Raw genomic sequence first — 144,179 nt, forward strand, 5'->3', positions numbered from 1 at the left:
ATGCATATGAGCCTGTCAGCCGTACTAGTGAGGCTTCACTCGTGACTAAGTCTAACATAGTCAAACATCTAAATCTCATTCCTGCAGTTCCTGTAACCACATACAAACACGGATAGGATAATAACGAGTAATCATGGTGGCCTGTAAACTGTTGTACCTGCAATAGACGTGGGTAGATGTCTAGGGACTTGCATAAAATGCATCAACAGAAGGTGTGAGTTGTAAGGAAATGAAGGAGGTGAATTTATAAGAAAATCTCCGACAGAACAATTAAAATGGACGATCGCATTTAAATCGGATCCTAATTCCCTTGATTACCGGAGAGTCAAATCTTATTAAGAAGATTTTCTTCAAATCCCTTGAAATCTGGGAATCAATCATATCTACGTCAAATGATAAGATGAATCTACACTTACTCATTTCACTCTTCTATGTTAGCTTCATTCGTACTCTTCATATAAATGGACTGTTTATCCAAATTATTCGCTGATGATAAAACTCTAATTTTCAGCCCGTATGCATCATGAAAACATACTTATTATCATTCACGACCTTTCCACTCAAATTTCGGGACGAAATTTCTTTAACGGGTAGGTACTGTGACAACCCAGAAATTTCCAACCAAATTTAAACTTTAATCTTTATATGTTTCCGACACGATAAGCAATATTTGTTAAGTTGAATTTCAAGAATTTTAAACTATGTTCATACATTCATTCAACCTCGACCAAGTTCCAACGATTCACGAACCATTAAACGAATATGATTATATATGTATATGTGTATGTATATTATAACTTGAAACGTAAACAAAATATTAGATTAAATACTTATATGATTGTATCTGTTTCAAAATGTTCATCAATGAAATTAGAAGATAAGATCAAATAATTGAATTATCAAATATATTGAATTATGATTACAAGTCTCTATTGAAAGGCCCACGTTGATTTGAGAAATCTTTCCATTTTAACAATATTCGAAAAATGGTAAAGTGATTTATAAATAAAAACAAATTGTCAATCATTGAGAACTAGACAAAGGATAGTGGAAGATTGAATCTCATAAAGACTCTATTGATCTATTTAGTTTCAAACGTACAAAAACGTTTTCAGTTTAAAAAGAACTTTATTATTAAAATGTATATAACTTTTATAAATATCTAGAACCACTTTTGATAACTCATTACTTAACTTGTATGATAAAGATAATAATATTTATATTTTATTTTATTAAATATATATAACGATTTAAATTAATATTATATATATTTATACGCGTATTATACATACATAGTTTTATACTTTTACTATACTTAAACTTTACCTTTACTTTATTTTTACTTTACTTTAACTTTAATAATTCACTTTAATAATTCATACTTTAATAATTCACTTTAATAATTCATACTTTAATAATTCACTTTAATAATTCATACTTTAATAATTCACTTTAATAATTCAAAAATCTATTATAAATAGAATTCAATAGGTTTCATTATTTCATAGAAACTTGAAAATATTTTTCTCTAAACTCTCTCAATCGATTTACATATATATATATTTACTCCGTATTATTTCAAGATATTATTAGTATACATAAAATATTATGACGGAGTGCTGTCCGAGTGATTTCGAAATTGTTTTTCGAGTAGAATAGGATTAAGGAAATTATGGGTTATAGCTATGGAGGTGATTGAGAATGGTTCATGGGTATGCTCGCGAGGTCAATATAGTGTTTATCATTTACGTTGCGTCTACGTACCTTTCCTGCAATATTGAATCTCAATATTGATACGTGAGTACTCATAATTTAACTTTTACATACTAATAGTGTATCCCTGACTAGTGCTCGAGTATTTAGGATTATGCATGCTTGTACTTTTGATATTGCCCTTAGACAGGTTAGGTTGAATCTTGAATTAGTTACACTTGCGGTTAAGATAAGGTATAAGATATGCATGTCCTTGGAAAGCTAGCGAAAAATTAAGAACTTTTCCTTTAGATATCGAATGGTTTCGATGAACGGATTAGAAGTTATAATCAATTGAATTTTCGATATTTTTATTAAAAATGATTATTATTATCGTCGTTTTTATCGTCGTTCTGGTTTTATCTTATTGTTATCATTATTATTATCTTTATCAATAAAAGGGATTTATCATTAAAAATTGTTAATTTTTTTTATTATTACCATCGTTATTATTGTTAAAGTTATAATTAGTATTATTATTATTATCCAATTATTATTATTATTATTATTATTATTATTATTATTATTATTATTATTATTATTATTAGTATTATTATTATTATTATCATTATTAATATATATATCATTATTTAAAAATGGTTATTTTTATTGTTATTATTATTATTACTATATTATCATTAAGATAATTATTAGTATTATCGTTAATAATGTTATAGTAACTATCATTATTAATATTAGTGTAATTAAAACAAATATTTGTAACACCTAATTATTTTGATTACTATTATTATCATTATTATGGACACGATATAAAAGACGATTAAAAGCTATTAAACGAAACGATTAGGAAATAATGAGTAAGAGTATCATGATGAAATTAAAATATTATAAGATATTGATTTAGATAAAATTATCGTTCTTATTATTTTTATCATTACTATTATTATTAAAAGTATCGTTAGTATTAAAACTATCATTTTAACAAAAATTATCATTTTAATAGAAATGTCATTGTTACTATAAAATATCATTATTATTATTATTTTAAATAGAATTATTATTTTAAAGATAATATTAAAAAAATTATCGTAAATATTAAAGTTATCATAATTAGAGTTATCGTTTTATCATAATGTCATCTTAGTAATTATAAATATTGATATTTTTATAATAATAATTATTATTACAAAATAATACAACTTTTACTTACTATCATTATAGATATTATTTTATCAAATAAATATGTGATACAAACATATTTTATTACGTGTAATAACTTACTTTAATAATACCTATCATATTATCTTTATGATATTAAATAAACCCTATAAATTTTATTACTTAATATATATAAAAGTATATTTTATTATATAAATTTAATATAAAATTTTATTTATTTATTAATAAATAAATTATATTATTTACTCTAATAAATCTTTTAAAAATATTTAAAAATATAAAAGGACGATATTTAAACTATATATTAATCATGTATAGATTTTTGAAAATTATTTTGAGTCAAATTTACTTTTGTTGACTCTTGCATATTAGTCTCGAGCATTAGGATTGTGGTACATTATGACTTGACCTAATTTGTTAGACAAATATTGACCAACACATAAATATATATAATTAATTTAGGTTCGTGAATCCGAGGCCAACCTTGCACTTGTTCAATGACGTTATATGTATTTTTACTACGAAATACAGTATGGTGAGTTTCATTTGCTCCCTTTTTACTCTTTACGTTTTTGGGTTGAGAATACATGCAAATGCTTTATTAACTGTTTTACAATATTTATATGCGTGAGTTTCATTTGCCTTTTTACCCTTTATATTTTTGGGACTGAGAAGCGCTTTTATAAATGTTTGACGAAATAGACACAAGTAATTGAAACTACATTCTATGGTTGAATTATCGAAATCGAATATGCCCCTTTTTATTAAGTCTGGTAATCTAAGAATTAGGGAACAGACACCCTAATTGACGCGAATCCTAAAGATAGATCTATTGGGCCTAACAAACCCCATCCAAAGTACCGGATGCTTTAGTACTTCGAAATTTATATCATGTCCGAAGGAGGATCCCGGAATGATGGGGATATTCTTATATGCATATTGTTAATGTCGGTTACCAGGTGTTCAATCCATATGAATGATTATTTTTGTCTCTATGCATGGGACGTATATTTATGAGAACTGGAAATGAAATTCTTGTGGTCTATTAAAATGTTGGAAATGAATGATTATGATAAACTAATGAACTCACCAACCTTTTGGTTGACACTTTAAAGCATGTTTATTCTCAGGTATAAAAGAAATCTTCCGCTGTGCATTTGCTTGTTTTAAAGATATTACTTGGAGTATTTCATGACATATTTTGAAGAACGTTGCATTCGAGTCATTGAGTTCATCAAAGATTACTATTAAGTTAATTTATAATTGGATAGTGGATATTATGAAATGGTATGCATGCCTGTCAATTTTCGATGTAAAGAAAGTTTGTCTTTTAAAAACGAATGCAATGTTTGTAATATGTATCATATAGAGGTCAAATACCTCGCGATGTAATCAACTATTTTGAATCGTTTATAATGTATATGAACGGGTCCTTTCACTGTCTATTTTACACCCTGCAAAATCAGCATCTGAATACCTAATTAGCTCAAAATCCTGGTCTTTGGGATACCAAAGACCACGTTTAGCAGTAGCCTTCAGATACCTAAATATCCTTTTGACTGCTAGCAAGTGTGACTCTTTAGGATCAGCTTGATATCTGGCACACAGACATGTGGAAAACATAATATCTGGTCTACTGGCTGTGAGATAAAGTAGGGATCCAATCATACCTCTATACTCAGTGATATTGACTGGTTCACCATTGGGATCAGCATCTATTTTAATAGATGCTGCCATTGGAGTCCCTATATCTTTTAAACAGGTCAGACCAAATTTCTTTAGCATATCTTTGATATATTTATCCTGACTTATAAAAATTCCATCATCAAGTTGTTTAATTTGCAATCCCAAAAAGTATTGCAAGTCTCTTTGTAAGCTCATTTCATATGTCTTTGACATAAGTTTTGAAAAATCTTGACAATGTTTCTCATTTTTAGATCCATAAATAATATCATCCACATATATCTGTACCAGCAAGAGATCACCATCTGTCTCTTTTGAGAACAGAGTGGTGTCAATTGTTCCAACTTTAAAGCCTATACCAGTGCGATACACATGAAGTGTCTCATACCATGCTCTTGGAGCCTGTTTGAGGCCATAAAGAGCTTTGTCTAACTGTTGTTGGTCCCTTAATAACGACAGGAGTATTGTAGAGGGGGGTGAATACAATTACTTTTCAATTAACTAAACAGTTAAACTCGATTATGTATTCAAGCATGCAAATTAGATAGAGTCACATGTAATTTTCAACGGTTATTCTTTATTGATTGAATCACAAAGAATTACAACTATCCTTGGCGGAATGATAGTTGGTTGATACAGATTACCTATATTATAGCTAAGAGGTAAACTAAAAGCTATTACACGTTTAGGACTCTAAATAATGAAACCCACACCACTAGTTGATACAACAGTGAATACAGTAATATATAGTAGTCCTATTGTCCGTGTAATTAATCTATTGTCCACTAGTACATTGGATGCCTTGTACTTGTGGGGACAATTGTGTCAGAAGGCGTGCTCTCTTTCTTTCCTCTTAGGTAGCTATTTGCAGGAACACACCAATTCGGTTTGGCACTACCATTTGATTTAAACAAATGGAATGTTGTGTTCCCTAGGTATGAATAAAGTATAAAACATGTCTGCACATGCGTTCCACTTCTGCATTCCCACGTGGTCTTGTAAGGTCACTTGTCAGCCGCCGACTCCTGTCCTTTTCTGTTCAACTTTGTCTTCGACTTCTGTTGAATAGTGCGTTGATGTAGACCACTCTGGGAAACTACCATGCTTGTAATGGAGCATGGCTGTCTTGTGTTGTATGCTGCTATCCAGATCTACTGGTTCTTCATATACTGAGTCACTTGATATTCTTAATTAGCTGAGTACTCATCCTGTGCTGATTCGAAGAATACATTCTACCTTGTGCTGGTAGATCAGCCAGCATACTACACACTCGACACAGCTATATTAGCTGACTGTACATAAACAACAAAAACAAACTTGTGCTGGCTGCACATAACATTTTAGTGTAAATAAATTACAGTTTTGTCATAATTAAAACCTTAATTATTTTGGGGACTCAACACAAAGGAAACAACAACGGTGGGAACCCCAACCCGAACACTGGCTCAAACCCCAACTACAAGGGTACTCTACCACAGTGCAAGAGGTGCTACAAGCACCATACCGGGTATTGTAACATTGTTTGTGAAAAGTGCAAAAAGACCGGGCATATTGGCAGAGACTGCAAGATCACCACCATGACTGGGAAGCCGAACCCCAATGGACTGAGAAAGTGTTATGAATGCGGACAGACGGGCCACTTCAGAAATGAGTGTCCCAACAAGCGAAAGGACGGCGGACCACCGCGTGGACGAGCTTTCAATGTAAATGCAAGGGATGCTCGTGAGAACCCCGACTTGGTGACAGGTATATTCACTATCAACAATCTATTAGCTTCTGTCCTATTTGATACTGGTGCCGATAGAAGTTATGTATGTAGACACTTTTGCGATAAGATAAATTGGTCGTTAGTTCCTTTAAAGGAGAGTATGCTTGTAGAGGTAGCCAATGGGAAACTTGAGAAAATTGACAAAATTAGCCGAGGAGCTATTATCAACATAGCTGGTGTGGATTTCGAGATTGACTTGATACCCATTAAGTTGGGAAGCTTTGATGTTATTGTCGGTATGGACTGGTTGACCAAGATAAGGGCTGACATTATCTGTGGAGATAAAGCTCTTCGTATACCACACAGAGACGGTGAGCCACTGATTATTTACGGAGAGAGATGTAGCTCAAAACTGAATCTCATTAGTTGCATGAAAGCGCAAAAGATCATGAAGAAAGGCTTGCTGTTTTAGCACATGTGAAAACGTTAGAAACTGAGGTGAAGAGCGTGGACGATGTACGAATTGTGAACGAGTTTTTCGATGTATTTCCTGAAGAATTTCCTGGATTACCGCCACCGAGAGCAGTAGAGTTTCAGATCGACTTAGTGCCAGGAGCTGCACCTGTAGCTCGCGCACCTTATCGACTCGCACCTTCCGAAATGCAAGAGTTGCAGAGCCAATTACAAGAACTGCTAGACCGTGGATTTATCCAACCAAGTTTCTCGCCTTGGGGCGCACCTGTTTTGTTTGTGAAGAAGAAGGACAGATCCTTCCGCATGTGTATCGACTACCGTGAACTCAACAAATTGACGATCAAGAATCGGTATCCTCTTCCCCGAATTGATGATCTTTTTGATCAACTACAAGGATCGAGCGTTTACTCTAAGATCGATTTGCGATCCGGTTATCACCAGTTGAGGGTAAAAGAGAGCGATGTGATGAAGACTGCATTCAGAACTCGTTATGGTCATTATGAGTTTCTCGTAATGCCATTCGATTTAACCAACACACCTGCCGTGTTCATGGACCTCATGAATCGTGTCTGCAAGCCGTACCTGGATAAGTTCGTTATCGTCTTCATAGATGATATCCTCATCTACTCCAAGAGCGAAGAAGAGCATGAGCAACATCTTCGATTAGTGCTTGAACTCTTGAGACAAGAGCAACTTTATGCGAAATTCTCCAAGTGTGAATTTTGGTTGAAGGAAGTCCAATTTCTGGGTCATGTTATGAGCGACCAGGGTATCAAAGTTGATCCCGCCAAGATTGAAGCTATCAGCAAGTGGGAGACCCCCACTACTCCAACTCATATCCGTCAATTTTTAGGCCACGCCGGTTACTACCGAAGATTTATTGAAGGTTTCTCTCTGATTTTGCGTCCTTTGACCGCGCTGACTCACAAAAGGGAAGAAGTTCATTTGGGAACCCGAACAGGAATCTGCATTTCAAACCTTGAAGAAGAAGTTAACCACCGCACCTATCTTATCACTTCCTGAAGGCAGTGACGATTTCGTCGTTTATTGCGATGCTTCGAAAAGTGGTTTTGGTTGTGTACTGATGCAACGAACAAAGGTTATCGCCTACGCCTCTCGTCAACTGAAGATTCACGAACGAAATTACACTACTCACGATCTCGAGCTTGGAGCCGTTGTCTTTGCGCTCAAATTGTGGAGACACTATCTTTATGGAACTAAGAGCACTATTTTCACCGATCATAAAAGCCTCCAACACATCTTCGATCAGAAGCAACTGAATATGAGACAGCGTCGATGGATTGAGACGCTGGATGACTATGATTGTGAACTTCGTTATCATCCTGACAAGGCCAATGTTGTAGCTGACGCTTTAAGCCGAAAGGAGAGGATGTCACCTCTTCGTGTTCGGGCGCTGAACATCACCATTCATTCAAACCTCAACAGCCAGATCCGAGCAACCCAAGATGAGGCTCTTAAGGAGGAGAATATATATCAGGAATACTTGAACATTCTCGTTTCTCGATTTGAAGTTAAGGAGACTGGACTCCGATACTATGCCGGAAGAATTTGGGTACCTCGTTATGGGGATCTACGGAACCTTATACTAGATGAAGCCCACAAGTCAAGATATTCGATTCATCCCGGAGCGGGCAAAATGTACCACGATCTTAAGGAATAGTACTGGTGGCCTAATCTTAAGAAAGACGTTGCAACTTATGTTGGTAAGTGTTTGACTTGCTCGAAAGTAAAGGCCGAGCATCAGAGGCCCTCTAGATTACTTCAACAACCGGAAATCCCACAATGGAAGTGGGAAAGGATAACAATGGATTTCATTACTAAGCTAGACGGTGGGCGGATACGATACCATCTGGGTTATCGTTGACCGTCTTACCAAATCTGCACACTTCCTAGCTATGAAGGAAACGGATACGATGGAGAGACTCGCTCAACTATACATCAAGGAGGTTGTATCTCGTCATGGTATACCTTTATCGATCATCTCAGATCGCGATTCCCGTTTTGCTTCCAGATTTTGGCGTTCTTTGCAAGAAGCCTTAGGGACACGTCTCGACATGAGTACTGCATATCACCCACAGACCGACAGACAAAGTGAACGCACAATTCAGACTTTGGAGGACATGTTGCGGAAAGGCCTGGGAAAGGCATTTGCCGCTAGCCGAATTCTCCTACAACAAAAGTTATCAATCGAGTATTAATGCCGCACCTTTTGAAGCGTTGTATGGCCGCAAGTGCCGTTCTCCTATTTGTTGGGCCGAAGTAGGCGAAAAGCAAATCACTGGACCCGAGGTAGTCCATGAAACAACGGAGAAGATTGCTCAGATTCAAGCGAGACTTAAGACGGCCCGTGATCGTCAAAAGAGTTATGCCGACCTCAAATGTAAGGACTTTGAATTCAACGTGGGTGACCGTGTAATGTTGAAGGTTGCACCTTGGAAAGGTGTAATCCGTTTTGGAAAACGTGGAAAGTTAAACCCACAATACATTGGTCCTTTTGAAATCTTGGAACGTGTTGGACCCGTTGCTTACCGTTTGGATCTTCCAACTCAATTGAGCTCCGTTCATCCTACCTTTCATGTATCAAATTTGAAGAAGTGTCTTGCTAAACCGGAACATGTTATACCTTTGGAGGAACTTACAATTGACGAAAAACTTCATTTCGTGGAAGAGCCTGTCGAAATTATGGACCGTGAGGTCAAAACTTTGAAACACAACAAGATTCCGATCGTCCGAGTACGATGGAATGCCAAACGAGGACCTGAGTTTACCTGAGAACGAGAGGATCAAATGATGCGGAAGTATCCTCACCTTTTCCCGACTCCTCCATCTACCTCAGCTTAAAATTTCGGGACGAAATTTTCTTTAACAGGTGGGTAATGTAACGACCCTGGATTTTCCAACCTTTAATTAATAATGTTTATTATTAATTCTTGCGTTTTAATAAACGTGTTCTTATACGTGTTACTTGTTACCGTATTTAACTTTTCATGGCCCGAATTGTCTTTGTGACGCACGTACGTATCACGAATAATATTTTTGAATATTATTTACATTCATGATTTAATTATTATTAATCATTTTAATTAACTAAGGTTACTAGTTAATTACTTGGGCTTTGTTTATTTAATTTGTTACATACTTACATACTTGGGCCTTTTTTTAATGGATTCTTGTTAATGGACTTAGAGGCCCACCCTACATCCTTAATGGATTAATTAGCCCATCTTATTATGCAAGTATTATACTTAGATGAAACTAGATTGATTAAGTAAAGTGAAAGACTAGTTACTTATACAATTACACATCTTTCCCATGCAAACTTACTTTATTACCATTCTTAGATAGCATCTTCACCAATACATGCATGTAACTAGTGGGTTTTTCCCTTCCCCCCTTTTTGTTGAAACTGTCGGCTATAGCTCCATGGGGAGGAGTTCAAATTTCATTTTTACTTATTACCTAGTCACTAGTTCACTTCATTTCTCACACACACATTTACTTGCATTCTTTTACTCTCCTTTTTCTCTCAAGACTTTTAAGTAACAAGCTTCATTTCTTCTTCTTTTTTTGTCTTAAAACCGTAATATATACATATACATCATCATCATTTGCTTGTCTTGATTACTTGTTCTTTGTTGTTGATTATTTACTTGTTGTTTATCTTTGTTAAAGATCAAGTTCTATAACTTGTATCTTCATCTAATCTTGGTTACTTTCACCCTTAGTTTGTAAAGAACCAAGAACAAAGAATCTAAACTTTCTAGCTTATGGTTCTACACTTAATGTTTTAAAGATTTAAAGTTCATGAGTTGTAAAATCATTACTTGAATCCATGTTTGTAAACTTAAGGTTTATTTTCTTAAAGATCAAAGCCTTGGCTTGAATATTTAAAGTATGAACAACCATGAACATGTTACTTGTAGATTTAATTTATTTTTTCATCTTATGTACTTTAAAGTTGAAATGTTGTTAATTTGGTCAAGTATTACTAGTTAATCTTGATATGGTTTTTCTTGAACCAAAGTTAACTTTGTAAGTTCAAGAACATGGAAGTTTAACTTTCTAGGTACAACTTCATATACTTTTGATAGATCTAAGTTTCTATAGCTTATGGTCTTCTTATTTTGTTGTAAACAAGAGCTTGTAAGCTTACATACACTTTACAAGATGAGAATCTAAGTTTCATAACTTATGGTTTCATTAAAGTAAAGATTCAAGTGTTATGACTTAGGATTTAACTTAGTAACTTTAGATCTTGACTTTTGGGTCTTGGATCTTCAAGATCTAACTAAGAACTATGTTCTACAACTTAAGATCTTGATTATTTAGTTTACTTTCAAGTTTGTAGCTTAATATTACTTTTAGAGTTCATGTATGTGTCGGATCTAAGATCTTGATGTAACTTTGGTTCATCAAACTACTTGCAACGCTTAATTGAGTTGTGCTACTTATCTTAGACTTACACTTGTGTTATGATGGTCAAAACTTAGTAAAGATGATGCAAACACATCAACGAGTTGTACACTTGAAGCTATATGCATCAAGGATGAGAACCGTGATGAGCATCGAGCACCAAGAACCCACCGGAACACTAAATCTACTATTTTTCGGGTCTGATCAGAATACCTGGGCTACTGTAAAGTTGATTTTTAGTTAGCTCTGTTCGAGTAGATAATTTTTCGTTTAAGACTCGTCTTAATCCGAGTTACGGTTTAGGATCTATGGCCCTCCGAACGTCACTATGTCCTTTAACGTTGTGCTGAAAATTCTGACCTACTCGCACTTAAACCGTCGCCACAGTCAAAGAAAGACGAGTTTGGTTCTAGAATTTTTACAGCAACTAAAGGACTCATATACGGAGCCATGGCCACTGGTCCCACCTCAATTCAGTTTGTATAGAGGCCGTGGCGACTGATCGAAGTCAGCCTTTGTTTTAAACTCTTTTCTAGAATGAAACTTACTTTATACGTTTTGTTTGATGATGAATGATGATGATACTTAAGACCTAATTTACATACATTTAAACCTATTGGGACGATTTACTGACTTAGTAACTTTTGACTTAGGTTGAGGACCTTTTGGACAAACGTACTTGCTTACTTTTCCCGAGTCAACTTTACTACTACTTTTCCACTGTGAGTTATAGCATCCCTTTTTACTTTAACTATTTTGGGAACTGAGAATACATGCGCATTTTACGTTTTACATACTAGGAACGAGTACTTAAACTTTATATATGTGTGGGTTATACAACGGCATAAACTTTCCCCTTAGCTCGGTAACGTTTAGTCATTGGTCTTTGAACCGGTGAACGCGAATCTTAGATATGGATCCATAGGGTTTGACATCCCCACTCGGGCTAGTAGCGCTAGCATTTAACGGGTGTTTAATACTTCGTAAACATACGCACTCGCCAAGTGTACTTTTAGGGGGTGATAAACGTTAAGTTAGTTACCAAGTGCCCACGGTTAAACATATACTTTTCATACTGTTTTGAAACGCTGTTGAAGCACTGAAATCTCGTGGCCTACCTTACATACTGTTATACTTAAACTATAGCTCACCAACCTTTGTGTTGACGTTTTTAAACATGTTTTTCTCAGGTGCTTAAGGTTACTTGCTTCCGCTGTTGTACTAGTCATGCCTTATAGACACCCCTGCGCTTGTTAGAGTTGTCACCGCATGAAACATTTTATTTGCATTCAAACTATGTTACCTTTTGAAACAATGATTTGTAACGACCATTGGGTCACGTACTATTACTAATTGCTTCTGTTCATTGAAGCATACTTTTATTGTAAGACATTTGATGTTGGTTAAGACATCACCTTTATTCACGAATGCAAACTTCTTTTGAAACCGCATATAGTATTTGACCTTGTAATGATCCTATTGTTGATGATTCGTACACGATGGTTTTGTACGGGGCATCACAAGCGTGGTGAGTGTTATTATTCAATATTTTTAGTGTTAGTGATGGGATAAATAATATTTTAGAATATAGGTATAAAATGGGGGGTTCGATTTGTATTTTAATGAAAGTTAGGGGGTTGGGTGTGTGGAAAATGAAATATTAAATAGTACTATAAAATGGGGTGTTCGATTTGTATTTTAATGAAAGTTAGGGGGTTGGGTGTGTGGAAAATGAAATATTAAATATTACTATTCATAATTAATAAGACAAATTTTGTCTGTTAGTTATATTAGTAAAGTAATATATCTGTTGTTGTCTTGTTGATGTATCTGGGACAGGGAACTGGTTGGTGTTGCCTTTATGCAACTATATACTGTATAAGGTTGCCTAGCTAATAAAGGTTTCATATTCCTTCTCTATGAAGTAAAAGAGGTCTTTGGTAGGGTAACTAAGTCCAGATTCAGACTCTATGTTGCACTTGATCCATCATTCATGTATTATCCCCTGCGAATGCTATTATATATCTAGATGAAACTCTAATGTTATAAATTTGTTTGGGTAAAAAGTTTCTAGATTTTTTCATTTCAACATCATAAAAGAAGTCACTTTGCCATATATACATTTGACTATACTTTTTCTGGCAAGTGTAACTGCTTTTGTTTTCCTGAATATATTGGTGTTGCTTTAGTAAGGTTGGCTAAAGTAAAAAGCACTTGGGACAAGACACTACTATAACAGAGACCTGCAAACTCTTTCATATATATACATGTAATTACTTCTTGAAATGTTGGCTATGTTTAAGGAAGCAACAACTTTGGATAGTTGATTCGTAAGCCTAACTGTTGCTCTTGTGACACGTTCAACGTACTCTTCAAGGACTTCGTATATACTCGGTTATACAAGCATTGACAATCGGTATTTTTATAAGAAATGACAGTATTTTAATTTTAATTAAATATATAGCATGTGGTCCAAGTATAGTTTCAGTGAGATTAATGACTTGAAAATTCAAAATTAGAATTTACTTTTTGTTTTTATTTTTAAGTGTAGGTTTTGAGGTATTAATCTTATATTTTTAGCTTCTCTAATTGACTTCAGCTTTATATTTCAACACTAGTTTTCTTCTCTTGCTTCAGATAAAGAGAGATGCATAATAAGCTTCCTATTAGCTAAAGACTACTCCTTAATTACATGATGATTAGTGTTAATGACCCTAGCTAAGCTACTCAAGTCATTGTCATGCTATTCTACATGATACTTACAGATTTTCGGTTACTACAAACCATTTTTGGAATCTTAAACACCAAGCAAATGAAAAGTTAAATAAAATCCAATTATGCTTTTCAGAAAAGGCTGGTGTGATTAATTTTTTTTTATAGTATTGTAAAAGCTGGGGCTTTATTAAGTCGCTCTCATTTACTTTAATTGCTTTTGTTTCAACTTCTTTTAAGTCTTTGCAAAATAGTTGTATACGTGTAACACTACTTGTACATAATATGTAAACCATATTGCTCCGTATTTCTTTTTGTCACATATAATTATGTATTACGTAATTCGGAACTTGCATTCAATATTTTATGTGGAGGAATAGTCGAGATATGCGTCGTTTTCACAAACCCATTTACATTTTTATTTTATTTTAGTGGGTTTAAAAGCCCAAGAAAATGCCATCTTTTTGTTCTCTCATCACTAGTAAATTATTACGAGTATTTATTATGCATCAACCTGTTACTTTCTATTCACAATGAATTTACAACTCTTTTGATGACATTTTAAACCTTACGTTTAAAGATGCAACATGTTAAAATGGCCCCAACACCGATACTGGCACCAACTTCAACCCATTTTTCGACATCAAGAAGGATGGAAACGCACAATCCAGTGCACCAATCTAGTATGTGGGATCATAATGCATTCGAAGGTTATATTAGTCCTAACATGAGCCATTTGCTAACCACTCATCTCGACACAAGGATAACCAATATTAATGTAAGAAAGCAATATTTTGTCTTACTACATATGAATTTTGTGTAATCTTGTAGTTTTACAACTCTTTTAATTAACTGGTATTGTTAATTATGCATTTTTAGGCCGAGAATAGTAACTCTCAAGAATCATTGGAATCTCCACGAGATTCGGAAACAAGTATATCAAATAAGGTGATTAATTATTTCTTGCAACTATATCAGCTGTAAGTTTATGTGTTTAGGTACATGTACATGAGCTTATTAGTTGTTCAAAATGTAAACATATTTCAGTTGCAACGAAGATTAGCACAAAATCGTGAAGCTGCACGAAAAAGTCGTCTCAAGAGAAAGGTATGTGCATTGGATTTGAACTTGTTACACCAATGTTTGCATTTAAACCTGTAAAATTGATCCATTGGTCTAGATGTTTGCCTTTTTTTTTTAAAAAAAAAAAAGAAAAAACACAAAGATTGACGAGTTAAGGTCAAATTGAAAAGATTATTAGTGCAACTATAATGGAAGATTGTACCCGGGCCACAACCTGATACCACTTGTATGATTGTTTCTAACCTAACAAAATGTACAACATATAAGCTCATGAGTTCCATAATACTGTAAAACCAATTGATGATAAAGGGAGGTTCCCATAACTTTATATACTTACAATATTTCTTTCTAACTTCCAATGTGAGATGGTTTGCATTTTTTTTATAACCGATTAACTTCAACACTCTAGACATTCAAACCAAACAAGCTAGACAAATAAACAGGATATAAATTGAATTAGTGCAACTATAATGAAACTAACATAATATTTAACTAAAGTCTACACCTTTAGTTTGTCATGTGGGTTATTAGTGCGTAACAAACTACGCGCTCACCTAGATGAACCAAAATCGCGGCTTAATGGAAACGTTACCGCCACTTAGAGCCTAAATTAAATTCCAAGCATGATTTAAAACCCATGAAAATTTGATCTCACCATTTTCATGGCGTCTCGTTTGTATCGTTTATTTTTATTTTTTTTTATTTTTTTTATGTTGTACTCTTTTTTTCTTTCTTTCCTTCCTACTTTCTGGCCGGAGGTCCCTGGAAGCAATCTCTTTATCCGTCGAATAGAGAGAGAAAAGACTTTTTCTACTCTTTGGAGTGTTTCACTCGGGGTGGAGAAATAATTTCTCTTTATTCTAGGATAGAGGAAAGATTGTCTACGATCAACCTCCCCATACCCCACATAGGTGGGATTGGGTATTGTTGTTGTTGTTGTTGTTGTTGTTGTTGTTGTGGCGCTACATCCAAACTTGTGATGCAACTAAGCCCACTGCTTCCCCAAAGATGCTATCGTGTGAATTAATTACAATCATCCTTATTTTAACACTTACCTACATTTCATTAATGTATATTATGGTCTACTTGAATACTTGGACTCCAAGATTCAAATTTTGACTTACATGGAACTCTTTAAAAGTCAGAAGCATTCAACTTAATTTCAGTCAATAATCATTTTCATGAAAATGATATGTATCTTAAAAGTTTTGGTGTGTTACAACACTTTAATAAAGTGATATATATTTGTAATTATGATAAATATGAATTAAGCACAATTTTATTATGTCTCTAGGCCTATGTTCAAGAACTTGAATTGGGGAGTCTAAAGTTGGCAAAACTGGAGCATGAAATCGAGAGAACCCGAGAACAGGTTAAATTTCAAATTTAACTTGGCATTTTAATTTCAGCTTCAATATCAATAAATATAATTAGGATCAATAAACTCTCATTTTGCCACTAATTGAAGCTCATTCACTCAAGTGTTACTGTAAAACCGTGCGATAACTAAAAAATTGATCTTTGTGTTACTAAACATTTAACCACTGACAAAAGCAAGACACTATTCTATTCTATTGCAATGAACATTTACTAGTTGAAGTAACTTAGTCAGCTATGTAGCATGTGCTAGCTTCTTTATCAGCGGTTTTTGGTTACATCAAGGGGTGACAATTTGGGTTGGGTTGAGTTGGTAGGTTGAAAGTAGCCAACCCATACATAAGTATACGGCCCTCATAACCCCTATAGGTGAATGGGTTTGAATTAATGGGTGACTTTTCTGTTGTCTGACTTAGAATCCCAACCCTAAACCATTTATTATATGCCATTTCTTTTCTTTTCTTTTCTTTTATGCGTTACTTCACCTTATCAAATTTGCAGGCTGTATACATGGATTTATCGAATACAATTCACGGTCTATTACCCTGTAATATCAACTCGGGTAAGTGTTTTCACGTTCATTTTGTATAGATATTGTTATAACAAATATATTATCATTCATACAACACCTTTTGTGACAATTATTCATGTATAGAAATTGTTGAATTTGAGAAGAAATATGAATTGTGGGTTGTTGAACAACAAAAAAAGGAATCTGAACTTGTGAGTATTCTACAAAGGGATATAAGTGATGTGGAGCTGCGTGTATATGTAGAGGGTATGGTAAACCATTACCAACATCTTTTTCGGGTGAAAGTGGATGCTGCAAAAGCTGACGCCTTTAATTTGTTATATGGGTCTTGGAGATCTCCCGTTGAGCAGTTGTTTCAATGGATAGGTGGATTTCGACCGTCACAAATCCTATATGTAAGTCCTACCTACTCTCATTATTCGACGTCACAAACACAACCTACTTTTTAGATTCATGGTATCAAAGAGTTTATGGTTTGTATGATTATTATGTTGTAACAATCGGAGAATTACTTGCACTTTGGATTTTGGTAGATACTTATGCCATGGTTTGAGCCTTTAACTGATCCACAAGTTGTGAACTTATTGAGGTTGAGACACACTTGTCGTCAAGCAGAAGATGCATTGTCTCAAGGAATCGATAAACTTGAACAAACGTTGGCTCAAAGTGTTGCTCAATATATAACGGAAGGTAGAAAGTATGACATACATATCAAGTCTATGATTGAGGGGCTCGAAGCGCTAGAAAACTTCTCAAACCAGGTAACATACCACTAAAGGTCGGGTCAGATGAGAATGAGATGGGTAACATACCATAACAGATTTCGGGTTAAAACAAGTTAGGTTGGGCTGGCTTTTAAACACCTTGTTGTACAGTTTAATATGTTCTACTAATAACTAACGTTATAGCTACAATAAACAATATTGTAAATAGTAATAAACACCTTATTGTATAGTTTCATTTCTTAAAAGAGATACTACCTCCGTCTCATTTCAATAGTCCACAGACAAAAAACACGCAGTTTTAGGAAATTCCACTAACTTCATTTCTCCACCAATGAAATATCATCTTTCCTCTTTCTATTTATGGAAGTGGACTATCAGAATGGAACAACCCAAAATGAAATAGTAGCATATTGGAATGAGACGGAGGTAGTATGATTTAACAAATAAACAATAAAGGGGTGTAAGATTCCGAAAGTGCCCCCGTGAACAGTAAAGGTTTCACTTTTAGTATAGGTTTATCATTATAATTACATTGATTGATAATTATTATTATTTTAATCAAAATGGTATACAAGGTTTCGTGCCTTTATACTAGCCTTTAGGGGGCTTCCAACCCATTTGACTCGTTTACCTTTTAGCTAAACGAATCAAATAAAGCGTCTTCTCTTTGAGGTATAAGGACCTACTTGACCCGTTTGTAATCAATAAAACAAGCCATTTTGACCCATAAGTATGGGCCAGAACTTGAACATACATATATATATATATATATATATATATATATATATATATATATATATATATGTATGTATATATATGTATGTATGTGTGTGTCACAACTTGGAAGATTCATTAATTTTGAAATGGTTATTGACTTTGAAATGGGCAGGCAGACCACCTTCGACATCGGACACTGGAACAAATGTCACGGATCTTGACAACACGACAAGCAGCAAGGGGGTTTCTAGCATTGGGCGAGTACTTCCAACGTCTTCGTGTGCTAAATTCACTTTGGTCAGCTCGCCCTCGTGGTATAATTAGTAGCTAAGCTACTTCAAAGCAACTAGTATTGTCATTAAATTAATATTAAAATGATAATGATACTGTAATGAGGTATGGAATATAGGTGTATTGGGGTTCTTATGACACGAAAACTTATTGTTCATCTTATCTTATGCTTGGTGTATAATAGTATTAAGATTATCAACATTTTATATCAAGTTCATTTTTAACAGTTTGTATCATTCTATGAATTATAGCGGCTGAAACGACAACATGATCAAAATTTAGTGTATAGGAGACACATGATATGTGTGTTGAATTGCCAAAGGGTAAAAAACATATGATTATTTCTTCAACCTTTTGTTTAGTATTCATGTACTATTTGATATGGGTGTTCATCGGTTCGGTTTTCGGTTTATTCGGTTCGGTGTATTCGGTTTTGAAATTTTTTTGGGCAAAACCGAAAACAGAATCGAAAACCGAATTCAAAGTTAAAACCGAACCGAACCGAAAACCGAATTCAAATTCGGATTCGGTTCGGTTTTCGGTTAAAACCGAATATTATGAAAAAACTGAGAACGATGGTAGTTTAATTGTGGAGTTACTGATGTCTTAGTTATTTATATCCTAAAACAATGACGTACTATTAAATTATAAAGAATTCGATGATTTATTAATATTTACAGCTTAATTATAACGTTTACCGCTTCTGTAATTAAGAAGAAGAACATAATAATTTGAGTAACATAATTATATTGTGAGTTACCAAATCGTCATATGGGTGAGAATATATTTTATTGATTGGATCCCAAATTATAATGACATTAAAACATAAATATACAAATTAAATATATAAAAACATTGAATTCAATTTTGAATTCGGTTTTCGGTTAAACCGAATTCAGAATTTTCAAAACCGAAAACCGAACCGAAAACCGAATTCAAATTCGGTTTCGGTTTGACTCGATCCGAAAACCGTTTTTCAAATTCGGTTTGGTTTTTTTCCGGTTTGGTTTCGGTTTGGTTTTCGGGTTCCACGGTTTCAAACCAAATACTGACCACCCCTACTATTTGATATCTTTGATGTACTTGAATGCTTCTCGACAAGTTTTTTTTTTTTTTTTGGGTAAAGGGTTTCACCCGGTAAATATTATTTATGAAAAATAATAAAAAAATACAGATAAGAACAACGACCACAAGCACGCCTTGCGGCCTTACAAACAACCAAACACCTAGCTAAACCTATACATCAAACATAGGACTAGCAAAACTAGAAAAAAAACGACACACCATAAAGGATACGAGACATTAATGTTTTCATTAAAGCCAACCCGATTTCATGCCAAATGGGGCCGTAACCTTATGAGCATGCTTCTCAGCCATAAACGTGGCAGTTTCATCTTTATCAGATTCTACATCGCTCGGCTCATCCACAAGAGCTCCAAACGAGTTATTAACCTTCACTTGTTTATCCTTACTTGTTCCATCTCTCGGACCTCTTTTATTATCATCATAAGTCGCCTTCGGACGATAGACCACCTTTTGTTTTGGTTTACCAACACCAAAACCACCCTTGTTTCAAACAACCTTGAAACCATCCGCATCTTTCTTTGAGTTCTTGTCCGATTGCTTTTCTTTTACAGCCTCTACACACACCACCTTCGGGCAATGAAGATCCATATGCCCAAATACCTTGCAACACGAACATCGAGGCAGTTTCCAATCATATTCAATTCGAACTTCATTCATGGTTACCCCATCACCATCAATACTAGGAGTAGCCACTTTTAAGGATTCTTTCAAATCGGTTTCCGCAGACACTTCTATCATCGCTCGAGCAAAATTAGGGCGACCCCAAGACTCTTTGCACATGGTACTTGTGTAGGCATCTAACATCGTAGGCCTTCCAATTTTTGATGCAATCACACTTAGGCCATCATCGGTAAATCCTACAAGAGGAACATCATATAGACGAACCCAAACAGGTACCTTCGTTAAATCTTCTTTACTCAAAGATATATTCGGGGACCATTTATTCAAAATAATCGAAATAGTTCTTATCATCCACGGCCCTTCCTGTAACACCCTCAACATACCTTCCTCAGATGAAAACTTGAAAAAGAAGAAGCCCTTCAAGTTCATCATTATCTTCTCTAAACCATATTTCTTCCAAACATTCAAGACATAATTTTGAACAACGGGGAATGCAATTCGCTTACCAATGAAGTAGCCATATAACGTATAACTATATTTGCTAGCTGCCTCTTGCACCAATGATAATGGAATCACAACATCAATCCCCTCATCAAAATCTACCTGAGGTTCCACGAAACGAAAGTTCACTTTACGTGACACGTTTGATCCTCCTGCTACATTCAAGTAAGATTTCATTTGTTCCCCTGTAGATTCTTGAGAATTAGCATCATTCTGAAAGGTTTCATCTATTTTTTGGTTCTTACATGAAAAATTCTCATGTAAGTCACGAACATTTGTTCTAGTCATATCTATCTTTTGATATAGATTGTTAAGGCTAGGATACTGTAACGACCCTGGTTTTTCCATCTTTAATTAATAATGTTTATTATTAATACTTGTGATTTAATGAATGTATTTTTATACATTTACTTGTTACCATACATGACTTTTAAATGCCCGACACGTCTTTGTGACACACGAACTTTACACGAATAATATTTTTGAATATTATTTACATTCATGATTAATTATTATTAATCATTTTAATTAACTAAGGTTACTAGTTAATTACTTGGGCTTTATTGGATTAATTTGTTAATTACTTGAACTTGGGCTTTTATTAATGTTAATGGACTTAAGAGCCCACCCTACACACTAATTGGATTAATAAGCCCATTTTATGAATACAAGTATTACTTTGAGTTTAAACTAGATAGATTAACTTGGTGGAATCTAGTTACCCACATCTTCCCCATGCAACACCCCTTGTAACCATTTTTTTTTTGCAAAATACTTGTAAGAACCTTGTGGATATATGTCTTCCCCTTAATTCCTTGATGAACCAACGGCCTCTAAGGCCTTTAGAGGAGTTTGATTGCTTTTTTTTTTTACTACCTCATTTACTAGTATTACTCTTTCATTTACACACACACAAAATCACTTGCAAGTTCTCTCATCTTTTCTCTCATTTTCTCTCCTTTCATGTAAGCAACATAGACTTTTCTTCTCCTCTTTTTCTTGTACTAAAACCGTGGCCCAAGACCTCTCATCACCATCATCTTTTGTTTGTTGTTACTTGTTCATGTTTATGGTTTATTTACTTACTTGTTGTTTGTTATTTACTTACTTGTACAAGGATCAACTTTCTAGTTAGATTCTTCTTTTATCTTGTATTTACAAGAACACTCAAGAACATAAACTTACTAGTTTATGTTCTATCTTTAAAGTTTTAAAGTTTGTAAGTTCATGGTTGTAAAAATCATACTTGTAAATCATGTTTGTAGACTTTAAAGTTTACATTCTTAAAGATCAAACTTTGGTTTGAATCTTTAAAGTATGAACAACCCATGAACTAGTTACTTGTTTACCTAGCTTGTTTCTTTATATTATGCACTTTAAATTCATGTTTGTTAGTATTGGTCAAGTATTACAAGTTAGTCTTGATCTCATACTTTCTTGAACTAAAATTTACTTTAAAAGTTCAAGAACATGTAAGTAAGCTTTCTTTAATTATAATTTTGTACACTTATGTTAGATCTAGACTTTTGAGTCTTGGATCTTCAAGATCAAACTAAGAACTATGTTCTACATCTTAAGATCTTGATTTCATAAGTTCACTTTCAAGTTTGTAACTTATTATTAGTTTTAAAGTTCATGTATGTGTTAGATCTAAGACTTTGATGTAACTTTGGTTCATCAAAACACTTGCAACACTTAAGTGAGTTGTGCTTTATGTCTTAGACTTACACTTGGGTTATGATGGTCAAACCTTGGTTAAAGTGATGCAAACACATCAACAAGTTGTACACTTGAAGCTATATGCATCAAGGATGAGAACCATGATAAGCATCGAGCACCAAGAACCACCGGAACCTACTGACCCTACTGTTCTACTGTTTCTGTGTCTGACCCGTACTACCTAGGCTAATGTAATTATGATTTTTAGATAACTCTGTTCGATTAGATAACTTTTCATATAGGACTCGTCTTAATCCGAGTTACGGTTTAGGATTTATGGCCCTCCGATCGTCACTATGTCCATTTAACGTTGTGCTGAAAAATTCTGACCTACTCGCACTTAGACCGTCGCCACGGTCAAACGAAGACGAGTTTGCTTCTGTAATTTTTACCACAACTAAAGGACTCATATACGGAACCATGGCCACTAGTCTCACCTTATTTCAGTAGGTATTGAGGCCGTGGTGACTGACCGAACTCAGCCTTTGTTTCAAACTCTTTTCATAAACGAAACTTACTTTACACCTTTTGTTTGATGATGAATGATGATGACCCTTAAGACCTTATTTACATACTTTTAAACCTATTCGGACGATTTACTGACTTAGTATTATTTGACTTAGGTTGAGGACCTATTTGGACAACCTTCATTACTTGCTTACTTTCCGAGTCATACCTTACCGCTACTTTATCATTGTGAGTTATAGCATTCCCTTTTTACTTTAACTTATTTTGGGAACTGAGAATACATGCGGATTTTATGTTTTACATACTAGGCACGAGTACTTAAACTTATATATGTGTGGGTTATACAATGGAATAAACATTCCCTTTAGCTCGGTAACGTTTAATCATTGGTTTTTGAACCGTGAACGCGAATCTTAGATATGGATCCATAGGGTTTGACATCCCCACTCGGGCTAGTCGCGCTAGCATTTAACGAGTGTTTAATACTTCGTAGACATACACACTTGCCAAGTGTACTTTCAGGGGTATAAACGTTAAGTTAGTTACCAAGTGCCCACGGTTAACATATACTTTATCATACTGTTTTGAAACGCTCTTTGTAGCACTGAAATCTCGTGGCCTACCATACATACTGTTATACTTAAACTATAGCTCACCAACCTTTGTGTTGACGTTCTTAAGCATGTTTTTCTCAGGTGCTTAAGGTTGCTTCTGCTGTGTACTAGTCTTGCCGTAGACACCCGCTGCTCTAGTGTTATCACCGCATGAACTACTTTATTTTGCATTCAAACTTAATTACATTTGAAACCATGTTTTGTAACGACCTAAGGGTCACATACGTTTATTCATGCTTGCTATTCGTAGAAGCATACTGTTGGTGTAAAACAATTGATGTCGGTTGTGACGTCATCTTTTTATCGTGAATGCAACTTCTTTTATTACAGCATATAGTACTTAACCTTGTAATGATCCTGTTGTTGATGATTCGTACACGATGGTTTTGTATGGGGCATCACATTTGGTATCAGAGCTTTGGTTGTAGGGAATTAAGTTGCATTAGTGAGTCTAAGACCGACCCGAGTAGGATTCACTAATAGTACTAATCTACAACTTGCTAGTTTACTTGTTTCTGCGGAACCTGCTGCATGCTACTGTGTTATATTACTGCATGATACTGCTTACTACTACTGCATGCCACTGCCCACTTCTACTGCTGTATGAACTTACTACGTGCTACCGTTTCCTTTTACTGCTATATAAACTCGCTGTATGCATTTGCTTATTCTCGCTACTGCATGCTACTATCTGCTTCTAGTATGTTACTTTGGTATGATACTGTTACTATTGTCCTGCTACTTGCTGTTGTAAACGATCTAGGCTACTGTAGACGATGTGCCTGATTACGCTCTTACTATATGTCTACTATTCGCTGTATCGACTTGGAGAACTTATCCTTCCCAGTTCAGACGTTTTTCTGAACTACTTTCCCACTCGTCTAACCCTAAGGATTAGTATTGTAATCCACATGTTACTACTGTTCCACCATTCCAGGGATCGAAACATTTCTTCACACAACCAGGGAGGAGTACCCCTCTGATTACACGCCCACTAAAGTTGATCCTCGGAGGAGGAGATAGGTGAGGACTTGTCGAAATAACCGCACCCCGAGCTCACCCTAATTAGCCACGTACATCGTAGGAACATTAAAAGGATATTCAGTTTCCACAAGTTGATTTGTATCCCGTGCGCTTTCATGACCGTCACTTATCTCTTTCATCCTTCACCACTACTCGACGATCTAACGACACTTTTGGACTTAAGTCCCTAACACTCCTAGACATTGGATAAGTCGGGAGGACATCTCCTTTCACAAGGTCATAGTATCTTCTACTGATGCTCAAACACATCGTATTACTACTTGCTACACGTACAACCCAACCTGAGACCCGGATTGAATATCTAGAAGGAACCTAACAACGTTACCTGAATCCGAACCTTTGAAGAAACTTCGGGACATTTAGGCATTAAAGCATGATCTACGGAACCTACGCACCCACATCGAGAAACTGTGAGATTAGTTATGTAGATTCTGTTTGAGATGACATAGATAAAGCACCGTTAGATGAAATTGTGTATAATTGGGAGTGATCACGTTACATTGACTATATGGAATGATATTGGAATGAACGTACGGTTTAGTCCAATATAATGACGCCAGGCCAGTGTGATTATATTGAAGTAAATCATGCAGAAGTTCCAATGTTACTACATGAGGAATATGGGGTGATCCAGGGAAAATTTTTGTCAGGAATCACATGAGCATACATTTTGTAGCCTGTTAAAGGTAGGGAAAGGATAACCACATAGCCCAGATACTGTACAAGAAGGGCCTTGATTGCAGAATTGATAACCCAAAAAATTGCTATGGATATCGACACCCTGGACATTTAAGGAAAAAGTTCTCATATAGGAAAAACTTTAAAATTACCTGCGGTAAAGCAATCGTTATGGAGACTTGCATGGATCCTGATTTTAGTTAGGGTACGTTTCATCACAACGTTTTATTGTCTCAAGGTTGTTTAATACTGGAGCGATAGAAACTTTATATCTAAGAACCTTAGTGTTACGACTAATAAGCCATTAACAACCATGAGGGTTAAGTATTCCATAGGGCAAGCAAATGGTAGGTTGAGGAAGATAGAGGAATAATTTAAGGTAGTACTTTAAGATTAACAGGTGGGTCATTTGGAGATGACCTCATATTAACCAAACTCAGAAGTTTTAATGTAGTAGTTAAAAAGGATTAGTTACCTATGCACAGGCATATGTTATTAGAGAAGATTGATAAAAATTCTCACGACAGTATAATAAGATTGGTTGGAATGAACCTTAAGATTAACCTAACACCCGTCAATGTGGGAAATTGGGTGCGATAGTTGGGATGAACTTTAAGATTAACCTAATACTCATCAAGTTAGGAAGCTTTGATGAAATAGTTGGAACGAACTAACTTTCAAGGATGAAAGTGAAGGATATTTATAGTAAGAAAATTTTTCGTATATCTCGCGAGAATGGTGAGCCAAAAGCCATCTAGGTTACTACAACAAACCTAAATCCCACAACGGAAGTGGGAAGGAATAACAATAGATTTCATCACGAAGCTACTGAAAACAGTAGGCGGTTGGAACATCATCTGGGTTATTATTGACCATCTCACCAAAATTGCTCACTTTCTAGCCATGAAAGAAACCGATACAATGGACAAACTTGCACAACGATACTTAAAGGAAATTTTATTCCGTTACTTCAGAAATTCAAATTCTATATTAAAGATTACCCAAGAATCTCATATGACACTCATTCTTACGCAACTCTAAATCCTAACTTATTACGAGGAACTTTTTATTCGATGATAACCACAACATCATCCTTCTTACTTCGATATTAGTCATACCAGTTCGAAATTTTCCTAAAATCAATGAGTGGTTAACTCTTATCCTCATACTCTCCCATTCGTATCTCACTTATAAGCAACAACTTCACACTTAAGAATTTTTGGTCAAAGGACTTATGCCCTACTAATAGTCGTCAAACACGTATAAATTCAATGGTTTTTATTACCTCAAATATCACTCGAAATTTTTAAAAGTCTTTTACTCGATTCTCATCAATCTTTTCCAACTTGTAACCTCCGAAATATGAAATTTTGTTTGCAAAAACTTTACACACATTATTTTACTGTGCTATCCTCTCAAAGCTTTATAAAAATAAATTTATTTTGTTTGCCATTCATGCTAATTTTTGAAATCGTACCTGTTATATAAAATGAAGTAAATGATTACTTATTTTTGACAAGTACATATGAAACTTTACTTTCACTTTTACAAATCAAATTTTTCATTCAAAAGATATTATACTTTGAACGGTACGTGTTGTACATAACCCTAATTTACTAAGAACTTCATTTCTTCTCTTACATTGTCACCATAAACAATTTCTATAAAACTTTTGTTGCTTAGTATATAAAACTCCTCGTGTTATTCGTATCCAAGTCATCATAAAGGCTTTATAACCGTCGAAATCGAGAGATTCATGTATATGTGTTAAGGGCACTGACTACCACGTCATACAAGGCCTTCGGACATCCACATAAACCATTCAAAACTATTGCGTTACCCCATGGATTTATTTAACCACACATGTTGGAACAATGCTCTTTCTTACATAACTCTAAGTCCTAACTCATTTCAAGAAACTCTCATTTAGTAACATTAACACCATCGGTATACTGACCTCATTATTAGTCACAACCTGTTTGCCATTTTGCAAATTCAAGCAGCGATTAACTTCTCATCCTCGTGCTCTATCCTTCGTACCTCACTTTTTAGCAATGGCTTCGCACGTGAATATTTTGGCCCAAAGACTTGTGTCCTGATAATTACCAAAACTACATTTATGTCATTAGTTTTCATTACCTAGTAACCGGTCACCCGATGATTCAAAGATTTTCCGCTCAACCTTTTTCAAATCGCAACCTCTAAAATACGAAAAGCTATGATTATCAAAATTTTTACACGTTGTTTATTTGTGCGGTCCTCACAAGATTTACAGACAATGAAAGTACTAAAAAAAAAAAAACTTTTCTGCCACTTATACGATTTATAAAATCATATATGTATAAATTTATACTTACTTATTTTGATACTAAGTTATATCTTCAAATTATTTAAAGACCGCTCCTTTACCGAGTTATTCAACTTAAGTCAAATAGTTTTGTGCAAAATGGTACACGTTGTACCTACTTCTAAATTTACTAGGAACTTCGTTCCGTTTATGTTGTCACAACAAACGTTTAAAGGTTTTGCTTTTCAAAACTCCCTTAGTTGATTTTATTAAAGGTTTTCGTATTAGACTACACCATGTATGAATCACACTTTTCTCGCCCTCTGTTAGAGATGAAGCTTACTATTAAGATCTTTGTTAAAAACTCTTGAGCCACTTTGGATGGCGGTTTTATAAAATTTGTTAGAAAATCTTTGCACCCATAAAATGTTCCTTTTAAGGTTAGACATGGCAAAAACGCGGGCCGATAAATCCATCTTCTGAGGCACACTTAGTGGTCACCCTATCGTAGAGAAAGCACGAGGCGGGTTTCTACTCTCAATATTTCACGGCTAATCGCAACACCCTCGTAACCATCATCTCTACGAATCAGTATATTGAGGTGAAAGAAATCATTTCGGAGATTCTTTTCACTTGGAGTAAACCATTCTTTAGGACCAAGGGTCCACGTATCTTCTCATTCACGCATCCCCTTAAGTATAAGAATAAATTCAGAACAAACTGCTCGGAGAATTCACTCTCATTCAAGGACCACACCTTTCGTGCGATTTTCTTCCGGATTTGTAGTATAAGATACTTTAGGAATCTATGAATCTTGTTATCCTCTTGGAAGAGACTGCTTAAAACATTTACGACACTGATGTGGATACTCTATATATTTCTTCCTTCGTTGGTTGCAACTGTATGTTGCTCTAGTTAACGTTAACCCTAACTTCAACATGTAACTGAAAGGATGAAGTTACGTTACAAAACTGTGCTTTTCATTTCATCCAAGGATAGGTTCACCTGCAGTATGGTAAACTAGGTGATATCCCTCATTGTTCGTTCAGACCGTCCTGAAGACACTATGAATAATTATGGCTTGCAAGTCCGATTGGTCACTTTTAGCTAAAATTTCAATTCATTTATTCAAATAAAATGTTCTTAAATAACGGGTTCCTTATGCCTATGGCCTCCTTTCCAAATTCAAGGGGTTAGTAAAATCCGTGGCTAACACTATCCAGACATCAAATCGCATGGTCGTAATCACCATGTTTTCCATCCTACCTGTCAGCTTTGTATTACGACATAAGCGCACGATGTTTTAGATGAGCTTAGAAACATTCACGATGCATTTCACGCATCCAGCTTACTGAAGATGCCTGTAAGGCTAAACACACCATCTTTCCTTTCGTGGATATACATTCAGATGACATACTCATGTTAAGCAGAAACGAAATCGATTTGTTGATCTCTTAGAACAAAAGACTTAATTAATGGCATGTACCCATTCTTACTTTCATACGCCGAAATACATTTCAAGGTAAATAACTTACTTCTGAGCCCACGAGACTCACGGAACTTGGATACGCTCCTTCTTATTCGAATACGGTACCACTATAGGTCACTCCTCAAAATTTCGGGACGAAATTTTCTTTAACAGGTGGGTAATGTAACGACCCTGGTTTTTCCATCTTTAATTAATAATGTTTATTATTAATACTTGTGATTTAATGAATGTATTTTTATACATTTACTTGTTACCATACATGACTTTTAAATGCCCGACACGTCTTTGTGACACACGAACTTTACACGAATAATATTTTTGAATATTATTTACATTCATGATTAATTATTTTAATTAACTAAGGTTACTAGTTAATTACTTGGGCTTTATTGGATTAATTTGTTAATTACTTGAACTTGGGCTTTTATTAATGTTAATGGACTTAAGAGCCTACCCTACACACTAATTGGATTAATAAGCCCATTTTATGAATACAAGTATTACTTTGAGTTTAAAGTAGATAGATTAACTTGGTGGAATCTAGTTACTCACATCTTCCCTATGCAACACCCCTTGTAACCATTTTTTTTGCAAAATACTTGTAAGAACCTTGTGGATATATGTCTTCTCCTTGATTCCTTGATGAACCAATGGCCTCCAAGGCCTTTAGAGGAGTTTGATTGCTTTTTTTTTTTTTTACTACCTCATTTACTAGTATTACTCTTTCATTTACACACACACACACAATCACTTGCAAGTTCTCTCATCTTTTCTCTCATTTTCTCTCCTTTCATGTAAGCAACATAGACTTTTCTTCTCTTCTTTTTCTTGTACTAAAACCGTGGCCCAAGACCTCTCATCACCATCATCTTTTGTTTGTTGTTACTTGTTCATGTTTATGGTTTACTTACTTGTTGTTTGTTATTTACTTACTTGTACAAGGATCAACTTTCTAGTTAGATTCTTCTTTTATCTTGTATTTACAAGAACACTCAAGAACATAAACTTACTAGTTTATGTTCTACCTTTAAAGTTTTAAAGTTTGTAAGTTCATGGTTGTAAAAATCATACTTGTAAATCATGTTTGTAGACTTTAAAGTTTACATTCTTAAAGATCAAACTTTGGTTTGAATCTTTAAAGTATGAACAACCCATGAACTAGTTACTTGTTTACCTAGCTTGTTTCTTTATATTATGCACTTTAAATTCATGTTTGTTAGTATTGGTCAAGTATTACAAGTTAGTCTTGATCTCATACTTTCTTGAACTAAAATTTACTTTAAAAGTTCAAGAACATGTAAGTAAGCTTTCTTTAATTATAATTTTGTACACTTATGTTAGATCTAGACTTTTGAGTCTTGGATCTTCAAGATCAAACTAAGAACTATGTTCTACATCTTAAGATCTTGATTTCATAAGTTCACTTTCAAGTTTGTAACTTATTATTAGTTTTAAAGTTCATGTATGTGTTAGATCTAAGACTTTGATGTAACTTTGGTTCATCAAAACACTTGCAACACTTAAGTGAGTTGTGCTTCATGTCTTAGACTTACACTTGGGTTATGATGGTCAAACCTTGGTTAAAGTGATGCAAACACATCAACAAGTTGTACACTTGAAGCTATATGCATCAAGGATGAGAACCATGATAAGCATCGAGCACCAAGAACCACCGGAACCTACTGACCCTACTGTTCTACTGTTCTACTGTTTCTGTGTCTGACCCATACTACCTGGGCTAATGTAATTATGATTTTTAGATAGCTCTGTTCGAGTAGATAACTTTTCATATAGGACTCGTCTTAATCCGAGTTACGGTTTAGGATTTATGGCCCTCCGATCGTCACTATGTCCATTTAACGTTGTGCTGAAAAATTCTGACCTACTCGCACTTAGACCGTCGCCACGGTCAAACGAAGACGAGTTTGCTTCTGTAACTTTTACCACAACTAAAGGACTCATATACGGAGCCATGGCCACTGGTCTCACCTTATTTCAGTAGGTATTGAGGCCGTGGTGACTGACCGAACTCAGCCTTTGTTTCAAACTCTTTTCATAAACGAAACTTACTTTACACCTTTTGTTTGATGATGAATGATGATGACCCTTAAGACCTTATTTACATACTTTTAAACCTATTCGGACGATTTACTGACTTAGTACTATTTGACTTAGGTTGAGGACCCGTTTGGACAACCTTCATTACTTGCTTACTTTCCGAGTCATACCTTACCGCTACTTTATCATTGTGAGTTATAGCATTCCCTTTTTACTTTAACTTATTTTGGGAACTGAGAATACATGAGGATTTTATGTTTTACATACTAGGCACGAGTACTTAAACTTATATATGTGTGGGTTATACAACAGCATAAACATTCCCTTTAGCTCGGTAACGTTTAATCATTGGTTTTTGAACCGTGAACGCGAATCTTAGATATGGATCTATAGGGTTTGACATCCCCACTCGGGCTAGTCGCGCTAGCATTTAACGAGTGTTTAATACTTCGTATACATACGCACTTGCCAAGTGTACTTTCAAGGGGTATAAACGTTAAGTTAGTTACCAAGTGCCCACGGTTAACATATACTTTATCATATTGTTTTGAAACGCTCTTTGTAGCACTGAAATCTCGTGGCCTACCTTACATACTGTTATACTTAAACTATAGCTCACCAACCTTTGTATTGACGTTTTTAAGCATGTTTTTCTCAGGTGCTTAAGGTTGCTTCCGCTGTGTACTAGTCTTGCCGTAGACACCCGCTGCTCTAGTGTTATCACCGCATGAACTACTTTATTTTGCATTCAAACTTAATTACATTTGAAACCATGTTTTGTAACGACCTAGGGGTCACATACGTTTATTCATGCTTGCTATTCGTAGAACCATACTGTTGGTGTAAAACAATTGATGTCGGTTGTGACGTCATCTTTTTATCGTGAATGCAACTTCTTTTATTACAGCATATAGTACTTAACCTTGTAATGATCCTGTTGTTGATGATTCGTACACGATGGTTTTGTACGGGGCATCACAGATACTCCTCCACATAAGGCTGTTGCTTGCCTACTTTCAACCTTGAAACGACTCCCGTGATCTTTCTTTTCAACTTCAGGATCCGGCTGTTCATCATGTTCAGAAACATGGCTGTTGTCATCAGCAGCATCCAATTGATTTTGATTCGTTACCGACTTGCCTTGCTCCTGAGTTACCCCTTTTTCACCACACAAAGATTCTTTATCTGAGTTTTCAGTATCACCATGAGCACTTACAGCATCCATATCCTTCTTTGACCCATCAATTTTCTTAGGCAGACCGATCAATGGATCAAGTTTTTGAACTGAATTATCTGATTGATCAGACGAGTCATACTTCTCCTGTTGATCATCATTATCTCATTTATCATCAGAGATTTCAACACTACGATTTCTTAACACCCTAGTTGCTGTTTCTTGTGGTTTTTTCTTCGCAAAACCACCATTTTTCTTCCCCATGGATCAAGACAGTCGTGATAAGATTTTACAATTATATGCTGACTGTCATTTGAAGCTTGTCGAGGTTATAAACTAAAAATCACCAGATCTGAATATATGTAGATTCCGGTGAACTGATAAAAGCAAGATCGGGTGATTCCAAATAAATCAGCCAAATGAAATCGAGATCTGAATATGTAAGTGTGAACACATTTTTTAGCGAGAGTGTGTGTGCTTCTCGACAAGTTGGTTGATGAGGGGTGATTCAACATCTGAATAGTCATTTTGACGATGTTCAAACACTTGTCCACTATCAGTAACAAGTATGACCACCTCTTTACGAGTCGAAAGCTCATTTGCTACCACAAAATAATAAACTGATTTCGTCTTGTTCATAAGTGTTTTGTTGCAATTGGATCGGTTGATATGATTCACCAATGTGCGATGGGTCAATACGGAGTATAATTAAATGGGTTATAAAGAAAAAATAAACGACCTTGAAGATTCACTCAAGATCGCTGAAGATTCACTCAAAATCAATAAAGAGAATGCTAGAATGCTGAAACTGTTATCAATTCGTAGTTTGATAACATTTGTCTTGTTTTTATTCTAACAAAAAATAGTGTTAGTTTGTAGTGTTTAAGTTTGTACTTTGTCATCTGTTAAATATTATTATTTCTTTAGAAATTTGATGTGTGTTATTTGTTATGTGAGAAAATTAAACATTTTCCGAGTTCGAACAAAAAGGTGTTTAAACAAAACTTTAGTATATGTTCGAAGTTAGGTTCGTTAATCTGTTTGAACCTAATGAATTTGATTTGAAAAAAGTGTACGGTGCCGTGAAATGTATTATCGCTCACAATATCGTGTGCTGAGTTCGAATGAAAAGGCCCGAGTTCGAACAAACTTGAGTTGAATAAATGGTGTATTTTGATATTAAAAAAAAAAGAAAATGAAAGAAAAATTGTACTTTACTAATTTCCCCTAACATAAGACATGCCCTTTTTTTCTTCTTATTCTCGCTACTCTAACCCATCACCACCACTACGACGGCGACCACCTTCAGATCCTAAACCACTTAAAGAACCTTAGACCATGCCTAACGGTCCGTCAGATCCACTTCGTTAGTCCACTTGGCATTTCTGACGGAAACTGACGGCCGTTAACGGGGCGTCAGTTTCTGTTAAAAATGGTCGTTAGTTGAAAAATTGACGGTAGGGTCAGATTTCGTTAGTGACGCGTGTTTGATTTTTATTGGGCCACGTTTCTAGCCGGATTCCAACGGCTATAATGCCGTTAACCTTTCCTTTTTTTTAATATATAATTTATATATATAAATACCCCCAACTTCCACCCATTTTATACACACCAAATCAACATTTACTCTTAACTTTTATACAATATAATCTAAATATTTATGGCATCCTTTTTACTTGGTTCCGATTCTGATTCGGAGGATATTTGAATTATCCAACTTATTCAAGAAATGGATGAAGAATCTGAAGTCGAGTCCGTGCCTCGTATTCCTAGACATCGAAGTTACATTCCCAGAGATCGTGAGTCAGCTGCGGAATGATTGTTTAATGACTACTTTGCCGAGCCACCAATTTTTCAGGCGAAGAAATTTAAACGTCGTTTTCGTATGAGAATAAATTTATTCCTCCGAATTGCGCAAGGTATATCATCATTTGCTAACTCTATGAATAATGTTCCCGAGCATTTTGATTATTTTATAGAACGTCGAGATGCTGCCGATAGAGAGTCATTTACTATTTTACAAAAATGTACGTCGGCTTTACGTCAATTGGCGTATGGAACCGCCCCCGATTCGTTCGATGAATATTTACATATGAGTGAGCAAACATCAATAATGTGTTTAGACAAATTTTGTAAATGTATTATCGATTTATATAAAAGTCGATACATGAGATCTCCCACATCAACCGATGTTGTACGCTTATATAGTGTACACGAAGAGAAGCATGGGTTCAGGGGTATGCTTGGTAGTATCGATTGTATGCATTGGGAGTAGAAGAATTGTCCCGTAGCACCTAAAGGTCAATATACTAGGGGTGATCACAAGAAACCCACAATTATGCTTGAAGCTGTGGCTTCATATGATTTGTGGATATGGCATGCTTTTTTCGGGATGGCAGGTTCCAACAATGACATAAATGTTTTGAATCAGTCTCCTCTATTTGATGCATTAAAGACGGGAAGAGCTCCACCCGCACCATTTGAGGTAAATGGTCATCAATACACCAAAGGTTACTACCTTGCCGATGGTATATATCCCGAGTGGGCGACACTTATCAAAGGAATGTCGCGTCCTACGGATGATCCAAGGATTAAGTTCACAAGATTTCAAGCTAGTGCCCGAAAGGACATAGAACGGGCTTTTGGGGTTCTTCAAGGCCGGTTTCATATTTTAAGTATACCTGCACGCGTAATGCAAGTAAACAAGATGCGCAGAGTAATGGAATGTTGTCTCATTTTACATAATATGATATTAGAAGACAATGATTTTGTGCTATGTAAATGGGAAGAACGATTTATAACTGAGCCAATAGCGAATCGTGCACAACGAGCAAGGAACAAAGAACGAGATCAAGACATTATCCTAAGAGAAATAAGGGATAGAGATGTGCACAACCAACTTACCGATGATTTGGTCGAGCATATATGGAATCTTCCAGCTTCTTTTCTAACTACGAATTAGTTTTTCATTATGTTATGTCTTGTTAAGTATTTTTAATTCCTTTGTATTTTTTCTTTTCCTTTGTAGTTTGTAATTTTTTTTTTATTTAATGAACTTTCTATTTTAATTTTTATTAAGTAATATGTTAGAAAAAAAGAAAATGTAAAAAATAATAAACTGGTGGACCATACTGAAAACTGACAAAAAAAACTGACCCTGACTGTTAGAAAAGGCCAACTGACCCTGCTGACAGTCAGTTTGCGCTTTTTAGGCAAAAAGCGCAAAAACTGCCTCTGACGTCACTGCCACCACTAGGAATGGTCTTAGTTTACAACTACCCAATTGAACAAGCCCTCTAGTGATTAAACCTAACAATTTTCTATTTGTTGGTCTTGATTCAAAAATTATGAGCTGTATTATAAGCTCAAAAAGCTTAAATCTTTACCTTTAAATTTATGTTTCCTAGTAAATGTTTTGAATTCACATGCCTAAAAGGGTTTATGAAGCTTGGAAAGGAAAAAATGTAAGATTTCAAATCTTCTATCTTGACTTTTCTTTGTTTTTGTTTTTTAATATGATCCGGGTCAGCTTTGGATTTAGTGTGGTTGGCCTTTATTGTGATTTTATATACTTAGAATGTGATTCTCTTTGTGTATTTATAATTTGGATTTAGGTTTAGTGAGATAATGCTTTGGATTTAGGTTTAGTGAGATAATGCTTTGTGTTAGTATAAAATCACTTGTTAAAAATATTTCATTCTTAAGTGAAATTTATGATCAGTTAGTCAACATTTAGGGTTTGTGTTATACACACATAGAAGTATTAAAAAAGATGTGACAGCATGTGTACAATAACAGAATTTAGGGTTTAGAAATACTAGTTAAAGCCACACTATGAATTTATCCAAACATACGAATGTTCCAAATTTCAGACTGACTTATGATATACCACTAATGAGTGTATCTATATGGAACCGTGATTTTTTTTTTTTAAAATAGTAATTTTTTCAAACGAACTTTAAAAAATGGAAACTGAATCATAATCTTCGCAAAAATGGTAAAACCGAACTTCCAAAGTTCGATTTTGGTCAAACCCGAAGTTTGGAAGTTTGGTTTTGTTATTTTATTGATTTGGTCCGTTGAATTGGTGACTGGATGGGCGACGTGGAAAAACCGAAGTTTGGAACTTCGGTTTTGCTTTAACTTCCAGCTACTCCATTTACTGCATTTTTATCCCCATAAATACATATAATCCGTAAAAAAATTAAACTGGCGAATGAAATAGCGATACGTGGAAACCGAAGTTTGAAACTTCGGTTTTGGTTTCTGTATAAATCCGAACTCTGTAACTTCGGTTGTCACACACAAAACAGATCCAAAGCAAAAAAAAAAAAAAAAAAAAAATTCGAAAACCCTTTAGTTTTTAACAAAAAAAATGGCTCAAACGAACCAAGTACGTGCTAGATCGGAGCCGGTTGATAGTTCTTTATTATTTTTACAAGCCGAAAGGAATCATAGATCGTATGCGGTATTTACAAATAAGCTTGACGAGGAGACGTTGATCAAACCACGAAGAGCTGATCTGAGCTTTTGGCAGCATATTTCACGGCTACCAAACGAAAGAATTAATGAGCATGTGCAGGTGTATCTCGATAATTTGGGTTTGGGTTTAGTTTGTAAATTGGGTAAACAAAGACTGGATTGGTCACTTATTACTGCTATGATTGAAAGATGGCGCCCGGAGACGCATACGTTTCATTTACCGATTAGTACAAAATCATTACCTTATATATATTAATTATTTATTTTAATATATATTATTATATCTTCGTAATATATATCATTAATTTAGTCAAGTTTATATTTTATATATATATATATATATATATGTATATATAAATATATAATATTAGATAATTGTTTAAAATAGTATTTACGAATAGAATATATATATATAATTCCGATATATATATATATATATATATATATATATATATATATATATATATATATATATATATATATATATATTCGAATATATAAATATACCATATTAATATTTGTAGGAGAAGCAACTGCAACGTTGCAAGACGTTCAGGTTTTATTTGGTTTACTAATAGACGGGGATGTATTCTCCGGTATTTGGTATGAAACCAATGATAGCGATTGGATACCGTTTGTTGTTACCTACTTAGGGATCACCCCTCAGGCTATTGGTGATAGGGGTATACGTAGAGGGAGGATATTAATTTCCGTTTTAATGACAGAGTTGAATGAAGAAGTTGGAGACACTATCGAGTCTCACCAACAGCGGGCTAGAGTATATATTTTGGCTATGATGGGTGGCATTCTATTTTCTGATGCTAATGCGTATGATGTCCCTTTGAGTTTCTTGCATACCATCGTGGACTTGAGTCCAGCTAATTGTATTAGTTGGGGTAGTGCGGTTCTAGCACATCTTTATAGAAATTTGTGTAAAGATGGAGGAAGGGCTTTGGAGGATGCAAGATATGGCATTTGCACAAATGCAACCAAACAGTCAACCTAACCCGCAAGCATTTTATGACATGCCACATCACCTACTTTCATACGCGCATCACCAACAGCAAGGTGCTCCATTTGAATACTATCCGTCACAAAACTTCGAGTTCCCGGCTTATGATTACGGTGATCAGTCGCATTATCATGATCCTCGCCAAACCTATCCTAACCCTCGAGACGTATATAGTACCCCTCGAAACACATACACTACCCATCAAAACGTCTACAATACCCATCAGAAAGTCTTCAACAGCCCTCCAAACATATACAATACCCCGTTGAACACGCATCTTGGATCATCCTCTCGGACCCCTCAAGAAACATATCATGGATCTTCCTCTCGGACCCCTATCCGACCATATGTAGGTGCCTCATCCTCTCGAAGCCCTCTTGACGTGAGTGTTTCTGATTACCCACTTGAGGATGAGCCTGTCGAGGATTTAACCGTAGGCGATGATGAAAATCAGGAGCAACTATCGCGGAGGAGTACAAGGTAATCTGTCCCAACAAGGTGTGGAACCGGTCATCACCTACGATATATACGTGGGGGACATCATGGTCATTGATTAATTGTATTTTATGATGATTTGGTTGTAATGTTTATCTTTTGAACTTGTTTTAATAAATCGGTTGCGTTTGTGATATACATTTAGCATCGTTTTTAAACAAAACTAACAACTAGTTTAATTAAAATAACAATAACAACATATAACAATACATTATTTAAAACAACAATAACAATAGTTTTTTTTAAACAACAACAACAACAACAACAACACAATTCTCTACGTAGATCCACCGTCTTTAAAGAACACCTTAATTAACGCCTTGCGTGTAATGTTAAGGATTTTAACCTTCACACTAGGGCAAAAGATAGAACAGTTTTGTAGCACCAGAACAACTCCCTCACGTATGCCTTTTACACCTTCATACTTCCCATGTACTCCATCGATGACCTTGCTAGATACTGTTCCTTTAATAGTACCCATAGTGTCCTATTAAACATAAATGAATATAGTTACATTAACCAGTTTAGTCAACGCAATACAATTAGGAAAATATACATAAGTTAGTTGTGATGACCCGGAAATTTCTGACCAAATTTAAACTTTATCTTTAAATAATTTAATATAAGCAAAGTCTGTTAGATTGAGTCTCAAAATTTTAGAACTGTTTCATATATACAATTACCTTTGACTACTCTCGACGATTCATGAACAATTATATGTATGTATATATATATATATATATATATATATATATGTACAAGTAAAAACGACTTTCCTACAGTAAAACATTATTTGCTACAGTAAAAATGTCTTTGCTACAGTAAAACACTATTTGCTACAGTAAATACTATTTGCTACAGTGAAACCGTACTTTGCTACAGTGAAAAGCTACAGTGAACACTATTTGCTACAGTAAACACTATTTGCTACAGTAACACTATTTGCTACAGTACACTATTTGCTACAGTACATACTATTTGCTACAGTAAACACTATTTGATGTCGACAAACTAGCAAACAAAAACGGAAAAGGCGGCCATGCGATCGCATGGCAAAAACACTGAAAACTCATGCGATCGCATGGTGTCTGAATTCAGGCCACACTATAAAACGCGATGTCTGGTTCCATTTCTTGAAATCATTCAAATATTACTTCGTATTATATTTATATATTATTATTATTATTATTATTATTATTATTATTATTATTATTAAGATTATTATTATTATTAATCTTATGGTTATGAGAATTATTATTATTAGTATTATACATAAAATATTACGACGGAGTGCTGTTTGAGTAATTTCAAAACAAGTTTACAAACAAGCTAGAGCTAAGGAAATTATGGGTTATTGCCAAGGAGGTTATGGGTAATGTTCGGGGATATATTTATAAATTAAACCTAGTGTTTATCATCTCCGTTACGTCTACGTACTTTCTTACAATATTGAATCTCAATATTGATAAGTGAGCATTCATATCTTATCTTTTATATATTAATAGTGTATACATGTCTAGTGCTCGAGTATATATGTTTATGCATGCTTGTATACTAAATTTCGTCATTAAACAGTTTATAATGAATCACTAATTAAATACATATATTACTGGTAAAAGGTATATGATATACATGTTTTTGGAAAGCTGGCGAAAAAACAATAACTTTTCATTTAGATATCGAATAGTTTCGATGAACGGATTAAAATATATGATCAACTGAATTATGATTGACGTTAATTGAAATTGCTTTTGAATCTGCAATTAAGATTTAAACAACTTGTTTATGAGATTGATAAATTGGATTTTTGAATTTTACCAACCGAGTAAATGAATCCTTATATAAGGTATATCTCGTTTTGTTAAACAACTGTCCAAAACTGACTTTTTGAAACGACTTTGAATAACTTTTGTATGTCGATCTCGAGCATTAGGATTGTGATACACTACGACCTGACCTAGCTTGATAGACATTTATTGACCAACATATGTTCTCTAGGTTGAGATCTACGATTATTTGGTAATCCGAGTTTCGATCACATTTTGGTGAACGACTTTATATGCTGCTAAGGTGAGTTTCATTAATCCCTTTTTAATTGCTTTTGCAATATATATTTTTGGGCTGAGAATACATGCACTTTATTTTAAACGCAATGGATACAAGTACATACTAAATTCTACACTAAGTTTGAACCGAAAATCCCTTAGCTTTGGTAACTGTTAACTGCCAGTTATAAGAACTGGTGGGCGCGAGTAGTAGTATATGGATCCATAGGGCTTGATATCCCCGTCCGAGCTAGAGCACTAGCCTTTTAACGGATGTATGCTATTTGAGAAGCGTACACGTTGGTTTGCGTGTATTATTAAGATGATTATACAAAGGGTACAAATTATATATACGTTAAGTTTAGTTACCAGGGTGCTCAATTTCGTAGAATATTTTGATAAACGTTTCTGGATGAAACAACTGAAATCTTGTGATCCACCTTTATGTACAGATTATGCAAAACATTAAAACTATAAACTCACCAACCTTTGTGTTGACACTTGTTAGCATGTTTATTCTCAGGTTCCCTAGAAGTCTTCCGCTGTTTGCTTATATGTTAGACAAGCTATGTGCATGGAGTCTTACATGGCATATTTTTCAAGGAAACGTTGCATTCACCAAATCATCACCATGTATCTTATTTTGACTGCATTGTCAACGAAAGTACTATTGTAAACTATTATTTACGGTGATTGTCTATATGTAAAAATCATCAGATGTCGAAAACCTTTGATTTAAATATTCATTTATGGTGTGCCTTTTCAAAAGAATGCAATGTTTACAAAACGTATCATATAGAGGTCAAATACCTCGCAATGAAATCGATGAATGACGTGTTCGTCCATATGGATTTGGAGCGATCGTCACATTAGTGATGTAAACTCACTTTGAGCGTTACAGACAGATCACCGACACAATTTTTCTCACAAGTCTTAACAATACCAACAACTTGATCAGCTGGTAAAAATCTACGTTGTCTCAAAATGCTTGCTATATCAGATCTACCTGCACTTACAACAATACACATAAACTGTTGGCTTATGGTTTCAAGAATGAGTATAGAATTTTGTTGTTTACCTCCATACGGATATGCAAACTCCATCGCGCGTAGCCACGGATCTAGTGTAAAAGAATCATCCGCTTTAGGTCTGTTGATTATTTTCCTTACAAAATCTTGCGTAGACATGTCATCCACAACGTTATTCTCGTTATTTCAAAGTTCATACGCATTTTGGAAAACATCAACGGGTCCAGGGATTCGGTAGGATAATTTGTTCTTTTTGTTAGACCCGGAACCGCGAAGAACAGGTCGTTGTGGTGAAATAGGTTGCTTTTGCTTTTGACGGTTAAGTTGGGGGGACTGTAAAGGTCGGGGGAATGGTGGCGCCTCAGTGGGCACCAATATGGTTTGAGTGGGTTTTGAAACTGATACAGATTGAGTGAGATCGGAATCATCAATATCAAGTAGGTATTCCCATCCATCGTTCTCATCATTGGCCATTTTTTTAGAATCTGATTTTGTGTTTTTTTAGTTTTAAACTGCTTAATTCAGTTAAAATTAAAACTCAGTTTCAGGTGTTTGAAATGTGCTTGTGTTGTATGTGATGTTGTTATTGAGAATGAAGTTTCAACTGGTATAAATAGATGTACAAAAGCATAGATTACGACCTGCAAAAGCAAGATTTGGGTAAAAAGTGAACAAAAGATGGCAGGACCAAAACCGAAGTTTGAAACTTCGGTTTTGCTCAAAAGCCTGCAAAACCGAAGTTTCAATCTTCGGTTTAGGGCACGGGTGGCTAACCTAGTACACTTGTCTGCCAAGTCACTGTAGAAATGAATAAAATAACAAAACTGAACTTCCAAACTTCGGGTTTGACCAAAACCGAACTTTGGAAGTTCGGTTTTACCATTTTTGCGAAGATTATGATTCAGTTTCCATTTTTTAAAGACCGTTTGAAAAAATTACTATTTTTTAAAAAAAATCATGGAACCGTGGTATGTACAAAATATAAAATCTGTTATTGCAGCGTTTCCATTAGAAGGAGTCGTTATAATAGCTTACAATAGTGAATAAGCGTAGATTAGGTGATTGCAATTGTTGCTACTAAAGTTACGGTTAAGTCGAACCCTTGTATATAAATGGATCTTGTTGCTTAAGCTTTTTGTGTTATTGGCTTTTATATGTTATATAGTAGTATTACGTTGAGTGCATGGAGAGCAAACCCTTATTCCTGGCTTTTGGCATGTAATGATACTCATATATTTTTTTATCTTATAATAAATCAATTGAATTGATGGATCTTAGTCTTGTTGAGCAAACACTATGAAACGTGCTTCTGCTTCAGGGCTTAAGAAATGTTTCTAAAGTTAATTCCAATTGATATGAAACACTAAAATTATTGGAGTTCTATTTTGTCTAACTGTTGTTGTACTGGAGGTGGTAATATTGACCCATGTGACGATCGCTCCAAATCCATATGGACGAACACGTCATTCATCGATTTCATTGCGAGGTATTTGACCTCTATATGATACGTTTTGTAAACATTGCATTCTTTTGAAAAGGCACACCATAAATGTATATTTAAATCAAAGGTTTTTGACATCTGATGATTTCTACATATAGACAATCACCGTAATAATAGTTTACAATAGTACTTCCGTTGACAATGCAGTCAAAATAAGATACATGGTGATGATTTGGTGAATGCAACGTTTCCTCGAAAAATATGCCATGTAAGACTCCATGCACATAGCTTGTATAACATATAAGCAAACAGCGAAAGACTTCTAGGGAACCTGAGAATAAACATGCTAACAAGTGTCAACACAAAGATTGGTGATTTCATAGTTTTATTGTTTCATATAATCTGTATATAAAGGTGGATCACAAGATTTCAGTTGTTTCATCCAGAAACGTTTATCAATAGATTCTACATAACAGAGCACCCTGGTAACTAAGCTTTAACGTTATAATGATAAATACCCCATTCGTTTTAATACACGCAAACCAACGTGTCCTAAACTCAAATAACACACGTCCGTTAAAAGGCTAGCGCTCTAGCTCGGACAGGGATGTCAAGCCCTATGGATCCATATCTAATATTCGCGTTCACCGGTTCAAAAACCAATGATTAAACGTTACCGTGCTAAGGGGAATCTTTATGCAGTTATATAACCCACACATATGTAAAGTTTAAGTACTCGTGTCAAGTAAGTAAAACATAAAAAGCGCATGTATTCTCAGTCCCAAAAATAGTATAAGTAAAAAGGGAAGCTATAACTCACCTTAGCAGAACATAAAGTTGTTCACCGAAATGTGACCGAAACTCAGAATACCAAATAATCGTAGATCTCAACCTAGAGAACATATGTTGGTCAATAAATGTCTATCAAGCTAGGTCAGGTCATAGTTTATTACAATCCTAATGCTCGAGATCGACATACAAAAGTTATCCAAAGTTGTTTCAAAAAGTCATTCTGACTTAATACAATAGTTTGAATGATCATGGCAATCGAATCATTTTAATATTTCACATAGTTTCCCAATTCTTGTAAAATTAAACTATAGTTTTTATAAGGCTTTAAAATATGATAAAACAATCAGTTTTGACAATTGTTCAACAAAATGAGACGTACCTTATATAAGGATTCATTTACTCGGTTGGTAATATTCAAAAATCCAATTTATCAATCTTACAAACAAGTTGTTTAAATATTAATTGCAGATTCAAAAGTAATTTTAATTAACGTCAATCATAATTCAGTTGATCATATCTTTTAATCCGTTCATCGAAACTATTCGATATCTAAATGAAAAGTTATTGATTTTTCGCCAGCTTTCCGAAAACATGTATATCATACACCTTTTACCAGTAATATATGTATTTAATTCGTGATTTATTATAAACTGTTTAACGACAAAATTTAATATACAAACATGTATAAATATATATACTCGAGCACTAGACATGTATACACTATTAATTTATAAAAGATAAAATATAAATGCTTACGTATCAATATTGTGATTCAATATTTCAGAAAAGTACGTAGACGTAACAGAGATGATAAACACTAGGTTTGACTTTACGAGCATAACCCTCAAACAATACGCATAACCTCCCTTAGTAATAACTCATAATTTCCTTAGCTTTATCCCGTATGAAAAACCATTTTAAAAGTGACACGCTCATGACCTCATCGTAGTATTTTATGTATAATACTAATTAATAATAATCATAAGATTATTAATAATAATATTATTTTTAATAATAATAATAATAATAATAATAATAATAATAATAATAATAATAATAATAATAATAATATAAATAATAATAATAATAATAATAATATAAGTAGAGAGGATAGAGAGAAAGATGGATAAATTCGGCCAGAAAACATCGAGCTTTATAGTACTTGGCCTGAAAATCAACCCCATGCAAGTGCATGGGATTTTAGTGCAATTCTCATGCACTTGCATGGGTTTTATGCCTATTTCCCATGCGATCACATGGCCGTCAGATCCAGCTCACATATTTTTTATTTTTTTGTTTGTCGACATAATTAAATATAATATATATAATTTAAATAATTAATTATATATTATATTAAATTCATGTGCATAGTTGACTTGTAATTTTCGTTCTGATGACTCGTACGTTGTCACTCGACTTATGTCCCGGTTCCGGTTTCTCGAACGTACGCTTAGAAAACTCGTAATTTACGTTTTGTGACTCGTACCTTTGTCAAAATATAGCCTTAAATTATTCATAAACTATACCACTCAAAGTATATCTTAATCTTTTGAGTGTTTTGGTCATTTACTTCTATAAATCATTGTCTTGTTATTTATTAATATAATAATATTTATCAAACGTTTCATAACCAAGTTAATATCTATTCTCAATATTTATAAACACGTTTTAAAATACATATCGCAAGTTATTCATATAATTAATTCTTAAAAATTAATATTCTAATTATTGTATGTGTCCAAATTACGTTATTTAAACAAACACTTTATCATTTATTCCGAATACCGTTAAAAAGGAATAATTTCTCAAATCAGTGTGGTCCTCACAACAGAGACACGTAATAATATCATAATCATTAAGAGACTTAATAAATATCTTTTAATTCAATCGTTTGGCATTATCTTTTAACTCCGTAGTTAAATATATCAATCAGATAATCAAACCAATAAGTTTAATGCACAGTATCATATACTCAACACTTTGTTACGTTTTCAAGTTATAGTATATGTATCTATTTACATATAATTGTTCGCGAATCGTTGAGAACAATTAAATAGTTCAAAATTTTGTGATTCAACTTCATAGACTTTGCTTATCGTGTCGAAAATGTTAATCATACAAGATTAAGTTTAAATTTGATCAGAATTTTCCGGGTCATCACAGTACCTACCCGTTAAAGAAATTTCGTCCCAAAATTTGAGTGAGGTCGTCATGGCTAAAAATAAAAATGTTTTCATGACGAATATGAGTCGATAAATAGAGTTTTATCACCGTTGAATAATATGGATAAAACAATCTGATTACTCGAAGCGTATGAGGGAAATTATTGTAATAGAATGAAATGGATAATAGAGATGCGTCTTATCTCTTGATGTAGTAACGATTGATTTCCGAAATTTAAGGAATAGCAAATCTTCATAATCTTAATAAGATTTGATTCTTCAAAATTTAAGGAAATTAGGATTTTCTTTGATTAAATGCGTAATCTGCCTTGATTGCTATGTCTGATATTTCGCTATAAATTGTCCTCTTCCGTTTCATTTATTTTCACCACTCCTATAATCTTCTCCCTTATTTCATACTTCCAAAAGATTGTGAAATGCTTCATCCAGTTCTGATTCTTGATATACTCCTAACCTTCATATCTGTCATCCTTCTCTTTCATTTACCACCGGAGGATTTTATTTACTTTTACTTTTATCTTGGGGTTATAGTGTTATTAATTTTCCCGTGTCTTTACGTTGCAATACGTATTGATATACACGGTTTGTAAATTTTCAGGGTTGTTATTGGGCTTTATATTCTCCATTATATTTAGGGGCTTCATGTTTTTGTTTTCTCTTCCCGACTTCAAGTCAAGCGAATAATGGTCCAGAATTCGTAGGTATGGAGTTTTGAATGATCATAATATACAAAGTAGAAAGGAAAGGTAATAACACGATTTGATTTGTTAAATTACCAGAATATCTGGAAAAGACCGAATCATCAAGAAATATATTTTCTTGATATATTTAGAGATTTTATAGAATAAAAGAGTTATGTAACATGGTTCATGATGAGGGTGGAATCTGTGAACCTTTATCACGTTCCATTAGAAACTCAGCATGACTTACTGTAATATAATCACGTTGATCAAGTGTCATTATATTATACTAATTCATGCTTCAGTTCCCAACACTACTTCAAAACATTCATATTTTAAACTTGAAGGTTTCAGAATTTAGAAACTAAAATAGTTTCTTTTATGATGTAATACAGATAGCGCGAAGAGATGAATGATTTCAGATAAGAATAGTTATGAAAATATCTTCAGAAATATTGAGGATATTTATAATGAAAGATATGATGATATCTTAGAATATTTAAGATAAGATGATGATGAAGAATATTATCCGTAAAGGTTTTAGAGTAAGGAGCAAGGTATTTACTAAGGATTTCAGCAGACACTGAATTATTTGAATTCTTTGAAGGCAGGTTCAGTCTTTGTGATTTATCCACAACCGCCTTCATACTTTGCTCAATCCGTTTTTCAGTTCCAAAACCTTCTCTTTTTCTCAGCTTTACCACCATACTATTCTTTATCATCAAACTTTTGACTGTTAAAGTCGTTTACAGTTTTTGCTGCTTCATCAGCATTATTCCAATTTCAGAGAACTAGTTCATAGTTTGGGATGTTTTTCAGAAACTTCACATTCGAAGTATGTAAATCCAGGAGGTAGACGTTATATATACACATATAACTGTTGGAGTAGACGTGCTGCAAAATTTTAAAATACTGATTGCTAGTTCCCGATAATTCGTATGGCAATTCTCGTTACAAGATGCAGATGAGTAAATGATAGGGCTTCAATGAGTATAAAGATTTTTCGGAAGGTCAAAGATCAATGAAGTTGTTGGTAAATTTACTGCTAATGTGGTGGAACATAAAAGGTTTCCCAGTAACAAAAACGTATATGCCAAAGTTACAAGTTTGAAAGGTCATCGTTGACTGGTTGAATGGTTGATAATACTGGATACTTTGAAAAGGAATTGCAAGGTTATCTTTGGTAAAAACAATACTAAAGGATCTTTCACAGTTTTGAAGTCAACGTATAGCTTTGAAAGATGTAGAGATCTAAGAATGATTTCACCGGTTCAGAGTTATGACTTGGATTCTGATCCGTCAATATCAGAATATGTAATTGAATTTGTATGAAATGATTGTGTATCACTTGTGAAGATAGTGAGTATAGTTAATGATTTTTGAATCAAAGTTGAAGAATGTATAGTGTAACATATTAATTGTGAACTTATATATTTTCCCCGGGTATTACCTACCCATTAAAGATTTCACAAGTAATATTTTGTACAAAAGAATTTTTTTATTATCGTCTCTATGAAAATATATGTATGTATATTTTCTTCAGATGTAATACAGATTTAATGAGTTAATATCATATTAAACTCATTTGATTTTCGGCTTGAATTAGAATTGAATAATCTCTAAAACATTAGAGATTACATAATCTTCGCGGAGTATTTCATTAATGAAATCAATACTTCATTATTTATTCTTATTGATATTCCTTGGTGAAGGATGTTGATGCCTGTGGAATTTTTGTGAACCTTACAAGGCACATATTATGTTTTCTAGAAAGTTTCGAGTACATAGAAAATAAAAATGTAAAATCAATTATGTAATTGAATAATACACTTGATTTATTATGAAATGGAATTCATTGAGTTGAAACAGAGATTGTAGTTAACGAATGTTAAGTTGTTAACAAAGGATGTACATCATAGCATATTAGTAATATGAATTTAACCGAGTAATATTTACCCTTTTTCAATTCATACATAATAGCTTAGTACGAAGAGATTTATGATGGTTTTAAAATTTATATATATAAGATATACATATAAATTCTTTAGAGGAATTGAGTTAATACTTCATAACTCATTGATACAATATACTCGTTTTTGACTCGTATGATGTCCACGGTGCTTTCTTGAACTGACGGAGCTTGTGGTGCTACAGGTGTGGTTGGTGTAGGTGATACTCCCTGGTATCTATGGTGCGTATGACGTTGATGTTCGATGTACAGATCGTGATGTTGAGGCGAGTGATGGTGGTATTGTTTTTGCTGTTGGTACTGCTTGTGGTACCTGTGTAGTAGATGTGAGCCTAGCTTCCAAATCGAACACCGTCATCTCCAGGGTTTCTACTTTACGCTCGAGTCTATGAATTAGTTCTACCCATTCTTCCGTAAGGGTTGTCAATTCTTGATATTTAGTTTGAAGTCTCCTAACTTCTTCCAATAATACTATCTGATTAGAATTCGGGAGTAGAGGACGAATACTATCTTTAACTACATCGAGTCGACCTTCGAGGCGGAAAATCCTTGCGAAAAGAGTGAAAACGGTGTTGCGAACAGGTTCGCCGGTAAGCGGATCGAGTACTCCGACGTTAGGTGGTAAATTCGGCTCGTGGTATGGAGTACCTTCTTCATTTCTCCATAAGGTAAGTATTTCGCGAACCCATCCCCATTTTCTAAAGAAATCACGGTAGTTGATCGGTCAGTGCGCTCCCGTCACGCTGTCTTCGGAGCTGGAGGAACTTGGTCTATTCGAAGAGGCCATCTTACGTGATCACAGAAAGTTATGAAACGATTCTCGATATGAATTGAGGGTTGAATACTGGATGATATCTCCGTCTTCCCGCATACGTATATATAGTAAAAAGATTCCGTAATTTACGGAGGGAAATTCGAAAAGCGCCAAATAAGATCCACTATAGTAGATATGATAGGATATGATTTGTCTATACACCGTGTATGCAATAAATGTAAAAACACGTGTCAAGACTTAAGTTTGATAAATAGGTAATTTTCGACAAGAAATGATAAGCAAAACTTTTGACATGCAGACACAGTCGAAGTCCAGACTTACGAATGTATCCTAACAACTTATCAGTTAGACACACTAATGCAAGACCTGGTTCACTAGGACCAACGCTCTGATACCAACTGTGACGATCGCTCCAAATCTATATGGACGAACACGTCATTCATCGATTTCATTGCGAGGTATTTGACCTCTATATGATACGTTTTGTAAACATTGCATTCTTTTGAAAAGGCACACCATAAATGTATATTTAAATCAAAGGTTTTCGACATCTGATGATTTCTACATATAGACAATCACCATAATAATAGTTTACAATAGTACTTCCGTTGACAATGCAGTCAAAATAAGATACATGGTGATGATTTGGTGAATGCAACGTTTCCTCGAAAAATATGCCATGTAAGACTCCATGCACATAGCTTGTATAACATATAAGCAAACAGCGGAAGACTTCTAGGGAACCTGAGAATAAACATGCTAACAAGTGTCAACACAAAGGTTGGTGAGTTCATAGTTTTATTGTTTCATATAATCTGTATATAAAGGTGGATCACAAGATTTCAGTTGTTTCATCCAGAAACATTTATCAATAGATTCTGCATAACAGAGCACCCTGGTAACTAAGCTTTAACGTTATAATGATAAATACCCCATTCGTTTTAATACACGTAAACCAACGTGTCCTAAACTCAAATAACACACGTCCGTTAAAAGGCTAGCGCTCTAGCTCTGACAGGGATGTCAAGCCTTATGGATCCATATCTAATATTCGCATTCACCGGTTCAAAAACCAATGATTAAATGTTACCGTGCTAAAGGGAATCTTTATGCCGTTATATAACCCACACATATGTAAAGTTTAAGTACTCGTGTCAAGTAAGTAAAACATAAAAAGCGCATGTATTCTCAGTCCCAAAAATAGTATAAGTAAAAAGGGAAGCTATAACTCACCTTAGCAGCAAAAAAAGTTGTTCACCGAAATGTGACCGAAACTCGGAATACCAAATAATCGTAGATCTCAACCTAGAGAACATATGTTGGTCAATAAATATCTATCAAGCTAGGTCAGGTCATAGTGTATCACAATCCTAATGCTCGAGATCGACATACAAAAGTTATCCAAAGTTGTTTCAAAAAGTCATTCTGACTTAATACAATAGTTTGAATGATCATGGCAATCGAATCATTTTAATATTTCACATAGTTTCCAAATTCTTGTAAAATTAAACTATAGTTTTTATAAGGCTTTAAAATATGATAAAACAATCAGTTTTGACAATTGTTCAACAAAATGAGACGTACCTTATATACGGATTCATTTACTCGGTTGGTAATATTCAAAAATCCAATTTATCAATCTTACAAACAAGTTGTTTAAATATTAATTGCAAATTCAAAAGTAATTTTAATTAACGTCAGTCATAATTCAGTTGATTATATCTTTTAATCCGTTTATCGAAACTATTCGATATCTAAATGAAAAGTTATTAATTTTTCGCCAGATTTCCGAAAACATGTATATCATACACCTTTTACCAGTAATATATGTATTTAATTCGTGATTTATTATAAACTGTTTAACGACAAAATTTAACATACAAACATGTATAAATATATATACTCTAGCACTAGACATGTATACACTATTAATTTATAAAAGATAAAATATAAATGCTTATGATTCAATATTGTGATTCAATATTTCAGAAAAGTACGTAGACGTAACGGAGATGATAAACACTAGGTTTGACTTTACGAGCATAACCCTTAAACAATACGCATAACCTCCCTTAGTAATAACCCATAATTTCCTTAGCTTTATCCCGTATGAAAACCCATTTTAAAAGTGACACGCTCATGACCTCGTCGCAGTATTTTATGTATAATACTAATTAATAATAATCATAAGATTATTAATAATAATATTATTTTTAATAATAATAATAATAATAATAATAATAATAATAATAATAATAATAATATAAATAATAATAATAATATAAGTAGAGAGGATAGAGAGAAAGAAGGATACATTCGGCCAGAAAACATCGAGCTTTATAGTACTTGGCCTGAAAATCAACCCCATGCGATTGCATGGGATTTTAGTGCAATTCTCATGCACTTGCATGAGCTCATGCACTTGCATGGGTTTTATGCCTATTTCCCATGCGATCGCATGGCCGTCAGATCCAGCTCACATATTTTTTGTTTTCTTGTTTGCCGACATAATTAAATATAATATATATAATATATATAATTTAAATAATTAATTATATATTATATTAAATTCATGTGCATAGTTGACTTGTAATTTTCGTTCTGATGACTCGTACGTTGTCACTCGACTTATGTCCCAGTTCCGGTTTCTCGAACGCATTTTCGTACGCTTAGAAAACTCGTAATTTACGTTTTGTGACTCGTACCTTTGTCAAAATATAGCCTTAAATTATCCATAAACTATACCACTCAAAGTATATCTCAATCTTTCGAGTGTTTTGGTCATTTACTTCTATAAATCATTGTCTTGTTATTTATTAATATAATAATATTTATCAAACGTTTCATAACCAAGTTAATATCTATTCTCAATATTTATAAACACGTTTTAAAATACATATCGCAAGTTATTCATATAATTAATTCTTAAAAATTAATATTCTAATTATTGTATGTGTCCAAATTACGTTATTTAAACAAACACTTTATCATTTATTCCGAATACCGTTAAAAAGGAATAATTTCTCAAATCAGTGTGGTCCTCACAACAGAGACACGTAATAATATCATAATCATTAAGAGACTTAATAAATATCTTTTAATTCAATCGTTTGGCATTATCTTTTAACTCCGTAGTTAAATATATCAATCAGATAATCAAACCAATAAGTTTAATGCACAGTATCATATACTCAACACTTTGTTACGTTTTCAAGTTATAGTATATGTATCTATTTACATATAATTGTTCGCGAATCGTTGAGAACAATTAAATAGTTCAAAATTTTGTGATTCAACTTCATAGACTTTGCTTATCGTGTCGAAAATGTTAATCATACAAGATTAAGTTTAAATTTGATCAGAATTTTCCGGGTCATCACAGTACCTACCCGTTAAAGAAATTTCGTCCCAAAATTTGAGTGAGGTCGTCATGGCTAAAAATAAAAATGTTTTCATGACGAATATGAGTCGATAAATAGAGTTTTATCACCGTTGAATAATATGGATAAAACAATCTGATTACTCGAAGCGTATGAGGGAAATTATTGTAATAGAATGAAATGGATAATAGAGATGCGTCTTATCTCTTGATGTAGTAACGATTGATTTCCGAAATTTAAGGAATAGCAAATCTTCATAATCTTAATAAGATTTGATTCTTCAAAATTTAAGGAAATTAGGATTTTCTTTGATTAAATGCGTAATCTGCCTTGATTGCTATGTCTGATATTTCGCTATAAATTGTCCTCTTCCGTTTCATTTATTTTCACCACTCCTATAATCTTCTCCCTTATTTCATACTTCCAAAAGATTGTGAAATGCTTCATCCAGTTCTGATTCTTGATATACTCCTAACCTTCATATCTGTCATCCTTCTCTTTCATTTACCACCGGAGGATTTTATTTACTTTTACTTTTATCTTGGGGTTATAGTGTTATTAATTTTCCCGTGTCTTTACGTTGCAATACGTATTGATATACACGGTTTGTAAATTTTCAGGGTTGTTATTGGGCTTTATATTCTCCATTATATTTAGGGGCTTCATGTTTTTGTTTTCTCTTCCCGACTTCAAGTCAAGCGAATAATGGTCCAGAATTCGTAGGTATGGAGTTTCGAATGATCATAATATACAAAGTAGAAAGGAAAGGTAATAACACGATTTGATTTGTTAAATTACCAGAATATCTGGAAAAGACCGAATCATCAAGAAATATATTTTCTTGATATATTTAGAGATTTTATAGAATAAAAGAGTTATGTAACATGGTTCATGATGAGGGTGGAATCTGTGAACCTTTATCACGTTCCATTAGAAACTCAGCATGACTTACTGTAATATAATCACGTTGATCAAGTGTCATTATATTATACTAATTCATGCTTCAGTTCCCAACACTACTTCAAAACATTCATATTTTAAACTTGAAGGTTTCAGAATTTAGAAACTAAAATAGTTTCTTTTATGATGTAATACAGATAGCGCGAAGAGATGAATGATTTCAGATAAGAATAGTTATGAAAATATCTTCAGAAATATTGAGGATATTTATAATGAAAGATATGATGATATCTTAGAATATTTAAGATAAGATGATGATGAAGAATATTATCCGTAAAGGTTTTAGAGTAAGGAGCAAGGTATTTACTAAGGATTTCAGCAGACACTGAATTATTTGAATTCTTTGAAGGCAGGTTCAGTCTTTGTGATTTATCCACAACCGCCTTCATACTTTGCTCAATCCGTTTTTCAGTTCCAAAACCTTCTCTTTTTCTCAGCTTTACCACCATACTATTCTTTATCATCAAACTTTTGACTGTTAAAGTCGTTTACAGTTTTTGCTGCTTCATCAGCATTATTCCAATTTCAGAGAACTAGTTCATAGTTTGGGATGTTTTTCAGAAACTTCACATTCAAAGTATGTAAATCCAGGAGGTAGACGTTATATATACACATATAACTGTTGGAGTAGACGTGCTGCAAAATTTTAAAATACTGATTGCTAGTTCCCGATAATTCGTATGGCAATTCTCGTTACAAGATGCAGATGAGTAAATGATAGGGCTTCAATGAGTATAAAGATTTTTCGGAAGGTCAAAGATCAATGAAGTTGTTGGTAAATTTACTGCTAATGTGGTGGAACATAAAAGGTTTCCCAGTAACAAAAACGTATATGCCAAAGTTACAAGTTTGAAAGGTCATCGTTGACTGGTTGAATGGTTGATAATACTGGATACTTTGAAAAGGAATTGCAAGGTTATCTTTGGTAAAAACAATACTAAAGGATCTTTCACAGTTTTGAAGTCAACGTATAGCTTTGAAAGATGTAGAGATCTAAGAATGATTTCACCGGTTCAGAGTTATGACTTGGATTCTGATCCGTCAATATCAGAATATGTAATTGAATTTGTATGAAATGATTGTGTATCACTTGTGAAGATAGTGAGTATAGTTAATGATTTTTGAATCAAAGTTGAAGAATGTATAGTGTAACATATTAATTGTGAACTTATATATTTTCCCCGGGTATTACCTACCCATTAAAGATTTCACAAGTAATATTTTGTACAAAAGAATTTTTTTATTACCGTCTCTATGAAAATATATGTATGTATATTTTCTTCAGATGTAATACAGATTTAATGAGTTAATATCATATTAAACTCATTTGATTTTCGGCTTGAATTAGAATTGAATAATCTCTAAAACATTAGAGATTACATAATCTTCGCGGAGTATTTCATTAATGAAATCAATACTTCATTATTTATTCTTATTGATATTCCTTGGTGAAGGATGTTGATGCCTGTGGAATTTTTGTGAACCTTACAAGGCACATATTATGTTTTCTAGAAAGTTTCGAGTACATAGAAAATAAAAATGTAAAATCAATTATGTAATTGAATAATACACTTGATTTATTATGAAATGGAATTCATTGAGTTGAAACAGAGATTGTAGTTAACGAATGTTAAGTTGTTAACAAAGGATGTACATCATAGCATATTAGTAATATGAATTTAACCGAGTAATATTTACCCTTTTTCAATTCATACATAATAGCTTAGTACGAAGAGATTTATGATGGTTTTAAAATTTATATATATAAGATATACATATAAATTCTTTAGAGGAATTGAGTTAATACTTCATAACTCATTGATACAATATACTCGTTTTTGACTCGTATGATGTCCACGGTGCTTTCTTGAACTGACGGAGCTTGTGGTGCTACAGGTGTGGTTGGTGTAGGTGATACTCCCTGGTATCTATGGTGCGTATGACGTTGATGTTCGATGTACAGATCGTGATGTTGAGGCGAGTGATGGTGGTATTGTTTTTGCTGTTGGTACTGCTTGTGGTACCTGTGTAGTAGATGTGAGCCTAGCTTCCAAATCGAACACCGTCATCTCCAGGGTTTCTACTTTACGCTCGAGTCTATGAATTAGTTCTACCCATTCTTCTGTAAGGGTTGTCAATTCTTGATATTTAGTTTGAAGTCTCCTAACTTCTTCCAATAATCCTATCTGATTAGAATTCGGGAGTAGAGGACGAATACTATCTTTAACTACATCGAGTCGACCTTCGAGGCGGAAAATCCTTGCGAAAAGAGTGAAAACGGTGTTGCGAACAGGTTCGCCGGTAAGCGGATCGAGTACTCCGACGTTAGGTGGTAAATTCGGCTCGTGGTATGGAGTACCTTCTTCATTTCTCCATAAGGTAAGTATTTCGCGAACCCATCCCCATTTTCTAAAGAAATCACGGTAGTTGATCGGTCAGTGCGCTCCCGTCACGCTGTCTTCGGAGCTGGAGGAACTTGGTCTATTCGAAGAGGCCATCTTACGTGATCACAGAAAGTTATGAAACGATTCTCGATATGAATTGAGGGTTGAATACTGGATGATATCTCCGTCTTCCCGCATACGTATATATAGTAAAAAGATTCCGTAATTTACGGAGGGAAATTCGAAAAGCGCCAAATAAGATCCACTATAGTAGATATGATAGGATATGATTTGTCTATACACCGTGTATGCAATAAATGTAAAAACACGTGTCAAGACTTAAGTTTGATAAATAGGTAATTTTCGACAAGAAATGATAAGCAAAACTTTTGACATGCAGACACAGTCGAAGTCCAGACTTACGAATGTATCCTAACAACTTATCAGTTAGACACACTAATGCAAGACCTGGTTCACTAGGACCAACGCTCTGATACCAACTGTGACGATCGCTCCAAATCTATATGGACGAACACGTCATTCATCGATTTCATTGCGAGGTATTTGACCTCTATATGATACGTTTTGTAAACATTGCATTCTTTTGAAAAGGCACACCATAAATGTATTTTTAAATCAAAGGTTTTTGACATCTGATGATTTCTACATATAGACAATCACCATAATAATAGTTTACAATAGTACTTCCGTTGACAATGCAGTCAAAATAAGATACATGGTGATGATTTGGTGAATGCAACGTTTCCTCGAAAAATATGCCATGTAAGACTCCATGCACATAGCTTGTATAACATATAAGCAAACAGCGGAAGACTTCTAGGGAACCTGAGAATAAACATGCTAACAAGTGTCAACACAAAGGTTGGTGAGTTCATAGTTTTATTGTTTCATATAATCTGTATATAAAGGTGGATCACAAGATTTCAGTTGTTTCATCCAGAAACATTTATCAATAGATTCTGCATAACAGAGCACCCTGGTAACTAAGCTTTAACGTTATAATGATAAATACCCCATTCGTTTTAATACACGTAAACCAACGTGTCCTAAACTCAAATAACACACGTCCGTTAAAAGGCTAGCGCTCTAGCTCTGACAGGGATGTCAAGCCTTATGGATCCATATCTAATATTCGCATTCACCGGTTCAAAAACCAATGATTAAATGTTACCGTGCTAAAGGGAATCTTTATGCCGTTATATAACCCACACATATGTAAAGTTTAAGTACTCGTGTCAAGTAAGTAAAACATAAAAAGCGCATGTATTCTCAGTCCCAAAAATAGTATAAGTAAAAAGGGAAGCTATAACTCACCTTAGCAGCACAAAAAGTTGTTCACCGAAATGTGACCGAAACTCGGAATACCAAATAATCGTAGATCTCAACCTAGAGAACATATGTTGGTCAATAAATATCTATCAAGCTAGGTCAGGTCATAGTGTATCACAATCCTAATGCTCGAGATCGACATACAAAAGTTATCCAAAGTTGTTTCAAAAAGTCATTCTGACTTAATACAATAGTTTGAATGATCATGGCAATCGAATCATTTTAATATTTCACATAGTTTCCAAATTCTTGTAAAATTAAACTATAGTTTTTATAAGGCTTTAAAATATGATAAAGCAATCAGTTTTGACAATTGTTCAACAAAATGAGACGTACCTTATATACGGATTCATTTACTCGGTTGGTAATATTCAAAAATCCAATTTATCAATCTTACAAACAAGTTGTTTAAATATTAATTGCAAATTCAAAAGTAATTTTAATTAACGTCAGTCATAATTCAGTTGATTATATCTTTTAATCCGTTTATCGAAACTATTCGATATCTAAATGAAAAGTTATTAATTTTTCGCCAGATTTCCGAAAACATGTATATCATACACCTTTTACCAGTAATATATGTATTTAATTCGTGATTTATTATAAACTGTTTAACGACAAAATTTAACATACAAACATGTATAAATATATATACTCGAGCACTAGACATGTATACACTATTAATTTATAAAAGATAAAATATAAATGCTTATGATTCAATATTGTGATTCAATATTTCAGAAAAGTACGTAGACGTAACGGAGATGATAAACACTAGGTTTGACTTTACGAGCATAACCCTTAAACAATACGCATAACCTCCCTTAGTAATAACCCATAATTTCCTTAGCTTTATCCCGTATGAAAACCCATTTTAAAAGTGACACGCTCATGACCTCGTCGCAGTATTTTATGTATAATACTAATTAATAATAATCATAAGATTATTAATAATAATATTATTTTTAATAATAATAATAATAATAATAATAATATAAATAATAATAATAATATAAGTAGAGAGGATAGAGAGAAAGAAGGATACATTCGGCCAGAAAACATCGAGCTTTATAGTACTTGGCCTGAAAATCAACCCCATGCGATTGCATGGGATTTTAGTGCAATTCTCATGCACTTGCATGAGCTCATGCACTTGCATGGGTTTTATGCCTATTTCCCATGCGATCGCATGGCCGTCAGATCCAGCTCACATATTTTTTGTTTTCTTGTTTGCCGACATAATTAAATATAATATATATAATATATATAATTTAAATAATTAATTATATATTATATTAAATTCATGTGCATAGTTGACTTGTAATTTTCGTTCCGATGACTCGTACGTTGTCACTCGACTTATGTCCCAGTTCCGGTTTCTCGAACGCATTTTCGTACGCTTAGAAAACTCGTAATTTACGTTTTGTGACTCGTACCTTTGTCAAAATATAGCCTTAAATTATCCATAAACTATACCACTCAAAGTATATCTTAATCTTTCGAGTGTTTTGGTCATTTACTTCTATAAATCATTGTCTTGTTATTTATTAATATAATAATATTTATCAAACGTTTCATAACCAAGTTAATATCTATTCTCAATATTTATAAACACGTTTTAAAATACATATCGCAAGTTATTCATATAATTAATTCTTAAAAATTAATATTCTAATTATTTTATGTGTCCAAATTACGTTATTTAAACAAACACTTTATCATTTATTCCGAATACCGTTAAAAAGGAATAATTTCTCAAATCAGTGTGGTCCTCACAACAGAGACCCGTAATAATATCATAATCATTAAGAGACTTAATAAATATCTTTTAATTCAATCGTTTGACATTATCTTTTAACTCCGTAGTTAAATATATCAATCAGATAATCAAACCAATAAGTTTAATGCACAGTATCATATACTCAACACTTTGTTACGTTTTCAAGTTATAGTATATGTATCTATTTACATATAATTGTTCGCGAATCGTTGAGAACAATTAAATAGTTCAAAATTTTGAGATTCAACTTCATAGACTTTGCTTATCGTGTCGAAAATGTTAATCATACAAGATTAAGTTTAAATTTGATCAGAATTTTCCGGGTCATCACAACCCATGTCATTAATTTTTGCATAGCTTAAAGCTTATGTTTATTTCCATGTTGGAATTTTGTTAGTTCTTGAATACTATCACGACCTTTATATTATCCTTTTAGCCTTCTTTTGCGCTTATCTGATTATTATATTTTTTTAATTCAGAAATTTTTTCTTGGAGGGAGATTGATATTTGGTCCCGATGCCAAGTCACTGCTTGCCACTTTTTCATTGATTGTTATTCCGGTTATTGTTTTCTGTATATTTGTTGTGAGATATCTTCGTCATGAATTCCCATCATATAATGCAGGATATGCCATTCCTGTAGCAGCAATCGTATTAACAATCTACGTTCTTCCTCTTAATCCCTCAAAGTTGAAAATATTAAATATATGTTTTTTCAATACCAATGAATTTAATAAATCTTTGTGAATGCAATATAGCTTCCTTCAAAAGCGCAAGATTTAGTGACCCGAACTTTTCCATGTTTATATATATTAGATGAAATTGATATTTACATGATTAAGTGTTTCCATCATGTTAAGCAATCAAACTTGGTAAGACTTGATTAACTGAAATAGGTTTCATATAGACAATTGACCACCCAAGTTGACCGGCGATTCACGAACGTTAAAACTCGTAAAAATGACATGACGATATATATATGGGTATACATATTGTTAACATGAGATTATGACAAGTAAGTATCTCCATAAGTATATTAACAATGAGTTATATACATAAAAACAAGACTACTAACTTAAGAATTTCGAAACGAGACATATATGTAGCGATTATCGTTGTAACGACATTTAAATGTATATATATCATATTAAGATATATTAATATATCATAATATCATGATAATATAATAATTTAACATCTCATTAGATATAATAAACAATGGGTTAACAATATTAAATGAGATCGTTAACTTAAAGGTTTCAAAACAACACTTACATGTAACGACTAACGATGACTTAACGACTCAGTTAAAATGTATATACATGTAGTGTATTTAGATGTATTAATATACTTTTGGAAGACTTCAAGACATATATCAAAACACTCATACTTAACGAAAATGGTTACAGTTACATTCCCATTCTTTTTTCATCAAGAATTCTAGTCGTATTCATACCCGTAATATACACAGCTTAAAGACGTACTTACTATGGGTATATACCAATAGGAACTAGCATGGGATTCCACTCTTGATTATGTCATACATGACTAATCAATTTTAACTTCTACCATGAACTAGTCAACTAACTAGAACTCCTTTTAACCCCACTCACCACTCACCACTTACCACTCATCATTCACTCCATTTCACTTCCAGTTCTCTTTCTAATTCTCTCTCAACACACACACACACACACACACACACACACACACACACACTTATGAATGAATTTTACCAGTAGCTAATCATCATCTTCATCAAAAATTACTTCAAGAATCAAGCTATAATCATCTTAGGAAGAACACTTCAAGAACACTTCAAAAATCCTTTCAAGTTTACTAGTTTACATCCAAGCTTTCTAATCCATTCCAAGTAATCATTTAAGATCACAAAACCTTTGTTATTTACAGTAGGTTATCTTTCTTATTCAAGGTAATATTCATATTCAAACTTTGATTCAATTTCTATAACTATAAACTATCTTAATTCAAGTAAAAATCTTACTTGAACTTGTTTTTGTGTCATGATCCTACTTCAAGAACTTTCAAGCCATCCAAGATCCTTTGAAGCTAGCTCATTTCTTGTCACTTCCAGTAGGTTTACCTACTAAACTTGAGGTAGTAATGATGTTCATAACATCATTTGATTCATATATATAAAACTATCTTATTCGAAGGTTTAAACTCGTAATCACTAGAACATAGTTTAGTTAATTCTAAACTTGTTCGCAAAAAAAAGTTAATCCTTCTAACTTGACTTCTAAAATCAACTAAACACATGTTATATATCTATATTATATGCTAACTTAATGATTTGAAACCGAAAAACACGAAAAACACCGTAAAACCGGATATACGCCGTCGTAGTAACACCGCGGGCTGTTTTGGGTTAGTTAATTAAAAACTATGATAAACTTTGATTTAAAAGTTGTACTTCTGGGAAAATGATTTTTTTATGAACATGAAACTATATCCAAAAATCATGGTTAAACTCAAAGTGGAAGTATGTTTTCCAAAATGGTCATCTAGACGTCGTTTTTTTCGACTGAAATGACTACCTTTACAAAAACGACTTGTAACTTATGTTTCTGACTATAAATATATACTTTTTCTGTTTAGATTCAATAAGTAGAGTTCAATATGAAACCATATCAATTTGATTCACTCAAAACGGATTTAAAACGAAAAAGTTATGGGTAAAACAAGATTGGTTTTTTTTTATTGTTGTAGCTACGGGAAATATTGTAACAATTCTATACAAATCATAACTTAACAAACTTATATTGTATTATTCATGTATTCTAATATATATTATGTAATCTTGGGATACCATAGACACGTATACAATGTTTTGACATATCATATCGACCCATCTATATAATATATTTTGGAACAACCATAGACACTCTATATGCAGTAATGTTGGAGTTAGCTATACAGGGTTGAGGTTGATTCCAAAATAATATATATAGTTTGAGTTGTGATCTAGCCTGAGGCTTGTATACACTGGGTCGTGGATTGATCCAAGATAATTTATATTTATTTATTTATGTACATCTAACTGTGGACAACTAGCTGTAGGTTACTAACGAGGACTGCTGACTTAACAAACTCAAATCATTAAAACGTAATAAAAAATGTTGTAAATATATTTTGATCATACTTTGATATATATGTACATATTTGTATAGGTTCCTGAATCGATCAGTGGCCAAGTCTTACTTCGCGACGAAGTAAAAATCTGTGAAAGTGAGTTATAATCCCACTTTTAAAATCTAATATTTTAGGATGAGAATACATGCAACTTTATAAATGTTTTACGAAATAGACACAAGTAAATGAAACTACATTATATGGGTGAATGATCGAAGCCGAATATGCCCCTTTTTAGCTTGGTAGCCTAAGAATTTGGGAACAGACCCCCAAATTGACGCGAATCCTAAAGATAGATCTATCGGGCCCAACAAGCCCGATTCTGGAATTTGGAATGCTTTAGTACTTCGAAATTATCATGTCCGATGGGTGTCCCGGAATGATGGGCATATTCTATATGCATCTTGTTAATGTCGGTTACCAGGTGTTCACTATATGAATGATTTTTATCTCTATGTATGGGATGTATTAAAATATGAAATCTTGTGGTCTATTATTATGATTTGATAATATATAGGTTAAACCTATAACTCACCAACATTTTTGCTGACGTTTTAAGCATATTTATTCTCAGGTGATTATTAAGAGCTTCCGCTGTTGCATACTAAAATAAGGACAAGATTTGGAGTCCATGCTTGTATGATATTGTGTAAAAACTGCATTCAAGAAACTTATTTTTGATGTAATATATTCTTATTGTAAACCATTATGTAATGGTCATGTGTAAACAGTATATTTTAGATTATCATTATTTGATAATCTACGAAATGCTTTTTAAACCTTTATCGATAAAATAAAGGTTATGTTTGTTTTAAAAATGAATGCAGTCTTTGAAAAAAGTCTCATATAGAGGTCAAAACCTCGCAACGAAATCAATTAATATGGAACGTTTATAATCAATATGAACGGGTCATTTCAGTTGGTATCCGAGCATTGGTCTTAGAGAACCAGAAATTTGCATTAGTGTGTCTTATCGAGTTTGTTAAGATACATTAGTGAGTCTGGACTTCGACCGTGTTTTCTTTAAAAACGATTGCTTAACACTTTTGTTGGAAACTATATATTATTAACATGTAAATATTATGTGATATATTAACCTCTTGATGTGTTTGATATTGTGTGATAGATGTCTACCACTAGTACAAATCCCATCGATTCACCTAATAATAATGAAGAGTCGAATATATTTTGGGAAGATTCACAAATTTCCGAAGAAGAACCGGAAGAGGAGGAATCGGAAGAAGAGGAACCGGAAGAAGAAGAACCGGAAGAGGAGGAACCGGAAGAGGAAGAGGTTCCGGAGGAAGAAATATCGATACCTACAGTAATTCGATTAAATAAAAGAAAATCCTCAGCCAACGGACCAAAGTTAATAATGGTCAATGGTGTTTTCGCCGAGGAAGCAAAATATTGGGAAGATTACCAATTTTTCGATGAATCGGATCCCGATGAGGATTCCGATGATGTTATAGAAATTACCTCGACCCAATTTAATAAAGCGAAAGAAAATAATAAGGGAAAAGGTATAAAAATAGAGAAACCCGATTCCAACCCCGATGAACTTTATATGTATCGGCAACATCCGTATTTCCTAAAATGTAACAATGACCCGGGAACCTCTAAACCACCAGGTTTTTCTAAACCATTGTGGAAAACGACGGCTCGTATTAGAGGAACACCATATATTCCTAGAAAATTAGGAAAACGAACCAAGTCCGAAGAAGAAGAAACCAGTGATTCAGATTAGAGGGTTGTAATCATGTTGTGTATGTATTGTAGTGTGCTTGTACTTTTATGTTCTATGTAAAAATTGTTTGTATTGTTTGTTAATTATCTTTTATGAATCTAATCCTTGTCTATTTTACAGTATAAAAACAAAATGGACGTTAAGGGTAGACAACCGAATATTTTAGAAGACCTACCAGAGGATATGATTGAGGAAATCTTGTCTAGAGTCGGTCAGAGTTCATCAGCACATTTAGTTATGGCGAAATTAACTTGTCAAACATTTGAAAGACTTTCCGGAAATGCCTTAGTTTATAAAAGGCTTTCCTTTGATAGATGGGGTATATCACATTGGGGAGACCGTAAGCTACGCCGTGTTTTCTTTAAAGCATTAAATGCGGGGAACCCAAATGCAATTTTACGATACGGGTTACGAACCTATTTTGACTCAACATATCCCAATATAGGATTTCGTAAGTTAGAAAGAGCTTCTAACATGCAACATAAAGAAGCATGTTATACTTATGGGTTAGTGATGTTCGCTTCTTATCAAAGTGAGAAAAAGAATATCGGGTTATAACTTTTAAATAAAACATTCCCACAAGTGACGGACTCAGTAGTTGGGGTAAGAAACAAGGTTTTTAGATTGCTACGAGGCTGTTGGGCATTACGAAACCCTCGTCCTTTTGACGACATTACAACATGCTGCCTAGCCAATGGTCATAACGGTTACTTTCCACAAGACCAAGGATGGGAAGTCGTCTTAGTAAAACCTGAATGCATGACTTGTTTCTGGACTTATGAATTACGTGTCTTTATTTCCTTTGCTGAACAACTTGCGTACTAACTAGTTTTATCTTCAAAACTGTTCTGTATCAAAGTGTACTATATTTCATGTTATATGTAATATAGCGAAGTTGTATGTTTGAAGAATAATTGTATGTGATATATTATTAAAATCAGTTTTTCATATGGAATTGTAGTAGTTGAATTGTATATTAGCTACTAAGTATGAACTTAACGGGTAGGTAGTACCCGAATTTAAACTTATAAAATGCTAATATGAAGAAAAAGCTTTTATAAATAATTTCATATAATGCTACGAGATACTATTGACTACTCTTAAATTCTATATGATTAACTCAATTCTTTTGGCTATTTTTTGAAGGAAATGGCACCGGCGACTCGTCAGTATTTGAACATGAGCGAGGAAGACTTCCGTGTTTTCCTTGCAGCAAACATAGCCGCAGTACAGGCTGCGATGCAAAATAACAATAACTCTGGATCTAGCAGTGGAATTAATTCCACAAGAAATCGTTTAGGGAGCACCTACAAAGAATTCACTGCCTGCAAACCTTTGGAATTTGATGGAACCGAAGGACCAATTGGATTGAAACGGTGGACCGAGAAAGTCGAATCGGTGTTTGCCATAACTAAGTGTATTGAAGAGGATAAAGTTAAGTACGCTGCGCATACCTTCACAGGTACTGCGTTAACGTGGTGGAACACCTATCTTGAACAGGTAGGACAAAATGCTGCTTACGCACTACCTTGGTCCGCATTCAAGCAATTGATGAAAGAGCAGTACCGTCCTAGAAACGAAGTCAATAAGCTCAAGGTAGAGCTTAGAGAGTTACGAACACAAGGGTTCGACATTACCACATATGAACGACGATTCACAGAGTTGTACCTATTACGTCCAGGAACGTTCGAAGATGAAGAAGAGAAGATCGACGCGTTTATAAAAGGGTTACCAGTAAGGATTCAAGAAGATGTGAGTTCACACGAGCCCGCTTCCATACAAAAGGCAAGTCGAATGGCTCATAAACTCATAAATCAGATTGAAGGAAGAATTAATGAGCAGGCGGCCGAAGAAACCAACACGAAACAACTCAAGAGAAAGTGGGAAGAAACCAGTGACAAGGGTCACCAATACAACAACAACAACAATTACAACTACAACCGCAACAATAATCGCAACAATAACCGCAATCCTAACAATAACTACAACAAACGTCCCAACAACAACAACAACTACAACAACCGTTCCAATAACAATAACAATCCCAACAACAACCTCAATAACAACAACGGCAACAAAAACCAAAAATGCCAAAGGTGTGAAGAGTACCACCAGAATGGCTGTACATAACACTTTCCGCGTCTCGAATTTGAAGAAATGTTTTGCTAAAGAAGATCTCACTATTCCGTTAGACGAAATTCAAATCAACAAAAAACTTCAATTCATCGAAGAACCCGTCGAAATAATGGATCGTGAGGTTAAAAGACTTAAGCAAAACAAGATGCCAATTGTTAAGGTTCGATGGAATGCTCGTAGAGGAGCCGAGTTCACCTGGGAACGAGAAGATCAGAAGAAGAAGAAATACCCGCACTTATTTCCAGAAGATACGTCAACACCTCCAACTACTTAAAATTTCGGGACGAAATTTATTTAACGGGTAGGTACTGTAGTGACCCGAACTTTTCCATGTTTATATATATTAGATGAAATTGATATTTACATGATTAAGTGTTTTCAACATGTTAAGCAATCAAACTTGTTAAGACTTGATTAACTAAAATAGGTTTCATATAGACAATTGACCACCCAAGTTGACCGGCGATTCACGAACGTTAAAACTCGTAAAAACGACATGACGATATATATATATATATGGATATACATATTGTTAACATGAGATTATGATAAGTAAGTATCTCCATAAGTATATTAACAATGAGTTATATGCATAAAAACAAGACTACTAACTTAAGGATTTCGAAACGAGACATATATGTAACGATTATCGTTGTAACGACATTTAAATGTATATATATCATATTAAGATATATTAATATATCATAATATCATGATAATATAATAATTTAACATCTCATTAGATATAATAAATAATGGGTTGACAATATTAAATGAGATCGTTAACTTAAAGGTTTCAAAACAACACTTACATGTAACGACTAACGATGACTTAACGACTCAGTTAAAATGTATATACATGTAGTGTATTTAGATGTATTAATATACTTTTGGAAGACTTCAAGACATATATCAAAACACTCATACTTAACGAAAATGGTTACAGTTACATTCCCATTCTTTTTTCATCAAGAATTCTAGTCGTATTCATACCCGTATTATACACAGCTTCAAGACGTACTTACTATGGGTATATACCAATAGGAACTAGCATGGGATTCCACTCTTGATTATGTCATACATGACTAATCCATTTTAACTTCTACCATGAACTAGTCAACTAACTAGAACTCCTTTTAACCCCACTCACCACTCACCACTTACCACTCATCATTCACTCCATTTCACTTCCAATTCTCTTTCTAATTCTCTCTCAACACACACACATACTTATGAATGAATTTTGCCAGTAGCTAATCATCATATTCATTAAAAATTACTTCAAGAATCAAGCTATAATCATCTTAGGAAGAACACTTCAAGAACACTTCGAAAATCCTTTCAAGTTTACTAGTTTACATCCAAGCTTTCTAATCCATTCCAAGTAATCATCTAAGATCAAGAAACCTTTGTTATTTATAGTAGGTTCTCTTTCTTATTCAAGGTAATATTCATATTCAAACTTTGATTCAATTTCTATAACTATAAACTATCTTAATTCAAGTAAAAATCTTACTTGAACTTGTTTTTGTGTCATGATCCTACTTCAAGAACTTTCAAGCCATCCAAGATCATTTGAAGCTAGATCATTTCTTGTCACTTCCAGTAGGTTTACCTACTAAACTTGAGGTAGTAATGATGTTCATAACATCATTCGATTCATATATATAAAACTATCTTATTCGAAGGTTTAAACTCGTAATCACTAGAACATAGTTTAGTTAATTCTAAACTTATTCGTAAACAAAAGTTAATCCTTCTAAATTGACTTCTAAAATCAACTAAACACATGTTATATATCTATATGATATGCTAACTTAATGATTTGAAACCGGAAAACACGAAAAACACCGTAAAACCGGATATACACCGTCGTAGTAACACCGCGGGCTGTTTTGGGTTAGTTAATTAAAAACTATGATAAAATTTGATTTAAAAGTTGTTCTTCTGGGAAAATGATTTTTTTATGAACATGAAACTATATCCAAAAATCATGGTTAAACTCAAAGTGGAAGTATGTTTTCCAAAATGGTCATCTAGACGTCGTTTTTTCGACTGAAATGACTACCTTTACAAAAACGACTTGTAACTTATGTTTCCGACTTAGATTCATAAAATAGAGTTCAATATGAAACCATAGCAATTTGATTCACTCAAAACGGATTTAAAACGAAGAAGTTATGGGTAAAACAAGATTGGTTTTTTTTTTATTGTTGTAGCTACGGAAAATATTGTAACAATTCTATACAAATCATAACTTAACAAACTTATATTGTATTATTCATGTATTCTAATATATATTATGTAATCTTGGGATACCATAGACACGTATACAATGTTTTAACATATCATATCGACCCATCTATATAATATATTTTGGAACAACCATAGACACTCTATATGCAGTAATGTTGGAGTTAGCTATACAGGGTTAAGGTTGATTCCAAAATAATATATATAGTTTGAGTTGTGATCTAGCCTGAGGCTTGTATACACTGGGTCGTGGATTGATCCAAGATAATTTATATTTATTTATTTCTGTACATCTAACTGTGGACAACTAGCTGTAGGTTACTAACGAGGACTGCTGACTTAACAAACTCAAATCATTAAAACGTAATAAAAAATGTTGTAAATATATTTTGATCATACTTTGATATATATGTACATATTTGTAGGTTCGTGAATCGATCAGTGGCCAAGTCTTACTTCGCGACGAAGTAAAAATCTGTGAAAGTGAGTTATAGTCCCACTTTTAAAGTCTAATATTTTGGGATGAGAATACATGCAAATTTATAAATGTTTTACGAAATAGACACAAGTAAATGAAACTACATTATATGGGTGAATGATCGAAGCCGAATATGCCCCTTTTTAGCTTGGTAGCCTAAGAATTTGGGAACAGACCCCCAAATTGACGCGAATCCTAAAGATAGATCTATCGGGCCCAACAAGCCCCATTCTGGAATTTGGAATGCTTTAGTACTTCGAAATTATCATGTCCGATGGGTGTCCCGGAATGATGGGGATATTCTATATGCATCTTGTTAATGTCGGTTACCAGGTGTTCACTATATGAATGATTTTTATCTCTGTGTATGGGATGTATTGAAATATGAAATCTTGTGGTCTATTATTATGATTTGATAATATATAGGTTAAACCTATAACTCGCCAACATTTTTGTTGACGTTTTAAGCATGTTTATTCTCAGGTGATTATTAAGAGCTTCCGCTGTTGCATACTAAAATAAGGACAAGATTTGGAGTCCATGCTTGTATGATATTGTGTAAAAACTGCATTCAAGAAACTTATTTTTGATGTAATATATTCTTATTGTAAACCATTATGTAATGGTCGTGTGTAAACAGTAAATTTTAGATTATCATTATTTGATAAACTACGTAATGCTTTTTAAACCTTTATCGATAAAATAAAGGTTATGTTTGTTTTAAAAATGAATGCAGTCTTTGAAAAACGTCTCATATAGAGGTCAAAACCTCGCAACGAAATCAATTAATATGGAACGTTTATATTCAATATGAACGGAAAATTTCAGTTGGTATCCGAGCGTTGGTCTTAGATGTGACGACCCGGAAATTTTCGACCAAATGTAAACTTTAATCTTTATATTATTCCAACACGATAAGCAAAGTTTGTTAAGTTAAATCTCAAGAATTTTAAACTGTGTTCATACATTCATTATAACCTCGACCAAATTCCGATGATTCACGAACCGTTATATATAAATAGATATGTATATGTATATATATATATATTATAACTTGAGAATATTAATAAAGTATTAAACGTATAATACTTTACACGAACGTATTTGTTTCAATATGATTTTCGATGAAATTAAAAAAAATATATTAAATGATTGAATTATCAGAAACATTAAATTATGATTACAAGTCTCTGTTGAGAGGTTCACTATGATTTGAGAAAATCTATTCCTCTTAACGATATTTAGAATAATTTGTAAAGCTATTTATAAATAAAAACAAAAAGTGTCATTTACGAAAGTTAGACAAAAGTTAGTGGAGAATTGGTTTCCATAATATTCTATTAATCTATTTTCAAACGTACAAAGACGTTTTCAGTTTAAAAAGAACTTTATTATTAAAACGTATATAACTTTTATAAATATCTAGAATCACTTTTGACAACTCATTACTTAACCAGTATAATAAATATAACGATTTTTATATTTTATTTCATTAAATATATATAACGATTTAAATTAATATTATATATATTTATACGCGTATTATACATACATAGTTTTTATACTTTTACTATACTTTAACTTTACCTTTACTTTACTTTTATTTTACTTTAACTTTAATAATTCATACTTTAATAATTTACTTTAATAATTCATACTTTAATAATTTACTTTAATAATTCACTTTAATAATTCATACTTTAATAATTCACTTTAATAATTCACTTTAATAATTCATACTTTAATAATTCACTTTAATAATTCATACTTTAATAATTCACTTTAATAATTCAAAAATCTATTATAAATAGAATTCAATAGGTTTCATTATTTCATAGAAACTTGAAAATATATTTCTCTAAACTCTCTCAATCGAATTACATATATATATTTTCTTTGTATTATTTCAAGATATTATTAGTATACATAAAATACTACGACGGAGTTATACTCAGACGATTTCAAAATAAGTTTTCAAACGGGATAGAGCTAAGGAAATTATGGGTTATAGCTATGGAGGTTATGGGTATTGATCGAGGGTAATTGCTCGTGAGGTCAACCTAACGTTTATCATTTTCGTTACGTCTACGTACTTTCCTGCAATATTGAATCACAATATTGATATGTTCGTGAATCTGAGACAAACCCTGCACTTGTTCAATGCCGTCATATACATAATTGCTACGAAATACAGTATTGTGAGTTTCATTTGCTCCCTTTTATATATATTTTTGGGACTGAGAATACATGCGCTGTTTTTATAAATGTTTTACGAAATAGGCACAAGTACTAAAACTAATTCTACGTGGGTTTAAACCAGAAATATACCCTTAGCTTGGTAACATTAAACTACTTGTCTATGTACGGTAGGCGCGAATCCTAAAGATAGATCTATTGGGCCTGACAAACCCCATCCTGACTATGGGATGCTTTAGTACTTCGAGGTTATTTTAAACACACCTGATCTGGTGTACTTCAGAGGGTAAAACATGAACGTTAAGGCTTGTTACCGGGTGCCTACAACTTATAGAATACTTTTATACACTTGCGAGTGTACATATATTTATAAACGGAAATCTTGTGGTCTATTAATATATTGAAATGATTGTTATGATAAACCTATGAACTCACCAACCTTTTGGTTGACACTTTAAAGCATGTTTATTCTCAGGTATTAAAGAAATCTTCCGCTGTGCATTAGCTCATTTTAAGGATATTACTTGGAGTCATTCATGGCATATTTTGAAAGATGTTGCATTCGAGTCATTGAGTTCATCAAGATTATTATTAAGCCAATTATAGTTGGATGTATTATGAAATGGTGTGCATGCCGTCAACTTTCGTTGTAAAGAAAGTTTGTCTTTTAAAAACGAATGCAATGTTTGTAAAATGTATCATATAGAGGTAAAATACCTTGCGATGTAATCAATTATTGTGAATCGTTTATAATGTATATGAATGGGTCATTTCAGTTGGTATCAGAGCGGTGGTCTTAGCGAACCAGGTCTGCATTAGTGTGTCTAACTGATAGTCGTTAGGATGCATTAGTGAGTCTGGACTTCGACCGTGTCTGCATGTCAAAAGTTTTGCTCATCATTTTTGTCGAAAATTACCTACTTATCATTCTTAGTCTAGACACATCTTATTACATTGATTGCATGAATAGTGTATAGACAAAATTTATATCTTAGCGTATCTGCTAATTCATATCTTAGCGTATCTGTTACTGTAAACTTTGAGTGAAATATTCCGTAAATTCCTCCGTAATCTACGAAACCTTTTGCTCTATATAATTAGAATACCACCCGATAGCCGGAAAATCATTTCATATCGAAAAATTCTTTATTCAATCGTACGAAATGGAATTCGTCATTAGTTCAAGTCCCTCGGATTCCGAAATGGAATCCCACTCAAGTTCCGAAAGCAGTGTGACCGGAATGGATCAACCAATTAGTCATCATCTATTCTTGATGAATTAGGGATGGGTTCGTAGCCTCCTTAATCATTGGAGACAAGAAGAAGGTGATCCCTTCCATCCACCACATTGCCCTCTTGGCGAAGAACCTGAAGCACTTACCGGCGAACCTATCTGAAACACCATTTTCTCTCTTATTTCTAGAGTATCTCGTCACGATTACATACTACACCAAATTCTAGATTTTATTTATCCGCTCGTCCAAACCGATAATCACCCCGGTGTAATAGAAGAAGTCAACGAGCTTCGCGCTCGGGTAGTGGCTTTGGAGAATATGGTGCAAAGGTTACAAACACCAGCAGCATAAACAGTACCACCATCAGCAACACCAATAGTACCATCACCACCACCAACAACAACATCCACATCCCACACCGCAACATCACAATCTGTATCTCAAACATCAACGTCATACGCCCTGTAAATATCCAGGAATATCAACAACAACAAACGATGAAGTATTAATTCATAAACTTCATTGAAGAGATATCTCTGCGGCAGTTATGTAATCTCCAAAATCTTAGAGATTATTTAATTCTGACCGTAAATCGGATGAGTGAACGGAGATGGTAGAGTAGAAACTTTGATCGAAAATGGTGCACGATTTACAAGCTAGAATTGTTTTACCAACAGCATCAACAGGACTGTAGCATCATCAACACAATCAGTACCGTCAGTATCGTCAGAATCAACAGCACCTGTAACATCACAAACTCTGTCAGTTCAAGATTTATTGTGGACATCATTACGAATCAACAACAAATATATTGTATCAACGAGTTATGAAGTATTAACTCATTTCCAATCGAAAGATTTATATGTATATTTTATATGTATAAATTTTTAAACCATAATAAATCTTCCCGTACTAAGCTATTATGTGTGAATCTTAACTACTCAGTTAATTCATATTACAAATATGCAATGATGTACGTCCTTCGTCCGCAACTTAACCATCGTTAATTACAATCTCTGTCTCAATTCAATAAAAATCCAATTCATAATAAATCAAGTGTATTATTCGAATATATGTTTGATTTTACACTTTCATCATCGATGTACTCGAAACTTTTCAAATAACATCATTCGTACCTTGCGAAGTTCACAAGAATTTCACGAAAACCAACAAATAACAAAGTAATGATTCATAATTTCAATACTATTGAAGAAATACTTATGCAATTTATAAAGTTTTAGGGATTACTCAATTCTAGTTCCAACCATAAAACAAACGAGTTTAATTTAATATTAACTCATTAAATCTATATTACATCTAAAGAAAATATACACATATATTTTCATAAAGACTGTAATAAACTTCTTTTGTACAAAATATTAATTGTGAAATTTTTTTAACGGGTAGGTAATATCCGAGAGATATATAAATTCACAATTAATATATTACATTTTTCGAAACTGATTCAGCAATCATCAACTATACTCCATACTTTCACAACAATATCCATTCTTTCATATAAATCAAAACAATCATACTCATTCAAATTCAATTACATATTCTGATTTTGAAATCGCATAATTCAATTCGAAATATAACCAGTATCATCACTCTTAGATTCCTATATCTTTCCAAGCTATACTTCGACTTCAAAACTGTGTTAGAACATCATATGTATTAACGATTACAATATGTGCTCAAACCCTACGAAATTCTTGAAGACACTTCAACAAAGGAACAATCGAGATGATGATCCAACCACATGTTACCCACAGTTATACACCTGAAAAACTCTCAAAACCCAAGTCATAGTTCGACACGTATCCGTGTTAGACCCTTTGGCATTTACTAGCTAAAATAACTTTTCAATTCCGTTTCAAAATAGACAGTTTTGTCACAGCTCCAGCAAGTCAACTTCGACTTCTCAATCAAAACAGTATTATTATAACCTCGATAGATACGTTGCCCTTTCGCCAACATTACCGGGGGAATCGTTTATATTCACCACATTAGCAATAAACTTACCAACAACTTCACTGATATTTGACTTTCCAAAAAAAAAAAAAATCATTATAATTATCGAAACCCTATCATATACTCATTCGTACCTTATAACAAGAATTGCCATACCAATTATTGAGAATCAGCAATCAGTATTTTGAAACCTCGCAGCATGTCTACATCAACAATTACATATACACACAATGTCTACCTCCAAGACTTACATTCTTTGAATGAGAAATTTCTGAAAAACACCCTAAACTGCGAACTAGTTCTCGAAATTTTGAAAAATGCTGATGAAGCAGCAAAAACTGTAAACGACCTTAACAGTAAAAAGTTGGATGATAAAGGATAGTATATTGGCAAAGCTCAGAAAAAGAGAAGCTTTGGAACTGGAAAACGGATTGAGCAAAGTATGAAGGAGGCTGTGGACAAATCACAAAGGCTGAACCTGCCTTCAAAGAATCCAAATGATTCAGTACTTGCTGAAGTCATTAACGAATACCTTGCTCCTGACTCTAAACCCATGCGGACAATATCCTTCATCATCCTCTGATATTAGACATTCTAAGATATCATCGTATCTTTCATTATAAATATCATCCATACTTCTGAAGATATTTTTATAATTATTCTTATCTGAAATCATTTATCTCTTCGCGCTATCTATATTATATCATAAAAGAAACTATTTTAGTTTCTAAATTCTGAAACATTCAAGTTTAAAATAGGAATATTCTTGAAGAAGTGTTGGGAGCTGAAGCATGAGTTAGTATAATATAATGACACTTGATCAACGTAATTATATTACAGTAATTCATGCTGAGTTTCTAAATGGAACATGATGATTCACAGATCATAACGTCATCATGTGCTATGTTACACGACTCTTGTATTCTCTTTGATCTCTAAATATCAAGAAAATATTTCTTGATGATTCGGCCTTTTCCGAGGTATTCTGGTAATTTGACAAGTCAAGATCGTGCCATTACAATTTCCTTCCTAGAACATTAACAATGTTCATTCTGAAATTTATATCTGCGAATTCTGGACCATTACAAGCGGTGCTTAATCGCAAGAAGAAGAAACGAAAGGACAAAGCTCCAAACTAGAAATGGGAGTATAAATCATAGCAAATAGAAGAGAGCATTAACTGTGGATGACAATGATTATAGAAGAAGCAAGGACTTTGAAATATAAGGGAAGATATAAAAATAACAACCCAAAAATCACAAACCGTATATATCAATGCATATAGCAATATAAAGACACGGGAGAATTAAAAACACTATAAAACCAAGAGTATAGTAGAAGTAAATAGATTCTTCCGGAGGCAGATGAAAAAGAAGAGCGACAGATATGAAAGTGAGGAGTATATCAAGAATCAACACTGGATGAAGCATATTGACAAATACTTTAAAATATGAGTTGAGAAGGTGTGAGTTGTAAGAAAACAAATGAGGTGGATTTATAGTGAAATATCCGACAGAGAAATCAAAATGGATTATCGCATTAATTCGAAGAGGATCATAATTTCCTTAATCGCCGAATAATCAAATCCAATATAGATTACAAAGATTTTCTTTTTGGAGATCAATCGTGATGACGTCAAAAGATACGACGAATCACTATTATCTTATTTCATTCATTTACGATAACTTCACTAACACGCTTCGAGTAATCGAATTATTTTATCCATTCTTCTTGAACATGATAAAACTCTATAATCATTATAATAACATTCTCATTGTTAGTCATGACGACCTCTATCAAATTTCGGGGACGAAATTTCTTTAACGGGTAGGTACTGTGACGACCCGGAAATTTTCGACCAAATTTAAACTTTAATCTTTATATTATTCCAACACGATAAGCAAAGTTTGTTAAGTTAAATCTCAAGAATTTTAAACTGTGTTCATACATTCATTATAACCTCGACCAAATTCCGATGATTCACGAACCGTTATATATAAATAGATATGTATATGTATATATATATATATATATTATAACTTGAGAATATTAATAAAGTATTAAACGTATAATACTTTACACGAACGTATTTGTTTCAATATGATTTTCGACGAAATTAAAAAAATATATATTAAATGATTGAATTATCAGAAACATTGAATTATGATTACAAGTCTCTGTTGAGAGGTCCACTATGATTTGAGAAAATCTATTCCTCTTAACGATATTCAGAATAATTTGTAAAGCTATTTATAAATAAAAACAAAAAGTGTCATTTACGAAAGTTAGACAAAAGTTAGTGGAGAATTGGTTTCCATAATATTCTATTAATCTATTTTCAAACGTACAAAGACGTTTTCAGTTTAAAAAGAACTTTATTATTAAAACGTATATAACTTTTATAAATATCTAGAATCACTTTTGACAACTCATTACTTAACCAGTATAATAAATATAACGATTTTTATATTTTATTTCATTAAATATATATAACGATTTAAATTAATATTATATATATTTATACGCGTATTATACATACATAGTTTTTATACTTTTACTATACTTTAACTTTACCTTTATTTTACTTTTATTTTACTTTAACTTTAATAATTCATACTTTAATAATTTACTTTAATAATTCATACTTTAATAATTTACTTTAATAATTCACTTTAATAATTCATACTTTAATAATTCACTTTAATAATTCATACTTTAATAATTCACTTTAATAATTCATACTTTAATAATTCACTTTAATAATTCAAAAATCTATTATAAATAGAATTCAATAGGTTTCATTATTTCATAGAAACTTGAAAATATATTTCTCTAAACTCTCTCAATCGAATTACATATATATATTTTCTTTGTATTATTTCAAGATATTATTAGTATACATAAAATACTACGACGGAGTTATACTCAGACGATTTCAAAATAAGTTTTCAAACGGGATAGAGCTAAGGAAATTATGGGTTATAGCTATGGAGGTTATGGGTATTGATCGAGGGTAATTGCTCGTGAGGTCAACCTAACGTTTATCATTTTCGTTACGTCTACGTACTTTCCTGCAATATTGAATCACAATATTGATATGTTCGTGAATCTGAGACAAACCCTGCACTTGTTCAATGCCGTCATATACATAATTGCTACGAAATACAGTATTGTGAGTTTCATTTGCTCCCTTTTATATATATTTTTGGGACTGAGAATACATGCGCTGTTTTTATAAATGTTTTATGAAATAGGCACAAGTACTAAAACTAATTCTACGTGGGTTTAAACCAGAAATATACCCTTAGCTTGGTAACATTAAACTACTTGTCTATGTACGGTAGGCGCGAATCCTAAAGATAGATCTATTGGGCCTGACAAACCCCATCCTGACTATGGGATGCTTTAGTACTTCGAGGTTATTTTAAACACACCTGATCTGGTGTACTTCAGAGGGTAAAACATGAACGTTAAGGCTTGTTACCGGGTGCCTACAACTTATAGAATACATTTATACACTTGCGAGTGTACATATATTTATAAACGGAAATCTTGTGGTCTATTAATATATTGAAATGATTGTTATGATAAACCTATGAACTCACCAACCTTTTGGTTGACACTTTAAAGCATGTTTATTCTCAGGTATTAAAGAAATCTTCCGCTGTGCATTAGCTCATTTTAAGGATATTACTTGGAGTCATTCATGGCATATTTTGAAAGATGTTGCATTCGAGTCATTGAGTTCATCAAGATTATTATTAAGCCAATTATAGTTGGATGTATTATGAAATGGTGTGCATGCCGTCAACTTTCGTTGTAAATAAAGTTTGTCTTTTAAAAACGAATGCAATGTTTGTAAAATGTATCATATAGAGGTCAAATACCTTGCGATGTAATCAACTATTGTAAAATCGTTTATAATGTATATGAACGGGTCATTTCATTAGAGAACCAGAAATTTGCATTAGTGTGTTTTATCGAGTTTGTTAGGATACATTAGTGAGTCTGGACTTCGATCGTGTTTTCTTTAAAAACGATTGCTTAACACTTTTGTTGGAAACTATATATTGTTAACATGTAAATATTATGTGATATATTAACATCTTGATGTGTTTGATATTGTGTGATAGATGTCTACCACTAGTACAAATCCCATCGATTCACCTAATAATAATGAAGAGTCGAATATATTTTGGGAAGATTCACAAATTCCCGAAGAAGAACCGGAAGAGGAGGAATCGGAAGAGGAGGAACCGGAAGAAGAAGAACCGAAAGAGGAGGAACCAGAAGAAGAAGAGGTTCCGGAGGAAGAAATATCGATACCTACAGTAATTCGATTAAATAAAAGAAAATCCTCAGCCAACGGACCAAAGTTAATAATGGTCAATGGTGTTTCTGCCGAGGAAGCAAAATATTGGGAAGATTACCAATTTTTCGATGAATCGGATCCCGATGAGGATTCCGATGATGTTATAGATATTACCTCGACCCAATTTAATAAAGCGAAAGAAAATAATAAGGGAAAAGGTATAAAAATAGAGAAACCCGATTCCAACCCCGATGAACTTTATATGTATCGGCAACATCCGTATTTCCTAAAATGTAACAATGACCCGGGAACCTCTAAACCACCAGGTTTTTCTAAACCATTGTGGAAAATGACGGCTTGTATTAGAGGAATACCATATATTCCTAGAAAATTAGGAAAACGAATCAAGTCCGAAGAAGAAGAAACCAGTGATTCAGATTAGAGGGTTGTAATCATGTTGTGTATGTATTGTAGTGTGCTTGTACTTTTATGTTCTATGTAAAAATTGTTTGTATTGTTTGTTAATTATCTTTTACGAATCTAATCCTTCTCTATTTTACAGTATAAAAACAAAAAATGGACGTTAAGGGTAGACAACCGAATATTTTAGAAGACCTACCAGAGGATATGATTGGGGAAATCTTGTCTAGAGTCGGTCAGAGTTCATCAGCACATTTAGTTATGGCGAAATTAACTTGTCAAACATTTGAAAGACTTTCCGGAAATGCCTTAGTTTATAGAAGGCTTTCCTTTGATAGGTGGGGTATATCACATTGGGAAGACCGTAAGCTACGCCGTGTTTTCTTTAAAGCGTTAAATGCAGGGAACCCAAATGCAATTTTACGCTACGGGTTATGAACCTATTTTCACTCAACATATCCCAATATAGGATTTCGTGAGTTAGAAAGATCTTCTAACATGCAACATAAAGAAGCATGTTATACTTATGGGTTAGTGATGTTCGCTTCTTATCAAAGTAAAAAAAAGAATATCGGGTTACAACTTTTAAATAAAACATTCCCACAAGTGACGGACTCAGTAGTTGGGGTAAGAAACAAGGTTTTTAGATTGCTACGAGGCTGTTGGGCATTACGAAACCCTCGTCCTTTTGACGACATTACAACATGCTGCCTAGCCAATGGTCATAATGGTTACTTTCCACAAGACCAAGGATGGAAAGTCGTCTTAGTAAAACCTGAATGCATGACTTGTTTCTGGACTTATGAATTACGTGTCTTTATTTCCTTTGCTGAACAACTTGCGTATTAACTAGTTTTATCTTCAAAACTGTTTTGTATCAAAGTGTACTATATTTCATGTTATATGTAATATAGCGAAGTTGTAAGTTTGAAGAATAATTGTATGTGATATATTATTAAAATCAGTTTTTCATATGGAATTGTAGTAGTTGAATTGTATATTAGCTACTAAGTATGAACTTAACGGGTAGGTAGTACCCGAATTTAAACTTATAAAACGCTAATATGAAGAAAAAGCTTTTATAAATAAGTTCATATAATGCTACGAGATACTATTGACTACTCTTAAATTCTATATGATTAACTCAATTCTTTTAGCTATTTTTTGAAGGAAATGGCACCGGCGACTCGTCAGAATTTGAACATGAGCGAGGAAGACTTCCGTGTTTTTCTTGCAGTAAACATAGCTGCAGTACAGGCTGCGATGCAAAATAACAATAACTCTGGATCTAGCAGTGGAACTAATTCCACAAGAAATCGTGTAGGATGCACCTACAAAGAATTCACTACCTGCAAACCTTTGGAATTTGATGGAACCGAAGGACCAATTGGATTGAAACGGTGAACCGAGAAAGTCGAATCGGTGTTTGCCATAAGTAAGTGTACTGAAGAGGACAAAGTTAAGTACGCTACACATACCTTCACAGATACTGCGTTAACGTGGTGGAACACCTATCTTGAACAGGTAGGACAAAATGCTGCTTACGCACTACCGTGGTCGGCATTCAAGCAATTGATGAACGAGCAGTACCGTCCTAGAAACGAAGTCAATAAGCTCAAGGTAGAGCTTAGAGAGTTACGAACACAAGGGTTCGACATTACCACATAAGAACGACGATTCACAGAGTTGTGCCTATTATGTCCAGGAACATTCGAAGATGAAGAAGAGAAGATCGACGCGTTTATAAAAGGGTTACCAGTAAGGATTCAAGAAGATGTGAGTTCACACGAGCCCGCTTCCATACAAAAGGCAAGTCGAATGGCTCATAAACTAATAAATCAGATTGAGGGAAGAATTAAAGAGCAGGCGGCCGAAAAAACCAACACGAAACAACTCAAGAGAAAGTGGGAAGAAACCAGTGACAAGGGTCACCAATACAACAACAACAACAATTACAACCACAACTGCAACAATATTCGCAACAATAACCGCAATCCTAACAATAACTACAACAAACGTCCCACCAACAACAACTACAATAACCGTTCCAACAACAATAAAAATCTCAACAACAACCTCAATAACAACAACGGCAACAAAAACCAAAAATGCCAAAGGTGTGAAGAGTACAACCAGAATGGGTTCTGCACGACATTTTGCACCAATCAGGGGAATACTAATGGGTAGGGCCACTGAAGAGTTTTCAATATTAATACGGCAGAAGCGCAGGAAGACCCGGAGCTTGTTACGGGTACGTTTCTTATTGATAATAAATCTGCTTATGTTTTATTTGATTCGGGTGCGGATAGAAGCTATATGAGCAGAGATTTTTGTGCTAAGTTAAGTTGCCCATTGACGCCTTTGGATAGTAAATTTTTACTCGAATTAGCAAACGGTAAATTAATTTCAGCAGATAATATATGTCGGGATAGAGAAATTAAACTGGGTGATGAAACGTTTAGGATTGATTTAATACCAGTCGATTTAGGGAGTTTTGATGTAATAATTGGCATGGACTGGTTGAAGAAGGTGAGAGCAGAGGTCGTTTGTTACAAAAATGCGATTCGCATTATGCGTGAAAAGGGAAAACCTTTAATGATGTACGGAGAAAAGAACAATGCGAAATTAAATCTTATTAGTAGTTTGAAGGTGCAAAAACTAATAAGAAAAGGTTGTTACGTCATTCTAGCACACATCAAGGAAGTTAAACCTGAAGAAAAGAACATCAGTGATGTTCCCGTCGCAAAAGAATTTCCCGATGTATTTCCGAAAGAATTACCGGGATTACCCCCACATCGATCCGTTGAATTTCAAATAGACCTTGTACCAGGAGCTGCACCAATAGCTCGTGCTCCATACAGACTCGCACCCAGCGAAATGAAAGAATTAGAAAGTCAGTTACAGGAACTTTTAGAGCGTGGTTTCATTCGACCAAGCACATCACCGTGGGGAGCTCCTGTTTTATTTGTCAAGAAGAAAGATGGTACATTCAGGTTGTGTATCGACTACCGAGAGTTGAACAAACTTACCATCAAGAACCGCTACCCACTACCGAGAATCGACGACTTATTTGATCAACTACAAGGCTCGTCTGTTTATTCAAAGATTGACTTACGTTCCGGGTATCATCAAATGCGGGTGAAAGAAGATGATATTCCAAAGACTGCTTTTAGGACGCGTTACGATCATTACGAGTTTATGGTTATGCCGTTTGGGTTGACTAACGCACCAGCTGTGTTCATGGACCTCATGAACCAAGTGTGTGGACCATACCTTGATAAGTTTGTCATTATTTTCATCGATGACATACTTATTTACTCAAAGAATGACCAAGAGCATGAAGAACATTTGAGAAAAGTGCTAGAGTTGTTAAGAAAGGAAAAACTGTACGCTAAGTTTTCAAAGTGTGCATTTTGGTTGGAAGAAGTTAAATTCCTCGGTCACATAGTGAACAAAGAAGGTATTCAGGTGGATCCAGCAAAGATTGAAACCGTTGAAAAGTGGAAAACCCCGAAAACCCCGAAGCACATACGCCAATTTTTAGGACTGGCTGGTTATTACAGGAGATTCATTCAAGATTTTTCCAAAATAGCAAAACCCTTGACTGCATTAACGCATAAAGGGAAGAAATTTGAATGGAAGGATGAACAAGAGAAAGCGTTTCAATTGTTGAAGAAAAAGTTAACTACGGCACCTATATTGTCATTACCTGAAGGGAATGATGATTTTGTGATATATTGTGATGCCTCAAAGCAAGGTCTCGGTTATGTATTAATGCAACGAACGAAGGTAATTGCTTATGTATCTAGACAATTGAAGATTCACGAGCAGAATTATACGACGCATGATTTGGAATTAGGCGCGGTTGTTTTTGCATTAAAGACTTGGAGGCACTACTTATATGGGGTCAAAAATATTATATATATCGACCACAAAAGTCTTCAACACATATTTAATCAGAAACAACTGAATATGAGGCAGCGTAGGTGGATTGAATTGTTGAATGATTATGACTTTGAGATTCGTTATCACCCGGAAAAGGCAAATGTGGTAGCCGACGCCTTGAGCAGAAAGGACAGAGAACCTATTCGAGTAAAATCTATGAATATAATGATTCACACTAACCTTACTACTCAAATAAAGGAGGCGCAACAAGGAGTTTTAAAAGAGGGAAACTTAAGGGATGAAATACCCAAAGGATCGGAGAAGCATCTTAATATTTGGGAAGACGGAACCCGGTATAGGGCTGAAAGAATTTGGGTACCAAAATTTGGAGATATGAGAGAAATGGTACTTAGAGAAGCTCATAAAACCAGATACTCAATACATCCTGAAACGGGGAAGATGTAAAAGGATCTCAAGAAACATTTTTGGTGGCCGGGTATAAAAGCCGATGTTGCTAAATACGTAGGAGAATGTTTGATGTGTTCTAAGGTCAAAGCGGAGCATCAGAAACCATCAGGTCTACTTCAACAACCCGAAATCCCAGAATGGAAATGGGAAAACATTACCATGGATTTCATCACTAAATTGCCAAGGACTGCAAGTGGTTTTGATACTATTTGGGTAATAGTTGATCGTCTCACCAAATCAGCACACTTCCTATCAATAAGAGAAGATGACAAGATGGAGAAGTTAGCACGATTGTATTTGAAGGAAGTCGTCTCCAGACATGGAATACCAATCTCTATTATCTCTGATAGGGATGACAGATTTATTTCAAGATTCTGGCAGACATTACAGCAAGCATTAGGAACTCGTCTAGACATGAGTACTGCCTATCATCCACAAACTGATAGGCAGAGCGAAAGGACGATACAAACGCTTGAAGACATGCTACGAGCCTGTATTATTGATTTCGGAAACAGTTGGGATCGACACCTTCCGTTAGCAGAATTTTCCTACAACAACAGCTACCATTCAAGCATTGAGATGGCGCCGTTTGAAGCACTTTATGGTAGAAAGTGCAGGTCTCCGATTTTTTGGAGTGAAGTGGGGGATAGACAGATTACGGGTCCGGAGATAATACAAGAAACTACCGAGAAGATCATCCAAATTCAACAACGGTTGAAAACTGCCCAAAGTCGACAAAAGAGTTACGCTGACATTAAAAGAAAAGATATAGAATTTGAAATTGGAGAGATGGTCATGCTTAAAGTTGCACCTTGGAAAGGCGTTGTTCGATTTGGTAAACGAGGGAAATTAAATCCAAGGTATATTGGACCATTCAAGATTATTGATCGTGTCGGACCAGTAGCTTACAGACTTGAGTTACCTCAACAACTCGCGGCTGTACATAACACTTTCCATGTCTCGAATTTGAAGAAATATTTTGCTAAAGAAGATCTCACTATTCCGTTAGACGAAATTCAAATCAACGAAAAACTTCAATTTATCGAAGGACCCTTCGAAATAATGGATCGTGAGGTTAAAAGACTTAAGCAAAACAAAATACCAATTGTTAAGGTTCAATGGAATGCTTGTAGAGGACCCGAGTTCACCTGGAAACGAGAAGATCAGATGAAGAAGAAATACCATCACTTATTTCCAGAAGATACGTCAACACCTCCAACTGCTTAAAATTTTGGGATGAAATTTATTTAACGGGTAGGTACTGTAGTGACCCGAACTTTTCCATGTTTATATATATTAGATGAAATTGATATTTACATGATTAAGTGTTTTCAACATGTTAAGCAATCAAACTTGTTAAGACTTGATTAACTAAAATCGGTTTCATATAGACAATTGACCACCCAAGTTGACCGGCGATTCACGAACGTTAAAACTCGTAAAAACAACATGACGATATATATATGGATATACATATTGTTAACATGAGATTATGATAAGTAAGTATCTCCATAAGTATATTAACAATGAGTTATATACATAAAAACAAGACTACTAACTTAAGGATTTCGAAACGAGACATATATGTAACGATTATCGTTGTAACGACATTTAAATGTATATATATCATATTAAGATATATTAATATATCATAATATCATGATAATATAATAATTTAACATCTCATTAGATATAATAAACAATGGGTTAACAATATTAAATGAGATCGTTAACTTAAAGGTTTCAAAACAACAATTACATGTAACGACTAACGATGACTTAACGACTCAGTTAAAATGTATATACATGTAGTGTATTTAGATGTATTAATATACTTTTGGAAGACTTCAAGACATATATCAAAACACTCATACTTAACAAAAATGGTTACAGTTACATTCCCATTCTTTTTTCATCAAGAATTCTAGTCGTATTCATACCCGTATTATACACAGCTTCAAGACGTACTTACTATGTGTATATACCAATAGGAACTAGCATGGGATTACACTCTTGATTATCTCATACATGACTAATCAATTTTAACTTCTACCATGAACTAGTCAACTAACTAGAACTCCTTTTAACCCCACTCACCACTCACCACTTACCACTCATCATTCACTCCATTTAACTTTCAATTCTCTTTCTAATTCTCTCTCAACACACACACACACACACACACACACTTATGAACGAATTTTGCCAGTAGCTAATCATCATCTTCATCAAAAATTACTTCAAGAATCAAGCTATAATCATCTTAGGAAGAACACTTCAAGAACACTTCAAAAATCCTTTCAAGTTTACTAGTTTACATCCAAGTTTTTAATCCATTCCAAGTAATCATCTAAGATCAAGAAACCTTTGTTATTTACAGTAGGTTATCTTTCTTATTCAAGGTAATATTCATATTCAAACTTTGATTCAATTTCTATAACAATAAACTATCTTAATTCAAGTAAAAATCTTACTTGAACTTATTTTTGTGTCATGATCCTACTTCAAGAACATTCAAGCCATCCAAGATCCTTTGAATCTAGATCATTTCTTGTCACTTCCAGTAGGTTTACCTACTAAAATTGAGGTAGTAATGATGTTTATAACATCATTCGATTCATATATATAAAACTATCTTATTCGAAGGTTTAAACTCGTAATCACTAGAACATAGTTTAGTTAATTCTAAACTTGTTCGCAAACAAAAGTTAATCCTTCTAACTTGACTTCTAAAATCAACTAAACACATGTTATATATCTATATGATATGCTAACTTAATGATTTGAAACCGGAAAACACGAAAAACACCGTAAAACCGGATATACGCCGTCGTAGTAACACCCGCGGGCTGTTTTGGGTTAGTTGATTAAAAACTATGATAAACTTTGATTTAAAAGTTGTTCTTCTGGGAAAATGATTTTTTTATGAACATGAAACTATATCCAAAAATCATGGTTAAACTCAAAGTGGAAGTATGTTTTCCAAAATGGTCATCTAGACGTCGTTTTTTTCGACTGAAATGACTACCTTTACAAAAACGACTTGTAACTTATGTTTCCGACTTAGATTCATAAATAGAGTTCAATATGAAACCATAGCAATTTGATTCACTCAAAACGGATTTAAAACGAAGAAGTTATGGGTAAAACAAGATTGTTTTTTTTTATTGTTGTAGCTACGGAAAATATTGTAACAATTCTATACAAATCATAACTTAACAAACTTATATTGTATTATTCATGTATTCTAATATATATTATGTAATCTTGGGATACCATAGACACGTATATAATGTTTTGACATATCATATCGACTCATCTATATAATATATTTTGGAACAACCATAGACACTCTATATGCTGTAATGTTGGAGTTAGCTATACAGGGTTGAGGTTGATTCCAAAATAATATATATAGTTTGAGTTGTGATCTAGCCTGAGGCTTGTATACACTGGGTCGTGGATTAATCCAAGATAATTTATATTTATTTATTTCTGTACATCTAACTGTGGACAACTAGCTGTAGGTTACTAACGAGGACTGCTGACTTAACAAACTCAAATCATTAAAACGTAATAAAAAATGTTGTAAATATATTTTGATCATACTTTGATATATATGTACATATTTGTATAGGTTCGTGAATCGATCAGTGGCCAAGTCTTACTTCGCGACAAAGTAAAAATCTGTGAAAGTGAGTTATAGTCCCACTTTTAAAATCTAATATTTTGGGATGAGAATACATGCAACTTTATAAATGTTTTACGAAATAGACACAAGTAAATGAAACTACATTATATGGGTGAATGATCGAAGCCGAATATGCCCCTTTTTAGCTTGGTAGCCTAAGAATTTGGGAACAGACCCCCAAATTGACGCTAATCCTAAAGATAGATCTATCGGGCCCAACAAGCCCCATTCTGGAATTTGGAATGCTTTAGTACTTCGAAATTATCATGTTCGATGGGTGTCCCGGAATGATGGGGAAATTCTATATGCATCTTGTTAATGTCAGTTACCAGGTGTTCACTATATGAATGATTTTTATCTCTATGTATGGGATGTATTGAAATATGAAATCTTGTGGTCTAATATTATGATTTGATAATATATAGGTTAAACCTATAAATCACCAACATTTTTGCTGACGTTTTAAGCATGTTTATTCTCAGGTGATTATTAAGAGCTTCTGCTGTTGAATACTAAAATAAGGACAAGATTTGGAGTCCATGCTTGTATGATATTGTGTAAAAACTGCATTCAAGAAACTTATTTTTGATGTAATATATTCTTATTGTAAACTATTATGTAATGGTCGTGTGTAAACAGTATATTTTAGATTATCATTATTTGATAATCTACGTAATGCTTTTTAAACCTTTATCGATAAAATAAAGGTTATGTTTGTTTTAAAAATGAATGCAGTCTTTGAAAAACGTCTCATATAGAGGTCAAAACCTCGCAACGAAATCAATTAATATGGAACGTTTATAATCAATATGAACGGGACATTTCACAAGATACGTGTCATGATTGTTTGGGTGATATTTGATTGATAGGTAATTGTGGTGCTTCTTCTTACTTCAGCCCGTGATCCCGGGATTGTTCCTCGTAACCCGCATCCACCAGAAGAAGAATTTACTTCAGCAGCATCACACGGAAGACAAACAACACCGAGTTTTAGAGTCAAATATTGTGACACGAGCATGCTCTATCGCCCTTCTCGTTGCTCCCATTGTTCAGTTTGTAACAATTGTGTTGAGCGGTTCGACCACCTCTGTCCCTAGGTCGGACAATGCACTGGACTGGTAACATACATATTTTAGTTTCCTAAATTTAAAATTTGTCAGTGATTTCTTATTATCTTTTTTCTTGTCATATAATTGTAACTATTACTATTATTTTAATGCAGCAAAATTATAGGTTCTTCTTTCTATTTGTTGCTTCATCAACACTTCTTTGCATCTACGTATTTTCAATGTCAGCTTTATAAATCAAGATTTTGATGAGAGATAACGAGGGTAGGGTTTGGAAGGCAATGAAAGAATCCCCTGCTTCAGTTGTATTAATGGTTTATTATTTCATTTCGCTTTGGTTCGTTGGTAGACTCACCGGGTTTCATCTCTATCTTATCAGTTCAAACCAGGTTAGCAAGACCTATTAAAATTTATGTTTTTTTATATATATTTTTTAATAAAGGTATTTATATTTATACGTTCCTCTCTCTTATTAGTAGTGAAATGAAATGATGTTCATTTTATTCATTTTTTCAGACGACCTATGAAAACTTCCGTTACAGAAGTGACAACAGATACAATGTTTATGATCGGGGTTGTGCAAACAACTTTTTTGAAGTTTTTTGCACAAGGATAAAGCCATCAAAAAATAAGTTTCGTGATCCTGTACAAGAAGTTCAACGGCCACCTCCAACGACAACTAGTAGTCGGGAATCTGCGACGATTGATGGGGGAGCGGACGAACAACGTATGAAGGTAGAAGGTGATATGGATATAGATCTGTTAAAGATATCTCAACGTCACAACAACAACAACAACAACATTGATAATGGTATTGATTCAGATGTACGTAGCAGAGTGAATTGTGAATGATGAAGTCTAATAACCCCCCTGAGTTAGTTTTTTGGTTACAGACAGACTGACCGGCCTTTTAGTTAGTTAGTTAGTTAGTTAGTTAGTTAGTTGAAGTCACGAGAGATGTAAATGTTGGAGAGGGCAAAAATTGTCATTTTTAGTCATGGATGTCTAAGGGTTGGGTTGGGTTTGTTATTTGAAATGACCCGTAGAACTACAGGTTTGGTTAAACAAAACAGTTTAATGACATGTTTTAGGAATTAAGTGAATCTAAACGTTAAAGTCGTTTAGTTTAATGACCGGTAAAATCACGGATTCTGACTAAGAAACTTGTCGTCGTTTTTACAAACATACGGAGACATGCATTTTCGCATACATATGTAACGTAATTAATCCCGTAAAGAGAATCCATATTTGAATATTAATATTATAATAATAATAATTATAATTAATAATAATAAAGTTTGCTTAAAAATTGAGTATTTATATTTCTAATGATAATTATTACTAATTACTAATAGCAAATGTCTTTTGAAATGTTTTTAAAAATTAATATACAATTTATATGAAGGTTGTACAATATGCTTTAAAATTTGTACATTTGTTCATTGAGTGTTTTGTAGAAGATTGTACAATTTATTTTAAAGTCTGTACATATGATCATGCGAGTGTTTTATCATAAGGTTGTACATAATGCTTCAGATATTTTAAATATGGTCATGATGGTGTTTTACTATAAAGTTGTGCATAATGGTTCAATATTGTACATATGGTTGGATGTGTTTTATCTTAATGTTATACATAATGCTTAATATATTACATAATTAATGTATTAGTATTTTTATTAAATTCAATTAATTATTTTAATAACATCATCATAAGAGGTTTAGAATTTTTTTATTTATATTTTTGAATTTTATTTAAACTTGAATATTTTTTATCTATGACATCATCATTTTTAGAATACGATTTTGAAAGAGAAAAAGATTCGATGAATGAAGAGAGTTTGTTTAGGTTGGGGATTTAAGGGTGTGTGTATTATTGGATGTTAACATTATTTTCATATTAGTAGGTGTAGTTTAATGATATTTGCGACCAATCTTTGCGACCTTTTTTTTTTCTAATTAGAAAAATGATACTTAATGACATCATGTATTTGTGTATAAGGGCTCCACGTGTTATAATCTATAAATTCTATTAAAATGCTAAAATGATGATGCAATAATTACTTTTTTTCCTTCTATAAAAAATCAAAAAGAAAAATTATGAAAGCATATAAGTGATGTCATAAATAGAATTATTTTTATAATTAAATTAAATCTACTTAATGATATTATAAATAAGAATTATCTAAGCTTAAAAAATTTAAAATAAAGAAAAAATTCTAAGCCCTCGTGATGATTTCATTATATTTAGTAAAAATATTAACATGTTAATTTTATAATATATGGAGCATTATGTACAACCTTATGATACAACACCTTCATGACCAAAATTCGAAACATTATGTACAACCGTTAGGTAAAACACCCTCAGGACCATATGTACAATATTTGAAGCATTATGTATAACCTTATGATAAAACACCCACATGATCATATTTATAAGCTTTAAAATAAATTGTACAATCTTTTACAAATCACCTCATAAACACGTGTAAAAACTTTGAAGCATATTGTACACCCTTCATATAATAATTATATTTTTATTTTTAAACATTTATCAAGAGGCATTTTTTATTACTAATAATTATTATTAAAATATAAATACTCAATTTTTAAACAAACTTTATTATTATTTATTATATTATAATTATAATTATAATTATAGTTATTATATTATTATTATTCATATATGGGTGCTTTTTACGAGATTAACTACGTTACATATGTATGTGAAATAAATGTCTCAATAAAATGTTATAATGTAGGTTTTAATGACAAAGTTGAGTACATCAAGGTAGTTCATTTATTATGACCAAATTAAGTACATCAATATATTTGTAAAAATAACAAGTTTCTTAGTCGGAATTCGTTGTTCCACGGGTCATTAAACTAAATGACTTTAGCATTTACATTCTCTTAATACATAAAACTTATTATTAAACTGTTTCATTTAAACAACCATGTGATTTCACTAGTCATTTCACTAGTATGTGTGTGTGTGTGTGTGTGTGTGTGTGTGTGTATATATATATATATATATATATATATATATATATATATATATATATATATATATATAACCAAATGGTAGCCAATTACTATAAACAATTATGAGTACCAATTATTATAAAAATCGTCATGATAAATGATTATTCATTATTCGTTTTTCTGATTCATCACATTGACAATTTTTATCAATATATAGTTTTTGATGAAAATAGTTTTTGATTATCCATTATTACAGTTACATTACAATTATTAACCATATGGTGAAAAGTCAAAATAGTTTTTTTTATAAATAGAGAAAAAGGACACCATATACTCTACCTTGGAGCAAATCCATCTCATTCCATTTTACTTATTGGTTAAACATGTAAAGATTTTGAGAAAAAAGATATTACCTAATATTCTGAGCAATCTAGGTATCTATCGGTAAATTACTTATTTAGTTATATTTATCATCAAACAATGTGTTTAACTCCACTCGAAACTGAAAATGAAAAGAAAAGTATCTTTATAATAGTTAATCCCCAGGTAAAAACTCTTTCTACATACGACCATATCTTAAAATTTAACTCATTACATACAAAAGAAATGGACAAGTAGTCAATATTTTATGCAATTAACTAACCTTGACTTTAAAATTTATATCTTGAATATTTTCATGAAGCTAGTTTTTCAAAATCTTAAGTATCTTCCCCGGTAAATACAATTATTAGCTCATTGGTTCATTAAAAGATCAAAGTGTGTCCATGAATAGAGTTTTACCTTCCTTAACTTCAAATGTTCAAAATCAGAAACCCTTCAACCTTTCCTCTGTACATGAACACAATACAAGTGCTAATTTTATCAAAGTAAGAAACAATGAAAAGTTTAACATACAAAATTACATAACAAAATGTACAGATGCAAATACTTTCGTAATTGTTAAGTACCAAATAGGTTAACCTTGCTAATTTCCTTCAGCAATTTCCTTCAACAATTCAAAGATCCAGATGCAACTTTGGTGGTCTTTCATTAAAGTTGAAACTTTTTTTAAATAAAAAAATTAGAAACTCAATGGATGTACAATTAGAAACTTTGGTAGTTTTTCATCAAAGTTGAAACTTAAAAATTCATACTTTTTAGTACCTATACCTTCACACATACTTAAATGAAAAATAAATATAAAAACTCAATAAATTGGAGATACTAAACGGAACTTTAAATGCTAACCATGAACACAAACATCTCATTATACAGTCAGTGTTCTACTATTGCACATATGTGTATATTATGGATTCATAACCTTACGAATAGCAACTCATGTTAACAAAAATCAAATTCATTCATGTCATTTTATCAAACATGTGGTATACATCCAATAAATAATTAAGATAAGTAAAAAACTATAAAGAAATTTTTTTTATGATGAAATACATTTATCCAAATTCAAAAATATCATGAACCAATAAATGGTATGAGGTCTAAACTCATAACCACGAATTAAACAAAGATAATCTAATTGATAAACTCTTTAATCAAAAGATTGATTCACCTTAAAAGACTTCTAATGAAGCTTATAGTATATGAAAGATCCATTAAAAGATGGTGTAAAAGATGAATGAAACTATTTTTTGAGGAGATAAATTTGAATTCTTTGTAAAAGAGAGTAAGTAAAGGCATCCAATTCGTTTGAGTTTTCTAAGGTTTTAAGTTGATTTGGGAAAAGGGAGATATTTTGAGGATGACGATTTGTATTCGTATATGCTTTTTGATTTAGCGAAAATATTGAGGAGTACAGGGGTAATTTTATTTACCATTTAAAATAAAAAATACTCCGTAAATTATAAAAGGAATAAAGGCTGCATCTTTTGTTAATTTATATCTTAATCATAATTAATAATTAATTGTAAAGATTAAATTTTAATTATAAATTAAATTGATTTATGATGTCATCCAAGTGGGTTAGATTTTTTTCTATTTTCTTTTTAAATTTTTTAATGAAGAAAAATGACTATTCATGATGTCATCATTATAGCATTTCAATATTAACTATATATAGATAGATAGATAATAAATAAGTATGGAACAATATGTAGAGTATAATATAAATTAATTTTAATTCTTATTATTATTTTATTATAAATATAAATAATACTTCGTAACGTTTTGAAAGATATTGAATTTAATAACATTTACAATCTTGTTGTAAAAAATTGAACTTTTGATTATATACACGAATTATAATATCTTATTATTTTGGACATACATTCTAATTTTTTTTATTAAGATCCTATTTTTTCTATAAATATAAATATATTATGGTTTAGTGATAATATGTGATGACCCGGAAATTTTCGACCAAATTTAAACTAAATCTTTATATGGTTTCGACATGATGAGCAAAGTCTGTTAAACCGTGTTTCAATATTTTTTGAATAGTTTACATGAATGATTACCCTTCAACTGTTATCGACGATTCACGAACCATTGCTTATAAATATATATATATATATATATATATATATATATATATATATATATATATATATATATATATATATATATATATAAGTATATATATATATAAGTATATATATATATATATATATATATATATATATATATATATATATATATATATTGAATTAATAAAGTATACTTTAAATTAATTGAAATTTAAAATATAAAATAATATTTAGAATAATTAAACTATTATTAAAATAATTACATATATATAAATATATAAATATATAAGTTATTATGAATCTATATATATATGATTTCTATTAAAGATATATAAAATATATAAATATTAACAATACAATAAATGTCATCATATAATATAATATTACATAAATGGTATTATATTTAATTGCAAGTTTGAGATATTATTGTTATATTAATACTATTATCATTTTATCATTATCATTATTAATATTTAAATTTATTCAAATTATCATTTTTGTTAGTAATAAAAGTTTATAAATATCACTTATTATTAATAGTATCTTTATTAATAATATTATTATTTATAATATTATTATTAGTATTATTAAAAATATTAATATTTATACATGATATAGATCAAAATTCAAGAATTATATATATATATATATATATATATATATATATATATATATATATATATATATATATATATATATATATATATATATATATATATATATATATATATATATATATATATATATATATATATATATATATATATATATATAAACAAGATATATAAATACAAATTATTATCGGTAATAATATTATTATTAATTTTAGTTAATATCATTCAATATTATTATAATTATTATTAATCTAAATATTAATAGTAATATTAATAAATTAGAATTATTGATATTATTATTATTATTAATTTTATTATTATGAGTATTATTTATATAATTATTATTAGTATTAATATATACTTAATTAGTTAATAATACAATTTATATATAATTGTATATCTACTTTAAAAATTCGTTTCCTATCTTAATCACACTCTAACAAATTTTGTCTTCTGTCTCTGAAAACGTTAAACAGCCAAATCAATCGTACAATCTATAACAGAATCACAATTTGACCTTAATATTTTTTATATATATTCATACTGATCAATTATATTGTTGTCGATCAACTTGCTATAATTAAGACCATACAACCTCACATTATCTGTTACAAACCACAGAATTCAGTAACAACTTTTAATAAAACCAAATTTAATCAGAAAAATACGAAGGGACAGTTTCTGCCCTGTTCTTGGCTTGATTTTTCAAAAAGGTCGATTTTACAATAGATTTCAAAAAGGGTTAATGCAGGATTGTTGGAAATAATTCATCTAAACAAACTGAAAAGTTTCACTAACCAAATTTCTATATCAAATTCGAATTTAGGAGTCAAAGTTTCATCTCAAAAAGTCAACCGATCCGTTCCTGGTAAAATTCGAATTCATCTTTGTGTTTTAAGACGATTTAAGGATTCAAAAAGTTTATAACATTGATTTAAAACCTTTTTCATGTTGGAATATTAATCTAAAATATTTTAAAAATTAAAATTTGGTTTGATGTTCATAGTTATATTAACTGTGATATTCAATACAATGAAATTGAGTAAATTTTAAAAATGTAGAAATGCAGTCGTGTTTGGAATCCAATAATCAAACTGTCTGGAAGTTTACAAGCTTTAATTTATCGTATTAATCATTAATCGTCGAGTCAAAGTTTAACAATGAAAAGTCAAAGGAATTGTTCATAGTAAAATACGAATTAGTTTTGATGTTTTCTGTTAAATTAATAATTTATAAAGTTTATATGAATGGATTGAAACCTTTTTCATGTTATAATTATAGCCTGAAACTTTCTAAATTTTTGAAATCAAATTCGAATCAAAATTATTCTTCAGGAACTGATACAGATTTTTTTCTTCTTTTTATTTTATGTTTTAAAACAAATTTGATACTCACAACTGGTAACTTTAATTCGATTAAATGATAGAATAATAAAACATTTTGTTTTGGGTTTGAACCTTGGTAAATCTAAACTGATGAAGGTGGAGAAGTAATAAGAACACGGTGATAAGGTTTTTATATAATAAAAAGGTGAATTAAAACAGAAAAGCAGAATCAGGGGAGTGGTTGAGTGTGTTTTCGTTTGAGCGAGAGGTCAAGGGTTTGAATCCCAGCTTGGACTGTTTACTATTTTTTTTAGCATTTAAAGGTAGCCCACTTATTAACTTATTTTTATTATCATTATTATTATTATTATTATTATTATTATTATTATTATTATTATTATTATTATTATTATTATTATTATTATTATTATCATTGTTATTATTATGATTATAATTATTATAATTAGTATTATAAGTGTTATTAATGTTATTATTATTGTAGTTTTATCAATTAAGTATTATTATTATTATTATAGTTATTAGGATTATTATTATTACTAGTATTATGGAAATAATATAAATTAGTATTAGTTGCATAAATATTAGTATTAGTAACATTCTATGATTATTAGTATTATCATTATGTATTATTATTATTATCATGATAACAAATCATTAAAAGAATTATTATTAATATTATCATGAGTATCGTTATTATATAATTATTAAAATCATTATCATAAACATCTTTAATAGTAAAATTAATATTTTTACAGTTATTATTATTAATATCATTATTATTATTATTATCATTAATAGAATTATTAACATTATTACCCTTATTAGTAATATCAAGTATTATAGTTATTAACATTTTTACCTATATTAATATTATTTTAGTATCATTATAACTACTATTTTTAACAAACAAATAATATATAGTTAATACATATAACATAAGAAAAATTAATATTTTTTTATAAGAAATATATATATATATATATATATATATATATATATATATATATATATATATATATATATATATATATATATATATATATGTATTAATAATATAAAAATAATACAATTAATAAATTTATTTATATATTTGTTCGATTACAATTACGCGTGTTAATATAAATACACAATGATATAGGTTCGTGAATCTGAGGCCAACCCTGCATTGTTAAAATGTCGTCATATGTATTTTTACTACAAAATACAGTACAGTGAGTTTCATTTGCCTTTTTACCCTTTATATTTTTGGGCTGAGAATACATGCGCAATTTTTATAAATGTTTTACAAAATAGACACAAGTAATCGAAACTGCATTATATGGTTGAATGATCGAAGTCGAATATGCCCCTTTTAGCTTGGTAGCCTAAGAATTAGGGAACATCACTAATTTTGAGAATTAGTGCACGCCTAATTGACGTGAATCCTAAAGATAGATCTATGGGCCCGACGAACCCCATCCAAAGTACCGGATGCTTTAGTACTTCGATGTTGTTTTTATCATGTCCGAAGGATTTCCCGGAATGATAGGGGATATTCTTATATGCATCTTGTTAATGTCGGTTACCAGGTGTTCAATCCATATGAATGATATTTTTGTCTCTATGCATGGGACGTATATTTATGAGAACTGAAAATGAAAATCCTGTGACAAAGCATTGGCTCTTACTCCTTGCGATCCCTTACGAGGGTTGGTAGTAGCCGAGAGGCAGCCCCTAAAATCAGTATCTGAGGTACACTCAGTGGTCACCAGGCGGTTAGCTGGGAATGCACTGGGTGGGACGGTGGTTGTCCCTAACTGTGCTACAGTTGGTATCAGAGTGGTGGTCTTAGCGAACCAGGTCTTGAATTAGTGTGTCTAATTGATAGTCGTTAGGATGCATTAGTGAGTCTGGACTTCGACCGTGTCTGCATGTCAAAAGTTTTGCTTATCATTTTTGTCAGAAATCATCTGCTTATCATCCTTAGGAAATTACCTGCTCATTATTCTTAGTCTAGACACGTTTTACTGCATTGATTGCATGAATAGTGTATAGACAAATCCATATCTTAGCGTATCTGTTACTGTTGACTTTATCTGACACGTTTCCTTAATATCATCCGGGATCTACGGGATCTTCTGTACTATATTAGATATTCTATATAATTAGAATATTATCCGATAACCGAAAATCATTTCATATCGAAAATCCTCTAACTGATCATAAGAGATGGATCCTACACCTAGCTTGGATTTCATTAGTTCCGGAAGCAATTTCGAGAGGCGTATTGAAGTAGACTCCGAAGTCAATGAACCCGAAGTGTCTCCACCGTTTAGCTATTTTTCTTTCTGGAGAAGATGGGGGTGGGTCCGAGACTTACTCACTCGATGGAGAAATGAAGAAGGCGAACCCTACCGCAAACCAAACTTACCTCCTAACATCGGAGAAAATGATGTACTCACCGGTGAACCTATGCGCAACACTGTATTCACCCTTCTTGCTAAAGTTTTCCACCTCGAAGGTCGTATTACTGCAATCTCAGAAAATATTCAACCTCTACTTCCGAATACCAATCGGAGGGGAATATTAGAAGAAGTTAGGGAACTTCGAATTGATAATCAAGATCTATCGAATCAGATGAGTGGATGGATAGAAATGATAGAGGGTAGAATTGAAACCCTGACAAGAATGGTGCGTGATTTACAAGCTATACTTACTACACCAACATCATCACCAACCTTAGCACCAACAACACTTGTAGCACCGACAGCAACAGTACCACTATCAGAAGCACCAGCAGCATTACCAGTACCAATAATAACAACATCATCACACGTCTCAACCTCGCAATCTATACCTCAAGCATAATCATCGTTCTACGAATCGTTCTACATAAACTATCTTCGTCCTTCATGGTGATTATGTACTCTCTAATATTTTAGAGATTATATACTCTAGTTGTAGCCGTAAATCTGATGAGTTTAATATCACATTGACTCATTAAATCCATAATTACGTCTGAAGAAAATATATATGTATATATGTTTTCATAAAGATTGTAATTAAAATTTTTATTGTACAAACTGTTAATGGTGAAAATATTTTAACGGGTAGGTAATACCCGAGGAATATTTAGATTTCGTATTAATAAGTTACACTGTACATTCTTCGAATCTGATTCAACAGTCATTTACTATCCTACTTACAACCACAGCTATACGAATCCGTTCACCACAGAATAACCATTTTCATTCAATTTCATACTTGGATTTTGACCTATCAGAATTCAACAAGTGGCATAATGAAGAAAACATTGGACAAAATAAAATTTGTTAGAAACAAACAAATTAACTATGAGAAATTCTGTTAAGAATCCACGCTAACAAAATCTTAGCTAACTGTTCCTAGCTAACTGATTACATTTTATTTATCGTAATTTAATTATCGCAATTTAATTATCGCAATTTATTTTATCGCAATTTAATTCTCGCAATTTTATTTATCGTCATTTAATTTCTGTTATTTATTTTACGCACTTTAAATATCGGGACACGTATACACGGTTTTGACATATCATATCAACGCATCTATATATATTATTTGGAATAACCATAGACACTCTATATGCAGTAATGTTGGAGTTAGCTATACAGGGTTGAGGTTGATTCTACAATAATATATATAGTTTGAGTTGTGATCGAGTCTGAGACATGTACACGGGTCACGATACGTATTAATTAATTCGAATATTATATAGTAAACTATATATGAATTATTATTTGTACACTGCTAACTGTGGACTATCAACATTGGACAATTAAAATGAATTAAAAATATTGATTATAACATATGAAACTAAACAATTCTTCAAGTTTTTCACTTAATTTCATCTTAAACCTCATTTGTATCTTGATGATTCCAATCTGCGTTCAAACCTTTCATGATTCTTGAAAACACCTCAATCGAGAGGATGAACCAACCACACTTTCGCTACGGAAGGAAGGATTTATACATATAGTTATCCACCTGAAAACACTCGAAACCTGAGTAAATGTTAACACGTATCTGTGCTAACTCCTTTGGCATTGTTATTACCAAAAATAACTTTGCGATCCCTTTCAAAGTAGCAAATTTTATCACAGCTCCAGCAAGTCAACTTCGACTTTCATTCGAATTAGCCTTATTATAACCTCGATATATAAGTTTTCCTGTCGTCATCGTTACCGGGGAACCGTTTATATTCCACCACATTAGCAGTAAACTTACCAGCAACTTCAATGAATTTGGACTTTCCAAAAAATCATTATATGCATTGAAACCCCATCGAGTATTCATCTATACCCTGTAACAATAATTGCCATACTAATTACCGAGAATCAGCAATCAGTATTTTGAATCTCGTAGCATTTCTACATCAATAGTTATATGTATACATATAACAATTATCTCCTAGAATTATGATCTTCAATTCTGAAATTTTGAAAAGCACCCAGCCTACGAATCAATACATTGAACTTTGAAAAAGCTGAATGAAGCAGCAGAAACTATAGGCAACCGTAAACGACCTTAATCGATGGAAGTTTGATGATAAAGAATAGTATATTGGAAAAAGCTCAGAAAAGTTGGAACTGGAAAACGGATAGAGCTAACCACGAAGGAGACCAAGGACAAATACAAGGACCATACCCTATGTTCAATGAGAATATCTTGCACCGAAGTCATGTTAAAATCTTGCAGAAAATCATTCTTCATCAACCTTCGAACTTAGAAATTCCAAAATATCATCATAAATATCTTCGATATTTCTGAGGATATTTTCATAAATATTCTCGTCCGAAATTATATACCTCTTCGTGCTTCCTGTGTTTCATTATATTGGAAACTTCTGTAAAATTTAAGTTTAATTTATGAATGAATTCTGGAGAAATGTAAAGAAATTGATGCATGAATTAGTATAATATAATGACACTTGATCAACGTGATTATATTACAGTAAGTCATGCTGAGTTTCTAATGGAACGCGATGATTCACAGACCATAACGTCATCATGTGCCATGTTATATAACTCTTTCATTCTGCTTAACTTCTGAACATATCAAGAAAGTATATTCTTGATAGTTCTATTCTCAGTGATTCTGGTAATTTGACAAATCAAATCGTGCTAATACATTCTTTCTTATTTAGAACTTGATGTTTATCCGAAATTCCATACTTACGAATTCTAGACCGTTACTCGCTTTACCAGAGGTCGGGAGGATAATAAAAAGGCAAAGAGCTCCAAAACATAAGAGACAATATAAAGCCCAATAACAACACGGAAGTTACAAACCGTGGATATTAATACGAATAGCAAAATAACGACACGGTATAATTAAGAATAGTATCATCCCAAGGCATTAGTAGAAGTAAACAGATTTTTCTGGTGGAAGATTGAAAAGAAGGATGACAGAACTAATAGTTGGGAAAATATCAAGAATTAGAACTGAATTAAGCTTATTCACAATCTTTTGGATGTATGAACTAAGAAAGAAAGTATAGGAATGGTGAGAATAATGGAACGGAAGAGTTTAATTTATAATGGGAATATCAGACAGGGTAATTGAGGCAGATCACAGTATTTAATTATGGAGATCTTAATTTCCTTACTCACCGAAGAATCAAATCTTATAGATTTCCTAGATTTTCTTTACATCCCTTGAAATCCGGAATTCAATCCTGACTACGTCAGAAGTTAAAACGAATTTACCTTTACTCATTTCACTCTTGTGAGATAGCTTCATTCGTACGCTTCGAGTAATCAAATTGTTTTACCCATATTGCTCAATGATGATAAAAATCTATTTATCAACTCATATTCGTCATAAAAACATCTTTATTGTTAGCCATGACAACCACGCTCAAATTTCGATATGAAATTTCTTTAACGGGTAGGTACTGTGATGACCCGGAAATTTCCGACTAAATTTAAACTTAATCTTTATATGGTTTCGACATGATGAGCAAAGTCTGTTAAACCGTGTTTCAAAATTTTTTGAATAGTTTACATGAATGATTACCCTTCAACTGTTATCGACGATTCACGAACCATTGCTTATAAATAAATATGTGTATATATATATATATATATATATATATATATATATATATATATATATATATATATATATATATATATATATATATATATAAATATAAGTACATATATAATATATTGAATTAATAAAGTATACTTTAAATTAATTGAAATTTAAAATATAAAATAATATTTAGAATAATTAAACTATTATTAAAATAATTACATATATATAAATATATAAATATATAAGTTATTATGAATCTATATATATGATTTCTATTAAAGATATATAAAATATATAAATATTAACAATACAATAAATGTCATCATATAATATAATATTACATAAATGGTATTATATTTAATTGCAAGTTTGAGATATTATTGTTATATTAATACTATTATCATTTTATCATTATCATTATTAATAATTAAATTTATTCAAATTATCATTTTTGTTAGTAATAAAAGTTTGTAAATATCACTTATTATTAATAGTCTCTTTATTAATAATATTATTATTTATAATATTATTATTAGTATTATTAAAAATATTAATATTTATACATGATATAGATCAAAATTCAAGAATTAGATATATATATATGTATATGTATATATATATATATATATATATATATATATATATATATATATATATATATATATATATATATATATATATATATATATATATATATATATATAAACAAGATATATAAATACAAATTATTATCGATAATAATATTATTATTAATTTTAGTTAATATCATTCAATATTATTATAATTATTATTAATCTAAATATTAATAGTAATATTAATAAATTAGAATTATTGATATTATTATTATTATTATTATTATTATTATTATTATTATTATTATTATTATTATTATTATTATTATTATTAATTTTATTATTATGAGTATTATTTATATAATTATTATTAGTATTAATATATACTTAATTAGTTAATAATACAATTTATATATAATTGTATATCTACTTTAAAAATTCGTTTCCTATTTTAATCACACTCTAACAAATTTTGTCTTCTGTCTCTGAAAACGTTAAACACCCAAATCAATCGTACAATCTATAATAGAATCACAATCTGACCTTAATATTTTTTATATATATTCGTACTGATCAATTATATTGTTGTCGATCAACTTGCTATAAAGAAATTCTTTACAGATGTTAATTAAGACCATACAACCTCACATTATCTGTTACAAACCACAGAATTCAGTAACAACTTTTAATAAAACCAAATTTAATCAGAAAAATACGAAGGGACAGTTTCTGCCATGTTCTTGGCTTGATTTTTCAAAAAGGTCAATTTTACAATAGATTTCAAAAAGGGTTAATGCAGGATTGTTGGAAATAATTCATCTAAACAAACTGGAAAGTTTCACTAACCAAATTTCTATATCAAATTCGAATTTAGGAGTCAAAGTTTCATCTCAAAAAGTCAACCGATCCGTTCCTGGTAAAATTCGAATTCATCTTTATGTTTTAAGACGATTTAAGGATTCAGAAAGTTTATAACATTGATTTAAAACCTTTTTCATGTTGGAATATTAATCTAAAACGTTTTAAAAATTAAAATTTGGTTTGATGTTCATAGTTATATTAACTGTGATATTCAATACAATGAAATTGAGTAAATTTTAAAAATGTAGAAATGCAGTCGTGTTTGGAATCCATTAATCAAACTATCTGGAATTTTACAAGCTTTAATTTATCGTATTAATCATTAATCGTCGAGTCAAAGTTTAACAATGAAAAGTCAAAAGGATTGTTCATAGTAAAATACGAATTAGTTTTGATGTTTTCTGTTAAATTAATAATTTATAAAGTTTATATGAATGGATTGAAACCTTTTTCATGTTATAATTATAGCCTGAAACTTTCTAAATTTTTGAAATCAAATTCGAATCAAAATTGTTCTTCAAGAACTGATACAAATTTTTTTTTCTTTTTATTTTATGTTTTAAAACAAATCTGATACTCGCAACTGGTAACTTTAATTCGATTAAATGATAAAAAGAATGATAAAACGTTTTGTTTTGGGTTTGAACCTTGGTAAATCTAAACTGATGAAGGTGGAGAAGTAATAAGAACACGGTGATAAGGTTTTTATATAATAAAAAGGTGAATTAAAACAGAAAAGCAGAATCAGGGGAGTGGTTGAGTGTGTGTTCGTTTGAGCGAGAGGTCGAGGGTTCGAATCCCAGCTTGGACGGTTTACTATTTTTTTAGCATTTAAAGGTATCCCACTTATTAACTTATTTTTATTATCATTATTATTTTTATTATTATTATTATTATTATTATTATTATTATTATTATTATTATTATTATTATTATTATTATTATTATTATTATTATTGTTATTATTGTTATTATTATGATTATAATTGTTATAATTAGTATTATAAGTGTTATTAATGTTATTATTATTGTAGTTTTATCAATTAAGTATTATTATTATTATTATTATAGTTATTAGGATTATTATTATTACTAGTATTATGGAAATAATATAAATTAGTATTAGTTCCATAAATATTAGTATTAGTAACATTCTATAATTATTAGTATTATCATTATGTATTATTATTATTATCATGATAACAAATCATTAAAAGAATTATTATTAATATTATCATGAGTATCGTTATTATATAATTATTAAAATCATTATCATAAACATCTTTAATAGTAAAATTAATATTTTTACAATTATTATTATTAATATCATTATTATTATCATTAATAGAATTACTAACATTATTACCCTTATTAGTAATATCAAGTATTATAGTTATTAACATTTTTACCGATATTAATATTATTTTAGTATCATTATAACTATTATTTTTAACAAACAAATAATATATAGTTAATACATATAACATAAGAAAAATTAATATTTTTTTATAAGAAATATATATATATGTATTAATAATATAAAAATAATACAATTAATAAATTTATTTATATATTTGTTCGATTACAATTACGTGTGTTAATATAAATACACAATGATATAGGTTCGTGAATCCGAGGCCAACCCTGCATTGTTCAAATGTCGTCATATGTATTTTTACTACAAAATACAGTACAGTGAGTTTCATTTGCCTTTTTACCCTTTATATTTTTGGGCTGAGAATACATGCGAAATTTTTATAAATGTTTTACGAAATAGACACAAGTAATCAAAACTGCATTATATGATTGAATGATCGAAGCCGAATATGCCCCTTTTAGCTTGGTAGCCTAAGAATTAGGGAACATCACTAATTTTGAGAATTAGTGCACGCCTAATTGACGCGAATCCTAAAGATAGATCTATGGGCCCGACGAACCCCATCCAAAGTACCGGATGCTTTAGTACTTCGATGTTGTTTTTATCATGTCTGAAGGATTTCCCGGAATGATAGGGGATATTCTTATATGCATCTTGTTAATGTCGGTTACCAGGTGTTCAATCCATATGAATGATATTTTTGTCTCTATGCATGGGACGTATATTTATGAGAACTGAAAATGAAAATCTTGTAGTTTATTAAATTGATGGAAATGATTATTTATGTTAAACTAATGAACTCACTAACCTTTTGGTTGACATTTTAAAGCATGTTTATTCTCAGGTATGAAAGAAATCTTCAGCTGTGCATTTGCTCATTTTAGAGACATTACTTGGAATCATTCATGACATATTTCAAAACACGTTGCATTCGAGTCGTCGAGTTCATCAAGATTATTATTAAGTCATTTATAGTTTAGATATATTATGAAATGGTATGCATGCCGTCAACTTTCGATGTATTGAAAGTTTGTCTTTTTAAAAACGAATGCAATGTTTGTAAAATGTATCATATAGAGGTCAAGTACCTCGCAATGAAATCAACTATTGTGAATCGTTTATAATCGATATGGACTTCGTCCAGATGGATTAGGACGGGTATCTACATAATAAATCACAAAGTGACACATAAACAAAATTCACCACAAGCTGTCACATAAACAGAAAAAACCGTGTTTTATATAATGTAATGTATGTATAAAAAATTGATGGTCAAATGGTAAAGTCAACCATCAATATCTTCCCATCGCCTCTCTCAATTGGCACACTTAGACCACGTCTATGTTGTTTAAGTATGTAACTCATAATCATAAATGTGGAATATTCAAATGAATCCAACAATTTGCTTGAAATTCAAGAGACCAATGAGAGCGCGACAATCACTTGTTTTCACATGTAGTCAAAACTACTTCATCACATGTGATTGACTTCCTTAACCCTTAACCCTAAACCAACCCTAAATCCTAAATCAACCCTAAACTCTAAACCAACCATAATAACTAAACCCTAGACCAACTCTAAACCCTTAATTCTAAACCCTAAACTCTATATACAGGGTTTGAGATTTAGCAATTAGGGTTTAGAAATTGGGGTTTAGAAGTTAGGGCTTAGGGTTTAGGGTTTAGTTTTAGGGTTTAGATTGAGTTTTTAACACGAACGGTTTAGAATTCGGGGTTCGGTGTTTAGGGTTTTGGGTTTAGGGACTAAACCCAAAGTCCTAAGTCCTAAACTCTAAACTCTAAATCGGGCTACATGTCCCCGTGATGGTAGCCTAGTGGTTGAAAGACATGCAACATACCGCGGTGGTCATGAGTTAATGGTCAATCCCTGCCCCATGTCCCTTTAAGCATTGGTTACGCGATTTACCTCTTACATGTTGGTCGTAAATCGGTTGGTGTGGAGCCGCCAAATGGTCGGTTTACCCTTTTTTTTTTAAAAAAAAAAAATTAGGCTACATTTTTATTAAAAAAAATTGATTTTTTTTTTAAAATATATATTTTTCAATCAAATGTGATTGTCGCGCCACATGTCACGCTCTCATTGATCTCTTGGATTTCAAACAATTTGTTGGATGCAAGGGGTTCGCTCTATTTTTAGGTCAACAGCAAGCGTCGATTTATTGGCTTCTTGATTGCCGTTTAAAACCTAAATTGAATTTCAAGCAGGATCTAAAATCCATGTAAATTTAATTCTACTTTTTTAATGGTGTCTCAATTTTATTTTACTATTCTTTTATATAAAAAAAATCCTACTTATTGGCCGGAGGTCCACTCAGAAGCAATCTCTTTATCCGTCGAATAGATAAATGGATGACTTTCTCTACTGAGAGTGTTTCACTATGAGTGGAGAAATGACTTGTTTTTATTTTCAGATAGGGAAATGATTGTCTACATCTCACCTCCTCATACACCACTCATGTGATATTGGATTTTGTTGTTGTTATTGTTGTTGGATGCAAGCGATTACAACTCAATTATAACTTCCCTTTTTATAGCATAAATAAATAAATAAATTTGAACAGTTAACAAGCTTACGAACCTCGTAAAGAAAGAACACAATGTAATGTAAACTACTCAGTCACTCAGTTGTGCTTATGTACAAAAATTACATACAGGTCCCTCAAGTTTGAGACATCTGACATTTGAGCCACTCAATTTAGTAAGATTTCGTGACCCAAGACCATCCATAATTTACAGAGACTTCTCTTATAACCCTCATTGGTTCACAACATCTTGGTCCAACCTTTTATCAATTGAAAGATTTATTATCATGAGTCATGACCCAACAAGTAGTTGGTCTAGATACCTTGAAATGTCAGAATAATTAGTTTACTTTACAACAACAACAAAACTCAATCCCACATAAGTAGGGACGTAAGGTATGAGGAATAGTTAGTTTACTTTGATCGTGCTAAATGGATCATGCTAAATGGGGCACCGCAGGGAGGATGTGCAAGAGACTAATGGAATTACACAACCGATAAAACTTCTTTATAAACTACACATGTTACACGAATAATAACAATATATATGTACTTATAATAAATGCAATTTCCCGAATCAAAGGTGTAACATGTATTGTAGTGTCATTTACAATGACAATTCTCTCACGTACACTACTAGACTAGAGAGACAAAATGCTCATTCCAAATCCAGAATCCCAAAATTGGAGAGGAGAATCTTTACTTGATCAACAAAGTCTGATCCTGTTGCATACTCCGTTAACATCCCAACTGCAAACCCGAACATCGCCCATCTACACAATCCAACAATTATATATTACTATATCCAAGTATGGGTCCCGTCTACTTAAATTATGTAACAATGCCTTACAAATGGAACATAACATGGTGAAGTGTATACCACTAATAGAACCTAAGTTATCACAATGCTATATAGTCCAGACTATTAGTCTATTGACCAGAAACAATCGCACAAAAAATAAACACTCGATATATCTGATGAAACTTGCAACCTATAGCTTCATTAACAGTTCAACAAAAACGTATTATGACTGACTGTTAATCAATTGTCCAACATACATACCATCTTTGATATTAACAAAATAAGCTTTCATATGGACCTAATCAGTAAACTGTAACTATACTACCATACTACTCGCAGTATATTTAGCTAAGACTCTAAGAGAAATTTTGGATGCAAAAGCATTCTAAATATAATTTTCCAATCTTTGATGCAAAATGAGGATTAGAAACCAAATAATCACTTTTAACAGATAATTTGGAATGTAGTCCTAAAGCTAATTTCTTTCAGATAAATTAAATAACTACAATGTGATTATTGTGGTTGATTTTGTAGCTTTTAACAGAACTGAGGCTTTATGATTTTGGCATGTTCTTCCTATGGCTACCTTGTTCCTATGGTTACCTTGTTGCGAACTGACCGTTCAACAATCGTCATAGGATTAAGGGTAAGATTTAATTAAGGAGTATTTAACTTCAATAATGTGATTATGGTATTATATAATTCTAATTCTAATTCTAATCTAATTTTCACAGAAAATAGTCAAAGTCATCGCATTTCAATTCAAAATTAACACAATTAAATTAAATACTCGTTTAAAAGAATATATTGTCATGATTCACAACTAGGACCCAACATCCTATAGCTCCAATCACACTAAATTCAACAGAAGTACAATATCACCAGTTTTGACTACTATAGTCAAAATTACAAAAGTATCACAATTAGCAACAAACCTGCCATTGGAGATTTCATTTTTAGCAATAAATCCAAAAAAAGGTCCTTGATTTGATTCTTCAAGTTTCTTTTGCTTAAAATACTGCTGAATTTCCTTGGCTTTTTGTCTCTGAAATTCCATCGTCACTACATTATGACCTGCCGCTACCACCGCCGGCTGCGGCGTCACCGGAAGTGAAGGAGAAACTGGAGACGGGGGTGGGCTCGCCGGAGTAGGTTTGACCGGTGGGGTAGCAATTGATGGTCTACGCAACGGACTATTATCAGATTGAGTACATTTTATGGTGATTAGACTTGGATTGGTTGAAGAAAAACAAAATTTAGAAGCAGTGATTGAGGAATTAAATGGATTCGATGATGAATTCGTGATTCTGATGCATTGAATTGAAGCTACTGACATTTTTATATTTCAAGGTTTTGCAATTTGGGGGGAATTTTGGGGGTTTTTTGTTTTGAAAATGGAAGTGGATAAAAGATATACTCCGATAATTTTGATTTGAGTTTGAAGAATTGTTATGTGTACAAGAGGTGGCCAAGTCTTGCAGAACTACTCCACATCACTAATGTTTTAGGCTTAGCTACTTTTTATTTTAATATTAATTATAATAATAAATAATAAATAATAAATAATAATATAACTATAATTATTAAATAAAATAAATGAATAATAATCTTGTATGTTAGTAGTACATTAAACAATTAACAAGTCAATAACTTTTTAAATTATAGCTTTTACATTTTTCATCAAATTAAGAAAAATGATAAATATGACCTCTTAACGACCGACCACCTTAGCTTAGATTTTAGAGTTGTCATCAAATTAAGAAAAATGATAAATTATCAAGTGTAGTTATTTCCTTGCTCAACCCTTTCGAAATGTTAAGATGTTATTTACCGGTCTAAGGCTCCGTTTCAAAATTATTTTAAGAAGAAAATGAAATGAGATGAAGGAAAATGAAGGGAATGGGAGTTGGATTCTTCCAATTTGGAAGGATGTATTTGAGTGAAAATTACATTCAAATGATCAATCCACTTCCTCCCCTTCTTTTTTTTTTTTCATGTAAAAACTCGGAAACACCAATAGATTAAAAAAAATTTCATTCCCTTTCATTTCTTTTTAAGTTAAAACTCTGGAACACATTCTAAAGGATGAGAGGAAACTCCTAACTTCGTCTACATATATTCAAATTTCAAATTATCAATTAGATTTCATTCTTCAAAAGAGTGTTCAACTAAAATTAAAAACAAAGAATTTCAATACAAAGTCGTATTTAAAAACCTAAATATATTTCTGGCTCTGGCAATTTGTTATACCTTTGCGATTAGTTCGTCTTTGCTAATAAAGACTTTGTTATGAGATAGTGAGATGAGATAACGAAATGAGATTTAATTTTATAGCCTTATTTGAACACATTCAAAAAATTAATAAGCTTAGGGGCTGTTTTGTAACTCTCTCCTGAAAGTTTCGTAAGAGGGTAAACTAGAAGAACTGCATGCGGATATACACATAAGAAGCCGATCGAGGATTTCTTTATTTTCCATTTTCATCCAATTTGCAATTAATCGATTAGGGTTTATAATCTCGAACCGTTTGGTCAATTTCATTCCCATGGCGGCTGAGGTATCGTTTCCTTCTCTATTTCGTTTCAGTTTTGTATGCTATCTATCTATAGATTTATCTAATCAGACATAGTTTGTTGATAATCATCTAGGAGACTATTATGATCTGTATCGACAATTGTGAATGGATGAAGGGGTTCGAGAATCGGTATACCTATAATATTCAATATAACTGTGTTCGATCGTATTGCCGTGCTAAACTCAAGGTCTCTTCTTTTCTTAATAGCTAGGTTAACAACTACTCGTAATAATAAAGTTTCTCTTTACTCATGCATTGTAATTGTATGATTCCATTATTATTATTAATTATTATTTTTCAATATCTTTTTTTTCTTTTTGATTTAGGTTAACAACTGATTGTGCATTTGGACATGTCACCAAATGTTGTAATTGTTTTGTTACAGTCTAATCCGAAGAATGCTAGCTATAGGCATAGTGGGAATGGGGACTGATAAAAACCTGATTGAACCTACTAGTGATGTTGATAAAATCATTGGCAAGCTTAAACATTACCTTAATCGTGATGGTTAGCTTCCTACGTACTCTTGTTTTTATTTATTTATATAGTAATGTATCAATTTCACCTTGTTTGTCTCTCAGATGTATCCGTATTAGGTGGTAAGTTGCATTTTCTTAAAGGGCTCACTACTTCCAGGCAGATATTGCTTAATTATCCAAGTAATAATTGCCTAAAAAGGATTATTTTCTTTCTTGGAGGGTATGTGTTTGTTGATTATTATGCTTAAATAAATGTTTCAGCTGACTATTACTACTTTTTTCTTATCTTCTATCTACTAGACTAATAATAGTATGTTATGTTATGTTTGGTCTGCCAGTCCTACTGATGTCGGTATCAAATGCTTGGAGGAGTTTGGAATGTCGTTAAAAGAAGAGGGTATAGCTGTTGATGTTGTCGACTTCTTTTCAAAGAATCAGAACGACGGTTATTGGACGAGTGAGCTTGAGGCATTTGTTGCTGCTGCTAATAAAGATGACAACAGCCACATTAAACATGTCCGACCTCATGCTTGGACGCTTAGTCGTGACGTCCTATCCAGGTTAACTAGGTTTTTATCATCATCGATATATTTGATATTACTATTGCTAGAGTATTGTACGTACTATCTGCGTGTGTGTGTGTGTGTGTGTTTTGATTACGTACTAGCTCTTTGTGATAATGACGCTTGCTGTTTTCTATATTTCTATCTTTCTTTCTTTATTATTTAGATGCTATATATGTATATGTATATGTATATGTATATGTATATATGTATATGTGTGTGTGTGTATTTATTTATTTATCTATCTAATCAAACTTGGTTTGTTGATAATCTAGGAGGCTATCATGATCTGTATCGACAATTGTAACTGGATGAGGTCGTCTGAAAATCAGTATTGCTATAATCTTCAAATTAATTGTGTTCGATCGTATTGCCGTGCTAAACTCAAGGTCTCTTCTTTCCTTAGTTTAGATTAACAACTAATATGTGTGTGTGTGTGTGTGTGTGTGTGTGTGTGTGTGTGTGTGTGTCTCACTTGTGTCAAATCCGAATAAAAGAGAGCTCTAATTATAGTTATTATTAACCATTATATAATATAAGTTTAAGTTATAATAATATAATAATAATAAAGTAGTTGTTTTTTTTTTTCTTCCTGTATATCTGTATTGTTCCAGTATTATTATTAGATTATATTAATTAATAGTTGTTATATTATTCTTCAATATTTATTATTTCTTTTTGATTTAGGTTAACAACTGATTGTTGTGCATATGGACATGTCACCAAATGTTGTAATTGTTTTGTTGCAGTCTAATCCGAAGAATGCTATAGGCATATTGGGAATGGGTGCTAATAAAATCTTAGTTGAACCTACGAGTGATGTTGATAAAATCCTTGGCATCCTTAAATATTACAACCCAGGTTAGCTTCCTACGTATGTACTCACTTGTGTTTGTAAATATATATATATATATATATATATTATCCAGGCATAGCCTGGATGGCCACCGACACTTCCAGTGAAGGGAGCCACCCGGGTTCGATTCTTGGCACTGCCATCTCGTTCAAAAAGGGAGCTCACCTGAGGATGCTTTACCTGGTAACCGTGAGAGTCGGCTTGCGGTTTACCCGGCGGTTTACCCGCTGCGTTGGGGCCAATGTGCCTGCTTCGTAGTTGGGGTTCCACCGTTACCCAAAAAAAAAAATAAATAAATAAAATAAAATATATATATATATATATATATATATATATATATATATATATATATATATATATATATATATATATATATATATATATATATACGAGGACTCATTTTTTGACTTCTCCTTTTAGGCAGTTCTCTCTCTTTCTCGACTTGCAACTCACTTTTCCCTTCGTAGAGCAGATCATGAATTGAAAAAGTTATATATATATATATATATGTATATATATATATATATATATATATATATATATATATATATATATATATATATATATATATATATATATATATATATATAGTTGTAGGATCAAGAGGGAAGTAACCAATCGGGGGAAGCGGGAGGAAGCAAAAACTTTTTTTCCTTCGTATTTTGAAAAAAAATTTGTTCACGAACATTATAGATGGGATGAAAATATGAACATTTAGTAGAGACACTTTGTGATAAATCTTTTTATTTTGGCGGGAAAACGCTCGAAGAAGTAATATATAACAATTATCGTGTTTTCCGAGCGTATGTTGAGGTTTTAGCTATTGGGGTTTAGATATTAGGGTTTAGATATTAGGGTTTAGAAATTTAGGGTTTAGGGTTTAGATTTAGGGTTTAGAAATAGGATTTAGATTGAGTTTTTAACACGAACGGTTTAGGGTTTAGGGTTTAGGGTTTAGTTTTTAGGGTTTGGTGTTTTGGGTTTATGGAATAAACACAAAACACCAAACCCTAAACCCTAAATCCTAAACCCTAAACCCTAAACTCTAAATCGGGCTAAATTTTACTTCACAAAACATGGAAAAAAAAACGTTCATATTCTTCACGAACAATATTATCTTGAATGTTATTTTTGTCGATCGTTTTTCCGCCTAAATAATAACATTCATCACAAAGTGTCTCTTCTAAATGTTCATATTTTCGTGTGATCTTGATGCCGGAAAAAAAATTCCAAAAAAAACGAAAAAAAAATAAAATAAATTTGCTTCCCCCGCTTCCCCCCGATTGGTTACTTCCCCATTGATCCTGACCTTATATATATATATATATATATATATATATATATATATATGTATATATATATATATATATATATATATATATATATATATATATATATATATATAATTATGGGTACCACTTGTCCAAGAGTATACTGCGTAGCTATCCAAGCAATTGCCTAAAAAGGGTTTTTTTCTTTCTTGGAGGGTATGTGTTTGTTGATTATTATGCTTAAATAAATGTTTCAGCTGACTATTACTACTTTTTTTCTTATCTTCTATCTACTAGACTAATAATAGTATGTTATGTTTGGTCTGTGCTAGTCCTATTGATATCGGTAATATCAAATACTCAGAGGAGCTTGGAATGTATATAAAGAAAGAGGGTATAGCTGTTGATGTTGTCAACTTGTTGAGTCCAATGAAGAAGGACTGTTACTGTTATAAGGAGCGGATTGAGACATTTGTTGCTGCTGCTAATAAAGATGACAACAGCCACATTAAACATGTTCGACCTCATGCTTGGACGCTTAGTCGTGACGTCCTCCTATCCAGGTTAATTAGCTTTTTTTTTTTTTTTTTTTTTTTTTTATCATCATCGATATCGATATATATTATATTATATTATAAGAGATAATTTGAAACAAATAATTGAGACAGAAAGAGTGGAGATAAAATATATTGGCTTGCTTGCTTGTTTGCTTTTTTTATATACTACATTTGATTTGATGATATTATTACTATTGCTAGAGTATTGTACTTGCAGTGTGTGTGTTTTGATCACTAGTTGTTTGTGATACTGACAGAAAGCCTAAGTTCATCTCTGATGCTTCACTTGAAGAAGAGGAGATCCGGCGCCTCGAGACGAAAAAAAAACAGGAACGATACAAACGTGCTCAACTTACGGAACTTGAAGAAGAGGAGGAGGAGATCTCTGATGATGCTTCACTTGAAGAAGAAGAAGAAGAAGAAGAAGAAGGTACTCAACTTATGGAACTTGACAGCACATCATCTAAAGCAGTTGGAGTGAAACAACCTAGTAATGTTGAATATGTGGAAGCTGCATTTAAAGCATCAGATAATAATAATGAAAAGGCCAAGATGGGGGGATGGTGGTTTATGTTTCATCCATTTTGGCTACTATGTGGCTGCTTGCTCTTTTATGCCATTCGGTTTAAATCCTTATGATAGTAGTAGGACTTGTTAGTTTGGTATCCTAATGGGCCTACACAAGTTGTATTTGTTTTTGCAGTAGGCTCCTTTCATCAATTTGATGAATGGATTCTTTTTTGTTAATGATAATTCTCTTTTTCTCCGAAACAAATGTGGCTGCTTCGTAATTTCTCAGTGCGTGTGTATACTCTGTTTATCTGCAAAATAACCACCTATATATAAGTAAGCATATGTGCTTGTTTGTTAGCTATCGGTCAGTGACAGTGGCGATTCTAGGATGCAAACTCAAACTCAATGGGGTCCTGAAAGTTTTTCAGTACTAATTATATTTTAATGCTATTTTAGTTATTTTTTAATTTAAAAAGAACTACAAGTTCGGAAAATATATTGAGTCCGAGTAGTTAAATATAATGGTGTTTAATACATATTAAAGGAAAAACTATAAATCCAAAAAAAATATGGGGTGATACATTTTCAAATAATTTTCCCTATTAAAATTTAACGTTTTTATGTATAGCTTATATATAAGAAATAGCAACACAAATCCAATCAACAAATAAATTACTTAAAGAACATAATGAATTAATTACTATATTGTTTGGTAGTTATATATTGTAAAAAAAAAAAATAATAACAATCCCAAATACATATAGCAGCAAAAAACTTACTTTATAACTAAGTATTAAAACGGATTTCACAACACCAGATCCCCTAGAAGTTATTTACAAGCGACAACCGCACAAGATAAACACAATCGTTTTTCAGATATGATTTCGTCACGGAGTTCATCAGAGGAGTAGCATTTGGTCGGCGGTGTGTTCATCGGAGTTCTCTTCCGGTAATCAAACCGGCGACGGTGATCGTTCTTGATGTTAATCGGAGTTCTAAAGCAATTATGCAAAGTCAGTTTCATATTGCTTCTAGATCTAAATAGTAGGTGTATATGGCTGTGGAGATTTGAAGCAGATATACAATTTGATATACGAACCTATTATTCTGTTACTTAGAGATTATCTCTGTTAGAGATTTTTGAGTTGAAAAGATCTGCATCAAATTAGAGAATTTTGAGATGTGTTTTTGTTACTGGAGTTTTTGTTCATGAGTTTTTGATTTGACGAAGAAGATGCAGAATCCGGTCCCTTAATATTTGGACTACTTAATATTTGGATAAGAGTATGGATTTTATGCAACGCGTGTAACGTGTAAGCAGGTCACATTTTACCCGCAATGGATATCATATATCCATGATCTGCCTGCAACTCACCAACGAGTATATAATTTTACTTGTCCCGTACCAGCAGGTAAGTTTTATGAAAATACCCGATCATCACAAGTATGGATACCCTCGAGTCACAATTTATTTTTCCGCCCATTGCGATCCCTAATTGTATCACAATTTGACAGCAGCAAAAATGGACAAAATTGATCTAAAACATGTTATGGAAAAATTTAAGACTTAATTACGCCCTTGGTCCTTAAGATTTTATCTTTTTTTTTCATCCTTGTCCCTAAAGTATTTTTATTTCATCTTAACCCTTAAAGTTATGATATGGTTTCATTTAGATCCCTAATTAACGGATTGAGTTAATGACAGTTAACCATGGGGATTTAAATGAAACCATATCGTTACTAAAAAGATAAGGATGAAACAAAAATACTTTAGGGACAATGATGAAAAAAATGTAAAACATTAAAGACTAACAGTGTAATTAAGTCAAGCGGGAACAACATTTTAGGGAAATAAATAATAATTACTCCGTACTTACTTATATAAGGGGATGTCAACCGTAAAGGTGCATGAGTGGTGTTTGTCATGTTACAAGTGGTTGGTTCTTTGCTTGTGCAACAACTCCCACCTGGCATGCCTTTTGTGTTCTTTTTTTCAATGTTTTTCGACTCTATTATTTGAGGTAACAACAAGCGTCGATTTATTGGCGACTTGACTGCCGCTTAGAGCCTAGATTGAATCTCAGGCATGCTTAAAACTCAATGGAAATTTGATTCTACCATTTTCCATGACGTCTTGTTTTTATTTTTATTTTATTTTATATTATTTTATTTATATTTATTTTATTTTATTATTTTTTGGTTGGAGGTCCTCACGGAAGCAATCTCTCTACTTCGGGGTAGGAGATTGCTTCCGTGAGGACCTCCGGCCGAAAATAATAATAAAATAAATATAAATATATAAATAAAATAAGATAGAAAAAATAAAAACAAGACGACATGAAAATGGTAGAATCAAATTTTCATGAGTTGTCGTTAGAAAAGTTATACGCGTTGACAAAAATAATGTTATTACGTTACTAGATTCGCGTTTAAACCAACTTGCAACCGTCAACTAACTTTTCAAAATCCTCATATAAATCTTATCAAATAGCATATACAAAGTAGGTTTGATCATCCTGTAACGCTGAAACGGAACAGGAAATTCATTTGGTTATGGGTGATTTCGGTAACCATTTTTAAAAACCAATGATCAAATTAGAAATGAAAGAAAAAAGTACACAAACAGTACTCTACAATGAAGAGAAACGAAGATTAAAATTAAATAACAAAAGATTAGTGTTAATTACGACTAAACAAATACAGAAATAAGAATAACATGATCTGAAGAATAAAAAGCAAAACTGGGAATATGAACAGACTATTGAGTGGCGATGAAACAAAATACAACTCTTTTGGTAGAGTATCTTGTCATAATATGATTCGTCCAAATCCATTTGAACGAATACATTATTCATCGATTTCACAGTGAGGTACTGACCTCTACATGGTACGTTTTGTAAACATTGCATTCTTTTAAAAAGGCACACCATAATTGAATATTAAATTCTAAGGTTTTTGATGTTTGATGATTTCTACATATAGACAATCACCGTAATTAATAGTTTACAATACTACATCCGTTGATAATGCAGTCAAAATAAGATACATGGTGATGATTTTGTGAATGCAACGTTTTCTCGAATAAAGCGGGTATTGATGGAAAATCGTATGTACTTTTAAATTTTATAAACGGAGCAGAACGATAAAATAATATTTTCATTCATTAATAAACAATTTTTATTAACATTAAAATAAACATCATTTATTTTATTATAAACTTTCAATTAAACATTCACACGATTAACGGTTTTCACAAGATCCAATTACAACAATAATAATTGTCAAATAAAAAAATTCACAAAGTGGAGATTAGATATACCTTTCGCGAGCGATGTCCACGTATAGGAGAAACGAGTGTCCAAAGTAGAACACCTCTACAGGTATCCACACAGCACGTCGAACAACACCAACCAGATGCTGGTCCGTATAACCCCAAAACAATAACTCTTCATTACTTCATAGAGTTTGAGAAATTCAACAAATAAAACAAAACTCTTTTGTTCATTTGCCTCTTGTCGACCAACAATAAAATTAAGAATCGAATAACAATCTGATCTTTGGTAGTGGTTAGTGGGTCAAATATAAGAAAGACACACTCTTTATTTTGCCATCGAAAATCACAAAGTGAAGACTCATATTTCTTCTTGTTTTTCTACGGCTAAGACCAAAAAACCCTTTTTTGTTACACCTCTCGTGCCCAAACTTGTAGATCATATGGTCTTTATATATTTTAAGATAATATATAATTTGATTTGATACACATCCTAAAATTACCAACTTGCAAAACACGTTTATACATTGGTCGACATTTGATTTGTCAAAACAAATCAAGATTTTAATTATATTTATATTTTTATATTAATTAAAACTAAAATATAAAAACAAAAACATTTATTATTTAATTCAATTAAATCATATTTAACTAAATTATGATTTCTCAAACTATAGGTTATAATTATATATCAACAATATATAATAGATGGTGTCTAAATGCTAAAGTGTGTGACCCCGTAGGCTTGTATATAAGCGGTAGTATAGATTTGTGTTATGAGGTGCACACTAAACCAACAAACTCCCACTTGTGCATGTCATAACATCTAGAAAACTATACTGACATATATTGGCGTCTAGCAACACGTCAATGCCCCCGAAAATATACAAGTGTTTGTTAAAACTAAACGAACTATCATTATTATTATTAAAAATGATTTAATGATTGAGTGTCTATCGTCCCTTTATTACCGATACCAAGTTAACATGAGACATGGATCTAGTCATTCTCATTTGTCAACTAATTCTGTTTCTCGATCTTGAAAGAATATGTGATTACCAAGTTAAAATCGATCATCAATCAATATAGCTTGGACACGGCCGTGTAAATATCCATTCACTTTCATCAAGGGGCCCAGTGGTATCATACTCTCACATAGAGGAATAAATCTCATTTTGATTATATGCGTTCATCATGTACTTCACATCATACCCAATGATGGCCTTTATAACTATCTTGTTCAGGACAGCGTTTATGTAGTGACCCGAACTTTTCCATGTATATATATATATTAATTGAGATTGATATTTACATGATTAAATGTTTCCAACATGTTAAGCAATCAAACTTGTTAAGACTTGATTAATTGAAATATGTTTCATATAGACAATTGACCACCCAAGTTGACCGGTGATTCACGAACGTTAAAACTTGTAAAAACTATATGATGACATATATATGGATATATATATAGTTAACATGATACTATGATAAGTAAACATATCATTAAGTATATTAACAATTAACTACATATGTAAAAACAAGACTACTAACTTAATGATTTTTAAACGAGACATATATGTAACGATTATCGTTGTAAAGACATTTAATGTATATATATCATATTAAGATATATTCATACATGATAATATCATGATAATATAATAATTTAAAATCTCATTTGATATTATAAACATTGGGTTAACAACATTTAACAAGATCGTTAACCTAAAGGTTTCAAAACAACACTTACATGTAACGACTAACGATGACTTAACGACTCAGTTAAAATGTATATACATGTAGTGTTTTAATATGTATTTATACACTTTTGAAAGACTTCAATACACTTATCAAAATACTTCTACTTAACAAAAATGCTTACAATTACATCCTCGTTCAGTTTCATCAACAATTCTACTCGTATGCACCCGTATTCGTACTCGTACAATACACAGCTTTTAGATGTATGTACTATTAGTATATACACTCCAATGATCAGCTCTTAGCAGCCCATGTGAGTCACCTAACACATGTGAGAACCATCATTTGGCAACTAGCATGAAATATCTCATAAAATAACAAAAATATGAGTAATCATTCATGACTTATTTACATGAAAACAAAATTACATATCCTTTATATCTAATCCATACACCAACGACCAAAAACACCTACAAACACTTTCATTCTTCAATTTTCTTCATCTAATTGATCTCTCCCAAGTTCTATCTTCAAGTTCTAAGTGTTCTTCATAAATTCTACAAGTTCTAGTTACATAAAATCAAGAATACTTTCAAATTTGCTAGCTCACTTCCAATCTTGTAAGGTGATCATCCAACCTCAAGAAATCTTTGTTTCTTACAGTAGGTTATCATTCTAATACAAGGTAATAATCATATTCAAACTTTGGTTCAATTTCTATAACTATAACAATCTTATTTCAAGTGATGATCTTACTTGAACTTGTTTTCGTGTCATGATTCTGCTTCAAGAACTTCGAGCTATCCAAGGATCCGTTGAAGCTAGATCCATTTTTCTCTTTTACAGTAGGTTTATCCAAGGAACTTAAGGTAGTAATGATGTTCATAACATCATTCGATTCATACATATAAAGCTATCTTATTCGAAGGTTTAAACTTGTAATCACTAGAACATAGTTTAGTTAATTCTAAACTTGTTCGCAAACAAAAGTTAATCCTTCTAACTTGACTTTTAAAATCAACTAAACACATGTTCTATATCTATATTATATGCTAACTTAATGATTTAAAACCTGGAAACACGAAAAACATCGTAAAACCGGATTTACGCCGTCGTAGTAACACCGCGGGCTGTTTTGGGTTAGTTAATTAAAAACTATGATAAACTTTGATTCAAAAGTTGTTATTCTGAGAAAATGATTTTTATTATGAACATGAAACTATATCCAAAAATTATGGTTAAACTCAAAGTGGAAGTATGTTTTCTAAAATGGTCATCTAGACGTCGTTCTTTCGACTTAAATTACTACCTTTACAAAAACGACTTGTAACTTATTTTTCCGACTATAAACCTATACTTTTTCTGTTTAGATTCATAAAATAGAGTTCAATATGAAACCATAGCAATTTGATTCACTCAAAACGGATTTAAAATGAAGAAGTTATGGGTAAAACAAGATTGGATAATTTTTCTCATTTTAGCTACGTGAAAATTGGTAACAAATCTATTCCAACCATAACTTAATCAACTTGTATTGTATATTATGTAATCTTGAGATACCATATACACGTATACAATGTTTCAACCTATCATGTCGACACATCTATATATATTTCGGAACAACCATAGACACTCTATATGTGAATGTTGGAGTTAGCTATACAGGGTTGAGGTTGATTCTAAAATATATATAGTTTGAGTTGTGATCAATACTGAGATACGTATACACTGGGTCGTGGATTGATTCAAGATAATATTTATCGATTTATTTCTGTACATCTAACTGTGGACAACTAGTTGTAGGTTACTAACGAGGACAGCTGACTTAATAAACTTAAAACATCAAAATATATTAAAAGTGTTGTAAATATATTTTGAACATACTCTGATATATATGTATATATTGTTATAGGTTCGTGAATCAACCAGTGGCCAAGTCTTACTTCCCGACAAAGTAAAAATCTGTGAAAGTGAGTTATAGTCCCACTTTTAAAATCTAATATTTTTGGGATGAGAATACATGCAGGTTTTATAAATGATTTACAAAATAGACACAAGTACGTGTAACTACATTCTATGGTTGAATTATCGAAATTGAATATGCCCCTTTTTATTAAGTCTGGTAATCTAAGAATTAGGGAACAGACACCCTAATTGACGCGAATCCTAAAGATAGATCTATTGGGCCTAACAAACCCCATCCAAAGTACCGGATGCTTTAGTACTTCGAAATTTATATCATATCCGAAGGGTGTCCCGGAATGATGGGGATATTCTTATATATGCATCTTGTTAATGTCGGTTACCAGGTGTTCACCATATGAATGATTTTTATCTCTATGTATGGGATGTGTATTGAAATATGAAATCTTGTGGTCTATTATTATGATTTGATATATATAGGTTAAACCTATAACTCACCAACATTTTTATTGACGTTTTAAGCATGTTTATTCTCAGGTGATTATTAAGAGCTTCCGCTGTCGCATACTTAAATAAGGACGAGATTTGGAGTCCATGCTTGTATGATATTGTGTAAAAACTGCATTCAAGAAACTTATTTTGTTGTAACATATTTGTATTGTAAACCATTATGTAATGGTCGTGTGTAAACAGGATATTTTAGATTATCATTATTTGATAATCTACGTAAAGCTTTTTAAACCTTTATTGATGAAATAAAGGTTATGGTTTGTTTTAAAATGAATGCAGTCTTTGAAAAACGTCTCATATAGAGGTCAAAACCTCGCAACGAAATCAATTAATATGGAACGTTTGTAATCAATAAGAACGGGACATTTCAGTTGGTATCCGAGCGTTGGTCTTAGAGAACCAGATTTTTGCATTAGTGTGTCTTATCGAGTTTGTTAGGATGCATTAGTGAGTCTGGACTTCGACCGTATTTACTTGAAAAATGATTGCTTAACAAATTTTGTTGGAAACTATATATTTTTAACATGTGAATATTATGTGATATATTAATCTCTTAACGCGTTTGATATTATGTGATAGATGTCTATCTCTAGAACAAGTCCCATTGACTCACCTAATAATAATGAAGAGTCAAATGTAAATTGGAATGATTCGTGGACTGATTCACAAGTTCCCGAAGAGGAACCGGAAGAAGAGTCGGAACCGGAAGAAGAATCGGAACCGGAAGAAGAATCGGAACCGGATGAAGAAATAGAACCGGTGGGGGAAATAATAAAACGGTTAAGTAAAAGAAAATCCTCAACCAACCGACCAAGGTTAATTATGGTCAATGGTGTTTCCGCCAAGGAAGCAAAATATTGGGAGGATTACCAATTCTCCGATGAATCGGATTCCGACGAGAATTCCGATAATGTTATTGAAATTACCCCAACTGAATTTAAAAAGGCAAAAGAAAATAATAAGGGAAAGGGCATAAAAATAGAGAAATCTAATTCCAACCCCGATGAACTTTATATGCATCGTCAACCCCCGAAGTCCTTAAGTTGTAACAATGACCCGGGAACCTCTAAACCACCAGGTTTTTCTAAACCAATGTGGAAAACTACGGCTCGTATTAGGGGAACATCATATATCCCTAGAAACTTGGCAAAACGAACCAAAACCGAAGAAGAAGAAACAAGCGAGTCGGAATAAGATAGTTGTATTCGTGTGGTGTAATATATGTAATATAGTGTGCTTATGCTTTATGATATATGTAAAAATTGCTTGTATTAATAAGTATTTTTTTTTATGAATCTAACTCTTGTCTATTTTACAGTATAAAAGCACAAAATGGATAGATAACCCAATATTTTAAGAGACCTACCCGGAGACATGATTGATGAAATCTTGTCTAGAGTCGGTCATAATTCTTCGGCACAACTATTTAAGGCGAGATCAGTTTGTAAGACATTCAAAGAACGTTCCAAGAATGCCTTGGTTTATAAAAGGCTTTCGTTCGAAAGATGGGGGATATCACATTAGGAAATCCATAAGTTACGATGTGTTTACTTTGACGCATATATTGCGGGGAACCCAAATGCTATTTTACGCAATGGGTTAAGAAATTATTTTGACTCAATATATCCGAATATTGGACTTCGTGATTTAGAAAAAACGGCTAACATGCAACATAAAGAAGCATGTTATGCTTACGGATTAGTAATGTTCGCTTCTCACCAAAGTGAGAACAAGAACATCGGGCTACAACTATTAAATAAAACGTTCCCACAAGTGACGGAGTCGGTAATTGGGGTAAGAAATGAGGTTTTTAGATTGTTACGAGACTGTTGGACATTACGTAACCCTCGTCCCTTTGACGACGTTACAACACGCTGTCTTATCAACGGCCATAACGGTTATGTGCCACAAGACCAAGGATGGGAAGTAGTCCTAGTAAAACCAGAATGCATGACTTGTTTCTGGACGTATGAATTACGTGTCTTTATTGCCTTTGCTGAACGACTTGTGTACTAGCTAGAGTTATCTTCACAACCATCTTGTATCAAATTTATTGTGTGCTATATTTCATGCTATATGTAAAATAAGCGGTATTGTAAGTTTGTAAAATATTGTGTAAAAGTTTGAACGCGAAATATTATTATAATCAGTTTTTCATATAGAATTGTAGTAGTTGAATTGTATATTAGCTACTAAGTATGAACTTAACGGGTAGGTACTACCCGAATTTAAACTTATAAAATGCTAATATGAAGAAAAAGCTTTTATAAATGAGTTCATATTATGCTACGAAATACTATTAACTACTCTTAATATTCTGTATGATTAACTTGTTCCATTTAACTATTTTGAAGGAAATGGCACCGACTACTCGACACACCGTGAATATGAATGAAGAGGAATTCCGTACTTTTCTAGCTTCAAACATAGCCGCAGTACAGGCTGCGCTACATACCAACAATAACCTTGGATCTAGCAGTACAGGAAATCGTGTAGGATGCACCTACAAAGAATTCACTGCCTGCAAACCTTTGGAATTTGATGGAACCGAAGGACCGATCGGATTGAAACGGTGGACCGAGAAGGTCGAATTGGTGTTTGCCATAAGTAAGTGTACTGAAGAGGACAAAGTGAAGTACGCTACGCATACCTTCACAGGTTCTGCGTTAACATGGTGGAATACCTATCTAGAGCAAGTGGGACAAGGCGATGCGTATGCACTACCGTGGTCAGCATTCAAGCACTTGATGAACGAGAAGTACCGTCCCAGAACCGAGGTCAATAAGCTCAAGACAGAACTTAGAGGGTTACGAACCCAAGGATTTGATATTACCACGTACGAAAGACGATTCACAGAATTGTGCCTATTGTGTCCGGGAGCATTCGAAGATGAGGAAGAGAAGATCGACGCGTTTGTGAAAGGATTACCGGAAAGAATCTAAGAAGATATAAGTTCACACGAGCCCGCCTCCATACAACAGGCATGTAGAATGGCTCACAAACTAGTGAACCAGATTGAAGAAAGAATTAAAGAACAGACTGCTGAAGAGGCCAATGTGAAGCAAGTCAAAAGAAAGTGGGAGGAAAACGGTGATAAGAATCACCAATACAACAACAACAACAGCAATTACAACAATAATCGCAACAATCGCAACATCAATCGCAACTACAACAAATGGCCCAACAACAACAACAACAACAACAACAACAACAACAACAACAACAACAACAACAACTACAACAATCATCCCAACAACAATAATAACCGCAACAACAACAACAATCAGAAGCAGCTATGCCAAAGGTGTGAAAAGTATCACTCGGGGTTCTGCACCAAATTTTGCAACAAGTGTAAAAGAAATGGTCATAGCGCGGCGAAGTGTGAGGTCTACGGACCAGGGGTTAATAGAACGAAAGGAACAAGTGGTGTCGGAACGAGTAATGGCGGAGCAAGTAGTGTCGGAGCAAGTTATGCCAATGTAGTTTGTTATAAATGTGGAAAACCGGGCCACATTATTAGAAATTGCCCGAACCAGGAGAACACGAATGGACAAGGCCGCGGAAGAGTTTTCAATATTAATGCGGCAGAGGCACAGGAAGACCCGGAGCTTGTTACGGGTACGTTTCTTATTGACAATAAATCTGCTTACGTTTTATTTGATTCGGGTGCGGATAGAAGCTATATGAGTAGAGATTTTTGTGCTAAATTAAGTTGTCCATTGACGCCTTTGGATAGTAAATTTTTACTCGAATTAGCAAATGGTAAATTAATTTCAGCAGATAATATATGTCGAAATCGAGAAATTAAACTGGTTAGCGAAACATTTAAGATTGATTTGATACCAGTAGAGTTAGGGAGTTTTGATGTGATAATCGGTATGGACTGGTTGAAAGAAGTGAAAGCAGAGATCGTTTGTTACGAAAATGAAATTCGCATTATACGAGAAAAAGGAAAACCCTTAATGGTGTACGGAGAAAAGGGCAACACGAAGCTACATCTTATTAGTAATTTGAAGGCACAAAAACTAATAAGAAAAGGTTGCTATGCTGTTCTAGCACACGTCGAGAAAGTACAAACTGAAGAAAAGAGCATCAATGATGTTCCCATTGCAAAAGAATTTCCCGATGTATTTCCGAAAGAATTACCGGGACTACCTCCGCATCGATCTGTTGAATTTCAAATAGATCTTGTACCAGGAGCTGCACCAATAGCTCGTGCTCCTTACAGACTCGCACCCAGTGAGATGAAAGAACTGCAAAGCCAATTACAAGAACTTTTAGAGCGTGGTTTCATTCGACCAAGCACATCACCGTGGGGAGCTCCTGTTTTATTTGTCAAGAAGAAAGATGGTACATTCAGGTTGTGTATCGACTACCGAGAGTTGAACAAACTTACCATCAAGAACCGTTACCCACTACCGAGAATCGACGACTTATTTGATCAACTACAAGGCTCGTCTGTTTATTCAAAGATTGACTTACGTTCCGGGTATCATCAAATGCGGGTGAAAGAAGATGATATTCCAAAGACTGATTTCAGAACACGTTACGTCATTACGAGTTTATGGTCATGCCGTTTGGTTTAACTAATGCACCAGCTGTGTTCATGGACCTTATGAACCGAGTGTGTGGACCATACCTTGACAAGTTTGTCATTGTTTTCATTGATGACATACTTATTTACTCAAAGAATGACCAAGAACACGGTGAACATTTGAGAAAGGTGTTAGAAGTATTGAGGAAGGAAGAATTGTACGCTAAGTTTTCAAAGTGTGCATTTTGGTTGGAAGAAGTTCAATTCCTCGGTCACATAGTGAACAAAGAAGGTATTAAGGTGGATCCGGCAAAGATAGAAACTGTTGAAAAGTGGGAAACCCCGAAAACTCCTAAACACATACGCCAGTTTTTAGGACTAGCTGGTTACTACAGAAGGTTCATCCAAGACTTTTCCAGAATAGCAAAACCCTTGACTGCATTAACGCATAAAGGGAAGAAATTTGAATGGAATGATGAACAAGAGAAAGCGTTTCAGTTATTGAAGAAAAAGCTAACTACGGCACCTATATTGTCATTGCCTGAAGGGAATGATGATTTTGTGATTTATTGTGACGCATCAAAGCAAGGTCTCGGTTGTGTATTAATGCAACGAACGAAGGTGATTGCTTATGCGTCTAGACAATTGAAGATTCACGAACAAAATTATACGACGCATGATTTGGAATTAGGCGCGGTTGTTTTTGCATTAAAGACTTGGAGGCACTACTTATATGAGGTCAAAAGTATTATATATACCGACCACAAAAGTCTTCAACACATATTTAATCAGAAACAACTGAATATGAGGCAGCGTAGGTGGATTGAATTGTTGAATGATTACGACTTTGAGATTCGTTACCACCCGGGGAAGGCAAATGTGGTAGCCGATGCCTTGATCAGGAAGGATAGAGAACCCATTCGAGTAAAATCTATGAATATAATGATTCATAATAACCTTACTACTCAAATAAAGGAGGCGCAACAAGGAGTTTTAAAAGAGGGAAATTTAAAGGATGAAATACCCAAAGGATCGGAGAAGCATCTTAATATTCGGGAAGACGGAACCCGGTATAGGGCTGAAAGGATTTGGGTACCAAAATTTGGAGATATGAGAGAAATGGTACTTAGAGAAGCTCATAAAACCAGATACTCAATACATCCTGGAACGGGGAAGATGTACAAGGATCTCAAGAAACATTTTTGGTGGCCGGGTATGAAAGCCGATGTTGCTAAATATGTAGGAGAATGTTTGACGTGTTCTAAGGTCAAAGCTGAGCATAAGAAACCATCAGGTCTACTTCAACAATCCGAAATCCCGGAATGGAAATGGGAAAACATTATCATGGATTTCATCACTAAATTGCCAAGGACTGCAAGTGGTTTTGATACTATTTGGGTAATAGTTGATCGTCTCACCAAATCAGCACACTTCCTGCCAATAAGAGAAGATGACAAGATGGAGAAGTTAGCACGAGTGTATTTGAAGGAAGTCGTCTCTAGACATAGAATACCAATCTTTATTATCTCTGATAGGGATGGCAGATTTATTTCAAGATTCTGGCAGACATTACAGCAAGCATTAGGAACTCGTCTAGACATGAGTACTGCCTATCATCCACAAACTGATGGGCAGAGCGAAAGGACTATACAAACGCTTGAAGACATGCTACGAGCATGTGTTATTGATTTCGGAAACAGTTGGGATCGACATCTACCGTTAGCAGAATTTTCCTACAACAACAGCTACCATTCAAGCATTGAGATGGCACCGTTTGAAGCACTTTATGGTAGAAAGTGCAGGTCTCCGATTTGTTGGAGTGAAGTGGGGGATAGACAGATTACGGGTCCGGAGATTATACAAGAAACTACCGAGAAGATCATCCAAATTCAATAACGGTTGAAAACCGCCCAAACTCGACAGAAGAGCTACACTGACATTAAAAGAAAAAATATAGAATTTGAAATTGGAGAGATGGTCATGCTTAAAGTTGCACCTTGGAAAGGCGTTGTTCGATTTGGTAAACGATGGAAATTAAATCCAAGGTATATTGGACCATTCAAGATTATTGATCATGTCGGACCAGTAGCTTACCGACTTGAGTTACCTCAACAACTCGCGGCTGTACATAACACTTTCTACGTCTCGAATTTGAAGAAATGTTTTGCTAAAGAAGATCTCACTATTCCGTTAGATGAAATCCAAATCAACGAAAAACTTCAATTCATCGAAGAACCCGTCGAAATAATGGATCGTGAGGTTAAAAGACTTAAGCAAAACAAGATACCAATTGTTAAGGTTCGATGGAATGCTCGTAGAGGACCCGAGTTCACCTGGGAGCATGAAGATCAGATGAAGAAGAAATACCCGCATCTATTTCCAGAAGATTCGTCAACAGCTTAAAATTTCGGGACGAAATTTATTTAACGGGTAGGTACTGTAGTGACCCGAACTTTTCCATGTATATATATATTAATTGAGATTGATATTTACATGATTAACTGTTTCCAACATGTTAAGCAATCAAACTTGTTAAGACTTGATTAATTGAAATATGTTTCATATAGACAATTGACCACCCAAGTTGACCGGTGATTCACGAACGTTAAAACTTGTAAAAACTATATGATGACATATATATGGATATATATATAGTTAACATGATACTATGATAAGTAAACATATCATTAAGTATATTAATAATGAACTACATATGTAAAAACAAGACTACTAACTTAATGATTTTTAAACGAGACATATATGTAACGATTATCGTTGTAAAGACATTTAATGTATATATATTTTATTAAGAGATATTCATACATGATAATATCATGATAATATAATAATTTAAAATCTCATTTGATATTATAAACATTGGGTTAACAACATTTAACAAGATCGTTAACCTAAAGGTTTCAAAACAACACTTACATGTAACGACTAACGATGAATTAACGACTCAGTTAAAATGTATATACATGTAGTGTTTTAATATGTATTTATACACTTTTGAAAGACTTCAATACACTTATCAAAATACTTCTACTTAACAAAAATGCTTACAATTACATCCTCGTTCAGTTTCATCAACAATTCTACTCGTATGCACCTGTATTCGTACTCGTACAATACACAGCTTTTAGATGTATGTACTATTGGTATATACACTCCAATGATCAGCTCTTAGCAGCTCATGTGAGTCACCTAAAACATGTGGGAACCATCATTTGGCAACTAGCATGAAATATCTCATAAAATAACAAAAATATGAGTAATCATTCATGACTTATTTACATGAAAACAAAATTACATATCCATTATATCTAATCCATACACCAACGACCAAAAACACCTACAATTTCATTCTTCAATTTTCTTCATCTAATTGATCTCTCTCAAGTTCTATCTTCAAGTTCTAAGTGTTCTTCATAAATTCTACAAGTTCTAGTTACATAAAATCAAGAATACTTTGAAGTTTGCTAGCTCACTTCCAATCTTGTAAGGTGATCATCCAACCTCAAGAAATCTTTGTTTCTTACAGTAGGTTATCATTCTAATACAAGGTAATAATCATATTCAAACTTTGGTTCAATTTCTATAACTATAACAATCTTATTTCAAGTGATGATCTTACTTGAACTTGTTTTCGTGTCATGATTCTGCTTCAAGAACTTCGAGCCATCCAAGGATCCGTTGAAGCTAGATCCATTTTTCTCTTTTCCAGTAGGTTTATCCAAGGAACTTAAGGTAGTAATGATGTTCATAACATCATTCGATTCATACATATAAAGCTATCTTATTCGAAGGTTTAAACTTGTAATCACTATAACATAGTTTAGTTAATTCTAAACTTGTTCGCAACCAAAAGTTAATCCTTATAACTTGACTTTTAAAATCAACTAAACACATGTTCTATATCTATATGATATGCTAACTTAATGATTTAAAACCTGAAAACACGAAAAACATCGTAAAACCGGATTTACGCCGTCGTAGTAACACCGCGGGCTGTTTTGGGTTAGTTAATTAAAAACTATGATAAACTTTGATTTAAAAGTTGTTATTCTGAGAAAATGATTTTTATTATGAACATGAAACTATATCCAAAAATTATGGTTAAACTCAAAGTGGAAGTATGTTTTCTAAAATGGTCATCTAGACGTCGTTCTTTCGACTGAAATGACTACCTTTACAAAAACGACTTGTAACTTATTTTTCCGATGATAAACCTATACTTTTTCTATTTAGATTCATAAAATAGAGTTCAATATGAAACCATAGCAATTTGATTCACTCAAAACGGATTTAAAATGAAGAAGTTATGGGTAAAAAAAGATTGGATAATTTTTCTCATTTTAGCTACGTGAAAATTGGTAACAAATCTATTCCAACCATAACTTAATCAACTTGTATTGTATATTATGTAATCTTGAGATACCATAGACACGTATACAATATTTTGACCTATCATGTCGACACATCTATATATATTTCGGAACAACCATAGACACTCTATATGTGAATGTTGGAGTTAGCTATACAGGGTTGAGGTTGATTCCAAAATATATATAGTTTGAGTTGTGATCAATACTGAGATACGTATACACTGGGTTGTGGATTGATTCAAGATAATATTTATCGATTTATTTCTGTACATCTAACTGTGGACAACTAGTTGTAGGTTACTAACGAGGACAGCTGACTTAATAAACTTAAAACATCAAAATATATTAAAAGTGTTGTAAATATATTTTGAACATACTTTGATATATATGTATATATTGTTATAGGTTCGTGAATCAACCAGTGAACAAGTCTTACTTCCCGACGAAGTAAAAATCTGTGAAAGTGAGTTATAGTCCCACTTTTAAAATCTAATATTTTTAGGATGAGAATACATGCCGGTTTTATAAATGATTTACAAAATAGACACAAGTACGTGAAACTACATTCTATGGTTGAATTATCGAAATCGAATATGCCCCTTTTTATTAAGTCTGGTAATCTAAGAATTAGGGAACAGACACCCTAATTGACGCGAATCCTAAAGATAGATCTATTCGGCCTAACAAACCCCATCCAAAGTACCGGATGCTTTAGTACTTCCAAATTTATATCATATCCGAAGGGTGTCCCGGAATGATGGGGATATTCTTATATATGCATCTTGTTAATGTCGGTTACCAGGTGTTCACCATATGAATGATTTTTATCTCTATGTATGGGATGTGTATTGAAATATGAAATCTTGTGGTCTATTATTATGATTTGATATATATAGGTTAAACCTATAACTCACCAACATTTTTGTTGACGTTTTAAGCATGTTTATTCTCAGGTGATTATTAAGAGCTTCCGCTGTCGCATACTTAAATAAGGACGAGATTTGGAGTCCATGCTTGTATGATATTGTGTAAAAACTGCATTCAAGAAACTTATTTTGTTGTAACATATTTGTATTGTAAACCATTATGTAATGGTCGTGTGTAAACATGATATTTTAGATTATCATTATTTGATAATCTATGTAAAGCTTTTTAAACCTTTATTGATGAAATAAAGGTTATGGTTTGTTTTAAAATGAATGCAGTCTTTGAAAAACGTCTCATATAGAGGTCAAAACCTCGCAACGAAATCAATTAATATAGAACGTTTGTAATCAATAAGAACGGGACATTTCAGTTTAACCATATCAAAGTATAATATGTCATACAATCAAAAACCAACATATACATCTCAGGTCTAAGGACACAAAGACATAACCATTATGAGATTTACTATTGACGATGATCCATGTAGTGACCTCTCATGATTGGGTCATTCCAATATTCATCATCAATGAATACATATGAATTTTGGCCTCAACAAGTTAACTATTCATCATCAGTGAATAAAACCAACACTCATAATGATCTTAATTCATGTTATTCCCATAACATGACCGAATATGGAGATTCAGAATAATCAACAATTATTCATGGATTAAACATGCTAATATAGAATACAGTAATATAAATGAAAACGACCATACCTAGTATCTCAGTTCATTAAGATAAAAATGCTTAATGTTCCAGAAATATCCAAATACTAAATTACAGATAAATAAGATCAGTAGCATAACGAAGTCCAATATTACTAGCATGATCATCACGCTTGTTGTGCATCAAGGGCTTCGTGAACGTTTCAGCCACGATATCATCTGTATGAACCTTGAGAATACTTATTTCATTCCTCGCGACTTCACGAATGTAGTCAAACTTTCAAAGAATGTGTCGGATACTTTTATGTACATGTGATTATTTCGGAAGTATATAACACTCGAACTATCACAATACACCTTTTATAGAAGATTAAATGTTAGGTACTACTCTGAGTTCCGAAACAAACTTCCTTATCCCAACAGCTTCCTGAGCAGCTTCTCAGGCAACAATGTATTCTGTTTTGCTTTAGATTTTTCAACCATGCTCTTCTTAGAGCTCTTCCAATCAACTGTCTTGCCCATCATGACAAAGAAACAATGTGACTGGATCGAGAATCATCTTGATCAGTTTGAAAACTAGCATCAGTATAAAACGTAATAGTCAACTCTTCTTCCAAACCACCGTAAACCAAGAAGATATCTTTAGTACTATGCAAATACTTAAGAATATTCTTAACAACAATCTAATATTCTTAACCTAGATTTTGTTGATAACGACTCGTCAAACTCAAAAATAACGAGACATCATTTTAGTACATAACATGACATACATAATGGATCCTATAACCAAAGCATATGGGATACATTTCATTCGTCTTATCTCATCATGTGTAATAAGACTATGAGACTTGCTCAAGGATATGCCCTTTTGCACAGGCAATGCTCCAAGGTTGGAGTAATGCATGCTAAATCCTTGCAAGATAGGATATGTACATTAATTCAAACCAATAAGCCATTTTAATCTATTTCTATAGATCATGGTTCCAAGTATATAAGTAGCTTCTCCAAGATCCTTTATGGAAAAACATTTTTCAAGCTAAGACTTGACATCTCGCAAGTTTAAATGTTATTCTCAATAAGCAGTATGTCATCAACATATAAGATTAAGAAGACTACTTTGCTCCCACTAGATTTAATGTAAACAGAGCTCATCTTGGTTTTGAGAAAAAGTAAACTCTTTGATATTCTCATCAAACTTAAGATTCTAGCTCATGAATGCTTGCTTTAATCCATAAATAGATTTTAGAAGCTTGCATACTTTATTAGGATGCTTAGGATTCACAAACCTTTCTGGCCAAACCATATATACGTCCTCTCTTAGGTCACCATTTAGGAAAGCGTTTTTGACATTCATTTACCATATTTCATAATCATGAAAAGCCTCAATGGCAATAAGTATTCTAATTTATAAAGCTCGTGATTAGTGAAATAAGTTTCATCATAACCTTTTTCCACGAATAGAGCTTTAAAAGTGTTAACATTTCCGTCCATGCCAGTCTTTACTTTGAAGACTCATTTACACCCTAATGTGTTATAATTGGGTAGAAATTAATCAAGTCCCATACTTTATTATCTTTAATGGACTGTATCCTTGCATTCATAGTATCTCGTCATTTGGCAGATTCTCATAATCTGATATGACCCTTCACGATAGCTAAAGGGTTCATCATAATCCTCTATATGAGGTTCATCTGAATTAATCAGAAGATAATACCTCACGTCTATGTAGAGTTCTACTAGATCTATGACGTGCAGGTGCAACACGTTCTGGCTCACCAACAGTGTGTTCAGCTTTAACGTGTGGATAGCTAGTGTTTATAGAAGGTATGTTACTTTGTGTCTCTTGAATTTCTTCAAGATCTACTTTACTCCCACTAAATTCTTGTAAGAGAAGATCTCTTTAAAAGAACTCAGCAGACCGAGTAGAAAATACGTTGTTTTCAGCTTGGTAGTAAAAGTAGTAACCCATTATTTCCTTTGGGTATCACAAAAGTGACATTGATACTTCTGGGTTTTGTTTAAAGTGCCATGTTTCACATACACTTCACAATCCAGACTTTCAGACAAGACAACTTGGGAATCTTCCCATGCCATATTTCATATGGTGTCTTTTCTACCTTCTTGGATGGAACCATATACAGTATGCCTGCAGCAGAGTCTAATGCATAACCCCAAAAAGACGGCGGTAGAGTAGTCAGACTCATCATAGATCAAACCATATCTAGTAAAGTTCGATTCCTCCGTTCAGACTCACCATTGATTAGTGGTGTGTAAGGTGGAGTGAATTGTGAGACAATCACACGATTCTTCAGTAGTCTAAAAACTCTTGACTCATATACTCACCTTCTCTAACAGAGGGAAGTGATTTAATGGTCTTTTCAAGCTGATTCGTTACTTCATTGTGTAAGAATTTGAACCTTTCAAAAAGTTCATGTTTATGTTTCAGCAAGTAAAACATAACCATATCTAATATAACCATCAGTTATTGTAACGAAGTAAGACTTACTATTTCTAGACATTGTTCTAAAGGGCCACATACATCATTATGTATTAGTCCTAAAAGATATGTAGCTCTTTCACCTAAATCGGATAAATGAACCTTTGTCATCCTTTCACATAAACATTACTCACATACATTAAATGAATCAAAGCCATTTGATTTCAAAAGTCCATAAGAATGGAGTTTTGAAATGCGTTGTTTATATGACCAAGATGACAATGTCATGGATAGGTCTTATTCAAGCATTACTTGAATCGCTTGACGGTACAGGTATACATAGAATTCTCATTTGAAATCATACCATGCATATCAATTTCAAAAATACCATCACTTGGATATGCATTAAGATAAAAAATATATATTATCCTTAGAAATTGAAATATCAAAAGCGTAAATGCAAGTTCAAAACCAACATCTTTCAAACTATATTGCTCATAATACTAAGAGCATTATAACATTGTTCCAACAAAACAATAAGACCACTTGCAAGAGTAAGCTCATAATGACCAATGGCTTCAACCGAAGCTTGATTCACATTGCCCACTCGCAAATCTAGTGTGCCTTTCTTCAGTCTATTACTTCTTCTCATTCCTTTCATATTGTTACAGGTGTGAAGGCCACAACCGGTTAACAAAGATCCAGGAATAACTAGAAAAAGTATATAACTGTATATGAAATATACCTGAGTTTTCTAGTCTTACCAGCATTGTCTTTTCTCAGCTCAAATTGGTAGATAGGACAACTTCCTTCTCCAATTGCCAACCTTTCCACAATGAAAACATTCGGCATCTTTTGTTGGGCTTTCCTTGTTGGAAGGTGGAATAATTTCCCTGGCAAATGATTTATCATTTCCTTCCACAAAGTATCCGGCTTATTCTTTTTTCACCCTTTAATCCTACTTCTCCTAATCATCGAACAACTTTCGATAAGCATTTTGCTGAGCAGCAGGAGCTGCGCAAACAGGAGGACCGGATAAGGGTTCTAATTTTGTTCAACTTCCATTTATGCTTGAGAACAGTTCTTAGGTTGAAGTGTTAGTCTAAGAAGTTGAACATTGAGTGTATCCTTCTTCAACAAAGAAGGAAGTGTGTTTTGGTTTACGTTTTGATTAGTTGACGTCTACAACAAATATAAGATTCAAATTAGTATTTTCGATATTGAGCTTTAATAAATTAACTACCCAAATTTTTATAATTTTTAAAAACAATTAATTTATGAAAGCCTAAGATCTACATAGAGGTTCCATAGCCACATCTGTTGATCAGCTAGCAGTTATGGAGTCTATTGGTAGGTAGCGGGTACCAATTGCATTACAAGTGCAACTCTTAGATCTTTATGAGACCTAGAGATATATGTAGTCCAACAAACCACTATTATCTACTGGCATGTTTGTCTCATCCTTGCCTCGAACTCAGGTCTCACCTTGAATACGATTAAGTCGTCCAATTTGGAAACAGTGGAAATTCACACTAGTCTCACTAGATCGAAAAATTCACCTCGTGGCTATAATTCAGCCTAGTCTCACTAGATCAGAAAAATAACGAGGAGTGTTTGCAAGCTCATTGGATGGCATGACTTAAATTTGACGGGTATTTTAGAAAAAGTTTGTGTCAACGAATAATGCATGCACACAAGATTCGCTACACTATTAGTTAAAAAATAATTTAACCAATTATATATGTCAATTATGTTTGTGCGTTTAATTTATTATTTAATTTATAGGATATAAAAATAACAAATACACAAATGTGTATCGTTTTAAAACAATTTTAAAAGATGTCGCCCATATATAATATTTTCGTTTTAAAATCATCAATTTTAAACTCGTTAGAGTTTAACTTTTAAAATCAACAATTTTAATCTTTAAACTCATTACGTATTTTATTTAATGTTTCCATCAAAAATATTTAGCATATACTATAATCAATAATTATATATATAAATGCGAATATAAAACACAATCATGCATCACACACATACATAGCCTAGCCCAAAATCCTATGCTTGATTCCATGAGCCGACATGGGATCAAGAGGTCAAACTAAGGACAATATCATTGCTCCCACTTGATTCAAGAACTAAGTAAAGCTTGTGTCGAATGCCATCATTGTTAACTTGATCCATTCGCCATATTCTAAGCCAAAACCTCGTGTCGTATCTTTATCTTCAATCTTTAATCTTCATATTTTTACATTTATTTAAAATTGAAAAATACAACTAATCTAATACTTTTACAATTTAAAATAAACTAAATTACAAAACTATGAAATCGAAAATAAATACAATACAACTTGGCTTCATGGCCTCTCAATAAATCAATAACCAACATGGCTTAAAATTGCTATGACCAACAATCACAACAAATACAGAAAATCAAACACATAGGTCGGGGCATTATGAGCTATGTATGCAATCACATTTTTAATAACTACATTATTAAAACCAAAATATGGCTTGTCCATGGTTACAATGCATGTGTATAACTATGGAATAAAACATTCAACAATTATAACAATTATTCAAGCCATAACAATTAAATCTACAATTTAAAATAGTGATATTCTTTCAATCATATTTGTGTGTCATGAGGTTAAGTCTAAATCACCAGAGTTGACTTTAAAAACCAAAAAGGTTTTGACTTTCACCAATACACCATAAAGCTAAATCTAAAGAATAATCACACGACAATTAAAATGGTGTAAAAGCGGCTCTGATTACCACTACCACTGATGGAAAATCGTATGTACTTTTAAATTTTATAAACGCAGCAGAACGATAAAATAATATTTTCATTCATTAATAAACAATTTTTATTTTTATTAACATTAAAATAAACAACATTTATTTTATTATAAACTTTCAATTAAACATTCACACGATTAACGGTTTTCACAAGATCCAATTACACCAATAATAATTGTCAAATAAAAAAATTCACAAAGTGGAGATTAGATATACCTTTCGCGAGAGATGTCCACGTATAGGAGAAACGAGTGTCTAAAGTAGAACACCTCTACAGGTATCCACACAGCACGTCAAACAACACCAACCAGATGCTAGTCCGTATAACCCAAAACAATAACTCTTCATTACTTCATAGATTTTGAGAAATTCAACAAATAAAACAAAACTCTTTTGTTCATTTGCCTCTTGTCGACCAACAATAAAATTAAGAATCGAATAACAATCTGATCTTTGGTAGTGGTTAGTGGGTCAAATATAAGAAAGACACACTCTTTATTTTGCCATCGAAAATCACAAAGTGAAGACTCATATTTCTTCTTGTTTTTCTACGGCTAAGACCAAAAAACCCTTTTTTGTTACACCTCTCGTGCCCAAACTTGTAGATCATATGGTCTTTATATATTTTAAGATAATATATAATTTGATTTGATACACATCCTAAAATTACCAACTTGCAAAACACGTTTATACATTGGTCGACATTTGATTTGTCAAAACAAATCAAGATTTTAATTATATTTATATTTTTATATTAATTAAAACTAAAATATAAAAACAAAAACATTTATTATTTAATTCAATTAAATCATATTTAACTAAATTATGATTTCTCAAACTATAGGTTATAATTATATATCAACAATATATAATAGATGGTGTCTAAATGCTAAAGTGTGTGACCGCGTAGGCTTGTATATAAGCGGTAGTATAGATTTGTGTTATGAGGTGCACACTAAACCAACATATATGACTCCATGCACATAACTTGTATCACATATAAGCAAACAACGGAAGACTTCTAGGAACCTGAGAATAAACATGCTTTCAAGTGTCAACATAAAGGTTGGTGAGTTCATAGTTTTAATGTTGCGCATAATCCGTATATAAAGGTGGAACACAAGATTTCAGTTGTTTCATCCAGAAACGTTTATCAAAATATTCTACAAGATTGATCACCCTGGTAACTAAACTTTAACGTATATATAATAAGTACCCATGTTTTAACATACGTGCAACCAACATGTACAATACACGTAAACCAACGTGTACTAAAATCAAATAGCATACGTCTATTTTATAGTTCAGACTAGGGTTTCTATACCTGGAATAGACGGGGATGTCAAGCCCTATAGATCCATATACAACTATTCGCGCCCACCAGTTCTTATAACCGGCAGCTACTAGTTACCAAAGCTAAGGGATTTTCGGTTCAAACTCAGTGTAGAATTTAAGTATGTACTTGTATCCATTGTGTTTAAAATAAAGTGCATGTATTCTCAGCCCAAAAATATAGATTGCAAAAGCAATTAAAAAGGAGCATATGAAACTCACCTTAGCAGCACATAAGGTCATTCACCGAAATGTGACCAAAACTCGGAATGCAAAATAACTGTAGATCTCAACCTAGAGAACGTATGTTGGTCATTACAGGTCTAACAAGCTAAGTCTGGTCATAGTGTATCACAATCCTAATGCTCGAGACCAATATGTAAAAGTTAACAAAAGTCATCTCAAAAAGTCAACTTTGACAATTGTTTAACAAAACGAGACGTGTTTTATATAAGAATTCATTTACTCGACTAGTAGTATTCAAAAATCCAATTTATTAATCTTATAAACAAGTTGTTTAAATATTAATTGTAGATTTCAAAACAATTTCAATTGACGTCAATCATAATTCAGTTGACCATATCTTTTAATTCGTTCATTAAAACCACACGATTTCTAAATGAAAAGTTATTAATTTTTTTTGCCAGCTTTTCAACGACATGCATATCATATACCTTATCTCAGTAGCATAAGTATTAAATTCGTGATTTATCATAAACTATTTAACGACGAAATTAAACATACAAGCATGCATGATTATATATATACTCAAGCACTAGTCAGGGATATACTATTAATATATAAAAGATAAGATATGAATGCTCACGTATCGATATTGTGATTCAATATTGCAGGAAAGTATGTAGACGCAAAGGAGATGATAAACACTAGGTTTGACCTTACGAACGATACCCATAACCTCCATAGTTATAACCCATAATTTCCTTAGCTCTATCCCTCTCGAAACCCATTTTGAAAACATGCGAGCAGAACCTCGTCGTAGTATTTTATGTATAAATAATAATACTAATACTAATAATAATAATAATATTAATAATATTAATATGTTTTATAATAATAATAATAATAATAATAATAATAATAATAATAATAATAATAATAATAATAATAATAATAATATTAATAATATTAATAATATTAATATTTAATATTCATATTAATAATATTAATAATATAAATATATTTATCGAGAGAGAAAGAGTGATATGTGTGTGTAAACTGAAACGAACTTGACCAAATTTATAGATGTTTCCTGAATTCATGAGTCATGCGATTGCATGAGTTTCATTTGGTTTGGCCATGCGATCGCATGGCCAGTCTGGACTGGTCACAATGTTTAACTTTTCCTGCTGACACACGTTTTTATTTATATAATATATTTAATCTTAATAATTATTTAAATATTATATTATATTTACATATATAGTAAACTTGTAAAATTGGTTCCATTGACTTGTACGTTGTCACTCGACTCATGTCCTGGTTTCGGTTTTTCGAACTCATTTTCGTACGCTTAGAAAACTAGCACTTTACATTACGCGACGTGTACCATTATCATTAATTAGACTTAAATCAATGAAAAACTATCCCACTCAAAGTGTAACTTATTCATTTGAGTGTTTTGATCACTTGCTTCTTTAAATCATCTTTTCACTATATATATATATATATATATATATATATATATATATATATATGTATATATATATATATGTATATATATATATATATATGTATATATATATATGTATATATATATATGTATATATATATATGTATATATATATATATGTATATATATATATGTATATATATATATATATGTATATATATATATATATATACGATAGTATTATTTTGAATCAAAACATTTTATATAGAAGTTATATGTTATTATTTGGAATATATATATATATATATATATATATATATATATATATATATATTCATTTAGAAATATAAGTTTATATATATTAGAAATATTTATTTAATAATATTTAGTTTTTCAAAATTAATTATATATCAAAGTTTATTTAAAATCGTTTATTATAACACGTCACGTTTACCCTTTAAAGCATAAATTGATAAAATTCCTTTATGCGCAATTGTTTATTTTGATTTCTCAAACGTTCTAATTAATATATTTAATTATCAGTCGAATCAATAAACAATTTTTACTATCATTTACTTAACTAATTTGAAATCATATATATATATATATATTCAATATTCATAAATATGTTTTAAATACACGTTACAAGTTATTTATATATTTATATTCAATTAAATCACGGACCGTTATTATTTATAACTTGTCAAAAGGTTTTATCTATATCGTAAGACATTTTCAATATGAAAAATAATTAACTTAACCAGAGATACAAGACAATCATTGTAAAGTGAAATGTCCCGTTCATATCGATTTATAAACGTTCCATAATAATTGATTTCGTTGCGAGGTTTTGACCTCTATATGAGACATTTTTCAAAGATTGCATTCGATTTTAAAACAAACCATAACCTTTATTTTATCGATAAAGGTTTAAAAATAATACGACGATTATCAAATAATGATAATCTAAAATATAGCATTTTCACACGATTATTACATAATGGTATACAATAATATTACACATCAATTTAAGTCTTCGAATGCAGTTTTTAAACAATATTATACAAGCATGCTGACTCCAACTCTTGTACATAAATTAGCATGCAACAGCGAAAGCTCTTAATAATCACCTGAGAATAAACATGCTTTAAACGTCAACAAAAATGTTGGTGAGTTATAGGTTTAACCTATATATTTATCAAATCGTAATAATAGATCACAAGATTTCATATTTCCATTTCTCATAAACAACATGCAATCTGCATAAAATCATTCATATGTTTGAACACCTGGTAACCGACCTTAACATGATGCATATAGAATGTCCCCATCATTCCGGGACTCACATCGAACATGATAAATCGAAGTACTAAAGCATCCGTAACTCGGATGAGGCTTGTTGGTCCAAATAGATCTATCTTTAGGATTCGCGTCAATTGGTGGCAATTATAATAAACACCAATTCTTAGGCTACCAAGCTAAAATGAGGCATATTCGGTTCGATAATTCAACATAGAATGTAATTTTGATCACTTGTGTCTATTTTGTAAAACATTTATAAAATTGCATGTATTCTCATCCCAAAAATAATAGATTTTTAAAAGTGGGACTATAACTCACTTTCACATATTTTTACTTCGTCGGGAAGTAAGACTTGGCCACTGGTCGATTCACGAACCTATAACAAATATGTACATATATATTAAAGTATGTTCAAAATATATTTATAACATTTTTAATACGTTTTAATGTTTTAAGTTTATTAAGTCAGCTGTCCTCGTTAGTAACCTACAACTAGTTGTCCACAGTTAGATGTATAGAAAAAATAAATTGATATATTATCTTGAATCAATCCACGACCCAGTGTATGCACGTCTCAGGCTAGATCACAACTCAAAGTATATATATTTTTGGAATCAACCTCAACCCTGTATAGATAACTCAATCATTACTGCATATAGAGTGTCTATGGTTGTTCCAAATAATATATATACATAGGTCGATATGATATGTCAAAACATTTGCATACGTGTCTATGGTATCCCAAGATTACATAATATATTAGAATACATGTATGATACAATATAAGTTAGCTAGCATATGATTAATATAGATTTGTTACCAATTTTCACGTAGCTAAAACTAGTAAAAATATCCAATTTTGTTTTACCCATAACTTCTTCGTTTTAAATCCGTTTTGAGTGATTCAAGTTGCTATGGTTTCATATTGAACTTAAGTTTATGAATCTAAACAGAAAAAGTATAAGTTTATAGACGGAAATACATGTTACAAGTCAATTTTGTAAAGGTAGTCATTTCAGTCGAAAGAATGACGTCTAGATGACCATTTTGGAAAACATACTTCCACTTTGAGTTTAAACATGATTTTTGAATATAGTATCATGTTCATAAGAAAAATCATTTTTCCAGAAGAACAACTTTTAAATCAAAGTTTATCATAGTTTTTAATTAACTAACCCAAAACAGCCCGCGGTGTTACTACGACGGCGTATATCCAGTTTTACGGTGTTTTTCGTGTTTTCAGGTTTTAAATCATTAAGTTAGCATATCATATAGATATAGAATATGTGTTTAGTTGCTTTTAAAAGTCAAGTTAGAAGGATTAACTTTTGTTTGCGAACAAGTTTAGAATTAACTAAACTATGTTCTAGTGACTACATGTTCAAATCTTCGAATAAGATAGTTATACATATATGAATCGAATGATGTTATGAACATCATTACTACCTCAAGTTTAGTAGGTAAACCTACTGGAAATGATGAAAAAATAACTTGAGCTTCAAAGGATCTTTGATGGCTTGGAAGTTCTTGAAATAGAATCATGACACAAAAACAAGTTCAAGTAAGTTTATTACTCGAATTAAGATAGTTATAGTTATAGAAATTGAATCAAAGCTTGAATATGAATATTACCTTGATTTAGAAATATAACCTACTGTAAATAACAAAGGTTTCTTGATCTTAGATGATTGCTTGGAATGGATTAGGAAACTTGGAAGTAAACTTGTAAACTTGGAAGTGTTCTTGATGTGTTCTTGAGTAATTATTTTTATGATGATTATAGGTAATAACCAAAGCTTGTATTTGATGTTTTTTTGCTGGAAAAATAGTAACTTATACGTTCATGGAAGAGTGTGTGTGCTTTGAGAGAGAATTGAGAAGAAAATTGGAAGTGAAATGGAGTAGGTGGTGAGTGGTGAAGGTGAGTGGGGTTAAAAGGAGTTCTTGTTTTTGTTTCCTTGCTCATAAGTCATGCTAGATGTTAAATTATGGTTCCCACATGGTTAGGTGACTCACATGGGCTACTAAGAGCTAATCATTGGAGTGTATATACCAATAGTAAATACATTTAGAAGCTGTGTATTGTACAAGTACAAATACGAGTGCATACGAGTAGAATTGTTGATGAAAATGAATGAGGATGTAATCGTAAGCATTTTTGTTAAGTAGA

The 144,179-nt window shown here is 32.5% G+C and overlaps 4 protein-coding genes and 1 pseudogene across 4 annotated transcripts; 4 read left to right on the top strand and 1 right to left on the bottom strand.

Moving 5' to 3' along the window:
- Positions 1-14,466: 14,466 nt before the first annotated feature.
- Positions 14,467-18,766, top strand: LOC139858272 (transcription factor TGA7-like). The gene is made up of 8 exons (XM_071847139.1): positions 14,467-14,681; positions 14,783-14,851; positions 14,951-15,010; positions 16,281-16,358; positions 16,865-16,925; positions 17,019-17,290; positions 17,429-17,656; positions 18,510-18,766. Exons 1-8 carry the CDS (start codon positions 14,484-14,486, stop codon positions 18,666-18,668), a joined length of 1,125 nt encoding a protein of 374 aa, XP_071703240.1. The 5' UTR covers positions 14,467-14,483; the 3' UTR covers positions 18,669-18,766.
- Positions 18,767-36,742: 17,976 nt separating this feature from the next.
- Positions 36,743-37,855, top strand: LOC139857818 (serine/threonine-protein phosphatase 7 long form homolog). The gene is made up of 2 exons (XM_071846656.1): positions 36,743-37,076; positions 37,374-37,855. The coding sequence occupies exons 1-2, from the start codon at positions 36,743-36,745 to the stop codon at positions 37,853-37,855; spliced, it is 816 nt and encodes a 271-aa protein (XP_071702757.1).
- A 4,166-nt stretch (positions 37,856-42,021) lies between these two features.
- Positions 42,022-93,142, top strand: LOC139857819 (protein S-acyltransferase 8-like; annotated as a pseudogene).
- A 14,321-nt stretch (positions 93,143-107,463) lies between these two features.
- Positions 107,464-109,219, bottom strand: LOC139857597 (light-harvesting complex-like protein OHP2, chloroplastic). The gene is made up of 2 exons (XM_071846412.1): positions 108,697-109,219; positions 107,464-107,732 (listed from the first exon to the last, which is right to left on the bottom strand). The coding sequence occupies exons 1-2, from the start codon at positions 109,095-109,097 to the stop codon at positions 107,618-107,620; spliced, it is 516 nt and encodes a 171-aa protein (XP_071702513.1). The 5' UTR covers positions 109,098-109,219; the 3' UTR covers positions 107,464-107,617.
- Positions 109,220-113,774: 4,555 nt separating this feature from the next.
- LOC139857596 (uncharacterized) lies at positions 113,775-114,826 on the top strand. The gene is made up of 2 exons (XM_071846411.1): positions 113,775-114,068; positions 114,320-114,826. The coding sequence occupies exons 1-2, from the start codon at positions 113,815-113,817 to the stop codon at positions 114,699-114,701; spliced, it is 636 nt and encodes a 211-aa protein (XP_071702512.1). The 5' UTR covers positions 113,775-113,814; the 3' UTR covers positions 114,702-114,826.
- Positions 114,827-144,179: the final 29,353 nt, after the last annotated feature.

The sequence above is a fragment of the Rutidosis leptorrhynchoides genome, chromosome 7 (assembly GCF_046630445.1).
Source record: "Rutidosis leptorrhynchoides isolate AG116_Rl617_1_P2 chromosome 7, CSIRO_AGI_Rlap_v1, whole genome shotgun sequence".
Classification (NCBI taxonomy): Eukaryota; Viridiplantae; Streptophyta; class Magnoliopsida; order Asterales; family Asteraceae; genus Rutidosis; species Rutidosis leptorrhynchoides.

Coding starts and splice junctions, on each gene's coding strand:
- LOC139857596 (XM_071846411.1), top strand. CDS start 113,815: ATGTTATGTTTGGTCTGTGCTAGTCCTATTGATATCGGTAATATCAAA. Junction 114,069..114,319: donor CGTGACGTCCTCCTATCCAG/GTTAATTAGCTT, acceptor TGATACTGACAG/AAAGCCTAAGTTCATCTCTG.
- LOC139857597 (XM_071846412.1), bottom strand. CDS start 109,097: ATGTCAGTAGCTTCAATTCAATGCATCAGAATCACGAATTCATCATCG. Junction 107,733..108,696: donor AATGAAATCTCCAATGGCAG/GTTTGTTGCTAA, acceptor TGGATTGTGTAG/ATGGGCGATGTTCGGGTTTG.
- LOC139858272 (XM_071847139.1), top strand. CDS start 14,484: ATGCAACATGTTAAAATGGCCCCAACACCGATACTGGCACCAACTTCA. Junction 16,359..16,864: donor TCGAGAGAACCCGAGAACAG/GTTAAATTTCAA, acceptor TCAAATTTGCAG/GCTGTATACATGGATTTATC. Junction 16,926..17,018: donor ACCCTGTAATATCAACTCGG/GTAAGTGTTTTC, acceptor ATTCATGTATAG/AAATTGTTGAATTTGAGAAG.
- LOC139857818 (XM_071846656.1), top strand. CDS start 36,743: ATGGCTCAAACGAACCAAGTACGTGCTAGATCGGAGCCGGTTGATAGT. Junction 37,077..37,373: donor TACGTTTCATTTACCGATTA/GTACAAAATCAT, acceptor TAATATTTGTAG/GAGAAGCAACTGCAACGTTG.